Source organism: Anastrepha ludens, chromosome 2, assembly GCF_028408465.1.
Source record: "Anastrepha ludens isolate Willacy chromosome 2, idAnaLude1.1, whole genome shotgun sequence".
NCBI lineage: Eukaryota > Metazoa > Arthropoda > Insecta > Diptera > Tephritidae > Anastrepha > Anastrepha ludens.
Genome location: NC_071498.1, coordinates 30,429,832 through 30,574,010, shown reverse-complemented (window position 1 = coordinate 30,574,010; position 144,179 = coordinate 30,429,832). Strand labels below are relative to the sequence as shown.

The following is a 144,179-nucleotide window of genomic DNA, read 5'->3' as shown; positions in this document are numbered from 1 at the left end:
TGGAAGTTGCGAGGATGTAAAAGAAGATTTGAGAGCGTTCAACACTAGAGCAAGAGGAAGACCAAAATAAGATGGGCTATCGAACTAGAGGAGGACATCAATAAACTTGGGATAAGGAATGAAACTTGGAAATTGGATGAAATTCGCAAGCGATCGAGATGTAGGGATACCCCACGGGCAACAGGCCAAAGTTGACAAAGAGCTGTGGGGCCAAATCATATTTATAAAAATTATATTTATAAAAATTACATGCCGTCACTTTTCCTATTAGGTTAGGGTAGGTAGTGATGGTTATCCAGATGGTGGGCCCACTTGGATGAAAGAAGTTTGGTTCATCCTTTGTGATACCATTGCAAGAGGGGAAAAAGAGGTGAAAGAAAAAAGGTCGAAAGGGAAAGGGATGGGGAGGGTTGAGTGTTTGCGGACTACGAACGGTGACTACTCTGCGGTTGTGTTAACCTCTTTATGCTGCTGATGAAGTTCATCAGATGTTTGTTTTCAAGACCCGCTATATCAACAGGCGCAGAAAAGAAGTGAGAACCAAGATGCTTGACTCTTAGTCCCGCGAGAGCTGGGCAGCTGAGGAGCAGGTGCTGAAATTACCCCACCTCATCCTCCATGCAGCTGACGCAAAAAGGACTCGAAGTAATTCCGAGTCTCACGGCATTTATGCCCCGCGGACAGTGCCCCGTGAGGATGCCCACGAAATTTGAGAGATGAGATTTTGTCATCCTCAGAATATACCTCCAAACGTGGCCAGAAGGACTTCGCGACCCTACATGTTCGTGTACTTACCCACCGCTCGCTGAGTTGGTGTAAAGCCCATCCTTCCAGGAGTAGAGCGCAGGTTCTCAAGGAGATCCTGATCCTCTCCTTTCGCGGACACACCGCCTCACAGGTTCCTTGTCTGGCCAGCTCGTCGGCCTCGCAATTTCCAGCAACGTCACTTCGACCAGGTACCCAAATTATCTTTATATCGAAGAATTTTTATGCAATCGAGAGGGATGAGGCATTCCCTGACCAGTTTCATAAAAGTTCTGACTAAAAAATTATAGTTTTGATGCCCATTTTTTTAAATTCATCAAATTTTGGCGAATTTTCTACAAAGTGTGGCACTTTGATTTTAAAGGCTTTTGTTATACATATTTTGATATAGGTAAAAAAAAATGCAAAAATATATATTTTTTTTTATAAAAAATGTCACAAAAAATATTTATGGCTAAAAATATTGCGAATATTCCAAAAAGATTAAGTGACTTAACTATGTGAGCACAAGTGTAGTTTCTTTTTAAATTTACGGTACTCGTAATTGAATTCAGATCTATGCTCTAATACTTTCTTGTTCTTAAAATTCTATATAGAATCCGAATGCGCAAGAAATTATGCCGAAAAAAAAATAGTTGCCTACAAATTGACCCGCCCTAATGTATTGTATATGGGCGTATGTGAAATTTTTTGTTAGAAGTTAACACACAGCAGATATTTTAAAATATAATTCTATTGGATTTTTTTTTTGAAGAAGGTTTAAATCAAAATGTCAGAAACATCCCAAAGGTGTCGTCACACCAATGGTTCGTGGGCCACACTCCCATTAATACTATAACAATCCTCCGACCTTGGTTAAATTCTACCCTGGATCCACAAAAGAATAACATCTGGGTAAAGCAGCGCTTATGAGCGAAGACACAACAGGTACATGCGTCCAAGTTTCTGCAGACATATGAAGGTCCGCCGCCCACTGTGTTCATAGAAGGCTCTAAAGTAAAGGAGGCATCGGAAAAGTTGCAGTGGTGTTATATTAACTCTCCACCGCCTTGTCTTCTATGCGATATTTTAGTGAGTGTTCCATTCAAAAGTCCGTGTTCGTATGAGAATGCTGGGGGATGCCTGATGGCCTAGGGCTTGTTTAAGAATAACTCATTCCTCTCTAAAACGGTAGCAATGAAAAATCACGGGTTCTGCGCTTTTATCAGTATTCGGGCAGTTTGGATTCCATAAAACTGATATGTCTGCTGAGCACCTGCGAAAGGTGATAGTCGGTGTCTCGATGTGTTCTTCCTAATAACTAGAGATCGGATTCTTATGCAAGTGCATATTTTGTTTAACATCACATGAAGTTCGCACCTAGGTAGAAACTCATCACAATAAAATATTCAATTTGCATAAAAATCCGATCTCTACTAATAACTCATCGACACGTGGTATGAGTTTTGTGGCTGATTCCAATGCTGCAGCCATCGGCCAATTCTCAGCAATCGCTCAGTGCCTTTTGTACCGATTTTGCCGATGACTGATGAGGCCAAGAGGACCAGAGGGAGCTTTCTAGCTATGATATTACACAGATTCCGTCATCAGACACAGTTGTGTACGTGCAAGCTACGCGCAGCGCGCCTTGTCTGTATGTCTGGGTAACTTCCCGTAGATTGGCCGCTCTGATGAATGCTGCATTAAGAATTATGGAGTCAGCAACCAATGACAGTAGTCGCTGGCGACCTATTGTAATGTTAATACATGTTTGTAAGTTTCATTGTACGATAAATACATGGAAATGATGATTCTAGTTTCCCCTAGTCTGGTGAAGTGGTTGGGTTCTGTCACGTTTTGTGTAAAAGATTTCACAATTGCGGAGTGACCTATCAGGCATATGGAAGTAAACACACTCGAGGATACACGAAGAGTAAATTTTATCCTTTACTGGGTTAAGGAGAGAGATGAGAGAAAAAATAATTCTTCTACTTTGAAGGGATTGCAGGTTAATTAGCGCACATCTCGACCTCTTTCTCTATGAATGTCTCAGATCGAGAAAATTCAATGAACGGAGATCACAAATTTACACTGTACACAAATTTTCACATGCTCAAGAAAGCATTATTTTATATTAATTTTTCTGGAACAAAACCTAGATTTAAATACCCTATCAAAGGAAATACTAATTCTAATTGCTGTTTTAGGTTTCACGAGGGATAGAATAACGGAAGAAGAAGAATAGGGAAATTGTAAGAATTGAAATAAATGCATTATTCTCTGTATAGTCTGTAAGAGAATGTACATATTTCAGACTAAATACCTAAAAATTAAATAAATAAAAATATGAAGCTTTGGAGTTATGCACAAATACTGTAAAAGTAAAACAAGCAAGCCTTTTTTTAATTTTTTTTTTTATTTTTCATAATTTATTTTCAAATATTGAGGCGCTTTGTTCCTCCTAGGAAATTTTAATTTGTTCAATTTACCTTTCTGGCCTAGAATTTCAAAAATATCCATTTTTTTCATGTTAAGGGATTACATGGGTTTCGTCGGGTAAAAAAAGGCCTATTTTCAATATTTTTTTTTTCTATGTAAAAACTTATTTATTTAATTCAAACTTTTTTCTGTCTTATAGATACATATTTAAAGAATAATTTCTGAAATTTAAAAAAAAAAAAAAATTAAAACACCTCCATTGGGACGTCATTTTCAGTGACCCCTCGAAAAAAAAGTGCGTCCGCGTTGTCAGCATAACTCCTGACAGGCTCATCAAAAATGAAAAAACAAAAATTGTGCTTTAGTTAAGACCATAAACTCCGTGCTTGAACGAAGTAAAGAAAAAAAGTAAAAATTGGAATTTTGGCAGACATTTTTGCAAAAAAATGAAAATTTCGGTCAAATTTGCTTGACATTTTGTTTTTTTTTTTAAATAGTTGTAATTGAAAAAAAAAAATCCTTCGTTCAAGCACGAATAAATTGTATTTCGAACACCTGTGTAAAATTTCATCAAAATCGGTTGAGTGGTTTTCGAGAAGATTTCACCACCGACTTTGAAAACACGGTTCCGAGAAAAACGCGTTTAAAGTTTTGAGTAACAATAAAAGTGGCTCGGAGCGCACACATTCCAAAGGCTGTATCTCCGAATTTATTATTCTGATCGACTTGAAAATTTTGGATAATATTCCAGAGAAGTTGTAGAAATTAATAAGCAAAAAAAAATAAATCGCTTTTTGGAACCAACGAAACCCATGTAACCTCTTAAGATAGTTTATGCTTTCAAAAATATACTTGCAAATTTTTATATTGAAATTCGTTGTAGTTTCGACGTTACAGTCCTTTAACGCGAGACCGGTTTGGAGTACGGCGCCCAGGTATGAGCGCGTTAACAGTGTTTTTAACGAAACTATTTTTTCCGAGTTGGAGTTGGTAATTTCTCAAAAAGTATCGAATTTTTAATATGTTTTTGAGTAGACTTGTGGCTCTAGCGGGTAGCAGAATTATAATTTTATAATCAATTTTTCTATTTTTGTAAGAGCGAGAACGTGAAAAAAATCCTTTTTTTGTTTTTCCAATAAACAAATAAAATATCTAGAAAAAGAATTTTCTCTTCTAAATCTGCTACTCACCAAATTTTTTTTGTTTAGACGTACATGAGCAGCCCAATCAGTTACCATAGTGGCATGAGTTACGTCAGGGGAAGCAATTTTTTTTATTATTGTCTTTGAAAAATATATTTGTTTTCTGTTTTTTTTGTAAATAAAGAATTGATCTAATGAATAAAAGCGATTTCCAATTGATACCAATTATTTTTCCACAATTTTCAACGGCTTCAATTTTCACGTCTCTAGACCAGAAAGGTGCCATATATTTTTCATTTTGAATTTGTATTTTTTTTTTTGTCTTTTTTCACTTTATCTTTGCATCTTATCTTTGCTTTTATTTTTTGTATCTTATCTTATTTGTATCAAAACAATCCAGTAATCTCCGAATCAGAGTCTCCAAGCATTCGTCCGGCTTATCGAATTACTACTGCAGAGTATTATTTTTTTGTTATTTCTATGAATATGTCATCTACTTGCGCATACATCCTTGAAAACCGTGCCTACCTTGCCTCATCTCTAATTTAGAATATGCATCTTTAAGTTGCCGCCACATATGAACGTACATACCCACAGGTTAATGCCGCTTCTGAAGGCTGGCTGGTTTTTTATATGAGACATTTTGCGGCAGTAAAACACACAAAGTGTTACCATTGCCAACCGGGGTATTATCGCTGTTCAAAAGCGTTTTGATATTAAATACCTACCAACTCACAATCCTTTTTTTTACACGATAGCTGCGTTCCTCGGAGCACCGTGCAAAAAAATCATGTACAAAATAAATGCGACTAAGCGCGCAACCAGCATTTTTCGGAGGGTTTTCTATGTAATCTTCTCAATAAGACAAAAAAAAAACATAAAAAATAAATAATTGGCGCGCACACTTCTGCTAGGTGTTTGGCTGAGCTCCTCCTGCTATTTGTGGCGTGCGTCTTGATGTTGTTCCACTAATGGAGGGACCTACAGTTTTAAGTCGGCTCCGAACGGCGGATATTTTTTTTTTTGAGGAGCTTTTTCGTGGCAGAAATACACTCGGAGGTTTGCCATTGCGTACCGTGGGGCGACCGCTATAAGAAAACTCTGTTTCTTCAGTTTGGTGTTTCACGAAGATTCGAACCTACGTACTCCGAATGGTAGTCAAGCACCAACCCATTCGGCTCTGGCTTTTCTTCAGTTGTAAAAAAAATTAATGAATAGAAAAAATTAGATTTAAACTACAATGAATCAAATAAAGACATTTCGGCGCATTCATGGCTTGTTTTTACCAAGGTTAGGTTAGGTTAGTATGGTTGCCCAGGGAGTGGGCACACTTGGACGAAGAGAGATTCGTCCTTTGTGATACCATTGTCAAGGAAGTGAGGAGAGGGGAAGGACCGATGAGGTGCAGGGAGAGGGCGGGGAGAGGTGGTGATGGGAAGGTTAGGAGCGTGCGGATTATGAACGATGACTATGTTTGCGTCAACCGCTTAATGCTGCTGATGAAACTCATCAGATTTTTAATGTCAGCGCCAGCTATCTCAGCAGGCGTGGCAAAGAAGTAAGAGCCAAGATGCCTGTTTGTTTTTAGCAAATTTTTCTACAATTTTTTTCAAAGTAGGAATTTTAGTCTCTGCTGCCGGTTTGTTGTCGCTCTTATATCATTGCACCTCTTTAATACTCTCCCTCTCATTCGATTAAGACCAAATATTTTCTTTTTGTTTTGGTGTCATATTTTTTTGCAGAGTCGTCGGAAAAAATTGCTTTTGCCAATGATTTAATTAACTTCTAAGAAAAGTGATTACTAAAGAGTCCCCTTCCCTCGCCGATAGCTGAAAACTAGAACCTATTTTACTTCGTTCAAATTGATAATTTTGGATTCATTTCATTAAGGCCACACAGAAAAATGTTAAGATAAAAATACGTTTTAGTTGTGCAAGTAAACTTTCTTTTTTTAATAATGCAAAATGATGGTCATATCTTTTACAATTTCTTCCCAAAGACATTTAACATAATGCTGGGTTCCAGGCCACAGAGATATACCAGGAAACTGCAATCAACTTGCAAGAGAAGGTACCTGTATGCCTAACAAAAATATTTAATTTTATGGGGGTGCTTCTTGCAACTTGTCACGTTCTTATTATGGACGCACTAATCAATTCTGCACATCAATGACAGATTAGTGCCAATACCTGTCAATTACTAGACAAACATGGCCAATGCTAAATCTACGTTTGTGCAAGAATATTATGAAATTCTTAAAATTAGGACTTTAGTAGGGGCCCGCATGACACATTGTCTCATAGGAAATCACGCAAGGGTATTAAGCGTTTACGTGCATGATTTCTGTCGTAGCTGTAGGAATGAGGAGGAGTGGGAAACAATTCAACACCTTTTTTGCACATGCCCGGCTCTAGCCAGATGCAGAAACCGATAGTTAAGATCCTACTTTTTAAAGAATGTGGATGATCTTGACGATGATCTTGTAGTTCAGCCCTTGTGGCTCACAACGGACCAATTTCGTGGTCTAAGTGGCATTACTATGCGGCTGCCAAACCTAACCTAACCCAAGAGCATTTGGTCTAGAGTAATAAAGTGATTTAAAGTCGATTTAAAGAATTAATAAATATTTTATTTTCAAATTGTTTTCCATTCTCATGCACTTTTTCTTTCATTCTCGAACATTATTATGAGAAGAGTTGTTGAAATAGTTAAAAAATTATGCGCATCACCAATGTATCCCAAAAATTCCTCTTTTTCCAAAATTAAAAAAAAAAAAATCGTGCACTCGCCGGCCCTAAGACCAATTGTGATAGCTGCATTTGTTTTCCTTCCCCTACCTAAGTTGCTTAAACCACTTAGATCGTTTTAAGCAGATCACTAGTGCCTCCAGTGAGACATTTTGCAAATTTTCCAGGCCTTCAAAGAAATAAGCGCCAAGTAATTTGGCTCGGCTTCTTTGAAGTGCAGGGCATTCACAGAGGAGGTGTTGTACTGACTAAATTTTTTCTTCAGTCATTGTGCGGTACACACTCATTCTACTGGCCATTATGACACCTGTGAGGACGCTGGTAGTTGATTTGTTGAATCCGAGCACTTTAAAAATATACCAAAATTCTGGAATCAACATTTTGCGCTAATATTGGCGCTATTGAAAAGTATATAGAAACAGCGCCCTTGAATTTTTCGAATCGACTACTTCCCTTATATACTCGTATGTATATATATCCAAATTGTTTTTGTTAAAGTGGTTTAAAATATGTGACCAGCAGCTAACGGGTTTTTGTTCTGTCTAATATTCCACCTTCTATTTTGCCTCATTCTCAGTTTGGTCATACTTCAAATGACCAAATGGGTTTTGTGCTTGGAAAAAATAATGGAAACGTTAAGTGTTTTGTGACAGCAACAAATTTTATATGTTATAAATTTCGCTCAATTGCCCTTAAAGGGAAAATTAATTAAATAAAGTCTAAATATAGGTTCCTTAGTATTAAATCAAATAAGCAAAATGGGCAGCGGCTAAGTGGTGTACGCGGAAGAAGCCAGATTAAAATTTATGAGAACAAGGAAAAACGTTGGATCAAATAACAGAATTAATGAAATATTCAGGGAAAAAAGTTTTGTTTTTTTGTTATTGAGAATTGTATTTACAGTTAACTGTATAAAATACAATAAGCTTATAGCTATGGCTACTATGGCATAAGCTAAATGAAGAAAAAAGTTTCTAACGCTATTCATAACATACCAAAAGCTGAAGCTTGAAGAAGAAAATGTAAAGTTCAGGGAAGAGAAAACAAAAAACGCATACGTTGTAGCAAAATTTAACCTTTTTTGTCATCAAACGAACTAAAAACTCAGCTAAATTTGCCAGTTACCAGTTCGATACAGGATTAAGAGAGAGAACACTCAGAAGATTATAGCTGTTGCGTTTACAGAGCAAAACAAAAAGGCCTAAATTTGCAAGAAAGCACCGCTTCCGCCGAAACTGTCCGCAAATGTGCTATGGCCGGATGAAATAAAAATAAATACGTTTGGATATGACGGAAAACAATATGTTTGACTGCCCGCCCACAAGTACAGATGTACAAAAAAAACGTAAAGCATGTTGGCGGTTGTACAATGGTGTGGTAAAGCTTTTCGGGGGAAGGAGAAGATCCAATGTTTGGATAAAAGTTAAAATGTATGCTGCGACGTATTTGATAATATTGGATGCGGTTGCGCGTCCCCATTGCCACACAACAATTACCCTCAAGACGGCTGTTTAAGCACGATAGCCATCCCAAGCATTCACTAAAATTAGCAAAGGAGTGATTTAAGGGGTTATACGCAGTTATGACTTTCAAAAAAATCGATTTTTTTTATTGCATTTTTGTAATGTACATATATTCAAAAGTATACGCACGAAATTTGAAGTAGATCTAAGCAATACTTTCGGAGTTATACCTAAATATGTAGAGATGCCTCGGCACGTTTTAAGGTAGGTATTGAAACTTTAAACGTGTTTTTTTTTCAAAACGGCATTTTTCAAGTCGGTGTACACGATATCTCGAAAACGGCTTGTTTGATCGGTCAACCGTTTTAACTCAATCTTTAAAGATACATTTTCTAGTAATTAATCGTTCCTTTTGTAAATCTGATACTTATTTTCCATTTCCATTTTCCATTATAATCAATTTACGGCCAAATTTTAACGTAAAAATCTAAATCATTTCTTTTAAAAGCTGCCATTTTGTGAAAATTCACTATTTTGATTAGCCGAACGATTAATTACTAGATAATCTAATATATTAATTAACAAAATTTGTTTGGTTTTTTGATTTGAGATAATCCAATCCTGAGTTACGATGTACACCGTAAATCGTCTTTTTTTAAAGGAGGTTCCAGAAATCGCCTGCAGCGCGCTCTATAATCAACATTTTCATAAATAAAAAATTTTGTTACGTTCTTGAAGGATGCTTTTATAACCGCCAAAAATTTTCAAATTAAAATATTCTGAAGTTTCTTCAGGATAAATCCTTGACAACCCGTCTTTTATTTGCTTCATAACTGCGTATAACCCCTTAAAAGAGCAAAAGTGAATGTTTTAGAATGTGAACGCTACCGTGAAATGGTATCCAACTTTTTTTTGCCCAAAATGCAAGAGCTTGACTTGCAATACATGTGGTTTCAGCAAGACGGTGCCACATGCCACACAGCTCGCGTAACAGTGGACTTGTTGAGAGGCGAGTTCGGTGAACATTTTATTTCACGTTCGGGACCTGTTAATTGGCCTCCCAGATCGTGCGATATAACGCCTTTAGATTCTTTTTTGTGGGGCTATGTTAAAGCTCATGTCTATTCAGGCAAGCCTTCTTCAATTAACGCATTGGAAGACAACACTAAGGCATTTATATGTGAAATACCGACCGAAACATTGGAAAGAGTATGCCACCATTGGACTAAGCGGATGGACAATTTAACATTTGCATGAAATAATCTTCAAACATTAAATTGAATGGACTGTACTATCGATTTAAATAAAAATTTCATGCATTTTCTTGAAATTTACGTGTGTGTTTCGCAAAACTTTAGCTATAGCTATAACTATAGGTCTTAAAAATCACCCTTTATATGTAATATATGGTAAACAATACGGTGAGATAGTCACAATGCAAAAAGTGTATCTCCAGATTAAGTTTTGACTTGAAAGTCTCTCGTGAGTTAGAGATCAGAAAGTACCGGGAATGTTTAAATAAAACAAAACAGAGTTAAGTTTCAAGCAAATTTGTTTTATCTCTTTCAAAATATGACCACTTTACAACGAATTATCCACATTGATTTGCCTTTATTCCCGTATAAGATTCAATTGACGCAAAGATTGTTGCCTGCGGACAAGCCTCGTCGATTGGAGCAATTGACGAGCAATTTTGGAACCAAATCATCATGTCCGATGAGGCTAATTTCTTATTGAATGGGACGGTAAAGAAGCAAAATTTCCGTATTTACGCCACTGAAAATCCTCACAAATTCAAGAGGTATCTCTTTACGATGAAAAAGTCACTGTTTGGTGCGGCGTTAGTGCGAAAACGATTTTTCCGTTTTTCTTCGAAAATGAAGAGCTCAAGAGCAACATCCCTGAGGAAATTAAAAAAAAAATACATGGGTCCGTCGAATATGGGCAACCCAGTATGTGCCAACGTTTAACCCAGTCCTCCATGCACCCATGGTAGGCCGACGAAGGGATGGCCTTCAGCTCCTTCGTCGCATTCTCTTTGATCTTTTCTATGGACTGAAATCGCCAAACACAGAGAAACAAAGAGAAGTCGCATGGGGCCATATCAGGTGAATACGGTGCTTGCACGATGGTATTTACTTGGTGTTTGGTCAAATAATCCAACACAATTTGAGCTCGGTGCAAAACGGATAAATAAAATTCTTTATTGACTGTCTGGCCCGATGGAAGGTACTCATAGTGCACTACGCCTTGGCAATCGAAGAATCGAAAAAAAGTCAACATCACCTTCCAGATACTTTTTGGTCATAGGATGTATCTAAATTATTCGGTTCATTACGACTAAAATTAGTCTTGTGATAAGGTAAATGGAACCTATTGTAGCTCCATTAAGAAGTAGCACTTGATATGATTCGTGACTATGTGCTTTGTAAACATTACCGATGCAATTTTTCTTCGCATTTCTAAATATGGCAATGATAACAAAAGGCATCTACTTTTATATGCAGCCAAACTACAAGGAAGGGAATTAATGGCAAATCTAGTGAAACATTTCTGAACCTTATCAACTCTTAATGATTTTGTTTATTTGTTTTTAGTAAACTCTATTTTGTATTCTGTCTGTACTTATAATTAAGAAGACATTTTAAAAATATTTCAAAGTGGCTGTGATTGAATTCTTAAAGGTATATTTCTTGTGAAATTCTTAAAGATGAACTCATATAGAATCGATCCGAGATAATGCTGCAATATTTGAGGTTTGAAAATACAAATTCTTCAGCTTATAAAGATCCTGCAACTCCTTAATACAAAGGCGAGCATAGATCTAGACTTGACAATCATAAAGACTTGACACTCATAAAGTCTCTATGTTTATAAAATGACACTTTCTTTGTTGTAAATATGACCCCCAAGTTTTGTTTATTATACATTTTTGTAAGGTTGCTGGTGTCCAATTTGTAATCGAAATCAATCGCAACTCTGCGTCTTACTGAAGGGCAAGTGCTGGCATTTACCAGCATTAAGGGATACGGAGTTATCATCAAACCAAGCTGCCAATCTTGTTAGGCCTTCTTGAAGTTGCATGCAGTCAGTTACATCCTACATACGACTGTCAATCTTCAAGTCATCTGCATACAGCAGAGAAGGTGATGTCTCAAAAACGTCTGGAATGCCATATTAAGAGCAACCGAGATGGCAACCTTGAGGTACATCTGAGGTAGCTTTGATAGTATCAGATTTTATATTGTTTATACGAACAAATTGAGTTATATCAGCGTAGGTCAGAACTTTCAAAAAATTGGATTTTTGTTTTTTTGATTTTCCTTAAAGTATAATATCTTAAAAATATTGTGAGAAAATTTGAAGTGAATCCGACAAATACTTTTGGAGTTACTCAACAATTAACAAAGGGCGTTTGGGCGCTCCGGAGCGTTCGCGAGAAAGTTGCTAGCAGCAGCTGCAAGCAACCGACTTCTCGGGTTTTATTCTCGAGAAAGTAGAATGCTACGTAGGGAACAGCAAATCGATATTTTGGAAGCTGCTATGACAGCTGAAGAACTATTATATGGCCTTGGAATAGATGACACAGTGTTAGTAATTAAATAATTCGAATAACTCTACATAAATCGATGGCAAAACTTTAAATGCGTTCTCCTCAAAACTATGTTTTTTGAACTGGTGATCACTGTAACTTAAAAAAGTGTGTAATTGGCACGTACACCCTTTTTGGGCTTTTGGCTGAGCTCCTTCTCCTATTTGTGATGTGCGTCTTGATGTTGTCCTACAAATAGAGAGACCTACAGTTTCAAGCCGACTCGGAACGGCAGATATTTTTTATGAGGAGCTTTTTCATGACAGAAATACACTCGGAGGTTTGCCATTGCCTGCCGAGGAGCGACCACTACTAGAAAAAACTTTTTCTTTATTTTAGTGATTCACCGAGATTTGAACCTATGTTCTCTCTGATTTCCGAATGGTAGTCACGCACCAATTCATTCGACTACGGCGGTCGCGGTAACTTAAAAATCGCTTGGTAGATTTCAGTAAAATTTATATTATATTCTACGTGAGTTTTTACTATTCTACGTGAGTACTTTCATTTGCAATTGGTTTGGTTTGTGCTCGAAAATTGCTGTCACACAGTGTTATTAAACGGTTTTTTAATAATAAAGGAGGGGAGCCATCTTCCATATGTAAGCATTTAAAAAACAAAAATATGGTTTTTTGTGGCAAAACTTTATTGTTTCTATTATTTCTTCCAGAAAACGTTTTTTCTAAGCTCGATGAAATTTTATTATATATATACATATAATTGGTGCTTACACCCTTTATGAGGGGTTGACCGACCTTCTAATGGTGTGCTGGTGTGCGTATTTTGTTCCAAGCCTACAGTTTTAATTAGACTCCGAACGGTAGATGTTTTTTATGAGGAGCTTTCCCCTGGCGTAAATGCAGGCGAAAGTATATACCTATGAAATAAGACTTTTATCAATTTCAAACGTTTATTAACAAAAAATGGTTAATCTTCAAAATAATAGCCATCGCTAGCGACACATTTTTCCCATCTCTCAGGCAATTTGTGGATGCCGCGCCAAAACAATTGGCCGTCTTTGGCGGCAAACCAATCATCGAGCCATTTTTTGGCTTCTTCGTGAGAATTGAAGCGCAGCTCGGACAGAGCGTGGCCCATCGATGCAAACAAATGGTAATCGGAAGGTGCGAAGTCTGTTGAGTAAACCGCATGCACCAGCGGTTCCCAATCGTACGTCTCCACCAATTCCCGGCTCGCTCTTGATAGATGTGGAGGTGCATTGTCATCAAGAAAAATTACTTTGTGACGCCGATCGGCATATTCTGGGCGTTTTCGGTGTGTAGCGCTGTTCAAATCGGCCAATTGTCGTTGGTAACGTGCGTCGTCAACTGTTTCATCTGGTTTTAATAGCTCATACCAAATCATACCACGCTGATCCCAGAAAACACACAGCATTGCCTTGCCGGGCGGACCATACGATCGTTTACGCTTGTGATTGGAGAAATGCAACCATTTTTCATCACTCGTAATTATTCGATGCAAAAAAGAGTTCCTTTTGCACCGGGAGAGCAGCATTTCACAAGTGGTTTTTGGGTTCTCTTGCTGCGTTTCAGTCAGTTCGTACGGCACCCGTCTTCCGACCTTTAAAATCATGCCCATGTCTTTGAAACGTTTGAAAATGGTTTTTTGGGTCACTCCCAACTGCTTTGCCATCATTTCTTGCGTTTAACCATCATCTTCATCCAACAGTGCTTGCAATTCGGCATTCTCAAACTTTTTCTGTGGCCGGCCACGGTCCTCGTTCTCCACGCAAAATCACCACTTCGGCTATTATTTTGAAGATTAAATTTGTAACCATTTTTTGTTAATAAACGTTTGAAATTGAAAAGAAAGTCTCATTTCATAGGTATGACACTGCCTGCCGAGGGGTGACCGCATTAAAAAAAGTTGTTCTATGATTTTGCGGTTTCATGCACGGAGATTCGAGACCCGAATGGTAGTCACGCATCAACCCATATCCTACGGCGGCCGAAATTTTATTATGTTGTAGAACATTTGGAGAAGGGGCTTTTTATTTTCTTAATTTGCATTAATTTTTTGAGCTTGTAAAATACAATACAAATTTAGGAGATTAAAAAAAAATTAGCATTTCCATGAAAATATTTGTTTCTGATATATTTTTCAATAGTATATATATATGTACATATATATTTCTCTGAGTTTCATGCAAGAACGAAAATTTAGTGTAAAGAAATGTCTTAGTGAACCATATGACGAATTCTTCTGAATCGTGTAAGCAAAAGCCGTGAAAGAAGTTAGATGTACTTGCCTTTTTATTCCACTTGAACGCGTATATCTCGCATTAATTCCATTTCTTCATTGTTCTATAACATTTTACACTTTTTTCATTAAACACTTCTTTATTTAAATTTGCTTCGTTCACTTAACATCTCACTATAAATTTTTACATCAATACGAGCATCGCGCATTTCGAATGATTTATCATTGGCACTGTTGGTGCAAGTACTACTTGTTGCGTCATTGTCACAATAATTAAATGGATACTATTTTTTATGCTCAATGGTGTCATCACTTTTACAACTACGCCGATAATTACAGGATCTCATGGACGCGACATTTTGCCCAGCTGTGCAGAGCTGACAGATGCGACTGCCAATAAAAAATCCACAAATAAAGCCATTACAAATATTTGTGCCATTATTTGTTGCATACCACAGGCACACATACAAGTATGCATGTATTGACACGATTGAACGATATGTGACGATGTTTGCAGCCAGTCTAGTTGTTAATGAATTTATCAGTTTTTTTTATCACGCCCAAACTGATAATGTCACTAATTGAAAACATTTATCAATTATTCTGCATTTAACGAAGACTACATCAGATAGCCAGAAAAACGTAATTTACCATATTCGGGCCGCAGTTGAGCTTGTGCCGGATAATATCGAGCGCGTAGAGATTGCAAGCGAAAAACTACAAGCACAAGTTAACGAGCGAGGGTGAATGAATGAAAATTTAATGAAATGTAACTGAAATATGTGTAATGAATATTTTTCTCTGCTTCGATAGTGCACCCGCAGTTTCGCATTTTTTCTAGTACTACAATCAATTGCTGCACCAATCACACACGCACACCCTGCACTAACACACTGACGACCTCTGCGTTTTCACTGTTAGATCAACGTACAAAAAACCATTTCGTACTTTTATTATTATTTTTCTCTGAGAGCGCACAGTGAGAATACAATGTAAAGTAGAGCAGAAAAAAACGTTACCAGGAACTGTCCGCCAGGACGTCTCGCACACAACTGATTCGAGCGATTCGCCAGCGGCTGGTTGTGTGCCGGCTACAGCCATGCCAGCCGTCAAAGCCAAAGCCACAAAGGCCAAAGTAAATGCCAACGCCAACGACAACGCCGGCGCTACAAGCGTTTGTTAATTGTGTGAGATGTGCGCGCGTGGGATTGCCTAATTTATTTGCGTTTACCAGAAGTTTACTACTTCGTTCGCGTGCTCTTCATTCACCTTTTACTGTGCGCTGTACCTTTTCGTTCTTTCATTTAGCCAATATTTGTAAGAAACCTACGCTGACATATCATTGTCGGGTTTTCCGGTTTCTGCTGCGGTTTCAATTTCAGTTTCGGCTTTATTTTTATTTGTCTTGTGCCGTAAATAGCACTTTGATCGGAATCAACATCGCAATGCTGATACAATAAAAATGTAAATGAACAATAAAAACTAGTTGGTGCCCGAAACTATAAGCCTAGCGAAAATATTTGTTAACCAAAATGGACAATTTTTCCAACAACAAATGTATGTGCGCTTACCTGTGCGTGTGTGCGTGTGTGTGCGAGTATAAGGAAAAGTCTTTCATTTAGTAGAGTAAATGAATGTCGGTCGTATTATTCCTTTGGGAGTCCATTGTTTCCGTGGTGGCATAGTTCACACATGCACACACTTGCACGTACATGTGCGTATACACTAATACATATAAGTGCATATAACCTCACGCAAACAGTTTCAATGCTATTACGATGCTATTATCGCATGCCTTTTAGTAGAACACAATTTTTTATAATAAATATACGAAATCGCCTGCAAACCTATAAATGACTTCATGTATATCAAAAAATGTGTGCTTCCGGTTGAGGTGCTACATATGACGATACTTTCAATTTATTGAGCCGATACTTTTATTTTATTCAGCCGATACTTTCATTTCAATCAGGCGTTACTTTCATTTTATTCAGCCGATACTTTCATTTCAATCAGGCGTTACTTTCAATTCTCAAGTAAGTATTTCAATTCTTCCAAAGGCGATGACACATGCAAGCTCAACGCCAGTTGCTTATATCATTTCACATTTTCACTTCACTCTCCTACACTTTCATCTTCTCATTTGTCAATTCCGTCGCTTACGGGTATGCTTTTTTCTTTGTTGTACTCCGTTCGTTTACGTTTCACACGTCGTATGAGTAACATTTTGATTTAAAAGTAGTGAATTCACTTCTTCCATCATCCTGTGGCAACTGATTCATTAGTACGGTTTAAATCTACAGAAATGCGTCTGCTTCCTTTTGCTGTTGTCGCGTGGCTGCATTTCATTACTGATTTTCGTAGAATCGCTTTACACTTCATTGGCAAAAAGCAAAGAAATCTGAGCTCGCAGCTTTTACGCAAAAAAGACAGATTTTTAAGGTACACATAAAAACTGATGTAGAAAAATTTTAAACTATTCTATGTTTTAAGTTCTTGTATTAACACTTTGCCACGCTTAAATGCATAAAATACAAAACTTTTTCATCGCATGAATAAATATTACATAAAGTTAGGGGTAAGTATATCGAGTGAGGTATTCAGGTGTCATAATAAACAAAAATATTAAATTTGGTGAACACCTGGCGCAAAATTAAACATCCAATTTTGTTTTTGCTTCATTTTTTACTAAATGTGAAAACTGATTTTGAGTTATGGAAATCTTAATTTTGACCATTACGCGCCCACAGCGCGGACGGAGTAGGTCTTATTAAGCTACTTAAAGCATACCTCATAGAGAATCTGGGGGACTTGACGGAAAATCAAACTGTCGATGAAGCATGGGACCAGCATGGGCTGACTTAATAACATATTTGATAAAAATAGCTGGTGGTGGAAAAGTAGCCTACGAAAAGATCATCATCATCATCATCAAGTAGCGATTACAGCTCAGGGTGAGCTTTAGCTTCATCCACAATCCTCTTCAAATCTGCACGGTTTATAGCAACAGATTTCCAGCTGCTAACTCGTAACTTTTTCAGGTCGGCTATGGCTTGGTCAAGCCAGGTTGACCTTGGACATTCTCGGGCTCGGGTCATTAGACAATTCGTTGATAAAAAAGATTTTTGGGGGCGGCTGTCTTCCATGCGCACAGTGTGCCCTAACCATCGAAGCCTTTGGGATTTAATGTATTTCACGACGACTTCTCCCTGACATAAGTTTAGCATCTCATCGTTGTAGCGTATTCGGTACGTTCCATCGTTGCAGCGTATGGGGCCAAACACCCTTCGGAGTACTTTTCGTTCGAAAACTCTTAAGCTACTTTCGTCTTTGCTTGTCAATGTCCAGCACTCGCAGCCGTAGGACAGCACCGGTAGAGGCGGAGTTTACATTCACGTGCAAGCAGTTTGGACTTCAGCAATTTTGTGTGGGCGTAATATGCTTTGTTTGCTGCCATTATTCTGTCTTGTATTCTGTCGTAACTACTGTTGTAATTTTTTATTAACACTCCCAAATATTTTAAGTGTTGAACCCCATCAAAGGTTAATGTCTCGATCTGGATATTTTCAAGACTTCGTCTTTCTTCGCTGCGGGAGACCTTCAGATATTTAGTTATGCCTTCATTTATTCTAAGGCCTACTGATTTTGCACGAAATTCAATATTACAGAAGGTTTCAATGAGATATCTTTTGTTCCTTGCCACTATTGCGATATCATCCGCGTACGCGATTGTTATTTCTGAGCGACTAAAAAGGTTTCCAAACTTCACTTCGTTTTTTATCGCATAGTGAAGAAGGAGATTAAATAAAGATGTGGAAAGCGCGTCGCCTTGTTTTACGCCGCAAGAGATTTCGAAGGTCTTTGACACTGCTTGTTGTACAACAACTTTTCCAGTGGTGTTAGTTAGTGTTGTCATGACCAGCTGAATAAGTTTGTCGCTGATACCCAAGTTGGAGAGTGATTCTGGGTTTTTTCTCGGAGGATGCTATCAAAGGCTTGTTTGAAGTCGACGAACAAGATGTGTTGCAACTTAGACGTACACATCCTACGAAAAGGTGCGTTAAGAAAAAAGAAAGAAGCTTTTAAAGAATGGCAAAATCTACAGAACGAGGAATCCAAAGAGCTATACCAAGCAGCTCAAAAGGAGGTGAAAAACTTATATATAAAATTTCTAAAAAGAGACAAATCGATGCTACTGATATAGAAACAGCGAAATACAGCAAGGACAAAAATAGCGGAACTGTGACGACAGAAGCAAGCATCAAAGCCCGCTGGGTAGAATACTACAATAAACTGTTGAACGAGGAAAATGATCATAAACCTCTTAAATTAGGTAGCTATGTCTAAGAGCCAATCGAATAAATTATAGAAGTGGAAATAAAGCTCACCATCAATAAAATGAGAAGCGACAAAGAGCTTAACACCCAACCAAATACCGACAGAAGTGAGGAAGCAATTTAATGGAGGAGAAGTAAAGTGGCTAAAGGGTCTATACGAAAGGGGTTATATTCCGAATGCATGGAGAATAAAGGATCTTCCAATACGAGGTGTTATTGGAGGTCTTTTCCCGTAAAAGATCAAAGGCTTGTGTGACACGTAGCGCCATCTTGTTGAAAATAAACGTTGCCCATATCAATACCATCCAATTCCAGCCATAAAAACTGGTTAATCATCTCTCGATAATGCAATCCATTCACCGTAACTAATGCTCCAGCTGCATTTTCGAAAAAGTAAGGTCCAATGACTCCGCCGGACCATAAACTGCACCAAACAGTCACACGTTGAAGACAACAACTCTTGGATTTTCTGAGCCCCAGATCCGACAATATTGCTTGCTGGCGAAACCACCGAGGTGGAAATGGGACTCATCACTCAACATGATTTTTCGATGGAATTCCGGATAATTTTCATGCATTTCAACGACCCAATCAGCAAAGACACGACGTTGTTGATGATCGGAAGGCTTGAGTTCTTGTGTTAACTGGACTTTATAATATTTAATACCAAAATCTTTATGCAAAATATAGTGTAATGACGTTTGTGGAATGCCTAATTCCAAAGAACGACGAGGAATGGACAAACTAGGGTTTTCTTCAACACTTTCGGCTACAACAGCAATATTTTCGGCTGTTCTTGAGCGACGTGCATGGGTTTTATTCTTCACATCACTAACTTGTCCCACCAGTTCGAATTTTTTTACCAATTTCTGTATTGCGATCCGACAAGGTGCTTCACGATGACCCAAATTAAGCTACCTTATATCAATCTGTAAAGGCAAATAAGATGTACAAAAATGTGAAAACTATGGAGGGGTCAATCTTACATCACATACCCTTAAAATATGGGAAAGGGTTGTAAAAAATCGCTTCTAAAACATGGCAGAAATAACACCAAATCAATGTGGATTCGCAGCCGGAAAGCCAACAACTTATGCGATACAGGCCCCTATACGGATCTACCCAGTAATTGTGATTATCACAGTCTCATTCTCTGCTTCGAAAGGAATTTCTCAGTGAAAATCCCTTCTAGCCTGGAATGGCTTGAAGAAGATCCATCACCTAGCACACCCGTTTTTATCAGTGAATCCTATTCATGAAGCCTTAGGATGGTTAGAGATAAACATAATATCATCAAAAGATATCTGTGTCCTATCAGACAGCCAAGCTATCCTACAGGCTCTGCATGCATTCCAAATAACATCAAGGAGTGTCTTATATTGTCGCCAATCTCTTAATGAAATGGCTAAACAGTGTCCTATTGTCTTATGCTGGGTTCCAAGCCACCGAGGTATACCAGAGAACTGTAGAGCTAAACAACTTGCAGTATGCCACCTGTATGGTAACTCGAAACATGTAAGCTTCTTGTTATGGACGCACTAATCAGTTCTGTAGATCAAAGATGGATTAGGGCCTTAGGTAGGCAGGTGAAATGGTTGAAGTGTCGGTCTGGCACTCCTCAAGTAGCACTAAAGCACCGTTTTGATGCCATTATGAGAGCACTAACAGGCAGATATCTACAGCCAGCCAGAGCTGGCTGGATTTAGGTTGACGCACTGTCCCAGGCCGTCGAAGAAAGGAGAGCCCAGTGGCCTTAGTCGCCTAGCTGCCTAATCCGGACATTTACAGAGCAAAGGCTCTACAGACTCTTTTCCTGAAAGGTCCCCACAGCTTCTGCAATGAGGGTTAAATGGTAACCCTAGCTTTTCCGCGTGTGTGCCAATCGTCCAGTGGCCGGTAAACATAACTACGAGTTTGGAAATTGAATGTCGAGGAGTTGAAAGGACTTTCTGAGTCCTTCGTATATTGTACTGGGTCCAAAGGGTTTTCGAGATAGCACACGAAGAAATGGAGCTCCATCTGTACTGCGTTTCCCTGAGAAATAAGTTGTGAAGTTCCCCTTTGAAAACAGTCGGGTGGATGCTGATGACCGGGTAAGAGGTCTCTGAGGCCGATTCAGTCCCCTACCTTAGTACGGTGCATTGTCTCATAGGAAATCACGCAAGGAGATTAGGCATTTACATGCATGATTTCTGTCGTAACTGTAGGAATGAGGAGTAGTAGGAAACAATTCAACTCCTTTTTTGCTCTTGCCCGACTCTAGCCAGAAGCAGGAACCTATAATTAAGATCCAACTTCGTAATGAATATGGATGATCTATACGCTTTAGATATCGAGTTGTTCAGTCTGGAAGAGAAAAGAAGAAGGTTACACCCAGTCCCTGTGACTCCCAACGAACGCTTTTCGTGGCCTAAGTGGCATCGCTTTTCCTATGTGCGATGCGGCAACCAAACCTAACCTAACATAACGGAGAAATTCCACAGCAGGAAGAAAAATCTGCATCTGGTTTTGTAGATCTAGAAAAGGCCGTCGATTGGGTACCTAGGCAATCAGTATGGCCGTTCTGAGCCAAAGAAATACCAGAACAATACATCGACCTCATTCAAAACCACTCAACACCTGACGAACTCACACAAAAGCTCCCAGTGATGGTCAGTGTGTACCAAGGTTCAGCACTCAGTCCGTTGATTTTTAACAATGTTATGGATCATCTGGCAGCTAAAGTTCAAGGCAAACCACCATGGAATATCCTTCACACAGACGATATAGTCTTAATTAAAGAGGACCTCGCTTGTTTGGAAAAAAACTGAACACTTGAAATGAAATACTGACAAACAACGGAATGCGCATAAATGTGAAGAAAACCGAATACCTGCACCTACCGTTTGGCGAAGAGGAAACAGACCAACACGAAGCACCCTGTACTCATTCCCTAACTAAGCTGCTAAACCACTTAGATCTTTTTAAGCAGTTCACTAGTCCTCCCAGTAAGACATTTTGCAAATTTCCCAGGTCCTCAAAGAAATAATCGCAAAGATATTTGACACGACTTCTTTCAAGTGCAAGACATTCAGTCGGTGCAACACCTAAATTTCTTCTTCATCTCCACAACAGTCAGAGACCACCTTCTATTGGTTTCCGCGATTACGCTCAGGTCAATCGCAGTGTATAACTCGTTTAGAGGACCACTCGCTAAGGGTCAAGCTCAGATCCTATCCTTGCAAACTCCTCTGCTCTTTCATTTCGTGCCACTCTAGAGTGGCCGGTAATCCAACAAAGTGTGTTGTTGTGTTGTTGGATGAGTGGGAGCGACCTCCTGCCTTCTTTAACACAGCTTGAATTGATGCGCGTTGAGGCCAGAGCCTTGATTGCTGCCTGGCTGTACGCAGAAATGGTAAGGTTTGCCGTAGGTAAGCCCATCAACCTTACTGTTTTTGCTGCTTGGTCTACAGCGTAGATCTCAGCTTGGAAGACGCTGCAACAGTCTGGGAGTCTAAATGAGCAAATAAGCCTTATTTCAAAAAATTCGAATTCGATGGAAAGTGCAGCTAGGCATTCCCTGACCTGTTTCGAATGCCCAGGGCCCTAATTGCCGCTTGGCTGTCGGAATAAATATTTACTTTCTTGACAGTTATTACGGAAGTGAGTAGCCAATCAGCTGTTTCTTTGATTGTGGCTGGCTACCTCTGCTTGGAACACACTGCAGTGATCCGCTAACACGAACTTGAGTTACATAGGGAGCTCCTTTCAGAATACTACGCTTCCAACCATTCCTTCCAACCCTTCCGCCCAACCCTTCCTTTCAACTTCGAGCCAACCGTTAACATTTTAACCACCGCTAACCAATCAAAGAAATAGCCAGCCACTCTTTAAAAGGCGGCACTTCAATTAACATTCATATTTCCATTTCTTTTCGATATTAATCCATCAAATTAGTAAAATATGTATTCTCAAAGGATTCCCCTATGCAAGTGTGTCCACGTGGATGTATGCACATAGATACGCAGTTCAAGGATGTGGCATTATAACAACAATAAAAATTGTATACATTTATTAAAAATAGCCTAATTCCCAATGATGAGAGCCGAGCGTGAAACATCGCGTGCATTTTATCTGTCGGCAGTTATCATTTTAATGCCCTGACTGTCGGAGCAAACCAGCTAATCGGCTAAGGGCAATTGGGAGCGTCAAGTGCATGTCAACGGTGAGTGTTTTGTACTTCTATGAAAAATACATTCATATGTACAGATGGACACGGACATAGAATTCAGGCGAGGTATGAACGAAATCGTTAAGTGACTAAATTCCACAGCCGGCAAAATTGGAAAAAAACTGAAAATCAGTTAATTTCGATTGATTTTTCGTAATGTCCAAACGAAATAAGATGTTTTTCGATTTTTGTTTTTCAAAAAGTCGAGCGGATTTTGTGGCTTAGTGTTGCAATTAAATCTTGTTCTACATTTTTTAGTGCTCCCTTTTATGGCCTGATATAACGGAAATCAGTAATTGCTTTGCAGAATTTAAATTAATTGGTATCCGTATGCCGTCTACGCCGCTCATTAATGTTTGTAAATACCCTCTAGGAAAAATATTAACTAATTGTTGGTACTACAATGGGGCGCAAAATTAAACACCCTATTGGAAAGTTAAATATCGCCTATAAGGTTGTAGCGAGCGTATTGTGTGAAAGGCTGAAGCCCACCGTCAATCAACTGATTGGAGCTTATCAGTGTAGCTTTAGACCTGGAAAGTCTACCAAAAAGTCTATCGACCAAATATTCACAATACGCCAAATCTTGGAAAAGACCCATGAAATTAGAATCGACACACACCATCTTTTTGTCAACTTCAAAGCTGCATTCGACAGTACGTAAAGGAGTTTCCTGTATGCCGCGATGTCTGAATTTGGAATCCCCGCAAAACTAATATGGCTATGCAAGATGGCGTTGCTGAACACCAGCAGTGCTGTCAGAATTGGGAAGGACCTCTCCGAGCCGTTTGATACCAAACGAGGCTTCAGACAGGGTGACTTGCTGTCGTGTGGACCTGAACGCAGAACTTAAACGCTCAGGCACAATTTTTTATAATATCGACATCATCGGCCTTAACAACCGCGCTGTTAGTTCGGCCTTTTCCAAACTGGATAAAGAGGCAAAGCGAATGGGTCTGGTGGTGAACGAGAACAAAACGAAGTACCTTCTGTCATCAAACAAACAGTAGGCGCACTCGCGTATCGGCACCCACGCCACTATTGACAGTTATGATTTTGTGGTTGTAAAAGACTTCGTATACTTAGGAACCAGCATTAACACCGATAACAATGTCAACCTTGAAATCCAACGTAGAATCTCTCTTGCCAACAAGTGCTACTTCGGACTAAGTCCTCTCTCGATGAACAAAACTAACACTTTATAAGGCTCTCTCTCATCATGCCCGTCCTAACATATGGCGCAGAAATGTGGACGATGACAACATCCGATGAAGCAACGCTTGGAGTATTTGAGAGAAAGATTCTGCGCAAGATTTTTTGACCTTTGCACATTGGCAACGGCGAATATCGCAGGCGATGGAACGATGAACTGTATGAGCTTTACGACGACATAGACATAGCGCAGCGAAAAAAGATCCAGTGGCTACGTTGGCTGGGTCATGTTGTCCGAATGAATACAAACGCTCCGGCTCTGAAGGTATTCGATGCGGTACCAGCTGGTGGTAGCAGAGGAAGAGGAAGGCCTCCTCTGCGTTGGAAAGATCAGGTGGAGACCTTGGACTTGGCTTCACTTGGTGTGTCCAATTGGCGCCGATTAGCACGAGAAAGAAACGGCTGGCGCGCTTTGTTAAACTTAGCCAAAATCGTAAGCGGTTATCCCGCCAATTAAGAAGAGGATTGGAAAGTTAAAAATGTTTGCGAATGGCATCGCCGTACTTGTGAACTGGACAGCTCGAGGATCGTTTGAAAAGTCCATGCAAAGTCAAAGAGATGGCACTACTGGCGCGTATCGAGGTTATGTTTAGGTGGTGACATCTCTTGAAGAATACACACCAAGTTTCAACAAGATCGGCCAGTTTCTTGGTATTGTATATGACATTCGTTTGTATCGAGGAAGCCGCGTGGATTTCCTTTTCCAGCACAACAACCCACCTGCTCACGCCCCAGAAGTTGTGGTTGCAAAATTAATGGGAATGGGGTTCTAATTCATTTCACACTCGCCCTGCTCTCCAGACCTGGCTCCCTCGGACTATTTGTTTGTTTGTTCCGCCATTTGAAGAAATTACTGTTGGGAAAAAGATTTTAGTCAAAGCAGGAGGTGAATGCCATGAATTAATGCGAACTTTTCAGACTTGAACAAATCCTATTCTTGGGAAGAGATCAACAAACTAGAACAGCATTGGACAAAGTTTATAAGCCTAAACTTAGACTGTGGCGAAAAGTAAAAAGGTTTACCGCAAATAATTAAGTAATTTTTATTTTTGCACGGACTTTTCAAACGACCCTCGTACAAGCAGACAAGTGTTGTAGAGCGTAAAAGTCAAAATAAAGATGTTCATCACTAAAATTTCCTTTTTCATTTTTCTAATTAATAAAAAACTTATGCAAATAAATCATCAACAAAATATGATGATAAAGTTTGTGTATGTTGAGAGAAAAGGGCCAGCCTGGAATTACTAGATTTTTATTAGATGAAAAGAGGGCAATATTTTATTTAAATATACTTGCCAAAAAGCTTCAATTTTCAACACAGTCTCTTTCATTATATATCAGATTGAAACTAATAGGAATTAACAAAAGAAATTGCAGAAAAACTACAATATAACTCTAGAATGATGGATTACTCGGTTTGGCCATACACTATGGCGATCACCGCGCAAGAACTAATCCAAAATAAGAGGTGACAAGAAGTCGCAAACAGCGATAGATCGGGCACTCTCTCACAAAGGACAGCGAAAGCATAAGCAGAACAGCGTTGGAATGGAGCCCTCAAGGACACAGACGAACCGATGGTCCATGAAATACCTGGATGCGTAGTTCGAAGCAGTGAAAAATCAGTTTGTGATTTAGAAGCAGTTAACCAAATGTGCGATATCGCAAAGAGAACAACAGTTAATAGACTAAGAAATAAATGATTCGCTGATGCCCTATATTCCCAAGTGGAATAATATAGGAATAAAAAAAATGATGATAAACACAATTAGGCGAGTAAATTCGGTTGCCACGTCATCATAGAGGACTCGGCAGCAGAATTCTGTGCACTCTTTTCCCTTCTATTCTTACGCTCGACCATTCAATCGTTCAGACAGGAAAGAAGTAAATTGATTTTGATTTCTTTGATTGATTGATAGACTACATTAATTTTTTTCGTACAACCCCAACACAATCTGAGTTGTTTCGTAAACGCTCTTATGACGCCTGTTACGCCAGCCAATCAGCTGATTCTTTTCAATTTGCTGAGAGCCGGTTGACGCTCTGATCTTGCCCACACTATGAATTTTTCGCGATGCTAGAACTTATAAATTGAGACGCTCAGGCTTAGCAAGAGCCTGGGCAAAAGCTACTTCTTAGGGCATGGCTTAATTAACTGCAGCGTATTTTTCTTGCCGGGAATAATTTTATATATAAAAATGTGTGGGAGAAGGTGCTTTGTGCGTGCTTTGTGATTAAATATATGAAGGGGCATATCTGTACATACAAATAAGTGTATGTATGTGTGTAGAAATTGTCATACACCCACCGCCGCACGCCAATGCGGCTATTTTCAGTGACGAAGTGCTCAATTTTTAATTACCAAAGATATGTGAAAATATTATGGGCACACGGCAATAAACAGAAAAAAATACCTCCAATCTATAGGTTCCTATAAAGTACCCTATACATACATATTATATATGTGCACACATACAGACACATTAAGTTGCGTTATAAAATTTGAGTTGTGCTAAAGGCAGTTAATGAGCCAAATGAATTTTCCTGTGAAATGCGAAATGGCTGACCTATTTCTTTAAGGACTATTACAAATATGAATGTGGTACGATGGGCGGCATGCATACACCCCGTTGCATATTTATAAGAACACAATTATTGTACTTACATTTTTTGATTGTGTTTTAGAGAAAATATTTTTACACGAACTGCTAAAAGAAAGAAATTCACATGAAAATCAACAAAAATCAGCTCATTTGTGTAAGGCAAGAAGAGAGTAGACTGTCGCAAAATTATAAATACACTTTGGGGATTCTTTTAAAATATTGGGTTGGGGAATAAGTTCATAGCGTTTTTATATTTTCTTTTATTTTGCTACGATTTGTTTGGTGTTTGGCAAAGGGTAAGTATTCATTCGATAGAACTCTTTCTGCTCTACAAAACTATGTGAATTCTATTTTTTAGTTGTTTAATATTTTAGTAGTTTTGAGGCTTTGAAATGGCATACCCAAGAGGAGGAAATCAATATTTTCGACACCTGATCTTCTTTGCTTCTCATCGAGGTCAAAAAGTTGCGAACATTTGCGTCGTGTATGGAGAAGGTGTCATAGGCGAGTCTACAGCAAGGAAACGGTTCGCAAAGTTCAAAAATGGCGACTTTGGTGATAACGTCCCGCAGTGGAAGGCATGCTGAATTCGATGAAGCACGTCTCAAATCACTTTTGAAGGTCGTAAATTGGCGGAAAAAATGAACTGCGATCATAAAATAATTCTCAATCACCTTCATTTAATGGGATTTACCGAAAAATTGGGAATCTGGCGGCCTCACGAGCCCAACGAAAAAGACAAGGAAAGTCGACTTCAAATTGCTTCTCAGCATCTCGTCTGCCATCGATCAACGAGCAGTCATAAACAGCGCTTTTTGCTCCGAATTGCCACGCCTTTTTGTACAAGAATAGTCAATATGAAGCAATGAAAGGTGTGGGCGGCTCAAGGGGATACGGCAAAGCTGAGAGTCAAGCCGGATCTTCATCCAAAGAAGATTATGATATGTATTTAGTGGGACTGGGAGGTTATGGTACCCTGGGAAATGCTCGAAAAGAATGGCACAGTCAACAAGGAGCTCTACATTGACCAGCTGCACCGCGTGAATGAGGCTATTCGACTGAAAAGACCTGACCGACATGGTCAAACTATACTCCTTCACGATAACGCCAGGTTCCATGTTGCACAAGTCGTCAAAGTCGCACTCCAAGAGCTCGAATAGGAATTCCTTTAGCATCCACCGTATTCTTCGGGCCTTGCACCGACCAATTACCATCTTTTCCACTCCCCTTTTAAACCATGTGAAGGGCATTACCTTCGATAACAAAGAGGTCTTTAAAAACTGGCTCAATAACTTCTTTGACATCTGACTAGGTGATTTTTGGCGGAACGGCATCAATAAATTGGTCAAGAGGTGGGAAGAGGTTGCAAGTACAGTACTCAGACGCAATTAAGTCCATTGTACTACACTCGGGTTCCTTTTTTAATTTTCTTTAAATCTACCCGACCTCCGAAGAAATCTAAGTACATCTTGTGGTGTCAAGGAGCCATAGCTGGACGCTTCTTAACACATCAGTGCCAAAGACCTCAAGCCTGATTCGAGCGAAGACCGGGCAGTCGCACAGAAAGTGGTTCGCCGTGTCATCCTCCTCTCCAAAATGACCCGTCATCAGTCCAATCAGTCCAATGAGTTCGCATAATGGACTAAAGCATATGCAGAATTTACAAATATTTAAACCTCCTTTGTAATTTGCTCACAATTCATTCAGTTGGATTTTATACATAACTTTCTTTTCATCTAGTTTTTCCAGAGGTTTTTCTTTATTAATCTCTCGCAAAGACGGGTTCGAGCAGATTCTCAAATTTCCCTAGGCTTTTGAACTTTTGTTTATGCTGATTACTTAGTTATTCAGCCATGGGTTCCACTACTTTATAGCGAATCGCACAAGATAGCTTTTATAGCAAAACGTAAGAAAATGCCATAAGCTTACAGACTTTACCGAAAGCTCGATGCACAGGCAGGGTGTACACAATGCCTGAAATCTATATTTATTGTATATGTGTATGTGCGTGGATAAGTTTGATTTAAATTTTAGAGGTGAAGTACAACATTTTAGTTTCTCAAAATGTACAGTGCAGCAAAAACTAGTAATTGCATCAAGGATTTTGATCCCCCCGCACGTGAAGCATTATCGCTAAAACCATTTAAACTTCAAAGTTGCAACCAAAAGTAGTTAAAAGGCTTTTTTATTTCCTTTCAATAAGAAAAAAAATTTGATTTGAAAAGTTCATGTATTACCCAAAAAAAAGTACTCTGTTTTCGAAGACCAAAAAAGGGGAAAAAATTCAGCATCTATTCATTCAAGATAATACAAAAATGAGTACTTCGTGCCACCTTTGACGTCTAACATGGCTTGCGGTCTTCTCGCCATAGAGAGTTTTGTAACACCGAGGGGTATATTTTTGATTTTTTTTTTAGGCTCACTAATTTTTACTAGGCCCACTCATAACTTGATCTCCATGAACGCCCACGGGTGCTCCAAGCGGTTAAGGTCTAGATTTTGGGGAGGGTAGGGAAGTACTTTTTTAACGTGGCACAGCAACCTTTCTTTAATTATTCCGCCGAAATGTTTTGGGTCTTTATCCCGCACAAGCCAATAATCCCCACTAGTAAAGATAGAACCAAATTATTTTATTTTTTATTTCCTAAAAATCTAATTTCTGATTGTAAGAGACTTCGCTTATCTAGCAACCAGCACCGATTACAATGTCAGCCTTGAAATCCAACGGAGTATCTCTCTTGGCAGCAGGTTCTAGTTTGGACTAAGTAAGCAACTGAGTGGTAAAGTCCTCTCTCGACGAAGAAAACTATATTTTTATAAGTCCCTCATCATGTCCGTCCTAACGGATGCGCAGAAGCGTGGACGATGACAACATCCGATGAAGCAACGCTTGGAGTGTTTGGGTGAAAAATTCTGCGCAAGATTTTTGGACCTTTGCACGTTGGTCCCGGCGGATATCGTAGGCGATGGAACAATAGGCTGTATGGGTTTTACGTTACCATAGATATAGCGCAGCGAATAAAGATCCAACGGCTTCGTTGAATAAGTCAGGCCGTTCGCATACGTCCCCTAAAGATGTCAAACCAGTTTGTCTTTCACCTTTCCTGATGAAGTGCCTTGTTATGTAATATGTTAATATAATTGACCTGCTGCTTATGAGGTGTAAGCTTACTCAGAGGCGTTTGTCCCACGCTCAATTCTGTATTGAATGCAATAGCAAAGCGGTAGCTCCAAATGTTGGCCATTCATCCAAATTGTTGATGAAAACATGGGAATCACCGAGTTGGAACAGCATACGAAATAATTTGTATGAGGAGGATAATTTTATCTATATAAACTTAATCGCCGAAATGAAGTAAGAAAATGCTCAAAACTATTTATTAAATCTTATCTTAAATAAATACTTACTTACTTTTGAAATCTTAAAAGCAGAACCTGTAATTCCACTCCATTTGAAACAGCAAATTTACGAATTGCAAATAGATTTGTTGCATTTATGAACGCGCGGTGCAGTAAAATGGAATTGTTACTAAGTTTGGTCATGGACGATGTATGTGAGGAAAAAACTGATAGTCTTTTATTAAATTTAAGAAAAAAAAACACCGTGTAAAGCTTAAAAGAAGGACATATCTTGCCAAAAGTTTAATATCAAAACGAAAAATACCAAAAATAAGTCTCTTTTGAAACAATAAAATCGTTTCCCGAGGATATATTTTATTCTCATTTTCGAATTTCGCTATTTGCAGTTTTTCGAGACTGTGCGGTTGTACGATTTGAAGTTTGTGGAGAATTTGATGGCTCAACATCATTAGGTTCCGTTAATATCGACATCGGCAGCTCAACTGAGCTTTGTAAATTTGGAGTGGACACATTGATTGAGTGCCTGGTACCATACACCGCATCAAAGTCTTCGTAGTGAAGCCATGATGTTGATTCTCTACCGGATGTATTGTTTCTTTTTTTTATTCGCTTATATGTGATGAGTAAATTAGAAAATTTTCGCTGGGCGATGTTGCTATCTATTTTTAAATCTTTATTAACTTTTTTTACTTCATCTACGACCTTAGCCCAGAGCACGCTCTTTTTCCTCCTTCCCGACGTGAACTCGTTCTCCATACTCAGTCGGACTCTGAGCAGTAATTTTATCTCCGATGTACTAAAGTAATCACTAAAACCAAGAAAAGTATAATAAAATAAAGTTTAAATATCGTATTTTTCATCAATTTTTGTATTAAAAGCTAAAATAAATAATTAAATACCCACTTTTCATCAGACATTGTACTAGCGTATTTATTGGCAGTGTGAAAATTGTTGCTGCAAATAATGCACGACTTTTGATACAAAAATGACGTTTATGAACGCGTTGCATTTGCAGTACTACCATATTTGCATTTTTGAACGCACTGCTCACTCTGAAATGGTATGTTGCGCATTATAATGCATTGTTGAACATACCCGCTGTATGCTTTTTACAAGGCGAAGATTAGGGGCTCTTCCGAGTCAACCGCTCCTCAATTTACAATGCCGAGCTTGGTTGCGCTTTATGAATACTTGGAGCAACGGCGGTTGGAGTTTGTGGTAATTGTTGAAGCGAGTTTATTAGATAACGCTCTCGCTTTTCCTTGAATTTGAAGTGAGTAAGTTGCAAATCCAATCGGTAAGTTCATAGAGTCGAACCATAGGGGTGGAATAGCAATGATTTGTAGGCTGCCGTCAGTTGCCCCTTCTTTGGTATTTGCTGTTATGACCTCATCATTTAATGAAAAACTCTTACAACGCATGCAGTTTTTTAAGTCTGAAAACAGATGGATGTTGCTAGGGGCCAAATCTGGTGAGTTCCGTGGATACTCCAACAATTCGAACTTAAATTCATGCGTTTTAGTCATTGTCAAAACGTCATGGTTATGAATCGACGCGCAAAACCCATCTTTATCCTCTCGAAAATGCTCTAAAAGTTGCTGAGAAAGTCGCATTCAAATGTGTTTTTGTTGCATTGTGCACACAGCTGTCTGTACTTCAGTCTAATATTGCGTACACTGCCTAATAAGCTGTTTGGGGCTTTCAGTCACTTGACGATTATCCAATACGATTTGCTGTATTTTTTCTGTGATTTCTGTTGTTGTTGCTGATTTCGGACGTACTTGGCGTGGCTCGTCTTCAAGGCCACGTTTAAGTTCAGCAACCCAATTTTCTATTGTACTAATTGTTGGCGAAAAGTCCTCATAAACTTTCAAGATTCGTTCGCCTTTAAACCTTCCAAAAATAAAAATTCAATAACTGCTCGATGTTTGATTTTTTCCATTGTGGAAAATACTGTAACACTTCGATACTAAATGGTTTGTAAACAATGCATGAATTGGCAGATTGAAATGAAACTTCACATACGTTCATACATATGAAAAGTGTACCAACATAACAAAAAAAAAAATGTTTGACTAGTAGCAACTCCCTTATCTTATCCTCTTTTATCGAACCGCAAAACTTATTGAACAACCAGAACTGAAACTTGTTTTAAATATCCCACTATTTACCATGATGGAAAGAATAATGAGATGGCGTCTATCATGATGTCGTTACTTTGTTCTCAGCGAATTTGATAATGAATTACGTCGTTTTAGCACCAGGATGGCCAGATTACCATTTTCGTAACTTGATTTAGCATTTTTTTGTTTGTTATTTAATCTCGTAGTTTTAGTTCTTTCTTCATGCCATTTTTCTAGCCTGTTCTAATTAAAATTTATGTTTATAATTTACAATTAATATACATTTTTTAAAAATTAGTTCAATAATTCTCTTCGAGTAAGTATTCGATGCGGTACCAGCTGGTGGTAGCAGAGGAAGAGGGCGGCCACCTCTGCGTTGGAAAGATCAGGTGGAGAAGGACTTGGCTTCACTTGGTGTGTCCAATTGGCGCCGGTTAGCACGAGAGAGAAACGACTGGCGCGCTTTGTTAATCTCGGCCAAAATCGCGTAAGCGGTTATCGCGCCAATTAAGAAGAAGAATTCTCTTAGTTTTATTTAGCTTTACTTTTTTTAACATCTGGTCACATTGCCCGCGATTGCAGTTGTTGTTGGTGTTCTTCTGCTTTCAGCAGTTAAATCTCTCTCTCTCGCTACTGCAGTGTTGCCGAGCTTTGGATTTAAAAACGCACTAAAATGCCCATTTAAAGAAAATAAAATACCAAATTTTTATTGAATTACTTAAAAAACTTTGTATGCGTGACAAACTGTCTCCAAATGTGTTTTTTTTTTTAAATAAATGTTTTATGGTTATGTACAATTTAATTTATGAGTTTTTTGTTAAGAGAACGACTTTTTTTTGCTATATTTGAGGTTGTATAACAACATAGGGTACTCTTTTTGAAAAAATATTGTTATGGTTTCTTCAGAATTTACTGGTATTTTGTTGCTTAGTTTTACTATGAATACACGTCTTGATGCCCTATGTCGCACTAAGGATTCAGGACCGGCAGAAACGGTTACACCTCTATGGTTTTAAACCGCATTCAGTAAATGCAAACGCTTCTTGAAATGTGTTTTCGATGTTAAGAAGAGTTGAGAGAAGAAGATTTAATATTCCAACATAACCTTAAAAGAAGCAAAAAATTAAATTTTCACTTTCAAAATAACAAATTTTATAAGAGCCAACAAATTCTCTAAATCTAAAAACAAGTTTTCTAAAATATTCTCAAAGTGTACTTTTTTAACATTCTTTTATTTAATAATACAGCTTTTAGTTACAGTTTCGGTAGCTTTAAATGAAAAAAGAAGCACCCACCAAACTTAAAAATGTTCGCATTGTGGGTATAAAAAGTATTAAATTTATTGCGAAGAGCAAATAGTTGGCAAAACTGCACAACTCAGCTAATGCGACGTCACGCACTCTCTGATGGGCGCAATCTTGTTTCTATCATTTTTGACTATTTACGTACCTAACTATTTGAGTGAAGACTATTTCGCTATAAGTGGTTACTTTTTTCTTGATTCCTGAACACTGAAACGATTTGAATGTTGGATTTTTGTCTACTTTACTCTTATTTTCCCCTCTCTCCTTCCCCCTCCTTTAGCTTAAATATAATTTATAGCGGGCGCCTAAGCATTAAATAATTTTGCGAACTAACTGTAAATTTACAGGGAAATTCGTTTTAGTATTACCACACCTTTTACGTTTCTTCCCTCATTACTCCCAATTCAGATAAGATGCAATTTCATTCTATTGAAAGCGGATTATGTAGCCAGAAAAGATAATTATTAATAGACTCGAGTTTCGGAATACTGTAGCATTTTATTAAAAGTGAAATTTTTAAATACAACAAAATAAAATTAAATTGGGTAGACACATTTATAACAATTGCATAAGTATGTGTGTATAAGTACTTAAATGTACATATTTTTTACTGTTTGCTTATAACAATCAAGATTTATGTATAACTTACAAATATTATTGTATACGATTAAAACATTTAACATTTCCTATCTACATTTACTCGTCTCTATTGCTATTTAAAATAGTAATACTTCATATTCAGAAGTCATTATTTTAGATTTTGATTACACAAATTAAAGTTTACTTACATACATACACAGAAACATACGTCTTATTGTACATACTTAAAATTACTTCTACCTTAAAATATCAACTTTTGCCAAACTCTTGTCGAAAGCTTTGAAAAAGTTATTTGCAACACTTATAAAAGTATTTCAAATGCATTTAGTAAGATATTCATAAATACTTTGTATTTTTCAATAACTTTCACCATTGAGTAAGTAGTACAACAACATAATCACATGGGTTTAACAGGTGAAGAGAAGAGAAAAAAATTATACAAAAAAATATTTGGTGCAACATTGCGACTCTATAATACAATCACTATTACTGCACGTAAGCACAAATTTCATTCAAAATACGAGTATTTTGAAACAAACTCAGTAAAAAGAAATATTATAATTTTTGCACCTAAATATACAGGTATCCCTCGTATAACGCGGTCTTATACAACGCGGTATCGATATAACGCGATTTGGAAAAATTAGGTTTCAGTACAACGCGAAATTTAGGCTTATATATATAACGCGAAGGGGAAAATGAATAATTATAAAATCTGGTAACACTAATTTGCGTACCACATGTTTATAATATGTAATGTATTTTTAATGTAAGCCGGGAATTACCCTTTTTGCCTTAGATAGATAGAATAGATATTAATCTAGCACCTTATTACGAAATTGAAAAGGAGCTTAAAAAAACCACCCACCAAAAACTGATAACAGATTTTGCAATTATAAAACCAGTAGAAGAACCACAAGGTCCCACAACTAGTTTCTTATCCAATAGCGAAAACTATGTTGAAGAAATATCTTCTTATGAAGCTATTGCTCCCCCAAAACGCCCACGTGCAAAGATCTTTGAAGACAGTGAAACAGATTAATTACCATAAGAAGTTTGAAGAATAACAATAAAGCTTTTAATAAACCTTTAATTTGTTTTAGTTTGTTTTTAAATTTTTTAATGTGCACATAATTATTTAAATTTTGTTTTTTGAATTTTGAAATATGTATGCACATATGTATTATTATTCATGTCTTGTGTTTTTAATTGTATAAGAAAGTCTGAACTTTAGTATTGAGTTGAAATATATGTGCATCTGTTATTTTGTATGTATTTGATTTAAAAAAAACCTATTGGAACATAACCCCCAAATTTATATGAAAACTATGTTTTAGATAACGCGGAATTACATAACGCGCAATTCTTCTGGTACGTAACTATCGCGTTATACGAGGGATACCTGTACTTTCAAAAGTTTTTACTTATACTTCTAAACGCATTCACAATTACGACACTCTGTACCAGCCAGCAATCAAACGGCCACTCAACTCACTCTCATTGGTTGATCAGCAATTTCCGAACGCTTAACGATTAAGCAGAAGGTGTGATCAGCCAACGAATAGCAAGACACAAACTACGTGAAAAGCTCGGCAATATCTTGCTTTCATTGTGTGTGTTTTTCCATTATAAAGTTGATAAATTTGAGCAAATGGAAAAGTGCAAAGTATAGTGTGGAGCCACATGAACCGGAAATCCAGTAGAGAGAGAGAGAGCGCGCGAGGGACAGAGGGAGCAGTCAACAGTTCATTCAAAGAGAAGAGCAGTTCAGCTATCGAGTGAGCAGTGAAGAGCAAACTTAAGCGTGCCCAAGATACATTCAACGAGGTGGAAGAGATAGCCCCCAGTCGAACGCTCTCATACCTAACAATTAAGACAATGCATGCATAATTTTTGCGGGAGCTTAATAGCTTTTGAAATGGAAGTGTCTGTAAATTTAAAATCATTTAAAATTATCCCAAATTCAACTGCATTTGCTTTGCATGTATTGCATTTTCTGTTCTTTTTAATGTAAGAACTAATTTGCGCCTGACTGTTGTCGTCTCAAAGAGCGAAAGTAAAGAAATATAGGTTGAGCAAAAAGTGATTTAGTTATTTGACGTTAATTATTTGTGATATTTTCGGACAATTAGCATTACAGGCATTCGCAAACTTAGTCATCAAGCGATACTCAGCGAATAACGCGTAAAAGTGAACCAAATTTCTTACGAAAATTGTTATTCTGCACTGCGTATTAAGCGGGGAAGCACATCTTCACCTAAACGGCAAGCAAAATACTGAAAATCCACATCATCATCTCACAACTAGTCGGTGTGGTTTTTTTACTGGCAAAGTCATTAGGCTGTACTTCTTGGAAAATCGAAAATGATGCTGTTAACGCTGTTACGGTGAACGGAGAAGTGTATTATGACAAGATAACAAACTTTATATGGCCTAAATTAGTTATCACGAAATTGTACAATATGTAATTCCGAATTTCGAAAGGACGCTCCCACTTGGCAGCCAGCGCACGAAACAACGCACGTACCTTCCAGGACGCACTATCGCTTGAAACAACGCGGTCAAATGGACGCCGAGATCTTGCGACTTGACACTATTAAACTTCTTTCTCTGAGGGTAAAATGAAGTACGAAATCATACTGATATACAACCCGAACTATGCCAATAAGTCATGAAAAAGTGTAACAGGCGCGTCCTGCATCGCCAGAGGAGTCGCGGTGAACATTCGACATTTAATAGAAAACTACCATAGACTGAAAAACATGATTCAAATATCGAAAAACATTTTCTAAAAATTGTTTGTAATGAAAAATTTGCTCGATATTAATTAATTTTGCGCCACCTTGAATGAAGGTGTTATACGCGATTTCTTTACAGGTGACTATGGCTGCTACAAGCGAAATGATAATTAAATATAGGGTGGCCCATGTAAAATTTGCTTTTTGAATCGGCTAAAAAAAAACTAATCAATATTTTTCCAAACTTTTTTTTTATTTTGAAGATTGAACATTGCCATTTATGAATGAAAAATAATATCGTTCAAATGACTGCCACGACTGGCTTTACTGTAGGCCATTCGATCAACCCAATTTTTAAGCACATTTTCGATTGTTTGGGCTCCAATTTCATGAATGGCAACTTCGATTTCGTATTTTAAAGCATCAATCGTCTCTGGATGATTCGCATAGCATTTGTCCTTAACGGCTCCCCACAAAAAATAGTCCAACGGGCTTAAATCACAGCTCCGAGGCGGCCAATTGATATCGGAATTTCGGCTGATTATTCGGTTTTCAAAAACGGTAGCCAAAAGTTCGAGTGCAACTTTGGCAGTGTGACAAGGTGCACAGCCCTGTTGAAACCAAATGTCGTCCATGTCATCCTCTTCAATTTTTGGAAACAACTCCTTGAGCATGTCACGGTAACGCTCGCCATTTACTGTAACCGCTGAAGAAGAAGAAGACTCACCACTTTGGAAATAGGTTTTCAATATTTCCCAATTTTGTTCGAGCGTATAGCGTCCGATTTCGTAAATGTCAAACCTTTAAGTAAATTATGAACACATTTGACATGTCATTTGGGTTACCATTCTCAAAAAAATAGGTGGTTCAAAAAGCAAACGCTACATGGCCCACCCTGTATTTAGTCAGTTTAAATAGTTGTGAAGGAACCACCCTATTGTTATATTAGGCAGTACTGCGTTTTACAAAAGATTGCAAAATGATATACGCCGCAAAATTCACTTTACATCAAACCATTGGTTAATTAACCAATGTCGAGAAATGAAAAGACTACAAGACCTACACGATGACTCCAATCTGCATAAAAAATTGAGAGAAGCAATAGGGGTACGTAGAAAACGAAATTGTTTTGAAAACATATGAGAAAAAAACTGTTTGAGAAGATTCTATAAAAACCATTTTCACTGATAACATCAGATCAAACAACAGTACCCCTTCACAATTGCTCTCGGCTATTCCGATAAGAAAAAATGAAATCGAAAGTGCTAGTAAAAATATGAAATCAAATAAAGCTACAGGACCTGATCAAATTCCATCCGAAATTCTGAAACTTATAAACGACGGGAAAATACAACTCCTAGTTAAACTTTTCAATTATGTATATAATACACGCATACATCCTGCATATTGGCTGAAATCAACGTTTATTACCCTTCCGAAAAAATCCAATGCTAAGTACCGCAGTGAATTTAGACTGATAAGTCTAATGAGGCACGTCCTAAAAATATTTCTTAAAGTGTGTTACAAAAAATACGGAAAAGGAAATCTAAGCAATTGAAAATTTATATTTATTTATTTATTTATTTTACCATCAAACAGCGCATATTTTAGTTGATGGTGACCGCAATGAAGACATACCGATCTCGAAAGGTGGCATACTTTCTCCACTGCTCTTTAATATTTACTCCGAAAGAATATTTCAGGAAGCATTAGAAAACATTGAGGATGGTATCAAAGTAAATGGCGTCATTATAAATAACATCAGGTACGCCGACGAGACAACTCTACTATGTGACAGCTGGGCTGGCCTTCAAAAACAAAGTTGCATGGCCTCAAAATCAACATCAGCGAAACTAAATACATGGCTGTTAACAAATGAAATACAGGGTGAACGATATGAAGTGTTACCAACTTCACACCGCTTGTATCTGTAAAACAGTTCATGACATCAACGTCAAAATTGTTCTAATGACAGTTCAATATATTGTTTATAAGCCATCAAAAGCATTTGAGTCTCAGTTTTGTTGAATTTTTTTTCCTGTGATGGAATTCAAACGTAATAGTGTAATTGCGTTATATAATATTTGGCTGGAAAATCACAACCAACCATTGTTCGTGAGCTCAGTCACCTCAAAATCTTTATGTATCGCACTATAAAACGTTACAATTATACTAGTAGCATTGCAAAACGCTATGGAGGCGGACCAAAAAAAACCGCAACAACGCCAGAAATGGTTCGGAAAGTGAAGGCTCGACTTGAACGAAATCCACGTCGAAGTGGAAGAAAAATGGCCAAAGAACTGAAAATATCGCAAGAAAGCATTCGACGCATATTGAAAAATGAGCTCAAGGTCAAGGCTTACAAAATCCAAAAAGCACACGATCTTTCGCCCCAGCAAAAACATATTCGGTGCGAAAGAGCAGGGGAGTTGTTGCGCTTGCACAAACGTGGCGAATTTCCTAACATTGTGTTTTCTGATAAAAAAAAATTCCCAATTGAGCAGTTCATAAACACTCAAAACGATCGTGTTTACTTGACCGAACGCTCATACAAGAATTGGAGCCTACGTATGGCCACTCGAAGCAATTTCCCATCGCAAGTAATGGTTTGGGCCGCAGTGACCGTTGATGGACGCTCTCCAATCGTTTTTATCGCGCCTGGTGTCAAAGTGAATGCGACTTATTATCGGGAAAATGTTTTAGAAGCTGCTTTAGAGCCGTGGACAAGCAAACATTTCGGTCGTAGATCATGGACGTTCCAACAGGACTCGGCACCGTCTCAAAAAGCTCGTGTGAACCAAGAATGGTTAAAAAATCATGTTCCACTCTTCATTTCGTACACACAATGGCTTTCGAATTGGCCAGACGCAAATCCGATGGACTATTTCATCTGGTCCATTTTGGAGAGCAAGGTGAGGACTAAAAATATGCCAGTATGGATGCGCTGAAAAAAGCGAGTATACGGGAATGGGACAAAGATCCAGTCGTGCAGCATGCAATTCATTTTTTAACCTTTTGAAGGCTATAGTCAAGGCAAAAAGTGGTCATATCGAGCTAAAGTGAATATATGTTAAAATTGTAATCATTTTTGAACAATTTTGTCTTTGAAATCAATAAAAACTAATTTCACACAAAAAAGTTATGGTGTTTTGAAAAGGTAACACTTCATATCGTTCACCCTGTACATCCAACAACACATATTTAACAATCAACAATGCTCCTGTAGAAAGAGTAAATAAATTGGTTGCCTTCTCAACGAAAACTGGGATGTCTCTACAGAAATAAGATATCGCATCGAAATGGCAAGATCCGCATTTCTTAAATATGGCAAAGTCCTAAAATGTCGCGACTCCAATCTGCAACTAAAAATGCGCTTCATAAAATCCTATGTATGGTTAGTTTTGCTATATGGCTCATAAAACTCTCCGACATGAATAGACTGGAAGCATTTGAAATGTGGCTTCTCCGGATATTACACAAGGTATCATGGACCGACCACGCTTCTAATGAAGAAGTGCTGCGAAGAGTTCACTTCGACAGACAACTAATCAAGTGAATCAAAGGACGAAAAACATGATATTTAACGCATATTCTATGAAACCCGAAATATGAACTGTTGCAACTCATTGGAAGCAGCTAGAGACCGCGAATTATTTTCAAATATAGTTCAAAATTTAAATTTAAAAAAATTAATAAAAATATTGTATTACTTTTAAATTGCATAATCGCTTACATTCGATTATGACTAGCAAATAAAGGAGAAGAAGAACCCTATTGTTATAAAGGGTGATTTTTTAGCTATTATTTTTTTAAGTTGTTTTAAACAGCTGACGCACGTTTCGTGTTTTGTTTCACTGTCAAACATCTTCAGTTTGGTCTATAATTTAACCATGAATCGTCTTATAAACGAACAACGCTTGCAAATCATTGAATTTTATTTTAAAAAAAGCGTGTTCTGTTAAGAAAGTTTAAGATCAACTTTTTTATCGAAAAATTATGTTCAGCGATGAAGCTCATTTTTGGTTCAACGGGTACCTAAATAAGCAGAAATGTCGGTTTTGTAGTGAAGATCAGCCAGAAGAGTTGCAAGAGCTACCAATGTATCCAGAAAAGATCACAGTTTGATGCGGTTTATGGGCTGGAGGTGTCATTGGACCGTACTTCTTCCAAGATGCTGCAAATCGTAACGTAACTGTGAATGGTGAGCGCTACCGTGAAATGATATTCAACTTTTTTTTTGCCCAAAATGCAAGAGCTTGACTTGCATGGCATGTATTTCAGCAAGACGGTGCCACATGCCACACAGCACGCGCAACAATGGACTTGTTGAGAGGCGAGTTCGGTGAACATTTTATTTCACATTCGGGACCTGTCAATTGGCCACCCAGATCGTGCAATATAACTCCTTAGATTATTTTTTGTGGGGCTATGTTAAAGCTCATATCTATTCAGACAAGCCACAAAGCTACTTCAATTAACGCATTGGAAGACAAGATTAAAGCATTTATATGTGAGATACCGGCCGAAACATTGGAAAGAGTATGCCAAAATTGGACTAAGCGGATGGACCATTTGAAGCGCAGTCGCGGTAAACATTTGCAAGAAATAATCTTCAAACATTAAATTATATGGGCTGTATTGTCGATTTAAATAAAAATTTCATGAATTTTTCTGAATTTTACGTGTGTGTTTTTGCAAAACTTTCCTATAGCTCTTAAAAAATCATCCTTTATTAGGCTGTACTGCATTTATGGCTACGATTTACTCATTCACTTCTTACACATACAGTTACACAGGTGATTTTTTTCGTGCATTATCTCTAACTTGGAAATAGGACTAGCGGTTGTTGTTCCTCTATCTAGCTAACTTTTTCCACCGACGCAAAATCTTTAGCATCGAAACTTATTTTGGGTGCTGGAAATTCTTGTTTAAATAAGATTATTAATTTTGCGCCACCTTGTATTTATGTATGTATATACCGCACTTGCATGTGTACATTAGTATATTTATGTGAACCCTTCTCATCTATATCGCACAAAAAATATAATAGAGTTGAAAATCAAAAATTAAATGTTTTTAGCAGAGGAAAAAAATATTTTTTATGCACAAAAAATTTGGTTTTATGATAAAGAAAGGTGTTTTATTGTAAGAAGAATAGTTTGTTTAGCTTTCTTTTACTTTTATATTGTGGTTATAAAACTAAGAGCTAATTTTGAGTTATATTCTTTTAAATGGAGGTTTTTTTTAATTTATAAACTACTTTCTTAGTTCAATTTTTTCCAATTGAATTGCAAAGGCGACTAGTTGAATTATGCCCGTCAAGACCACATTTGCAGGCATCGTTTCTTTGGAGATAATTTTCATATTTTATATATGTAAACATACATACGTACACATATACACATATTGATCGGAATATTATAAATTTCGCATGGGATATGAGGCTCTTTAACGAGATCTAGATGCTTAAAATAATCAAAACAATTTACTGCATGAGTTAAGTTAGGGTGCGCTCAATCAAGGTTCAATCATTCCTCTATGTAGTTTTACATTTAATGAGATTACATCGCGTTCTACGCGAAACTCTCGGCAACATCACGCATTCGATTAACAAAATGCTGACAATCTGTTGCTGCTCACTATCAGCAGAGAATGTTTCATTAACATGAACATGAAACTATTGTGCAGAGACATTAATTGCATTGCGTTTGTGTGCTGATAGCAGAGTTAATGTTAATGAAACATTCTCTGAGAGGAGAACTACATCAGCACACAAAACGCAATGCAAGGAATGTCTCTGCACAATAGTGGCCTGCCGAGTGGGATATTTTTGAGTCTCAAGTATTTTTGAGTACTCAATAAAACAAGAACCGAGTCAGATACCCGGATCGAGTATATGCAGTTCTTTTAGACCACAGGTGAAAATATTTCCGTGTATGTATGAGTTTTTCTCAGATACTTAGAAATCCGCTTATTGTTATAGTTTCTACCTACATTTATAAATACATACATCCAAAATGCAAATGTTTTACATTACAAAAAGTTGCATACATACGTAAATGTAAATTTATTTCCATATCTACGTGCAGCTGTATTCAAAATTATGCAATTAGCAGATTGATGCATACATACATACATACATAGACAATATATTATACATACATATATCACAAATATTGTTGGCATTGAACCAATCTTTAAATTGGAAATTATATATTATTAAATTATTATTCAATACTAATATTTCCATATACATACTTTCTTATTATGCGCATAGACATAAACGTACATACATATGGCAAAAATATATGTATATATTCTTGAATGAGTTTGCAAATTCATGTAGATACCCAACAAACACCAAAAAAATGTTTACCAACCGTGAATGATTTTGCAGTTCTTAAGTTGATATTCAATATCTTTATCCAATTCATCTCTAACCTTGGAGACTTTCGTAGTTCTGAAGTTAATACCCAAAATCATTCTTGAACTCATCTTCTTGGAGAAATACATAACTCTCGAATTGACATGCAACATCATTCCTTAACTCATCTCTTACCTTGCAGAATTTTGTAGCTCTCAAGTTGCTATTCACAATAATTCTCCAACTCACCTCTAATCTAAAGACCTGATTATGAATATTCCACCCAACTTCATATAAATTTTAAATTCAAAAATTGGCCGTCCGTTAAATTTAAATTTGTTGTGCGAAGTTATGCGACAAAGTTATGTTACCAAGTGGCAGCATTGGCAAAGCGTAAGCAAAAAAATGAAATAAAAATGTTTACATATATTTATCTACGTTATTTCAGCGGTCTCGGTAGTCTAGCGTAAGTGAATTTGCCTGCCTTCCCAGAGGTTATAGATTCGAATCCCGCGTAAAGCACGGTCCTCGCACTTTTCCAAATTTACCTACTTTCCCTGATTCTAAAAAAAACCAAAAATCTCAATCCTCAAACCCAAAAACTTATCCTTTCCATCTTTTACATCCTTACCCCCGCACAGTAGTTAGTGCATGATTTGCATTGGGGTTGATAAAAACAAGCAAAAACAAAGAAAAGCACACAGCTACACATTGCTTCAAGTGGTGCCACGGTAATAGCGCAAACACACCACTTTAGCGAAGGCCTCAACCATCTGTGCGATCCTTCTGCCAGAAAAATGTGACACACAGATGGCGCTCCGAGCAGTAAGAAGGTGTTGTTCCTAAGCAACGACAGGTGAGCACTCCCACTACTTAGGACTGGTAGCGTCAAGCTAATCACCTGCCCTGTCAGAGATCAATAAGATTAACGAAACCAACGCAGCACCACAAGTCTTGTCGAAGCCATATGCCCCCGAGAGGAGTGAACAAGGGGGAAAAAAATGTTATTTCATTTAGAGAGTTCACATTTTTTTACAATTTTAATTTTAGTATTTCAATGGCATGTTTGAGACCAATTTGAAAATTACATTCGAGTTCAAGTTGATAACTAACTTTTTCTCTCCTACTAAGCAATGATTATCCACTTGAGGTACTGTTCAGAAACAATGTTCTTCTTCTTCTTCTTCTTAGCGTCACAGTCCTTGGTGGAAGGAAGGAAGTAATTCACAGCTTCTTGTCATCGATCTCAATTTACAGTCACTTCCCTCCAACATTGCACGCGCATTTTCCTAAGTTCAGCCTCCACATCTTCTAGCCACCTTTTCCTCGGGTGTCCCCTTTTTCTTTCTCCAATTGTGGCGGAACCGAGGATTGAGTGAGCGTCTCAGCAAACTCCTTTACGGGTTCATTTAAGGTTTGGTAGCGCACAGCTGTGTGGTATGAGTAGCCTTCTTCTTTTGATTGGCGCGATAACCGCTGACGCGATTTTTGATGAGTTTAATAAGCCGCGCTAGTCTATTATATTCTATTCTCTTGCTAACCGGCAACAGTTAAACACAGAAAGTAAAGCCAAGTGCTTCTTCACCTCGTTTTTCCAACGCAGTGGAGGTATGCCTCTTCCTCTGCTACCACCAGCTGGTACCGTATCGAATACTTTCAGAGCCGGAGCCTTTGTATTCATTCGTACGACAGGACCCAGCCAACGAAGCCGTTGTATCTCTACTCGCTGCGCTATGTCTATGTCATCGTAAAACTCATACAGCTCATCGTTACATCGCCTGCGATACTCACCATCGCCGAAGTGCTAGATCCAAAAATTTTTCGCAGAATATTTCTTTCAATTACTACCCTTCCTGCGACTAGCCACAGTTAGAGACATTACTCAGGCTTCGTAAGTCCTAAAGTCGCTCTTGTTGGAAGAACTTCTCGTTGCGATGCGAGTGTGAGCAGTCGTCATGCTTTTAGTATGCACGCAGTGCGCCCTTCAAGTTTCTCACGCTATAAGCCCTTTGAGAGATGCAGCGATCTGCTCGGCAAATGAAATGACAAAAAAACAAAAAACGCAACTCTCTGCATACCTTCAGGCGAGAATGAGTTCAAGCGTCAAGTTGTGCTCAACCCTCAGTGTTTGTTGGGTATTCATTAATGGGTATTATTACTTATTAGTATTTACAATAACATCAAACACACATATACATGCACACATTTAGTATACATATGTACTCATATTATAATACGGGAATATTGAATCGATGCCACTGCTTTAGTCATGTCCTGCCGACGTTGAAAGGCACAAACACCTTCATACAGCTATTCAATTTTCAGCAAAACTGATTCATTAAGTGCAATGGAATATGTGGATATTTCTGTTCGTGCGCGCATAATGCATGCAAATGAGTGCCTACACAAGCTTTTGTCTCGTCTCACGCTCATCGTAAATTCAAACAAAGTCCTCATGATTTTTCAGCATTAATTGCAACTCCGGCTGCCTACTGGCCGAGGAAGAACTCCGATGTTGTAGACTGGAGCCGTGCACAGTGACATTGGTGGTGTGCGGTGCCGAAAGACTATTCTTATACTTCAGTGCACTATTCTTGCAAATGCCAAATCTGGAAGGGAAAATTCTTTCTCAGAATTATTAACCAAATCTAATTGCATTGGAATTTCGTTACAAAAAGCTGAAATTGATAACAAAACATTGATATATGGCTTACTTTGAGAGTAGAGCAAAGAGATCCGTACGATATTGTGATGTCAGTATGGCATACAAATAAGGGTCAGCACAGGAGTTTAGGGGGTAGAAGAAGACTAAGAGAATTTTCGACTTAGTTACGTTTATCAATGGATAGCCGGCGAGTGCTGTTAGACCGAAGAATGCAATGGGCGCCCAGCAAGAGAAGTTGGTGAAGACCTGCAATATAAAAACGTAACATTTATTTCATAGATACATATTTACAAAAAATAGGTAATTGTATACATCCACAGGCACATATAATAGAAGTGTACATAGATAAACAAAATTCTTTTACAATAAAGGAAAAAGATTGGCAATGTCTTGAATGAGGAAAAGAAATTTATAGACGACGAATTCACAGAGCGTTTTTGCGAAGCGACTGGGGTGGTATTCTTTAACAGTCACGCTTCGTGAGGAATTCTGAAAGTGGCTTAATAATGATTGTGATACGGAATGACTTACTTTTTTCCATTTCATAATTGTTTCTAATCGAATAAATAGTTAAGCGAAGGAAAGTTGACACTTCCTCAGCTGTTGCCTTAGTCAAGGCTCAAAATTAATTTTAAGCGGAGTGAGTCTTAGAAAGCAAAGGCACAATTTTTAACACAAGCGAGAAATTAGTCATGCTTTTGTTGGTGTTAAATTCATATTTTTGTGATAATAAATAAAACTGAGTTTCCTCGAAAACTTTTTCCTTTAAGAATAAAATCTACATATCCATGTACCAATCTATTGGGTTGGGGAATAAATTCATAGGATTTTTTATTTTCTTTTATTTTACAACGATTTGTTTGCCGTTTAACAAAGTGAAAGCATTCATTCGATAGAACTCTTTCTGCTCTACAAAACTATGTTAATTGTAATTTTGTGTAATTTAATTTTTATTATTGTAATAGGTCTATGAATAAGTTCGTGCGGGTTTTTTCGAAATTTGAAACTTTATTGACGTAAAATGGTTACAAATTTAATATTCAAAATATTGTCCATCGCTTACTACTACTTTTTCCCATCTTTCTGGCAATTCACGGATTCCCTTTGTGAAAAATTCGGTCGGTTTTGCCGCAATCCACGAATCGATCCATTTTTTGACTTCATCGTAATTACGGAAGTGCTGGTCAGCCAGGCCATGTTGCATCGATCGGAAGAGATAGTAATCGGATGGCGCAAGGTCTGGACTATACGGCGGGTGGGGTAGGACATCCCATTTGAGCGTTTCTAAGTATGTTTTGACCACTTGTGCAACATGTGGCCGAGCATTGTCATGTTGCAAAATAACTTTGTCGTGTCTATCGGCGTATTGCGGCCGTTTTTCTCGCAGTGCTCGGCTCAAACGCATCAATTGTCGTCGGTAGACATCCCCCGTAATCGTTTCATTCGGTTTCAGTAGCTCATAATACACAACACCCAGCTGGTCCCACCAGATACACAGCATAACCTTCAGGCCATGAATATTCTGCGCCGACGTCGATGTTGAAGCATGGCCAGGGTATCCATACGTTGCCCGACGTTTTGGATTGTCGTAATGGACCCACTTTTCATCGCCAGTCACAATTCGATGCAAAAAACCCTTTCTTTTGTGCCGTTGAAGCAGTTGTTCGCATGCCATAAAACGGCGTTCAACGTCTCTTGGCTTCAATTCATACGGCACCCAATGGCCTACCTTTCGGATCATTCCCATGGCTTTTAAACGTTTGGAAATGGTTGATTGATCAACTCCCAAAGTTTTTGCAACCTCTTCTTGCGTTTGAGCCGGATCTTGATCGAGCAATTCCTCCAATTCGGTATCCATGAACTTTGGCGGCGCACCCTCGCGTTCTTCGTCTTCCAAGCCAAAATCACCACTTTTAAAGCGTGCAAACCACTTCTGGCACGTTCGCTCAGATAGAGCATGCTCACCATAAACTTCCACCAAGATACGATGACTTTCGGCTGCTTTTTTCTTCATATTAAAATAATGAAGAAGAATTCCCCGCAAAAACACATTATTTGGCACGAAATTCGACATTTTCAAGTGTGGTAAAAATATTGTTGTTTACGCTTCAAATAAAAAACTTATACTGACGTTTGTGCCTTACGACAGTAGCTCTCCAATGAATGTTTGGAAATGTGGATCGATGGAATAATAATCAAGTTACGCCATCTGTTGTAAAACCGTAACGAACTTATTCATAGACCTATTAGTTTTGAGGCTTAGAGATGGAATACTCAGGAGGCAAAAATCAACATTTTCGACAAATGCCAAAGCATCCCGGGGCATTTGCGACGAGTATGGAAAACGCAAATCTACAGCACGAAAATGGTTTACCAAGTTCAAAAATGACGGCTTTGATATCGATGACACGTCCCGCAGCGGAAGACCTTCTGAATTCGATGAAGAAAGTCGTAAATCACTTTTGAAGGTCGTGAATTGGCGGAAAAAATGATTTATGATCATAAAACGATTCTCATTAACCTTCATTCAATGGAATTTACCGAAAAATTGGGAGCCTGGGTGCCTCACGAGCTCAACAAAACAAATAAAGGAAGTCGTCTTCAAATTGCTTCTCAACATCTCAAGCGCCATCGAGCAGCACGCGGTCATAAACCGCGATTTATGTATCGAATCGTCACGGCAGACGATAAATGGTACCTATACATCAATATGAAGCATACAAAGTAGTGGTTGGCTCCAGGAGCTACGTCAAAACTGAGAGTCAAGCCGGATCTTCATCCAAAGAAGATTATGATACGTGTTTGATGGGATTGGAAGGCCTTGGTTCAGTGAGAAATGCTCGAAAAGAATGCCACGGTAAGTAAGGAGCTCTACATTGCCTAGCTACAGCGCGTGAATGAGGCTATTCGACTGAAAAGACCTAATCAACATGGTCAAACCACACTCCTTCATGACAATAACAGCCCAAATGTTGCACAAGTCCTCAAAGCCACACTGCAAGAGTTCGAATGAGAAATCCTTCAGCATCCGCCGTATTCTTCGGACTATGCAGCGACTGATTACCATCTTTTCCACTCCCATTTTAAACTATATGAAAGGCGTAGCCTTCGATAACAAAGAGGTCTTTAAAAACTGCCTTAGCAAATTCTTTCACACCAGACCAGGCGTTTTTGGCGGAACGGCATCAACAAATTGGTCAAGAGGTGCGAAGAGGTTGCAAGTACAGCACTCAGACACAATTAAGTCCATTGCACTGCACCCGGGTTCCCTTTTTAATTTTCTTTAAATCTACCCGACCTCCGAAGAAACCCTAATAGATCTTGTGGTGCCAAGCAGCCAAGGTGGAAGCTTTTTAACACATCAGTGCCAAAGACCTCAAGCTTGATTCGAGCGAAGGACGGGCAGTCTCACAGAAAGTGGCTCGCCGTCTCATCCTCCTCTCCATAGAAAGTGGCCCGTCATCAGTCCAACCAGCCGCCTACAGTCCATTCTGTTTAGTGCCAGGAAGAACTGCCACAGTCGATCGGGCATGACATGTAACATCAGTTTTGTCCATTAATTGATTAGCTTATTGATATAATTACTGTGTTTTGTTTAAATAAAAGCCTTCGGTAAAACGCTGCGAACTTATTCCCCCAAAAATACATACAACACAAAATATGCACCTACCAACAAAGCCATCTTTTTAGCAATGCTCATTTCGCCTCGATGTGTGCTGTGTGCATGACGCGTCTCTTCGCCCAGGGACAGATAGATTTGAGCATAGCAAATCGTTATGATGGAAAAGGCGCCACCGTTCGAGCCCAAAATTGCCACCAAGTACACCGTATCGATGGGATCACGTATCTCCATCGGCAAGCAGATGCTGCGGAATGAATAAAAATTATTAATTAAATGGTGAATAATAATTAAATCGTTTTACTTAAATCAGTGATAGTCAATTTGTGATGGATTTATTCACTTAATTGTCAATTTTAAATGATGATATATTTCAGTATATAAAACAAATTCTCTGAATACGCATGTTGAGCCTCGCACACAATTAATCCATTAGGGTGGCTTAAGAATGACTGGCGCAAGCAAAGTGCGCCCACAATTACTTCATTAGCTAATTGAGAATCGCATACATATCTCCGTGTGTACCAAGAATGATAGATTACCATTCTGGGCATGCGAAGCAAAATTCTGAAAGTAACTTTGGTTGCTGACACGACTCAATAATAAAAGGTTGCGTAAATTTTACAACTGATTTCGGATGTTTTTCAATCCATTGACGCAGTTTGGAAGTAAGGAAGAAAGGGGCATAAGTCTGAAAAGGTAGTAAACAATTGAAAAAAGGTCGATAACCATAGAATAATTTTAGTTTGTTTAATGAACGGTACGCAGTTGTTTATATTTTTAACTTAATCATTCCTCATATGTGCCTCGTTACCGAGTTCTTTGTATACTCAAATAGCACCTGCTATATCTTTGCCCTACATTAGCTAGAACCCGAATGAAATGCCTAGGAGCTTTACAATATGAGATGTTAGAATGTCTATCGAAGTTTGAGCTTCAGGGATTGGATTAGATTAGATTTGCAAGGGGTTGGACAAGTCCAAGCAGTCAGTCGGGTAGAGCTTTGTACTACACCCAGATAGATTACAGTGGAAGGAATAGAGAGGTAGGTAGCTAGGTGAAATGGTTGAAGTGCCAGTCTGGCACTCCTCAAGTAGCACTAAAGCGCCGTTTTGATACCATTATGAGACCTCCAACAAGCAGGTATCTACAGCCAGGCTGTCGAATAAAGGAGCATCCAGTGATTTTAATCGTCTAGCTGCCAAGCCCAGACATTTACAGAGAAAGTGCTCAACCATCTCCTTCTTGGAAAGGTCCCCACCGCTTCTGTAATGGGAGTTAAATGGTAAATCTAGCTTTTACGCGTGTGTGCCGATCGTCTAGTGAAAGGTAAACATAGCTACGAGTTTGGAAATTGAATGGCGGGGAGTGCAAAGAACTTTCTGAGTGCTCCGTCTATAGTACTTGGGCTCAAGGGTTTTCGAAATAGCACATGAAGAAATGGAGCTTCATCTGTACTGCGCTTTCCTGAGAAATAACAACTGTCAGGTGGATGCCGATGACCGGGTAGGAGGTCTCTGAGTCCCACTTTTGACCCTTTCCTGACAGGTTTATCAGCAATTTCATTTCCCTCCACATTCCTATGTCCTGGAACCCAGATCAGGTAAATGTTACCTGCATACCCAAGAGATGTGATCTCCTCCTTACAGGAGTTTACTAGTTTCGTTCTGCACCATGGCGTCGTCAGAGCCTTGATCGCGGCTTGACTATCGGAGCAAATGTTAATATCTCCCTCGCTCCCGCGTTCCCTAAGCATTTTACATGCCTGCAGGATCGCAAAGACTGCTGCTTGAAAAATATTAGCAGTTTAAAGGAGATAGATAAATTGGCTGATTTAGAGAAAACACCTGCTCCGACTCCCGATTCCATCTTGAAACCGTCAGTGAAAACAGAGGTGCAGATTTTCCCCTCGACCCATCCTGCCTCTTTGGAAAGATTGCCCTAGCACGACCCTAGCAAATAGAGAGACGGGATATATTATATAGATGATAAGACTGAAAAATGGTATGAGGTCCCTCTTCAGCGAATCTTATAAATTCATTGATGCATCTTAAGAGACCCGGAAGAGGAAGAGTATGAGCCTTATCCATACTTAGTACATAGTAACCCAACAAACTAAGTCTGGTTCTAGAGAACGTCGGACAGCTATAGAGAAAATGATTTGCAGTATCCTCATTTTCACGAGAAGACAGGAATATTGGATCGTCAGTGATTCCCATCGTAGCCATATGCTGACCACAGGCGTTGTGCTTGTGACCCACCAGCACTCTCCGATCTTTTCTACTAAGTTTTAGGAGAAAGGTCTCCTGTTTCCTGTTTCTGTTTAGTTCTTTCACAAAGCACTTAGCTACTCTGTAGGAGCTCAACTCAAACCAACGTCTTCTATGAGTAAACTTCATGAAGTCGTCAATCTATGGTAGTACCTGTGCGAAATTGACACCTAGAAAGGGTTCAGAGCCCAGTGGTGTACTTGCAGAGCCTCCATAAGTCAGTTTATCAGCCAACTCGTTCTCTGTAATACCGCAGTGTCCAGGCACCCAGTGGATAATAGATTTTAACAATTTCTGCAATTTTCGATACGTTTCACAGAAGCTTTGACAACCCATATCTTAAAATAATTTCCCAGAAAAAGTATATTATATAATCTCTATGAATTATTCGGTTGGGTCTCCCAACTTTTTAATCTACACCTCTGAAAGTATTTGACTGACGTCGGATTTGAATTTATCCAGTTTCACAATTCCTTCTTTAAGCTGGGTCAATTCTTTTTCGAGGTATAATCAGTATAGAGAAAAGAGTTCCGCACGTAGTTACATATCTTTTGTTCAGGCGACAACGTAATAACATAGGCAGTAAGCTTTTCAGCATATTCCGACTTTCTGGTTTTCACCACGTGAAAGAGCGTCTCGAACTCCATCCGAATCGGCAAAAATGTGGAAAATTATTTTTTAACATCCAAGGACCCAGTTCACACATTATAAAATTAGTTGGCATACATACGAAATCGCCCAACAACTACGCCATACTTTATATTCAAATTAAAACAAGAATATATTTTCCAAAAATAATCATCAAATATGCTTTTTTTCAATTAAACTCTAAAGCTAATTTATCACCTAAACCTTGCATACATACGCACAAGCATTTCCAGCGGTACTCACCTTGTCGACGAATAGTTGCTGATACCAAAGAGCGGCAGCAGTGACATCACAATAGAGTAGACCCAGCCAGCGGCCATTATAAAGCTGGCAGCTCGGAGCTTAATGCGTTTATTCAAGTGCATGGCACGCGTAATGGCCATCCAACGTTCGATGGTGATGACCGTCAAAGTGAAGACCGATAAGTGACTTGCAAAAACAGTCAGAAAGCCAGCAACCTTACATCCAGCGCCTGCAACAAAATTAAGAATTCAACGAACGCGATAGCCGGCAGCAGATTTAACGAGAAAAGAGTTAAAACGTCAGTGCTTTCGTTGCGGAAATCGGAATGCCTTTCGAAATTCCATTTCATTTTGGTCTGAGGACTACATACGTACATACATATGTACATGCATACATACACACTACGGAAAAAGTCTGCCTTTACCCTTTGTATTAAAACAGTAAATTATAAAAATAAATGAATCTAAAAATGATCAGCAATTTCCTTTTATTAACATTAAAGGCAATCATTCGCGTAGTCTATGCGCAAAATTTCCCAGAATTTGAGTGGGTAGCTTCCGAACACCCATTCGAGAGCGAGCCAACGTGAGAAGGTGAAGCAACCCAGGATAGCTGGTTGTGCGCTAGGTTTGTGACCCGCCACATAAAAATCTCCCATGAAAACACGAATAAAGCCTCTGATAAGAAGTCGCGGTTAAGAGGCACGGTATAAAAGACATCATCGATAGAGGAAATATATTTTCAAAGAAGATAAATATTAGCTAAAGAAAAATAATCGTCAGGTGCTTGAGAAATGGTAAGAGCCGTCGGGAGATCGCGAAAATTGTGGGCTGGCAGTACTCATCATCCCAAAGAGTGATGAACAACTTCAAGCAAACAAAATCCTACAAATCCAATCCACGCTCCGGATGTACATATAAAAACTTTCGGTGAGAGAAATGTGCAAGGTAGTCAACCTTGTCAGAACTAATCCATGACTGGCAGCAAGTCATATCCCAAGAACATAGAAGATCAGTTCCATAACCAGATGAAACCGGATACAGTACGGAAAATACATAAAAAGGCTGGAACTCATGGCAGGCTCGCACGCAAAAAATCTTTCATTTCAAAAGTAAATCAATTTAAGTGGAAAGCCTTTGCAAAGGAGCGCTTAAATGAGCCTTCTGAGTTTTGGAATGAAGTTACTTTCTCCGGTGACAGCAAATTCTGCATTTTTACTATAAGAGGCCGCATGATTGTGTGGAGAAAACCGGGAACAGCAGTCGATGAGCAAAAGCTGGTTAATCACGGTGATGAAGGTGCGAGGATGTGACGCTTTTTTGCAAGTTTGAACGTTGGTGAAATGCAGCTCATATAATCGATAATGAACAAATATGATTAACTCATTATTTTAAAAACAAATCTACGAGAACGTGTAAATAAACTGGGTCTGAGTGAAAAATTTGTTTTCCAACACGCCGACGACCCGAAGCACAAGCTTGTTAAACTCTGGTTTCTTTATGATGTTCCACAATCACCAGACCTAAACCTCATAGAGCGCTTATAGCACGTACTCGAGTAGAAAATCCGGTAGCTTAAAAATGCTAAAAGATGTGATTAAAGAAGAATAGGAAGCAAAAGGTCCAGAAATAACTTCAAAATTATTGAGTTGGCAACTAAGTATTTGCGGATTTCACTCATAGATGACTTTTGTTGCATTTTTAGGTTTGCAGACGTAGTACAAATGTAAAACACATTTTGTTATTCGATAGTTGGCAATTCAGCTGTCAATCAGTAAAACAAGTTGTTTGATCGGTTGCGTAGCTTTCGTTTGGCCTTCGTTGAAAAATGGAAAATCAAAAGGAACATTTTCGTCATATTTTGCTTTTTTATTTCCGCAAAGGGAAAACCGCATAGCAAGCTCATAAAAAGTTATGTGTCGTTTATGGTGACGAAACCTTAAAAGAACGCCAGTGTCAAAATTGGTTTGCCAAATTTCATTCTGGTGATTTTTCATACAAAGATGAAAAACGCTCTGGTCGTCCAGTTGAAGTTGATGGCGCCCTAATCAAAGCAATGATCGATCCGAATCGTCGCAGTACAAGATATGAGATTACAGAACTCACATACATACATTGAAAATCACTTAAAACAACTAGGCTATGTTCAAAAACTCGATACATCGGTTCCACACGAACAGAAAGAAACGCATTTCACGTAACGCATTAACAGCTGCGATGTGCTAAAGAAACGTAATGAAAATTATCCAATTAAAACGACTGCCAACTGGCGATGAAAAGTGGGTTGTTTACAACAATATCAAGCGGAAAAGAATGTGGAGCAAGCCAGGTGGGCCAACTCAAACAACATCAAAAGCTGATATTCATCAAAAAAAGGTTTTGTTATCAGTTTAGTGGGATTACAAAGGAATTGTCCACTTTGAACTCTTACCACTCAACCGAACGATCACTTCTGATGTCAACATTGAACAACTAACGAAATTAAACAATGCAGCTGAAGAAAAGCGGCCCGAATTGACAAATCGAAAAAGTATTGTGCCTGAAAGATGGCAAAAGGTCATTTATCAAAATGGCCATACATTACAGAATAAAGTTATTTAGTTGCATGAAAAAATTGTCTTTGATTTTCTAAAAAAATCCGCAATTACTTAGTTGCCAACCCAATGGTTGGGTCAATGAAAAATCTCCTTCTAGGGGTCATAAGACGACATGGCTCTCCAACTAGTTATTGAGTTCCTGTGCTTCTGTAATATTATTGTCTTTCCTTTTATTATTCTTGAAGTGAACGCAGACTTTTTCTCTTAAGATAAAATTATATTTTTCTTTAATGTGATCTCATTTCGAATTGAATTAAGTTATTTACGTTAAACCTTTTCTAAGAGTTATTTCTTAATAAATTGAATAACAATTGTAAAAATGGTGCTCGAATAACTCACAGTTTTAAGTTTTCCACACTACAAAGAAAGTACTGATGGGTGCACGCTGGCCTTTTCTGTTATGTGTATACTTAAATATACAGACTCTTTTATAAGAACATTTTCGGTATATGTCCCAGCTACACTTAAGCCAAGGCACATTCCATAAGGTAGAAGAGATTTCGACACTTCTCTTGTTTGAACTGCGACTGAAATGTCAATTCTTAACCCTTTGAAATAAGTATGATAATTTAATTTTTTTTTCATTTCAAATTCTAAGCTATACACCTGTACGAGCTTAAATAATAAAATGCGAAGGGATTACGAACAGTGTGTTGTATGTGGGCCTCAATACATCGATGGGTTATTATACGAAAATTATCAATTACCGATTGTGGAGATAAAATCTTCAGACATAGACCAAATTTAAAACTGATGGTCCTTAATGAACTTTGAACTTTTTCTTTACATTGAATGTAAAATGAAATTAAAAGTTGAGTTAAAAAATTAGAAAAATGTTTATAAGAATTAATGAAAAGAAAAATTCAGCAGCTGAATGATGTAAATTTAGAATCAAGAATCAAAGCACTTTTAAGGAATGTCGAATCGACTTTAGAATTAAGTATTTGAATAGCAAATTAAAAACCTACGAGGAATAAAAGAAGTTATTAGTTTTAGTTAGTAAGCAATTTACTTTAAGTAGCATGCATTTCCACATATACATACATACATTAAGACGAAAATGCAAGAACTATTAAAAGAAAGCGGATTTTACGATAATTTTAAACAGTCTGAAATATTGAGCAGTGGCAAGAATGGTACCTGCATCACAAATAAAGGGTGTAGGCGCCAATTATGTATGTATACATGTATGTATGTATGTATGTATGTATGAGAGAGTTCCACTGAGTTGCATTGAAAGTAAATGAAGACTGACAGAAATGATCCTCTGAAGTAGAGCCTTTAGTTCGACTGGGTTGTAGTTTCTACATCGTATGCTCGCCTTGACTTAAGCAACCATTTTTCAATAAAAAATTTGAAAAATTCATGACCTAGAAATTTTTGATTGAATTGTGCTACAAAAGAGGTCTTGTCTTTTCCCTTGGATTAAACAAAAGTTCAACAGTCAAAAATTGAAATTCATTTGTTTGATGTTTTGACTCTCATACAAGGTGGCGCAAAATTAATCACCCAATTGAAAGACTTATAATTTTTTTTTATAAATAAATGGCGTTGTACGTTACTCATATTTGACACTTGCAAACTAGACAGCTGCAGTGCAGAAATAGACAATCAATGGAGCGCGTACAAGTCGAAGTCAAAATTTTCATCACTCAAAATCATTTTTGTTTATTTAGTAAAAAAATTTTGTAATATTTTAAATTACTAAAAAAAAAAGTTGTAAAATATTATATTTTTTTTAATTAGAAAAAAAGTTATACAAAATTACTAAATACAGAAAAATAATCGAAATAAAAATGTTCATCACTCAAAATATTTTTTTTAATTAATACTAAATTACTAAATAAAAACAAATATATAAAAACGTTTTAAATAAAAAAGTTATTATATTTTTTTATTAAAAAAAAAAGTTATACAAAATTACTAAATACAGAAAAAAATTCGAAATAAAAATTTTCATCACTCAAAATGTTTTTTTATTTAGTATTTAGTAAAAAAATATTAAAAATTACTAAATAAAAAAAAATTTTATAAAATATAATATTATATGGTTTTTTAGAAAAAAAGTTATACGAAATTACTAAATAAAGAAAAAATATCAAAATAAAAATTTTCTAAATACTAAATTACTAAATAAAAACAAATATATAAAAACATTTTAAATAAAAAAGTTATTATATTTTTTAATTTAGAAAAAAAGTTATACAAAATTACTAAATACAGAAAAAATGTCGAAATACAAATTTTCATCACTCAAAAATTTTGTTTCTAAATATTAAATTACTAAATAAAAAAATATGATAACATTTTAAATAAAATATTTTATATTATTATATTTTTTTTTTATTTAGAAACCAACTTATACAAAATTACCAAATAAAAAAAACTTTTAATATACTTTTAGAAAAAAGTTTATAATATACAAAATTACTAAATAAAGAAAACATAGAAATAAAAATTTTCATCACTCGAAATATTTTTTTTATTTAGTAATTTTGTATAATTCTTTAAGTAATTTTGACTAATTCTTTTATTAAATAAAAAAAAATATTTTGAGTGATGGAAATCTTTATTTTAAATTTTATTATTCAAAAACAAAAATGGATGATTAATTTTGCGCCACCTTGTATATGAACACGTGTAATCGACATCAGAGGGGTTCACAGTCAACGATTTTGACCCAAACTTAAACTCTTAAATTAACTTATTGACGCATTTTGCGTATATTTAGCCCTTTGCGTTCGTATGTCTACTCTCAGTCACCACAGCAAGGAAATATACAAATTCTATTCTGCATTTATTTATAGATTTAAAAAATCTTGCTTATCCTTCATAATCTTAAATGTAATGTAACTCTGCTCTTTCGCCGGAAATTAATTCCGACTAGTACGGCACCCATGGCCCAATTGAATACGACCGCAAAGGGGTTAATAAAAAAGGGTATAAAAGCAATGTACTAAGATTAGAGTAAACTAAAAATAGCTTGATTTAAAAAATAGGGAACTTAAAATAGCTGTAAAAACACTTACTTCCACACACCCACGCATACATACCATATTGCCAATCATAGGCGTAATTAAAATAAGCTCCCATTGAATGTGCATCGATGGCGGCGATTAACAGCAAATACAAACCCAAACACAAATCTGCGAATGCCAAATGACCCATCAGGAAACGTGGCACGGATGGACTTTCAGACCTGCAACGTTCGAAATGTATTGGAAAATTATTTCTAATATGGAAAAATATTAGTCTGAATCAAACACCAGCAACTATTGCATATCGAGGGCTTAGATTCAGGGACATTTCTCACGAAAATTAGTTTTCGTTTTGTGTACTTTTTGCGCTAAAAATTTTGACTTCTCTCCAACACATTTTTTGTTTGTTCGTGAATGCAAAATGACACAATTAAACGAGATTCTATATGGTTGGCGTTGAGTAGAAAGGGAGTTCCCACAAAGATCATTCGCTTCATCAGAGCCCTTTATGAGAACTCCGAACTGGCAGTGCTTCACAACGGCAACATTAGTGACTCATTCACCACCAACGTAATTGATCTTGCACAAGAGAGGCGTCATATGGAGTCTCACCAGACATCTTGAGGTCCCGGACAACATCTATGACATCTGCTTCCTCTCTCACAAACTCACTGTCATGCAAGCGAATGTGGACAGACTTGTTACGCTGGCACGTACTATTGGACTGAAGGTCAACATCGCCAAGACGAAGGCTATGAAAGTCAACCACATTTAAGCAATGCGATTTGTCGAAAGCTTCTGCTATCTCGGCTGCATCTTCGCGCCGAACTATGGAGCAGATGAAGATGGAGACTCCAGGCTAAACAAAGCAAGGGCGGCGTTCGGGCGGATGCCTACAATATGAGCGTGTTCGCAAACCGCCAACCGCTCTAAACAGAGAATATTCAGCTCGTGGGTGAAGTCAGTATTATTGTACGGAAGTGAAACATGTCTGGTTTCTAACACCATCACACAGAGGCTACAATCCTTCGTCAACAAATGCCTACGCCTCATCTGTAGAATATTTTGGCCGAGCACCATTAGCAAAAACGTGCCATGGAGGCCAACGAATGAGGATCTCAGTTTATGGCACATGAAACTACGAATGTGACGATGTATAGGTCACACGCTTAGAAAACCATCACGAGAATGGCACTGGACTGGAGCCCGCAAGGGAGCAGAGTCCCAAGCCCAGCGCGCAACCAGCTATGCTGGGATGCTTCGCCTTCTCACGCGGATACCGCGCCAATTAGGAAGAGCTTTTGAGCTTAACCCACTCTCTTGCTTGTCTGGAGATGTTCTGCAGCTTTCCAGTTCAAGTGTGAAAAATTTTTTACGTACGCCGCCACCTTGTATCAGGATAACTAAAGATGCACAGAAAACTGTGATAATTGAAAACAAAAAAAAAGACTTTCCATGCTGTTATTTAAACTATGATTTTCTTTTTGAAAATTAGAATGTTTTTCTGATAATAGACCTGACCTAACCAAAAATTATCCAACTGTTTTCAGAGAGAGATCCCTTAGACATCTACTAAACGTCAAAGTAAAACAGACGATAAGTTTTTATGCTGACTTGCCAACTCCTATCAAAAGATATCCAGGATTGACCGAGCTAAAACCTTACCAAAATAAAAGCAACTATTCGCTAGAACTGAAGTCCGTAGTCCATCATCCTTCATCCTTTTTGCCATTCTTCTGCTGCTATAGTTGATTTTGTGACGGACAAACTTTTAACAAAATCTGTGTAAAATCGTGAACTACTTTTGTACCTCCATAGATACTTTTCTAGTGAAAAAAGACAACATAGCAGAGGATAATACAGGGTGGCTGATGAATTTTGCTACATTAAGAAACTCAAATAACTTTTTTTTAGTGTATGGAATTCATTTATTTTTTTTCAAGTTGAAGGTCATTAAATTTTATTAAATGTAGCTTAACTAATATAGTTTTAAAAATAATTGAATTTAAATGCCCCCCATGCTCGTTGACACAAGTGCCGGCATCTTAGTAAAGAGTTGTTCATTGCTGCTTTGAGAGTTGCGACAGGAATAGCCGCAATTGTTGCCCGAATGGATTGTTTTAGTTCATCCAAATTTGTTGGCTTTGTTTTATAAACTTCTTGTTTACATAAACCCCACAAGAAAAAGTCAGGTGCAGTAAGGTCAGGCGACCTGGGGGGCCAACGAAATTCGGAGTTTCTTGAAATCAGTTTATTGGGAAATTTTCGTCGCAACTCTGTCATAACAGTCTGGGCTATGTGAGACGTTGCCCCATCTTTTTGAAACCACACAGAGTTGAAAGGAATTCTCTTTCGGCGTAGTTCTGGATAGAAAAATTCTTTCAGCATTTTCAAATAACGGTCTCCAGTAACCGTAACGGTGTGACCATTTTCTCCAAAAAAATAAGGCCCGACAATACACCGTGAAGAAACCGCACACCACACTGTCACGCGAAGAGGATGCAATTCCGTCTCGTGGAGTATCTGTGGGTTAGAAGTACTCCATATTCGACAATTTTGTTTGTTCACATTGCCGTTTCAATCGAAATGGACCTCATCAGACATGAAAAGGCAGTTTAACATGTTTTGGTCTTCTTCCACCATTTGCAGGATCTTCTGGCAAAATTCCAAGCGAATCGGCAAGTCTGCTGCATTCAGTTTGTTAACCATTTGAATTTTGTAGGGAAATAAGTCTAAATCTTTGTGCATTATTGTTTGCAAAGACTGTCGGCTGACACCAAGTTGAGCAGATAAGCTTCTTGTTGAAACCCTTGGATTGCTTTGTATAGCTGCAGCTACAGCAGCGATCGCTTCCTCCGTCCGAACTGGTGGGTTTCGATGATAAGGCCTTCTTCCGACTGTTCCTTGCTCAGCAAAATTATTCACCAGTCTCATTATGGTCCATCTGCTCGGGGGATCGCCGCCAAACATCCGCCTGTACTCTCTCTGTACCAAAACTACGGACTCCAGTGCGTGATAGCGGCGGACTATCCAAATTCTTGTTTGCGTGTCCCAGTTATCCATTTTAATAAATTTTAAAGATCAATCTGCAAATTAAAACAAAAATGGAACAGATAACTTAAAAAGAAAAAAAGTTATTCAATTTTTTTTTTGGTAGCGGCTTTCATCAGCCACCCTGTATTTGAAATGCAGATGGACGGGCTAAATTGAATATAAGCTCTCGATATGTAAATTTGTAATTATATAATAATGATATGTATGCGATACTTTATACACGCACACACTCGCACTCACCTTATCGATAGAATAACAACTAGCACGGCAACATTGCCCACCACAGCCAGGGCAACGACGATCCAGACGGAAATACGCAGCCACTGATAGCCCATGACATCTTCGCAGGGATTAAGAGCGTTCGGCATGGGGTAGCATTCCACGTCATGTTTTCTATGAAATTAAAGTCGAATGCAAAGAGGTGGGTAAAAAATATATATAAAAGTAAAATATGCATATTAGACCAGCTGAAGCCAATGAGCTCGCGTGCGTGTAAAATGAAATATGCAAAGTAGATCACTTAAGTATTAACATTACATTATTTTATTTAAATTAGCATTTTTTACAGCGTACTTAGTATGTATTTATTGAAGTTTTAAAAAAAAAGTGTTTTTTTTGGTTGTACAAATATATTTGCCTCAACTAGTATTGATTTGTGCCACACCGATTAAATCTCATATATAGGGTGGTTAAGTTTCAAGGGCCGGTGTTGATTTTGAATAAAATACAATTTTTTTAGGAAATTATTGTGATTTCTCTTTATTATGATAATATTGGTATAGCTCAATTACGTACGCAGCAAAATATTGGCCAAATGGCCGCCGCGGCACACCTCTATCCGATGGTCCAAATTTTCGATGACGCTGAGGCATAATTGAGGTTCTATGCCGTTAATGTGCCGAATTATCTCATCCTTTAGCTCTTGAATTGTTGCTGGCTTATCGACGTACACCTTTTCTTTCAAATAACTCCAAAGAAATAAGTCCAACGGTGTCGTTGACGTTTAGGTGTGGTTCACATTCAACATCGGCCCTTGAAATTTAACCATCCTTTACAACCACTTACAAAATTATAAACACACCCCTACTTGTTTTTAATAATAGTTCATACTACAAGAAAAATCATATAACGCAAAGCTACAAACTTTGTACGAAGTTTTCAAAAAAATGTTCAAAGTTTTAAAAAAAATCAAGACTTTATCAAAACTTTAAACTTTTTAACCAGAATTTTTTTTAATTTTTCTGGATATGCAGTTTTATTGCCCATGGAATTTTAGCGTATCAAAGTGCAAGTTTCTAGTGACTGCAAATTACCGTTAATTTTTGCCAATTTTTTTTTTTGTTGACTTTTGTTGCCTTTTGTTTTTCCATATAAAATAATTCGTGCATGGTATAGGAAGAAAAGGAGCGACACTTCAGTAGGGGAAACAATGTCTACGTAGATTTTATCAATGTCATGTTTTTCTCAGGTGTGTCCCTGGGGACGTAAGTTAATTCAGTAAAAAATATCCAGCGACACAGAAAGCACTAATTTATTCAATCAACTTTCATAAAGTAATGCAATATTTGAGCAATATTTTCTTAAATTTTTAATGCGAAATTGAACGAATGACAGTAAATATCCGGTTGCGCCGCAAAAAAAGCGCAACAGAATAAACTGAAACAAAACCATCGAAAATAGAAAAATCTGAACAAAAAAAATCTCAAAAACAAAACTATTTCCTAGAACAACTAGGAGATGTTCTATGAAATATTTTTTATTCGAGATATCCTTGAAAACATTAAAAAAAATTTTTTTTTTTTGAGATTTTTCGATTTCGTTATAGGAGATGTTACTCGAAATATCCTTGGGAACATTTTTCTTAAGATTTTTTTTGGTTGAGATTTTTCGATTTTTTTTAGTCAATCAACCGATTTTTGCAATAGCCCAAAATATCATTTTAAGATTAATAAATATTTGTAACACAAGGTGAAGTCCAAAATAAAAAAGACTGAGTTAAAATAGAAATAACAGTAGCTTTGTTCTGATAACTTTGAGTTTATTTATTCAAATTGACCCCTCTGGCCTCGATACACCTTTTTGCGCGATCTAAAAGCTTTTCCAAAGAGTGTTTCAGGTCATTGACCGATTCAAGCCTTTTGGATGGCCTTTACGGACGCAAGACGTTTTCCTTTCATGACCATATGCAATTTTCCGAATAGGTAGAAGTCACGGGGAGCCATATCAAGCGAATACGGTGAGTGATTGATGGTTAAAATGCGATTGCTAGTCAAAACATCAGTCACAAGAGTGGATCGATGAGGTGGTGCATTATCATGCAATAAGCGCCAGCTTCCTCCTTCGCGGTATTCAGGGCGAATTCGAGGCCTGCGAGCATTGACTTGATTTTTGACATCTCCAAACGCGATTTTTTCGGTGGTAGCTCGTCTGAGGCCCTCCATTTGGCACTTTGACGCTCAGTTTTAGGTTCATATTGGAAACACCACGTTTCTTCACCAGTTACAAAGTTGTAAAGGAAGTTTTCGTCTTTGCTTGCCTCTTTAATGAGGTTTTTCGAATGTTGAATTCTGAGCAATTTTTGGTCCTCAGTTAACTTGTGCGGAATGAAACGTGCACAGACCTTTCGTAAGCCAAAATGATCAGTAAAAATGCGATAAATAGATGTTGTGGAGATACTCGACTCCGATTCCATGAATTTCAACGATGATGTCGGTTAATTTTTTATAAATTGACGAACAATTTTGATGCAGTTTCGAGTGATTACTGATTTTGGGTGGCCCGTATGTTCATTGTCATTTATGTCCTCACAACCATCCCTGAAACGTGTAAACCACTCATGAACTCTGGCACGAGATAGACGACCATCGCCATAAACTTTTTTCATCAATTTAAGTATTTCGGGAAAAGTTTTACCGATTTTAAAACTAAATTTGATATTAGCTCTTTGTTCTAACCTCATTTTGGTACCAATGATACACACATACTGGCATTTTAGATGTAATAACTTCGCTTCCACTGAATCGAATGTCACCAAGCTTTCACTGGAAGTCAGCTAGGGATGTAGTTTTCAGCGCAGTAACTCATTAAAAAGATGGCACCGTCGAAAACATTTTTATGACGCCAGTCTTGTTATTTTGGACTTCACCTTGTCGCGAATAGGAAAAGAACCATTCAAGCAGATTCAAAAACTGGATGTTCTGTTGAGAATATCGCTGCAAAGCTGCAGCTGCACATCTGTAAGGAAAAGACAAAGAGAAGTTTGATGGCACCAAACTATGTGGCTACACCATTTCTGCGACCAATCCCAGGAGTCTCCAATGCACCTTCTTCTTGAATGTGGCGCTATAGCGCGGAGAAGGTTCAGACTGCAGCTAGAACAAAAGCACGTAGGCTCAATCCAACTCAATACAGCTCTATCCTGAGTTTAATAAGGCAACTTGGTCGGGATGAGCTACTGTGATAAGCAGAGGGCACTAAAGACCAAGAGGTCAAAGTGCAAACCACGAAGTAATCTGTCTATCTATCTGATGTACAATATAGTCGATCTTCTTCACAGTTTAAAGGTCGAGGTTTATTCAAAATTTCGTTCTTATTAAAAATTTTTCAGAGCGAATGTGCGTTATCAACCGTTCAGGAGTGGAATATTGATATTGACGTAGACATTGCGGACAACGATATTAATCAGGAGGACGTATTCAGCGACGATAACTGCGTCTCAGGGGCAGCGGAGAAAAATAAACGAGGTGAAACAGTTGAGATTTTCAATAAAGCGGTACAGTGAGCTAGCTATGAAAGCGTCGCTCAAAATGATATGAATGCATTGAGATGTCTAAGGGAGAAAGCTGTGCTTAGAGTACTAGAAAAACAGAAGACAAGATGACTAATTTTTTATTATAAAATACATTTTTTTTTAATCTACATTTCATATTATATTATATATCATATCTACATTTCATATTATACAGCAATAAAATGTGAATTTAATTGCGTATATATGCGTATTAACCCTATATGTGTTTTGCATTCGAAAACGTGAACACTTTTGTTAATGTGAACTCTCTTGGTTTTTATTAGTTCACGTTATAGAGCGTGCACTGTATATGCACTAATGCAAATATACTATAAAAATATAATGAAAATATCTACAAACATTATTCATTTATAATATATTTCATTTACTATACGCAAAAGTATTTACATACATACATACATAAGTACATATAAATGATTATTTCTTTTAAACCAGCAAAATTACCACAGCACTGAGAACAATGGCCGCAGAAAGGATTATTTTGTGAAATGGCAAATCGCATTCATGCATAAATTCTGTACATATGTACATATTAGACTTATGTATTATATGTATGTACTTAAATGTAGTGTAGCAAAGTACAAAATATTTGAAAATGATGGCTGTGAGAAGATTACTAACCACTGGCAACGACTTACCTAAAGGTAAAATTCCCACAATACTCGTCAAGTTGAATTACATCTGGATTTATAGTAATCTCTTCATGGAATATGCCAATTTCTTTTATCATCGACTCCGAGATGTAGTCTTCCACAGGAGGGTAGTCACTCTCCTCCGTCTCAGTCTCGTTCTCATTATTGTTCACAACGAATTCGGTCCGCGCCAAACTGCTGTTGTAAGAAAGTAGGAAAATAAAGTTGCGATTTAATCATAATGAAAGCAACTACATAAAAATTTGTATGTACACAATAACAGCAACGCGGCGTATTGTAAAGTTTTGGCTATTTATTTATTTTGTATACAATTTTTTTAATTTTTATTTATTTATTTTTATAAGAATATACGACTAAAACGTTATAACTCGAAATTCCGAAATTTTTAGAAAATAAAAAAAATTTGAAAAAAAACTTTTTTATTAAAAATGTCGAGCTTTCATTATATGGACAAACATGCACCGTCGACACCGTTGAACTGGCCTAATATTATACTGAAATTGGATGGAAAACTACACACTCAGATTTTTTTTTTTTAATTCTAACTAAAAAGTTTAATATTTGATGAAAATTTTAAAAATTTTATAAAAATTCAAATTTATAAAAACAAAAATTATTTTTGATTGAAATTTGATGAAAATTTAAAAAACTAAAGACAAACAAAATTATTTAAAAAAATTAAAAAAAAAATTCTTCAAAAAAATTAAAAATTTGTTTCTGATTGAGATTTGAGGAAAATCTAATAATTAAAAAAAAGAAATATTTTAATTTAAAAAATTCGAAATTTAATTTTAGTTTAAATTTATTAAAAAAACATCAATTTAAAACAAATTTCTCAAACATCAAAGTTTAAACTTTTTAATTTTTTTTCTGACTAAAAAGTTTGATGAATATTAAGAAAAAAATTAAAAAAATTAAAAAAAATAGGGTACAAATTTAAAAAAAAATTCTCTTTTTGATTGAGATTTGATAAAAACTTTAAAAATTAAGAAAAAAAAATTTAGTTTCAAAAAATTTTAATTTAAATATATTAAAAAAAAATAAAAACAAAAATTTTAATCCAAAACAAATTAAAAACCCAATTATTTAAAAGATTGAAAAAAATTAAAAAAAAATTTTCTTTGGATTGAGATTTGATGAAAGTTAAAGAAGAATTTCAGCTAAAAAAAAAATAAAAAAATTAACTTTAGTTTAAATATATTTAAAAGAAAAATTTACAAAAAATTTTCAGTTTAAAACGAATTTGGAAAAAAACGATTTTATTTCAAAAAATTAAAAAAAAAAATTTATTAAGATTTGATAAAAATTTTAAAAATTCAGAAAAAAAAAAATTTAAAAGACAAAGATTTTAATTTCAAAAAATTTAAATATATTTCAAAAAAATTTAAAACCAAAATTTTAAATTTAAAATAAAATTACTTAAAAGAATGGGACAAAAATTATAAAAAAAAATTAAAAAAGTAATCTTTTTTGGGATTGAGATTTGATGAAAATTTAAAAAATTAAAGAAAAATTAAAAGAAATTTCAAAAAAAAAAGGTTTTTGATGAGATTTGATGAAAATTAAAAAAACTAAGAAAAAAATGTATTTAAAAAAAGATTTTAAATTCAAAAAATTTACATACACATATATTTAAAAAAATTAAATCCCATAAATTTTAATGTAAACAAATTAAAAACAAGATAAGATATTTAAAAGATGAAACAAAAATTATTAAAAAAAATTAAAAAAAAAATCTTTTTTTGGGATTGAGCTTTGATGAAAATTGAAAAAATTAAAGCAAAATTTTAGTTTAAAAAAATTCAAAAATTTAACTTTAGTTTAAATATATTTAAAAGAAAAACTTACAAAAAATGTTCAGTTTAAAACAAATTTGAAAAAAAAAATATTTTATTTCAAAAACTAAAAAAAAAAATTGTTTTTATTGAGATTTGATGAAAATTTAAGAAATTAAGAAAAAAATGTTAACATGTAAATTGCTCATTGATCGAGAATTTCACAGCATTGCTGATCGGAGGTGGCGAGTGGAAACTACTTGCGTTACGACCAGACAAATCTGACCATCCTACAATCTGAAACAGACAAAAACCCTTATAAGTCTTTCGAAACACGAATTAAGGCATATAATATCTCTTATCACCGGCCACTGCCTTTTGGGCACTCACGCACGTCGGCTCGGGGTTCCTCAAAACGACCTGTGCAGATACTGCGAGGACGAAGATGAGGAAGTATAGAGCAGACATTTGCTGTGCAGTTGTCCCGGTCTAGCCAGAAGTCGATTCGCTCTTCTAGGCTCTCCAACAATTGACAATCTTTCAGTACTCTCGGACCTGAAAATCGAATCTCTCATCAAATTCTCGAAACGAATTAATATCTTTGACCAAAATCTACAATAAAAATCTCGGTTAGGTGGGGAAATAATACAAGATAATGAGCTCTAGGACAACACAACGGACCCAACTTGCGGTCTATGTGGCACTCCGGGCACGATGCGGGGTCACCCTTAAGCCAACCAACCAAGAAAATAATGTATTAAAAAAAAAGAGTTTAATTTAATAAAATCTAAAAAAAATTTAATTTAAATATATTAAAAAAATTAAAAAACAGGAATTGGAATTTAAAACAAATTAAAAATAAAATATTCAAACTTTTAAAAAATTCTGTCCAAAAAGTTTGAGATGTGATGAAAATTTAAAAAACTGAAAAAAACTTTTAAAAAAAAGATTTTAGTTTCAAAAATTTTAATTGAAATATATTTAAAAAAGTTTCAAACAAAATTAAAAGTATTTAAAAATATTTCAAGCAAATTAAAAAAAAAATTTGATATCTAAAATAAAATTTTTTGAAATCTATATAATATAATTTAAGTTTTCATCATATCTCCAACTTTTCAGTCAGAATTTAAATTTTTTTTAAATTCGCGCCACCTTGTATACATATATAATATAAGTAAAGGTATGCATATTCGACATGCATCTGTGTACATTCATTATCACTTTACAATCACACTTGAAGAAATACTTATTGTAGTATTCGTACATAAGCACAAAAAAATGATTTGCTATTTAATTCACCTGTAAAAAACTCCACTGCCATGCGTTGGATGCAGTCCACCTGCATTCGCACTCCAAACTTGACCATCATCCTCATCGTTCTCAGTCTCTGTTGCTCTCACCATCTTATCTAAACTATCATTGATTCCACTTCCAGTGGCCATGCCCAACCAGCTGGCACTGACACTGGCATTATCGTTAACATTCTTTCTGCAGCGCTGCTGCCACTTTTCAATTTCTTTCAATCGTTCAGCATGACGAATAGGGTCATGGCGCGAGGGGAATTTGAATGCGCAACAGTGAAAGGAATGTGTCAAGAAAGCTCTTTGTAAATTCTACAAAAGTTTCAAGCAATATAAACAAAGCGGTAAAAAGAAGACAACATCAAACAAAATATTTTTCTATTTCTTTTTTTTTGCAATTGCGAAAAGCCAATTAGTATATTCACCTTAAAGTTGTATATGGATGGAATAGTTTTGAGTGTGTGTACGTTTTCAATGCGTAATTCCTCAATGTCCTGCAAGCCCACCGGAGGTAAACTCACCAATGATGTGCTAGAAAGATCTCTGGAGGAGAATGAAAAGATTATTTCAATACTGTGAACGGCTGCAGTTGCTGTGATTGAAAATCACTGCAGGCAAAATAATTGCCTGGGCTAAAAAGGCCTCATGCGTGCACGTATTGATGCGACTCTATAAAATGGCAAAGCTCCCAGATGGAAATTTTAACTCTCTGAATAACATTTTTAAAAGTTTAAAATTTTTAAATATTTTACCTAATTTTTACTTTCTTGATGTCATGATTTAGTAAAGTACGAAACGACGAATGCATTTAGAAAGGTCTTCCAAAGGTATTTACTATAAAAGTTGCCAAATTAAAATTTGTATTTTTAAAATCTCGTGAATCTATAATTTAAGAAGTTGTTGTTGTGTTATGAATGCTCGACAAACTGATTTTATCTATCGCCTTGCTCTTTACCTACAACACGAGAACAAAATGTTGCTAAACAGAAGGTTAAATTGTTACGAATCGATTAACATGAGCTTATAACTGCAAAACAGCAACACTTTCTGCAATGACACAGAGTATATTACCGGAGAACGTTGATATGCTCCTGAGCGATCTCTATGTATCAACATTCTCTGGTATTACTGCATACAACAAGATAACATAGGCAACTGAGATTACTCGTACACAATATTTGAAAGTGATCGGCAAAATGAGCGAACAACTATGTTACGAAATATTATATGTATGAACTATGTTAATTGAATCGGCTAACAGTAGTGCTCTAAGGTTAGGAAGAATTTATGAAATTCTGTGGGTTGGAGACCAATAAAATTTAGTTTATGAAAATGCGCAAAAATAATAATAATATAATAGGATATTTACTACTACCAACAAGTATCGTATGCGTAATTTAATATTCTATAGTATGTAAAATTATATACTTACAACTCATGCATGCTTATTCCGTTGAACGCAGTTGGATGAACCTCCCGCAGATTACGATTCTGTCTTAAAATGCTGAAATCCAAGTGATATATTAATGAAATGCTATTCAAATAACCAAATATTAATAAGAATAGTTTGTTTAAGCAAGCGTAAAATGATTTGTGAGCTGCAATTCTCTCTTAATTTTCATTACATTCTTTACCAAAGCTGGAAGTTTTTTTATTAGCAGTGCATTTTGTTGAAAGTATTTGGTATATGATTTAATCTTACCCGTACAGCACGAATATTACCGCAAAAAAGAAATACTGTATTTTTTCTACATATACGAGTATCCACTTTTGGAAGTTTCCCTTCTTCTTGAACAAATCAGAAATTTGTATGATTACGTTTCCAATTAGTGAAATCTTTGTATGTAGTAGATACTCGTACAAAGAGAGTAAATGCATTTACCTATATCCTTACATATCACCAACAAGTAATTCAGGTCAGATAAATATGTAAGCGTATGTATGTATGTATGTCTTTACATAGATATATTGCGGTATGAATTTCTAACTAGAACTTTGGGTTTTGTGTATTTTAGACCTCCTACTAAGCTTACACATATACATATATGCATACATATACGACTGAGTCTTGCGCTTTTAGTTTGTTTGCATGTTGGACTGCATATTTCTTATGATGCGAGAAATTCAAGCCAATCAATAGCTTAAAAATCTTTGAAAAATTGCTAGGAAAAGTTATCAAAGAACTACTGGAACTATAATTATCGAAAAAAATAAACCTCTCGAAATACCAACCAAGTTTCAGAAAGAAAAAATCATACAAAACCGGCGCATACTACGATGGTCGTTTGAAATGTCCATGCAAAAATAAAAAACTAATTAATTGTTTGGCGTAAAACTTTTCTAATTTTTCCACACAGCCTCATTTTTGGCTTACATAAACACTTCGTTCAAAGCTGTTCTAGTTCGTTGTTCTCTTCCGAATAATACGATTTTCCCAAGCCTGAAAAATAACCATTCATTTGGGTCTGTAATCATCCCCGCGTTTGAATACAAATTTTTTCCCTCCAGCCATTTTTTCAAATTGGGGAACAAATAGTAGTCCGAGGGATCTGAGGGAGCCACGTCTGGAGTATAAGGGGGATGTGAAAAAAGTTGGAATCATATCTCCATTAATTTTGCCAACTGAGCTAGTGGGTCGTTTTGATGGAAAGGAAAATCACTCGACCTCGTCGATTCAAACGAATGCCAAATACAAAGAAATAGACCGATCTGGCTGAAATTTGGCGTGTGTTCTACTAAGAGATGCTACTAACTAAACCTAACCTCGATACGAGTCATTAGTGCCATCTCTTTGACTTTACACGGACTTTTCAAACGACCCTCGTACCCAATAAACGAATGGGAAAATATTGCAAGGCAAACTAAAATTATGGCTGTATTTTTAGACTTTAAAAGAACCTTCGAAACGATAGTGAAATACTGTCAGAGAAACTAAAAATTTATGGAATAAGAGTTAAAGAATTAAAGTGGCTCAATTCCTATCTAAACGAAAGTACTCAAAGAAACAAATTAAATAGCAGCGTCTCTGGTTTTGGTGAAATAGAAATAGAAGTACCTCTGGGGTCCATCCTAGGCGCTCTACCATTTATTATTTATTGTGCATAAACGGTATTGAAAACGTTTCACAGCATTGTTAGATAGTAAAATTCGATTGTTTTTTTATTTTCCAAAATTGGATCAAGTCATTCCTAAATGGGATGGTTCGTTTGATCTATGCTGATGATTTAAAACTTTTCCAAAATTTCGGCAGCAGTTCACGCATTTGAGCTTCAAAATGGCATTGCCGCCTAGGAACTGTGGCTTATAAGTTCTCGGCTTTCTTCAAAACATCAAAAAGTGATTTAGCGTCACGTATACGAGAGCTCACAACATTTGGCAACGTTTCCCATTCTTTGTTGCAAAGTTTGGACGAAATTAAAGATCTTGGCATTATTTCTTCAAGTAACTTTTCATTTCGTAGGCAAATAAGTCATCATATTTCGAAAGCTTACTCGATATTAGTGTTTGTGAGGGGAAATAGTTCCAAATTTACTAACCCTTACACTCCTAATTTTTTATATACGTATTTCATTCGATCCAATTCGCAATACGCTGCTTTCATTTGGATTCAATTTTGTCTTATACACGGTTGCCCATATTCGACGGACCCATCTGGCAACCCTGAATCTTTGACATTGAATTGTGAAAACTCAACGTGCGTATAAAAAATGAAATAATGTGAAAAGTGCGCCTTCTAAGAACACTAATAAACGTTTGTACGAAAGGTTTTTGACTGGTGATGCTCTTTCTAATCCAAAGAGGTCAAATCAAAACCGACCAAGGCGATCGGATGAGAATATTGCTCTTGTACGGGCCAGTGTTGAGACGTCTCCAAGGACGTTCCAAAATCGCCGTTCTCAGCAGTTGGGCATTGCTCGGACCACTTTACAACGAATTATGCGCATAGATTTGCATTTATTCTCGTATAAGATTCAATTGACGCAAAGATTGTTGCCTGCGGACAAGCTTCGTCGATAGGAATGGGCCCAAAGAGTCATCGAAATGGCTGAAGATGACGAGCAATTTTGGAAGAAAATCATCATGTCCGAGGAGGGTCATTTCTTATGGAATAGGTCGGTAAACAAGCTAAATTGCCGCATTTACGCCACTGAAAATCCTCACGAGATTCAAGAGGTACCTCTTTACGACGAAAAAGTCACTTTTTGGTGCGGCGTTAGTGCGAAAACGATTATTGGGCCGTTTTTCTTCGAACGTGAAGATGGTCAAGCTGTTACCGTCAATCAGGAGCGTTATCGCGATATGATGCCAATTATTCGTCGAAAGCGTACGAGGCAGTTCTGGTTTCAACAAGACGGCGCTCCACCACACACAGCTCGCACCACAACCGATTTTTTGAAGAAATTGTTTCCTCGTCGTTTGATGTCGCCATTGAGAGATATCATATTCAGTGATATCAACAAATCTACTTGAAGCAAATAAAATGATTATTATCGTCAACATCAAAAAAATTGTGTTTTTCTTTAATTAAAAAAAAAAAACACATGGGTCCGTCGAATATGGGCAACCCAGTATATGTGCGCTCTACGTTCATTTCACGAAAAAAGTGTTCTTCTCTTGGGTGGTGAAGTTATTATTAATTCAAAAGTTAACCTTGAGAATCATATGGAGGCAAAGGCTCTGAAAAGTTCAGCGGCCGTAACGCAAATTTTGTAAGATACGGGACGTCGAAAAATCCTATGTACAACTTTTTGAGAGTATAAGGATCTAAGAAATGTGTACAAATGTGAGTTTAGAGTAGAAAAATACTCCCAGATCTTTAATTTGGTCTACAGTTTTCAGTTTAGACCACGAAATATTATGGGTATAGTCTATAATATTTGATTTTCTTGAAAACAACTACCTGAAAGCCTTTCTCCGTATTCAAATATGATAAATTCCGCATCAAAAATAAATTCTGCCTATGTCAGATTGCAATAAAACTAAATATTCAATCCTCGATATATACAGGGTGGCTGATGAAAGCCGCTACCAAAAAAAAATTGAATAACTTTTTTCCTTTTTAAGTTATCTGTTCCATTTTTGTTTTAATTTGCAGATTGATCTTTAAAATTTATTAAAATGGATAACTGGGACACACAAACAAGAATTTGGATAGTCCGCCGCTATCACGCACTGGAGTCCGTAGTTTTGGTACAGAGAGAGTACAGGCGGATGTTTGGCGGCGATCCCCCGAGCAGATGGACCATAATGAGACTGGTGAATAATTTTGCTGAGCAAGGAACAGTCGCAAGAAGGCCTTATCATCGAAACCCACCAGTTCGGACGGAGGAAGCGATCGCTGCTGTAGCTGCAGCTATACAAAGCAATCCAAGGGTTTCAACAAGAAGCTTATCTGCTCAACTTGGTGTCAGCCGACAGTCTTTGCAAACAATAATGCACAAAGATTTAGACTTATTTCCCTACAAAATTCAAATGGTTAACAAACTGAATTCAGCAGACTTGCCGATTCGCTTGGAATTTTGCCAGAAGATCCTGCAAATGGTGGAAGAAGACCAAAACATGTTAAACTGCCTTTTCATGTCTGATGAGGCCCATTTCAATTTAAACGGCAATGTGAGCAAACAAAATTGTCGAATATGGAGTACTTCTAACCCACAGATACTCCACGAGACGGAATTGCATCCTCTTTGCGTGACATGTGGTGTGCGATTTCTTCACTCTGTATTGTCGGGCCTTATTTTTTTGAAGAAAATGGTCTCAACGTTACGGTTACTGGAGACCGTTATTTGAAAATGCTGAAAGAATTTTTCTATCCAGAACTACGCCGAAAGAGAATTCCTTTCGACTCTGTGTGGTTTCAAAAAGATGGGGCAACGTCTCACATAGCCCAGACTGTTATGACAGAGTTGCGACGAAAATTTCCCAATAAACTGATTTCAAGAAACTCCGAATTTCGTTGGCCCCCCAGGTCGCCTGACCTTACTGCACCTGACTTTTTCTTGTGGGGTTTATGTAAACAAGAAGTTTATAAAACAAAGCCAACAAATTTGGATGAACTAAAACAATCCATTCGGGCAACAATTGCGGCTATTCCTGTCGCAACTCTCAAAGCAGCAATGAACAACTTTTTACTAAGATGCCGCACTTGTGTCAACGAGCATGGGGGGCATTTAAATTCAATTATTTTTAAAACTAGTTAAGCTACAATTAATAAAATTTAATGACCTTCAACTTGAAAAAAAAATAAATGAATTCCATACACTAAAAAAAAAGTTATTTGAGTTTCTTAATGTAGCAAAATTCATCAGCCACCCTGTATATATAGTATATATATATAATTAGCGCGTACACTTCTGTTAGGTGTTTGGCCGAGCTCCTCCTCCTATTTGTGGTGTGCGTCTTGATGTTGTTCCACAAATGGAGGGACCTACAGTTTTAAGCCGACTCCGAACGGCAGATATTTTTATGAGGAGCTTTTTCAGAGCAGAAATACACTCGGAGGTTTGCCATTGACTACCGAGGGGCGACCGCTATTAGAAAAATATTTTTATTAATTTTGGTTTCACCGAGATTCGAACCAACGTTCTCTCTGTGAATTCCGAATGGTAATCACGCACCAACCCATTCGGCTACAGCGGCCGCCTATGGTGGAGTAAATTTTAAGATCATCAGCGTAAAGGAGAAACTTCGAGAAGTGAAAACATGAACTTATACGAAATTATTAATAAAAATTATAAAGAGAAGCGCGCCTAGAATATTACCTTGAGGAACACCAAACGATATGATCCTCGATGCACGGGAAATTGTGTTTTCCAGTACTACTGAGCAAATCCTACGAGATAAATAAGCTGCTATCCAAGTTAGGAAGGTGGAATGGAATCCGAACTACGCTAATTCACTTAGAAAAATTATATGAGAGACCCTATTAAAAGTTTTCTGAAAGTCAGTGTAGTTGGCAGTCAGCCTTAAAGCTTTCCATACAGTTTTCAGAAAAAATTGAAAGGTTTGAAACCGCAGACCTTCCGCTAGTAAAGCCATGTTGATTCGGGCTTATGAGGCTAGACAGAGCCACAGAAACCAGCTTTGTCTTAAAAACAATCTCAAATAGTTTCGTAATTTTTAATCCCAGTTTTAAAGATTTGAGTTATGAGAGTTATTTTCCAATCCTATAGAAATGATGCAGCAGAGAGCGATTTATTAAAAATTAACGTTAATGACTTTGTAAGCGAAAAGCAATTTTTGAGGAGAACAGTGGAAAGACCATCAGCATCGGTTATGGATGAAGGTTGCCGAGTTGCAATGGATTCTTGACGTGTTCTTCTGTCCATGGCTGTAGGCCGTGGAAGGTCGCCGCAATGATCACAAGGCGCCTCCAAACGTTCATTAATCGCTGCTAGCGCCGTATAATGCGATTTTTCTGACCTCGAACTATATCTAACACCGAATTACTGGGGAAGACTAATCAATCCGACGTGGCGACTGAAATTCGCAGAAGCAAATGACAATGGATCGGTCACACCCGCCAAACAGGCGCTGTGATGGAACCCATTTCAACAGACAGGACGAAATATAAGCAGAGCACGAACCAACTGGCGCGGAGGTTGAAATGATGTCTTAGAATAAGACTTAGAATGAACTTGGAGTCTTTGCACAAAACCATGTTCGATGACGAAGAGGAGTTGTCGAGACCCTATGCTTCAACTAGGAGTTAGGGGATCCTATTTAAATTCATATTTGGCACTTGTGAACTAGACAGCCGCAGTAAACAAAACGATTTGTAATCGAGCCCTTGAAGGTCAAAATAAATATTTTCATCACTCAAAATAATTTTGTTTTAATTTATTCAATACCCAAACTGGAAAATTTATTTTGCGCCACCTTGTGCATATGGGTTAAGTAATTTTGTTTTCTATCGACCTTTTGAAATTTTTCAGCAGCAACACGGACACCGGTGTAGTAAATTTTCTGCCGCTCAATGATATATTTTCCATGTGGAGTTGTCTGTCTCCCATCAGAGGCGTCCCCATGCGGCGGATCGGGGACGATTTGGCATCATGCAGAGTAAATGGGGAAATACCACTCACGAACCAAAACAGACAAGCATCTTCTTGGAGGTGCGGAAAGTTCAACTATCACCAAGCTAAGGTAGGAAGGCTAGCGACCTACTTGCCTAAAACACAATGTGCTAACAAATCGTCAACGTCCTATGCTCCAACTAGGAGTTAGAGGATCTTATATATATACATAAGTTCTGTTACAAGTTAAGTTCGCTATGGATGTGAAATTATTGTCCTTTTTTTAATGAAGTTAATTTTATTCAATTATGTAAATATTAAAAAAAAAAAAACATTTATAAATGTTCTTTCGAAATGGTCACCATTTGCCTTACAATAAGGATTAGACCATTCAGCCATTGCAGCACGCACGGTTCCCACGGGTATGGAGGCCGCTGCTCGAACCAAAGATTGTTTGAGACTGTCCAAATTTCTGTGAGCTCTTTAACAGGCCAGGCTCTCCAATTCTGACTACCACCTGTAGTCCAATGGATTCAGATCTGGACTTACAGATGGCAAATCTTCTGTGGCTAATAACCCAGGAGTATTGTTTTTTAGCCAGTACTAGGTGGTTTTTGTCTTATGAGCTATAGCGGATTCTTGCTTGGAAGATCCAAAATTCTCCATTGAAAATAGTACTGCTCAACTGCTGCACCATGCCTTCTAAGACATTCTCCTGGTACACTTTTGTCACGGTCTTAACCACTTTTTCGCAGAAATGAAGAGGTGTAAAGTCTTGACAAGGTACTCCACACCAAACCATTTCGGAGGCTGGATGGTGGCCACGCTGAACCCTTGAAACAATATTTTTTGCGTCTTGAGAAGTTTTAGCATAGATTTTATAGTTTCTCTTATTAAAAACTTCTTCGTCGTGGAAGTTTTCTCATCTGTGAAAAGAATATTTTCATGACCGTTGATCGCGTACCACCAAAGAAGCTGCTTGCATCTGTCGAGTCTAATTTTTCTCAAGTGCGTTGTCAAAATATGACTAGTTGAGCGACGGAAGGCTTTCAAGAGGAGATCATCTCTAATTAGTTTTAGGATGGATCTGGTCGATATATTCATTTCCCTGGACATTATTTTCTGCTTTCTGCGAATTCTTTCTTGAACGACTTTTGTAGCTGCACTGGTTTAAGTTACGCGGGGAGGACCACTTCTTTTTCTGTCTGTCACTTCAGACAATTGGAAAATCGATTGATCGAGTAGTAAACAAACAGTCTTGAAATATTAAGTTTCTTCAGCAATTCGTAAATCTGACTCACAAAATCACTCCAATGCGATTTTCCTTAGCTCCTCACTTCATTGTTAACAAGCGAAATTCGCTACGAAACTGTGAATAATTTATGAGAATGTATTGTCATACGAACAAAAGCAAAAATAACGGAGCTTTTTCTGTCACAGAATTTATGGCAAGACTAAGTATATGTATCAATGCTATATATATATTTTTTTTTTACATCAACACTTTTAAGTAGCGCAGAAGAAGGTGCAACATCATGTCCCTTTCAGTAAATCTCGTTCAATTTTCCCTACTCCCTATTACATCTGTGGTTCTCGGCAAAGCACCGTGTGTGAAATTTCCGATATCGGTGTGATTTTTGTGCATGAATCCCTCTTTCAAGGCCACCCAAACATCTCTATAGCAAAGTTACTTTTATTTTTTTTTTAGCAAAGCTTGCTTTTATTTATCGATTTAGCTCAGATTTGAGTGAACCTTACGCCTTGAAACTATGATTCACCTCACTGGTTCGCTCTAAATTAAAAAAGTGGAGACCATCCTTTGGCTGCGACATAGTGAGACTTTTGAGACGAATGCATAGAGCGTTTGTTTGGTTGTCCCTACGCACTTTACATTACCGATTCTTCTTTGCAGTGGTAGATGCAGCTAATTAACTTAAAACCCTTCAACTCTAAAAAGACTGACTCGCTCACACCTGTCTTTGACACTGTACGCGTTGCGGTTGACTATCCAATCTCACCACAAAGAATTTATCTACCTGAAAATCCCTATAAGAAGTCTTCGAAATCACTAAAACAAGTTTCGCTGGTGCAATTTTTTTTTCCGTGAAGCAAAAAATCATAAAATGATGTTTTTAGTACGATTTAAAAATTATTTTTCTTTTTCTTAATTTGCATAAATTTTCATTTTGTGTGGGAAATACTTACAGTTTTGCAATTTGTGAGCCAAAGAAGGCGGAATCATCAATATAACGTATATCGTTATTTGCTAAAATTCTAAAAAAAAAAATTTAATTTCATAAATTCATTGAGGTGCACGAAATTGGAACTTTGTGCAGATATTTAAGGATGCATTACTTACAGTTGATCAGTCTTGAGGTTGATGGAATTCTTATCGATTCGAGTTATTTGATTGTTGTCGAGATCACTGAAAATAATTTGGAAAATGTTTAAAGGGCAACATATTTCTTAATAAACAAAAGTTATTCATCTTATTTATATTTAAAATTAAAAAAATTATTCATATTTACACATATGGTATGTATTCATATGGCCATTTACACTTACATCATTTGTAAAATGTTGGCAGGTGGAATATGCCGCAAATCCGGAACCTTTATTAGCCCACTATTTATAATTCGTCTGTAATAAATTTCAAAAACATTATTCCAAAGCAAATATATAATGAAGTGCAAATACGTTGTGATATGTCGAATAACTACGAGGAAGAATATATAAGGTGTTACCAACATTAGACCGTTAACCGGCTTTGAGCGAATTTTGAAAGAATCAGCTGATTTGTTGACGTAACAGAGATCATCACAGCGGAAAAACTGTTATTGGGTTGGTGATATACCACACAAAAAAATCAACGTCAGCCATGTGAACTTTTTTTTTTTCCATTTTTCTTTATTTATTGAATCTTTCTTGTATAAGAAACTAACAATAAGTTTACAAATCTTATATACTAGAGTAATATGTTTCCTTGCCAGTGCTAAGAAACGAATTATTTGCTCAAATGAATATATATTTACATATATGATTAAATCGGTTGTGAATCTCTAATTCTTCATAGTTGGGAGCTGGAAAGGACGGGTTTCCAGTCTCCGATTCTTCGTAGCTGGGAGCCGGAAAGGCCTAGTTTCCAGTCTCCCTTAGAGCTTCCGTTGTCCCTCATGTCGATTGTGAAAATGATGTTGTTTTTTTTTTTTTTTTTTTTTTTTGCGAATGTGATAGATGTGGTTGGTTGAAGTTGTGGACGGACTCTCGTGTGAGATGAGATCATTAAGATAGTGCAGACTTGAAGATGTCTCTTTTTTTCAATCGTGTGTGACCTTCATCTAAAAGTAGATTTCGCGCTAGTTTATTGGGATGGTCTTCTAGCTTTTGTAGGTATTTTTTGCTCAACCGTACTATTTCATCGGCTACACGAGGTATGCAAATATCTCTGTGAATGTTAGCATTCTTTATATACCATGGAGCTCCCGTGATTATCCGCAAGGCTTTAGATTGCACTCTCTGAAGTTTTTCGATATTTGAGGGCGTAGCCGTTCCCCACATTTCTATACCATATGTCCATATTGGTTTTAGCATGGCTTTATATAGTAGCACTTTGTATTCTAGAGGTAATGCTGATTTCGAATTAAGCATCCAATGTAGGCTTTTCATTTTAAGCTTGATATTCGACACTTTCTTTTCAATATGATTCCGCCATGTGAGTCTTCTATCTAAGTGAATTCCGAGATATTTTATTTCGTTTTGCTGTGGTATATTCTGACCATTTATTGTAACTGCAGGGCAAGTTTCTTTTCTTAGAGTAAAAGTAATATGCACGCATTTGGTTTCATTAACCTTTATTCTCCAGTTTTTAAGCCATACTTCTGTTTCAAGTATATGCCTTTGTAATATAGACGTTGCTACTTTTGGGTCTGTGTGAGTGCAAAGTATTGCAGTATCATCGGCAAATGTTGATGTCATTGTTTGGCTCGTCGTTGGCATATCAGATGTGTATAATACATATAAAATAGGGCCCAGAACGCTGCCTTGTGGAACTCCAGCGTCTATTCTACAATGCCGAGAGAAAAAATCTTTTTGCTTTACAACAAATTCTCTATTGGTGATATAGTTTTGCAGCAAGAGGTGTACATTCGTAGGCAGTAAACTAGTAATTTTGTGAATTAGGCCGCGGTGCTATACCTTATCGAATGCTTGTGCTAGGTCTAAGAACAGTGCAGAGCAGTACTGTTTATTCTCAAAAGACTTTCGTATAAATGACACAATGCGATGAACTTGCTCAGTTGTACTATGTTTTGCTCTGAATCCAAATTGGTGTTGAGGAATAATATTGTTATCTTGAATAAAGGGCATTATTTTCTGCAAGAGCAACTTTTCAAATAGCTTTGAAAGTATGGACAATAGACTAATTGGCCGATATGAGGATGCTTGGCTTAAGTCTTTCCCAGGTTTACCAATCATAATGATTTGAGATAATTTCCAAGTTTTTGGGTAGTAGGCAGTACGAGAGATGGCGTTAAATATGTGCCTGATATGAAGAACGGCAATATTGGGAAGCTCTTTTAGCATTTTTGGGGTGATTTTTTAGGCTTAAGTTGATTAATAACTGAGACTATGTTATTTTTTTTAAACTTTATTGGCTTTTTTGGTGGTTGCAATATGTCTAGTGGTAAACAAGTAGTTGCAGAAGATTGATTGGGAGTGAAGACAGATTGCAGATGTTCAGCAAATACACACCCTTTTTCAGAATCCGTACGTGCCCAATTACCATTTCCTAGCCGAATTGGTGATTCGTACTGTATGGGCCGATTTATATTTTTTGTGGCCTTCCACAATGCGTAATCTGTTTGGTCCGTCGGAGTAAGATTAGAAAGGAAATCATGAAGATGCCTCTCCTTTTCTTTTTTAAGGGCGCAACGCAACTTAACTGTGTATTTATACAACAGTTTCTTGTATTTTGGAGAACGATATTGTTGCCAAGACCTTCTCAGCTCTCGTTTCTTTTTAACTAAATCTTCTATAGTCTCATCAATGTTTCGCTGAGAGTTAACACGACTTTTATTATTTGTGGCCACTGCTGCCCTAGTGGCTCCATGCATTAGTTCAGTCAATGTATATATCTGCCTATCGATATCAATATCATTCTTTAAAGAAACATTGGTTTTTATATGAGTGCTAATATATTTCTTATATTTAAGCCAGTTTATGAGATTGGGATGGGGGAGCTGATTACCCGCTGTTCTGGTGCAAGGACTACCTTCCATGGTTATAATGGACGGAGAATGGTCGGAGGACAATTCCAGGGATGAGGACGCTGTTACAATCTTGCGATCAATACCCTTTATAATACCAAAGTCAATCAGGTCAGGCATCTTCTGGCGGTCAGATGGCCAATATGTTGGCTGTCCTGTAGATACAACATCAAGTTTTGATCTTAGTATACAACTAAAAAGTTGTCTCCCTCTAGGTGTGACCAGTCTAGAGCCCCAATAGTGGTGCTTGGCATTGAAGTCCCCTGCAGCCATAAACTTTGGCCCAAGCTTGGCAAAAAAATCTTTGAACTGTTGTTCGGTTATAATTTGAGAAGGAGGGCAGTACACAGCTGCGATAGTCATTGTACTGGAAAATTCTTGCAGTTGAATAATAGTGGACTGAAGGTATTCTTCATTAAACTCCTCTAGTATACTGTGCTTTAGACGTTTTTTTATTAATATCGCTGTGCCACCACGAGCCATGTTTCTAGGATGTTTTGTATCATAGAAAAGATATTCCGGAATTCTAAAATAATTTTTATCTGTAAGATGAGTTTCAGATATAAGCATAATGTCAATGTTATTTGATAATAGAAAATTATAGACTTCGAGCTTGTGCTTGGTGAGACCGTTTGCGTTCCAATGACAAATTTTGATTCTGTACATTATGGTTTATTTAAAAGAGTTTGCATTAAAATGGTTTGATTTCTAATCAGATCCTGTATCATGCTTTGCATTCCAACCATAAATTGATTAAGAGTTTGCACGAGTGTTTGAAGCATAGATTCTATACCGCAATTATTCATATTATTTGCTTCCACATTTGGGTTGGTTTTCAGGACGTTTGCATATGATTGGTATTGTGGTTGTGCTATTGGTTGGCGACTAGAAGAATTTAGATTTGTTACTGTTGTAGGTGGGACAGGTTTGCTATTTGGTAGCAATTCTTTTTGTTTTATTGATAAAAATACAGGAAAGCCCCGATAATTAGCAGTGTGGTTTTCTCCACAATTGCTACATTTTTTAATACTTGCATCTTGTTTTGGTTTGTTACACGTAGATGTGGAGTGTAAGTCACCGCATATCACACACACGCTTGGTAAATTACAGTAGCTACGAGTGTGGCCAAATTCCTGGCAGTTTGTACATTGTACGGGACTCTTACGTTTTAGTGGTTCTTCTATTGAAATTTTACGATGCAGTAGATAACGCAGGTTGTAAATAGGATGCACTTCGCCTTTTTTTAACAATTTTGCTGATGACTCAAGTTCTATACGAAACATTGGTTGCGGAACTTTGTTCCGGTTTTTTATATTAAATATGGTCTTTATTTCGAATCCCGCTTCTTCAAGTGCCCCCTTTATTTCGGACGGATCTAAATTATGCTCAACTCCTTTCAAAATTACTATAAGGCCTTTACTGCTTTTGAGCTGATACGTGTAGTACTCTTTCTTAAGCAAATCGAAATTATTGTTGCCTTTCATAACATGTATGTTGCCTTTCATAACAGAAACAACATGAAAATTGTTTGCACCCAATAACTTTGCTAAATTGTTTACAAGACTGTTCGAATTTTTTTCTCTTAAGTATATTGGGGGCGGTTTAGACTTACTGCAGTACTTTTACTCTTGGTTATTTCCTCACTGTTGTCTAGTATAGCAACTCTATTCTGGCGCAGGGAGCCGTCTTCATGTGAAATGGGAAAAATTCTGCTGCCGCGTCTCCGGTGACGTGACAGCCAAGTTACTCAAGCAAGGCGAATTGAGTACTGAAGGTGGCGACATTAAGAAAGAGTTACTTTACTCTGACGTCAGCTCACTTCGCAATACAAAACAAAGGAACAAACAAACAAAAGTAGGAAAAATTGCATGTTTGTGAAAATTAAGTCAAACAAACCAAACAAACTAATGCAAACGAAGTGCCGCGTCTTAAATTGTTAAAGCACAAATGAATATAAAGCCTCTAAATGCAGTTTGTTTGTGTTTTTATGCGGAGAACGCCGTGGCTAGAAAGTATATGTGTGTGCGTATAATTTCTTGTGTTTGGTTGTTTTCAATGCTTTCGCCTACTCTTCTTCTTCACAAACAAGTGATTCCCCTTCATTTTGTTTGTTTATTTAGGGACTCTTACGACATGGAGAATTTGGAACGCGCAATCTCCTTCTCTCTCATTCTTGTTGCTCAAGTATGATAGTTTACCAAGAATCCACTTTTTAATATTGCACTTTCCTTACATAGACCAACATAGGTACTGCACACATGCCTACGAGGGCGCTTCAATAAGTACCCGCGTTTGATGGCAGAGGGCATTCCTGAGGGAAGTTAGCACCGACGGCAAAACAAATTTTACACTGATTGACAGGCCAGTTTGGATTTGGCAGCTATTCGAGTAAGACGTTTTTCGTGATTTTCGCTAATATGGAAAAAGAGCAGTGTCGTTCGGTAATTCGCTTTTTGTTTTTGGATTATGAAAAATGCGAGGAGATAAAAGCAAAGTTGGGGGGACGCATTGCCATCTGTGATCACAGTTAGAACTTGGTTCAACGCAGACGTGGTTACCGAGGAAATCATTCAAACGGCCAACGACATGATTCTCGCTGATCGACGAACGAAAGGGCGCGAAGTAACAGAGGTCATAGGTATGTCGACCGGGATGGCAGTTAATATTTTAGATGATAAGATGGCGATGAAAAAATTGTCGGCTCGATGGGTGCCCGGATGGATCACAATGGACAACAAACAGATGCGGCTGTTAGCTTCTAAGCAGTGTTTGGAGCAATTTAAGAGAGATCTTAAGGAATATTAGCTTCGAATTGTCACCGTTGATGAAAGCTTGAATCATTATAACACACCAGAAAGTAAGCAACAATCAAAACAAGGGATTTCTCCCAGTGAATCTGTCCAACGAAGGCGAAGACAGTCCCATCGACCGGAAAGGTCATGTGGGCGACTTTTTGAGATGCGAACGGCGTCATCCTCATGGAATTTTTAGAAGAAGGAAGAACGTTGACTGCACAACACTACAGTGAGTTACTGGACCGCTTTCACAAAAAATGGAGGCAGACACGGCCGCATTTGGCGAAAAAAAGGTACTGTTTTTAGCACGATAACGCACCAGCACTTCAATCCGGAGTTGTCGCCGTCAAACAGCATGAATTGCTGTCGCACCTCCCATATTCACCCGATCCGGCTCCGTGCAACTTCTTTTTGTTCCCTTACATGAACAATGGCTTGTGGGGGAAAAATTTTAGTTCAAACGGGGAAATCAATGCCGATGCAGAAACGTATTTTGGAGAGTTCTTCCAATCCTATTTTTGGAGGGGTTGAAAAATGGCCGGAGCGTTGAGAGATATATTAAAAAAACAAATTAAATTGTAAATGGTGTCTTCATTTTTAACACTGGTACTTATTGAGCCTCCCTCGTACATGCATACATACATATGTGAAAACGGGCAAGTGCGGTAATCATACAAGTACAATGAAATTCTCTTTCAAACCGAAATAGTTCAGCCAGTTATTGCATGGCTTGTCTTGTCAACTGCACGTCAATTTCATGCTCTGCCTCCATTGTACACAATGTTTGCATTTCTACGCCCATTGCCAGGTTGGAACATCCATCAATAGTCAACACCTGTTGAGCACCTACATTCTCGTACATATGTAAGTATGTGAATATGCTTCGCTTTGCTTGGTTCTATTATACGAGTATGTGCCTTTGTAGTATTGCACAAACATACGAGTACATATTAATAATGCAGGTGCGGAGCTTAAGGCCATTCGTATGGCGAGTAAATAAATGTCTTCCTTACAGAAAAGCAAGCGCATATCTGAACATGAGAGGAATTTGTTTGCCTGTGTTTTAGTGCTCAATATTTACAACAATTAAATTTGGAAAAACAGTTGAAGTACTATTTACCTAATTCACATTAGAACTAATTATGTTTTGTTAGTTTAGGTTAACTCGGCTGGTATTAAGCCACGCTGGTGCCTAGCGATGCCAGATGGAGACTGACCTCTGTTAAGGCAGAATATTTATGTTAAATATTCGTACATTTTATATAGGGCAAATTAGGTCATATTAATTTACAGTTATATCTCTATCTTTCTAATGAGTACCTGCATAACATCTTGATCAAAAAATTCCCGAAAAATATTTAGAAAATTCAAAATACAGAAATTCAAATATTCATTTCTCAAAAGTGTTTTTATAGCCTTCAAAGTACTTCCCATCAGCTGCAAAGCACTTAGGCCAACGTTTAATACAACTCTAGAAACATTTCTATTTTCGGTATAGCCATCAGAGCCGTATTCGATTTTTCTAATACTTCCTTTCAGCTGTTTAAACGCCGAAGTGGTTCCCCGTAGTGTTTTTTGACTCGATCACACAGAAAAAAATCGCAGGGAGCCATATAGGATGAACTCGATGGCTGTCGGATGCTATTCGTTTTGTTCTTTCACAAAATTTCACGGACTGGCACTGCGCGGCGTTGCGTTATCAAGGGGCAAAATCCACAAGTTGTTTTCCCACAAATCCTTTCTTTTTTAACGAATTTCTGCACGCGAACGTCTTATAATAAATAAATAAATAAATAATTGGCGTGCATACTTAGGATAGATGTTTGACCGAGCTCCTACTCCTATTTCTGATGTGCGTCTTGTTGTTGTTCTACAAATGGAGGACCTAATGTTTTAAGCCGACTCCAAAACGCAGTGGTTTTTTATGAATGCGTTTTTCATGACAGAAATACACTCGGAGCTTTATCATTACATGCCGAGGGGCGACCGACTTATAACAGCTTGTCTCATAACACCCAGAAAATAGTCGTTATTAACTGTCTGACCAACTGGCCAGCCGTTGTAATCCATATAAACCGTGAGCATCGCTTTCTTTTTTGAATTATTTGTCTGGGCTTGGTTCATTCGGAGCTCTGCACACACTCGCTTGATGTGTGGATTGCGTGTCGTACTCACAAACCCACATCTCGTCCACAGTAATGATACGTTTGATGAATGTTGGGTCGACTTCAGCATTAGAAATCATATATTCGGCGATTTCGCGTTCCCTTTCTTGCATGAAATTCAAGTCCTTTGGCCTCAACATTACAGCAACACAGCGTAAGCCTAAATCATTAACTGCAATACAATGCTCTGAACGGATGCACGGGCATCAGCTGTCCGTTAGTTCGCAAAATAACAGCCCAGAGTATTGTTGACAAGCGCGCTGAAGCATATTGCCAAAAGTGAATACGAAAAAAGAAAATCAGTAATAGATTTCAAACGCAATGCATTATATTTGGCTGGGAAGTCACAACCAGGTATTGTTCGTGAGCTGGAGCACCTTAAGGTAAATAAAGTGTTTGTTTATAGCACCATAACTCGTTACAATGATACTGGTGGCATCGCGAAGCATCATGGAGGTGGTCATCCAAAGACTTCAACGTCACGTGAAATGGTTCGAAAAGTGAAGAAGCGGCTTGAGCGAAATCACCAAAGAACTGAAAATATCTGACCTTATCTTCCACCGCATACTAAAAAACAATTTCAAAGTCAAGCCTTACAAGATCCAAATGGCGCATGATCTCACACCAAAGCAGCAACAAGTCAGACTTGGGAGGTCAAAGGATTTGCTTCGCTTGGCCGAAAGCGGTCAATTTCCGAACATCGTGTTTTCTGACGAGCAAATTTTTCAAATTCAGCAATTCGTAAACTCCCAAAACGACAGGGTATATTTGATCGACCGTCCATACGAGAATTTGAGTCATTGATTAACCACCAGCAGACAGCACCCGCCACAGGTAATTGCTTGGGCCGTTGTAACCGCAAATTGGCGCTCTCCAATCATTTTCATAGAGCCTGGCGTCAAGGTAGGTGCAAAATATTATCGGGAAAGTATTCTGGAGGTTGCTTTGAAGCCGTGGGCAGACAAAAATTTCAGTGACAGAGCATGGACGTTTTAACAGGACTCGGTACGGTCTCACAAAGTTCGAGTGAACCAAGAATGGCTAAAAAATAACGTTCCGAACTTCATAACGTCCACGCAATGGCTCTCAAATATACCAGCCGCAAATCGATTGGATTATTCCATTTGGGCCATTTTGGAGAACAAGGTCCGAACTAAAAGATTCACCAGTCTCGAGGCGCTGAAAAAAGCCATTGTCCGCGAATGGGCCATAATACCTGCAAATCACATTCGGGCAGCTTGCGATTAGTTTCTGAACCATTTCAAGGTCATATCGAGCAAAAGTTAATTGATTCTTAATTTTGTATTATTTTCACACATTTTTTCCTTTGAATTGAATAAAAGTAATTTTCCAAACTAATTGTCTTTTTTAATTTGTTACACTTCCAGTGCCGGACCCTATAATAAAATTTATTCCACTATTTTCATTACTGATGTTTTCATCACTTTTCGATGTCGACGGCCCGCCACTACGTTTGGCATCCTCGATGCCACTCGTAAATGACTGTTTTCTTTAGAGTATTTTTACCGAACCAGTTTACCAACATTTCTAAGCTTTTCGCACAATTGAATGGATTTTTAACGCAAAGTTTAATACAAAGTCGTTATTGCAAACTCAAATCCATTTTTGGAAATGTAAAATATGGAAAATACATCCAGAGATAGATTTAATAGTATTACGGGCGCTAAAGAGTTTAGTTTACGTTCTCAGTTCGCTCAGTTACTTATTCTGATGAAATCCTCTACTGTGTGAGCCGATACTCAAACACTCATACACTTTTGGGGGCACTACACATATCGTCATCATCAAGTGCGTTGTTGACATTTTCAAAAGCAAACAGCATTGGATTGCACTCAGCTGCACTTGGCTGACTAAGTGGCAAATGCACTCTCGTCTGCAACTAACAGGATTACTACTACGTAATACAGCTGCAAATATTTATTTTTACATAGTTGAGCTCATGGGCGCTTGCATTTATATATGTATGTATGTAGAGTGAGCATACGCTCAAAAATGTACAAACATGGGTGCTATCGAACAGTCAAAGGCATTTCACTTACAAATGAATGTACATTAAATTGAGTCGAAACAAAAAGTTGCAAAAAGTTGGATTTGGCATCTTACAAAAAAATATTTTTTGAACCTTCTAAAAGAACGTCGAAGAATTTTATATTTCGTTCTATTGCTCTTTTAAGCTCCGTCGACGCTCCCTCATAGTTTCATTTCATTTATTTCAAGTCTAAAATAAAATAACGGGTTTTACGGGCCTCTTCCGATCCTTAGACCTGTACAAGATCTTTAGACCAACAAGATCACAGCTTAAAAACCAACCAGACTTCACAATCCCCGACCTTAAATTAAAGAGAGAAAGACATTTCCGAAAGTTGGAAAGGCAACGTGATTGGTAGATTCGGTTCTAAGATGAACTGTGTTGTGGAAGCTGGCCTCTATTCGGAGCCGCTCAACTTATCAAAAACAATTCGACTTTCTGACTATGCCAACGTGTTCCAGGCAGAATTGTTAGCAATCCGAGAAGCATGCAAATCACTAAAACACTACAAAGATAATGGGGCAAATTTAGCTATCTTTTCAGAGAGTCAAGCAGCTATCGAGGCCTTAGATTCCAATTCCATTCCATCCAAACTAGTTTTACAGTGTAGAGAAGAACTAAAATTGCTTGGTCATTGGCCTCGAGTTACTCTGATATGAGTTTCCGGTCATAGGAATATGGAGGGTAATGAGAAAGCAGACGAGCTAGCAAGAAAAGGTTCGACACTAGGCATAGCAGAGGCGGTGGCCGTCGAACAACATTCAGAGAACGAATTACCTGTTGGGAAGCGCTCGCCCAAATATTTTACGTATCGCTGCAACTGTTGCAAGTCACAGGATAGTAGGGGATCATGCAGCCAGACTTAACCTTCCCTTCAATCCCATCTGCAGAAGCTGTCAGGCTGAGGGGGGGTGAAAGAAAGTCTTTTCCACTATTTATGCGAATGCCCTGGTCTGGAAAGACTTCGCTCTTTCGGTAAGTCTTTCTTACAGAAACTTAATGAAATCTCGGACATAGAGATCAAAAAGTGTACTGTTATACTTGGATCCCCGAAAGAGTCTGACTCAAACTACAACAACAATGCATCACACGAGAACAGTGCTAATAAAACGGCGTTAGTCACTAATTAGGATTATTTCAGTAAAAATACTCAACCACTTTAACAACAACGGACCTCTTAAAACTAGTATGAGCTTGAATTAATAAAGATAGTTAAATAAATAAGGCGGCCGCCGTAGCCGAATGGGTTGGTGCGTGATTACCATTCGGAATTCACAGAGAGGTCGTTGGTTCGAATCTCGGTGAAAGCAAAATTAATAAAAACATTTTTCTAATAGCGGTCGCCCCTCGGCAGGCAATGGCAAACCTCCGAGTGTATTTCTGCTATGAAAAAGCTCCTCATAAAAATATCTGCCGTTCGGAGTCGGCTTGAAACTGTAGGTCCCTCCATTTGTGGAACAACATCAAGACGCACACCACAAATAGGAGGAGGAGCTCGACCAAACACCTAACAGAAGTGTACGCGCCAATTATTTATTTTTTTTTAGTTATGTAAATAAAAAAAGGAGTTTAAAAATTCAAAAAATTCCTTCTTTGACAACGAAAATTCAACCGGCATGGAACTCGAGATCTCATTGAATTCTCTTAGTGCACGGGCAAAGGCACCGGTACGCCCATAATTCGTGTTAAACTATTTAAGATGGGGCATATGGAAGTGATCACGTCGTAGATGAGGTGGAGAATAAACTTTATCTTTAATTACACTAAAAAAATGTTGCCTTTAAATTAATTAAAATCAAGCGGGAAATATACGAAGGTATTTTTTTTGTTCTCCTGATTACTCCAAATTAAAATCAAGCGGGAATTAAAGGAAGGGATATTTTTTTTGTTCTCCTTATTACTCCTTTAAGGAGTACAAAGCTTCGACAACGTACACGCGGTTAGATGGTATCGCCTTAGCTTTGCCCCAGCTTGTGTTTATGGAAGATACATAAATCATACAGGATGGATCTTTTCCAGATGTTATTTGGCCGGCCGCGGCTTCTGCTTCTTCTAGGATTCCATTCTAATGCAGTTCTTGGGATTCTGTGGGGCAGATTTCTAAGAGGGCGGTTGCTCGTGGGTTTGTTTCCAGAGTTTTCCGTTACTTATTAAGTTGGGCCAGAATATTCTGCATTTTCTCAAGCATTTGTTGGTGAAGCATTGAAGTTTGTGTGTTATCGTTTTCGAAACAAGCCACGTTGCACTTCCATAAAGAAGCATCGTCAGTGGCGTTTCTGAAAATTTGTGAATTTGCCCAAATTTTCCATAAGCGCCTAAATGCAGCTCTTTCCTTGCTTAATCTGTTGTTGGCGTCCTCCACTGCTCCGTCGTCCGATGTTATAGTGCAGCTCAGGTAGCAGAAGCTTTTAACAAACTCTACTACTTTGCCATCTATCATTACATGGTTATTGTTGGTGTAGTTGATTTTCAATGCCTTGGTTTTTGCGACGTTTACTTCCAACCCGGCCAGCTTTACTTATCGGTCAACTTGTGCGACAGCAGGCAAATATCGTCAGCAAAGTGCAAATCATCCAGCTGAATGTTGATAAACCATGTAATGCCTCTGGGGCGCGGGGTGAGTTGGCACTTGACCTCATCCAGGACGATGAAGCGGTGAGAGAGGAAACTTTGTCTAAGTCCAGAGTTGGTTGAAAACGCGTCACTGATGGTACCATTGGGAAGTAATGCCCATTCAGAACCCTTCATACAGTTCTTTGATCAGTCAAATTATATTAGGTGGGATTCCTCTACTACTCAATGTTGGCCAAATTGCGCTACATTCAAAGGTGTCGAATGTCTACTTAAAGTCAATGAACAACAAGTATAGCCGCAAGCACCATTCGATCAAATGCTCGACTATCACGCATAGAGTGTTTGCTTAGTCAACGCAGCTGCGCTGGGGGCGGAATCCCGTTTTGTCATCTGTTAAAGAGCTTGCGACGTGTTTCAGCCTTCCTTGAAGAGTTATTGCTAGTATTTTGTGGGCGGTCTTGAGTAGCGTTGCCTTTTCAGTTACAACAGTTGCGTAGGTCGCCTTTCTTCGGAAGATTGACGATTATACCTTAGGTCTACAAAGTTTAAATGGATAGGATTTGGCAGTTTTAAGAGTTTTTAGATTCAAAAAAGTTAATGTGGTTATTAAATGGAAATTGGGAGTCCAAATTCACACCTCATTCATTCATCATAGCAATTACAGCTCGGAGTGAGCCAGTGTTTCCTTAACAATCGCTCTCCATACGCCTCGATTCATTGCACCGATTGCACCGCTCCTTCTGGCATTTGTAGTATGTAGCGTACAGCTTTATACTTCTTGAGTATCATCAATCCATCTTCTTGGATGTGATGCGCAAGTAGTTTTCTGCTAACCACCACATAAGAGTTGATGATATTTTTCGTAGTCCTGTTGTCGTCCATTCTGAGTAGGTGTCCACACCATCGTAAACTATGCGCCGCAGTAAAGCGCACCCGACAGTTTCAAACCGTTATCAGTTATTCGATTTCATTATGTATCTTATTTTACATACATATAAATCTCATCAGCTTCCTTTATAGGACCAAATATTCTCCTTAGAATCTTACGCTCAAAACGTAGGAGGTGGTTCGTAAAGTTGGTGGACAGCACCCATACCTCGCACCTAGATCTTTGAATTCATGAACAGTAAGTAATGAAGTAAAATATTAGCCATACTATAGGATGACTGAAATAAAAACATGTTCGGTTTTAGGGGAAGTAACATGAAAACATTGACAAACCCATTTCGGCAGTTTTAAAAAAAATCACTTTTTTTTTAAGATACCGTAATCTTCTCAACATAAGCTTCAAGTAAGGTAGTACTTTTCCAACTGTTGTTGGGTTTTTTTTATGGCCACCGATCCGGTCTAATGTGCATATGAGTGTCAGTTTGACGGCAGTGTGGTAAAAAGTTATATTTAAGAAGCCAAGTACTTCTCCACCTGATATTTCCAACGCAGAGGAAGTCTTCCTCCTTCTCTGCTACCACCAGTTGATACCGCCTCGAATACTTTCACAGCCGGAGCGTTTGTATCCATTCGGACGACACGACCCAGCCAACATAGCCGCTGGATCTTTATTCGCTGCGATATTTTTATGTCATCATAAAGCACACTGTTCCATCGCCTGCGATATTCGCCGTTGCCAACGTGCAAAGAATCTTTCTCTCAAACACTACAAGTGTCACTTCATCGGCTGTTGTCATCGTCCAAGCTTCTGCGCCATACGTTAGGACGGGCATGATGAGAGCCTTATAGAGTGTTAGTTTTGTTCGTCGAGAGAGGACTTTACTACTCAATTGCCTACTTAGTCCAAAGTAGTACTTGTTGGTAAGAGAGATTCTACGTTGGATTTCTGACATTGTTATAGGTGTTAATGCTGGTTCCTAAATATTCGAAGTCTTTATAACCTCGGAATTATAAGTGTCAACAGTGACGTGTGAGCCGATACGCGAGTGCATCGAATGTTTGTTAGAAGACAGGAGGTACTTAGTTTTGTCCATATTTCCTTTAGGATGCTTAGAAACATTGATTTACACAGTCGTTGCAATCAGATCGCAATCAGTATTGAAATCTGTAAAATGAAATGGGCCTGGATCGGGCATATTATACATATTTTTAGGAAATCAGCGCAAGAAATATCAGCGATGGCCTGAGAGTGTTTAAGGTTGCTCACCACAGAGGAAGACCCAAAGAATACTGTTGAGGCAGCCTTCACGAGGAACTATACAGCATCAATCTCACTTGGATGCAAGCTAAACAAACAGCCAACGATACATAAGTATATGAGAGATTTTGATGAAAGAAATGCAGAGGGTGCATTTAAGACTATGGCTATGTTCAGAAACGCATTATAATGCGCAGTACTTGCAGCGCTGGCAGCACTGTCAATTTTGTTTTGATTTGCATTTATGAACGCGCGGTGCAGTAAAATGGAATTGTTACTAAGTTTGGTCATGGGCGATGTATGTGAGGAAAAAACTGATAGTCTTTTATTAAATTTAAGAAAAAAAAACCGTGTAAAGCTTAAAAGAAGGACATATCTTGTCAAAAGTTTAATATCAAAAGTTTAATATCTTTTTTTAATTCGCTTATATGTGATGAGTAAATTAGAAAATTTTCGCTGGGCGATGTTGCTATTTATTTTTAAATCTTTATTAACTTTTTTTACTTCATCTACGACCTTAGCCCAGAGCACGCTCTTTTTCCTCCTTCCCGACGTGAACTCGTTCTCCATGCTCAGTCGGACTCTGAGCAGGAATTTTATCTCCGATGTACTAAAGTAATCACTAAAACCAAGAAAAGTATAATAAAATAAAGTTTAAATATCGTATTTTTCATCAATTTTTGTATTAAAAGCTAAAATAAATAATTAAATACCCACTTTTCATCAGACATTGTATTAGCGTATTTATTGGCAGTGTGAAAATTTTTGCTGCAAATAATGCACGACTTTTGATACAAAAATGACGTTTAAGAACGCGTTGCATTTGCAGTACTGCCATATTTGCATTTTTGAACGCACTGCTCACTCTGAAATGGTATGTTGCGCATTATAATGCATTGTTGAACATACCCTATCCGAGCTTGGGCAAGTCGTAAAAATATTGCAGAAGAATAAAGGCGTCGTTCGATCGCCCACTAGGACGACCGGTGGAACAGATCACCGAAAGTTAGATGGCCGCATGAGCTAATAGCCATTCTTATGACGTGGTTACAAAGAAACCATGAGGAAATAAACTTCCATCTAACCCAATTCCTTTCAGGGCACGGAGTATTTCGAAAATACCTCCATAGATTCGGCCATGATAGTTCACCAAACTGCCCAATCTGCACAGAGAGCGAAGAAGACGCTGATCACGTCTTGTTTTAATGCTCGAGCTAGGCTCCCGAAACCTGTAGCATATTAAACGGAGAAAATATTGTAGATTTTATGCTAAAATGGGGTGATAACTGGAAGCGAATCTGTGCACATGTAAAACATATCCGCAATGGTTTCAGACGCGCGGAGCTTCATAGACGAAATAACTAGCAGCCTATGCGCTAACCAACCCCGTGAGGGAGTCCCTTTTTTGGACAGTTCCGCAGGGAGAGTGGTAGATAGTGGAGAGGTGTTCAGTACATAGGTGCAGCTGTGAGGCTACAAGTCATGCATACTGATATGCCGGTATAGCAGTACTCATGAAAGTTTCCTCTTCACGGGCGTCAACCCGAAAAAAAATTATAAGTATGATATATGAGCATTTAATAAGAACTATTTGTCGAATCCGGAAACTTGAAAAAAAAATGCCTCCTCATTTTATAAGGCTACATTACGCAAATAATTTCATACATCCTATGAAAATTTTTAATATTTTATATGAGAAAAAACCAAGAAAAATTCAGCCTCTGCACAAATTATTTGATGAACGATTTACTTTCGTTTTTTATATTAATTGAAATGTTCACATAACCTTGGCGAACTTGTGCTCACGAATAAATTAAAATGAGCTGGCCAACGCTCTCTGCCCCATGGATTGTGTTCGCAGTTTCGCCTGTTAACATAGCAACTGAGCCGTAAATGTGCATTGTCTGATAAGATGATTTTTTTGGCCAACATCCGGATATGCGTATTTACCATTGCGGTGGAGTTTCGATAATATTTACTTATAATTTTCGCACGTGTGGCAAGGGTGAAACAATACACAGTGACAAATCTTACTGCACAAATATTCTGACTGCTGGATGTAAATGATGGCTTTAAGAGCTGCTGAAATATACCATATTGGAGAAACTATTGTAGCCATCTCAGTCGGAAGATGATTATTAAAAAATAATTAAATCGGCAACTAGTGGATGTCGATACAATTAAGCAGATCCTGAGCAGATCCAGAATGATCCACTCAAATCATTCGCGGATGATCGATTTCCTATAATTCCTAGATATTCTACATTCCTCCCACTTTAACCACCCACAAAGGGTATCGATAACAGTTCGAGCGGATTTCCAGAGATGAGATCAGCAACTGTCCTCATTTATTCTTTTTCTAAATGCGCCGTTCATTCTTTAACAAAGGCCATATTAATCTCAGCTACAAACTTAAAACAAGGTTTATGAAAATTCGAAAAATTGTAATGAAAATTTCAAACTTTTTAACCAGAATTTCTAAATAAATTGGGTACGAAACATACAGTCCATTAAATTTTAGTACAATAAAGTGTATTTGAAGCGGTCTAAAATTCTCGTTGATTTTTGATAATTGGTTTCTTCACACTGTTGCCCATTTTCTCTCCATATAAAAAATTTTGAGGATTTCTTATGTGGAGAAAATGTGCAACAGCGTTTAAAAAAATATTATAAAAAATCAAACGGATTTTTTAGCAATATAAAATTTACTAAAATTGGATAAACTTTGAAGATGCATGCCGATAATTTTTCTAGAAATTCCAATTAAAAATCGTGCAATTATGATGAAAAGTTTTTGGAACCTTTTGATTTTTGTATACAGTTTGACTTTAAATAATTCGCGTGCAACAAATAAAAAAGCAAAATAGTCCCAGCTGGTCAAAATGTTGAGATGCTATTGCCTTTTCGCGGGCTCAGAAAAATTTTTACTACTAAATTTATGTATATTAGAGGTCCACCACCATATCACACTGAAGTTTATTGGAAATTTACTTACATGGTTTTAATAGTTTCCGAAATGCCAAGAAAAACATCACGTGACAGAAACATCAGTTTCGGGGCATGCGAAATGTAACTAAAAGGAAAAAAAATCAGTGAACCTAAGTTTTCTAGGAACGCTAGAATATATAGAAAATATAATACTTATGCCGAAATACAAATTGAATATCTCTCTTTAATTTGTTTTATATATATAATGAATGAAAAGTATATACGTTGCCCTAATTTTATAAATTAACTGCTTAAAGAGTTGTTGAAATTCCTCTTCTTCTTAATTGGCGCTTACTGACACTAATTTTAAACATAATTTCAAGTTTAGTATTTTCTCTTCATCTTCATCTTATTCAGTAGAACTCATCGTTCCATCGTCTGACATATTTGACACCGTTGCAGTAATCCTCTGGTTGTGTCGGTCCTTCCCATGGAACTTTCGCTGTTATTTTGGTATGGCAAACGTCAGTTTTCTCATCAGAAAGAAAAGTTTTCTTGCCTTTCATTTATATATGCACATGCCTTTCTTCCTTTTCAAATAAGCCGCACAAAAAGTCCAACGTTGTCAAATTTCACGATAACAGCCTATTACCACTACTGCTGTTAAAAGCTCTGTTAAGTTTCAGATATACGTATCAACTACTTCCTCTGCAGTGGAGCAGTTGAATTTAGTTTACATTTGAAGCTTTCAGACATCAGATAGCTACCAGAAGGGTTTGTAATTTTTGTTTTTGTTTTTGAAGACAGACATCTGGTAGTTTTATGTTTTTGCTTGGCTTTTATTGTATTTGTCATTTCCAAATAACAACCATCTTCGATTCGCCAATTTTCTGCTCACTATACTTGCGCTCTGCTAACTTAACTAAAAATTTGCATGTGAAAGCAACAACAAAGTTATCGAGCAAGATTCGCCACTTGTGAGTATTTTTATACCGCATAAAACTGGTATAATTCACTATATACAGTGTTGCCGACCTTGTTTTCTGTTGTTAAGCAAATTTCTTTACGAATACTCATTAAGTGCTTCCAATCAAATACCGGTTTTGGCAGCATTTTTCCAGTGCTGCCAACGTGCGTTTATTTACACGTCACTCGCTAACGCATGGCGAATTGAAGATGGCTAAAACTTACTTCGTTTTATGCAGGAAATACACATTTATGCTAAGAATAAACGAATCATTATTTTTCCGCGCTAAAATTCTACCACACAAAACTTTATTAATATCGCTCTTCTGGCTAATGAAAGCTCTGCAAGCATTCCACTACACCCTCAACCCTTTCCAGGTGTCAATTCAACTATGGATTGACGACTTCACGAGGTCTGCACATAGAAATGTTGATCTGAGTTGGACTCCTGAGGAATAGCCAAGTGCTTTGTGAAGGAACCAAACAGGAAACTAGCGACCTTTCTCCTAGAACTTGGTTAAAAGAACCTGAGAGTGCTGGTGGCAACCTTTCTCCTAACACTTAGTTAGATGAACCTGAGAGTACTGGTGGTTGTAATCATGAGGTGCAACGCCTGTGGTCAGCATATGGTTACCATGGGAATCATTGGCGACCCAATATGCCGATCCTGTCTTGAGAATGAGGATACTGCAGAGTAGTTTCTCTGTAACTGTCTGCCGTTTTCTAGAATCAGACTAAGATTTTTGGATTGTGCTGTACTGTATTTGGATAAAGTTCATACTCTTCCTCCTCCGGATCTCTTAAGATTCTTCAATGCATATGTACAAGAGATTTGCGGAAGAGTGACCTCCAGCCAATTTTTCAGTCTTACCATTCATGTCGTATCTATCCTGGCTCTCTATTCTCTCCACTGTAATATATCCGGGTGTAGTACAATGGTATTCCAGACTGAGTGCTTGGACTTGTCTAATCCTTCACAAATGTAATCTAATATCTAATTTATCCCTCATTTGTTTGAATAGCTACAGCTCTAGCTGCGAATGAAAGTCTCATATAAAGAATTTTAACATTCGAAATTACTGTTAATACTCGTAAATAGAATATTTTCTGTTGGGTCATTCGTCATTCGACATGCGAGTTACCGCACTTTTAGACAAACTGTATGGAAATTTGGGCTTTAAAATTCACCTCGGCTCCGCGCTTTTATTATTTCATTCGTTATGTGTCATACGGCCATAATTTCAATTTTATTGCCGGTTGCATTCTTGAAGTTTAGTGATCAGATTAGTTATCACTATCATAGCACTCACAGCTCGGGATGTGCCAGAGCTTCATTGACAATCGCCCATTGAGTCGCTTCTCCTAACATTTGTAAGGCGTACATCCGCATCAACATCTTCTTGGCGGACTTCCATACTTCATACTGTCCACAATAAGTGAGTTAAAGGAATTTGCGTAATTCTGCTGTCGTCCATCCTGAGTAGGAGTCCAAACCATCTGAGCCACTGAGCTTTAGCGAAACGCACAATGTTTTAACTCGATATCAGCTGTTCGATCTCATCATTAAATCTGATTCTGTAAAATCCATCAGCTTCCCTTACTGGTCCAAACATACTTCTTAGGATTTTACGCTCAGATTAGTTTACCAGTTTAAGGCGCACCAATAAGGGCAGTTCAAGGCACAAGTAATATGCAATTGACTACGAAAGTCGACTCTTCACGAATAAAATATCCTCTCCATAAGTGTCTCTTCATACGCGCCCTACTGTATACCGCAGAAGAATGCTTGAGACAACCTTTGGTACGGTTTGCAAGACAGCTTTTATGGACTTACTCTGGGTTGGAAAGCCCAAGTGTAGGAGGACATGACTTCACCTGGTATTTCTAACTGGCGTCTATTAACAAAAAAAAAAAAGGAAGGACTATGAAAGTTTTTTAACCCTACCAAAACCCGTTGAGTAGCTGCTGCGCCTTTCAAGAAGAAGAAAAACTTAAGATTTATTTATTGTGGACGATGATTACTCTCACTGTACGCTGCTCCCACTGAAATCATACAATTACCTCTGCCTGCATTTGAGAACTTAAATATACCACAAGCTTATTTACATAAAGGAGCAATATTACCGTAACAACTGAACGGTGGGATATGCATACAAACATACCTCTCTGTATAAGCTTTCGTATATTTTCAGATGCATGTATGTTTGTATGTATTTACAGCTACTTACATGGTGCGCAGCAACTTGAGGCCGTCGAAGGCGCCATCCTCGATGCACTCCAGATGTTGCAAGTCTGTTAGAACACTATTCATCGTTTTCAGTATGTGCGAATAGAAACAAAGTTAAGTAGAATAAAATAGGATGTGGCGTCTTTTTTGTTGTATTTCCCGTACTTACAAATCCTGCAATGAAGCAGAATACTTCTTCAGGCCAGTTGTACGTACCCGCGGCAATCCTGCCGACGAGATGCTAAGCCTTTGTACTGGCACTGTAAGTGTTTGCGGCACGCGCATTAACGCCTCTCCCTCACAATGGCACTCAATTTCATCCTGCAATAAAAACAAAAACAAATATTATATATATATACATATATATGTACGTAAATGTGTATGAAAAGTGTATTTAATTAGAGAGTAGTGAAATTCCACCAGCAGGCAAGCATGCAAATGAACAAACGAGAGGCGTGTAATGTGTGTTGTTGTTAAACAGGGTGTGTCTTTAGGAGAGTAAAATAGTTTTACTAAGTTGAAGGAGCGTGTGAAATAGCAGAATGTGTAACCATCTAAAAACGGTGTCCTCCTTTACTGAAGTTTGCTTTTTGCACAGCGTAGGACAGTTACAACGGCAAGGAATCGCTTCGTATTTCAATTCATTTCTGCAGCTTCCAGAGATTCTTCAGAAAGACATTCCTAACTATGCCACTTATGTTGCTTGTGAGCGATTCAATATCAAGCAATCCAAGTAATTTTGACATGATCTTAAATTTTAGGGAACATTTTTTTATTTGTAGGTTTTAGTAAGAAGGTAATTGGAAAATTTTTGAAAAACAAATTTAAAACTTTGAGATTTATTCAATGTGGAAAGTTTTTATATTTAGTTTTTAAAGTGAAATATATTCAATTCTTTCTCAAGTTTTTTTATTTTTGTTTTTATTTTTCAGTGCAAATTCATAAAAAAAATGTGTTGTTTTGAAAATTTGAGATTTATTCGGTTTTGAAAGTTTTTGCAATATTTTATTTATTTTATCACGATGATTACTTCAATTTTATCACGTATAGAAATTTTTTTTGAAAATTTTTATTTTTTAGTTAAAAATTTTTGGGAATATTTTTTTTTTTGTTTTTCGTCATTTGTGAAAAACACAATAAGGGGGCGTCCATAAATTACGTGAGGTGTTTTTTTCAATTTTCTGAGTGCTGAGATGTCGTGAGATTTTATTTAACCCCCTCCCCCATCCCCCAATCTCACGTGAGATTTTTCAAAGAAGACTTAAATCGTCACTACTGCGATTAAAAAAAGAATATCTACTCTAATTCAGTCCATGGAGAATCATGCGCGGTTTCAAGAGAGACTATTGGGACCAACATGTCCATATGATTTTCAGTAAAATCATGTGCTCCTTCAACTTCGTTCTAATCTAGCCATGATGAAGGCATTCAGCGGTTGAATCGGTACGCGTATTAGAAATGGAGCAAATGATTTTCCGTCATGTTCTTTAAAGTCCGGAATTGTCAAACGTCAACCTGAGTGATAGGGCGTTCGGCTCATAGTGGCGCGAAAACAACCGACGGGCTACACTGTACCGCAAATTCAGATTAAATTGAGCTATTTGGTATAAAACAAATATGGTGGTTTGACAGTAGTAATGTATAACGTCGAAGTATGAATGAAATTATTTTCTTTCGAACGAATTAGTGAATGATCTTAATCATACTACGATTACGCTTGAGATTAAATCTTAAGCATGTACAATTTTTTTGTTTCAATCAGAAAAAAAATTGTGTGATATTTGCCGAGACCCCCCCACTCTCCAACGTAAGATTAGATGAGATTTGACTCGACCCCCTCCCCCCCTTAAACATCTCACGTAATTTATGGACGCCCCATAAGAAGGTAATTGAAAAAATTTTGAAAAAAAAATTTTAATTTTGAGACTTAAAATTATGTTGAAATAATAAATAGAAAGTTTTTGTAAAGAGTGTTTAAGGTGAAATATCTTCAATTCTTTCTCATATTTGTATAATTTTTTTTAAATTTATGTACGGAAATTTTTTTTCTTAATTAACAAAAATTTGATTTGAAATTTATTCAATGTTGAAAATAGAGATTGGTATGGAGATTTTACAGTAAGATATTTTCAATTCTTTCTAAACCTTTTATATTTTTTTTGTTATTTTATCAGGGTAAATCACATAAAATTTTGGAAAATTTTCTTTTTTTTAATATTTCGGGAATTTTGTTTTTCAATTTAAATTTTTTATTTTTTTGTTCCAAAATTAAATTTTTTTGGATTTTGTTTTAAGGGTTTGGAGTTTTTTGTTTATTTTTATTTTGTTAATTGCTTATAAAAAATTTTGTATTAAAAATGTTGGAATGTTTTTTTTTGCATGTGCTTTTCTCAAAAATTCGAAATTTTTTTATAATAAATTTTGAAATTTTTTGTTTTTTGTTTTTGTAAATATTTTTTGAAATTTTTTTTTTCAAAAATTTTGGAATTGTGTTTTGTAAATTGTTTGTTAATAAAAAGCTTTCAAAAAGTTTGGGATTTTTTTTGTGAATTTTTTTGGAAAAAAGTTTTTTTTGACCTTTGTGAAAAACACCCTCCTTCAGATTTTTTTCATTAATGAAGATGAGCCCATGCTCAGTTATACCGGAAAGTTTCATAGGGGGATTCCATTCACTTTTCGAGTTATATTCAAATACGAACAGCGAACCAGAGAAAAATCAATGCAAAATTTAAAGAAAAACAAAGCACTTTTATAAAAATATTTCTTTTTTCAATAAAAAATTTGAATAATAAAATAAAATAAAAAACAATAAAACTTTGTTTGGAAAATATTTTTTATGCCAAAAAAAATGTATGAAAATTTGGAAAAAATATTTTTAATATAATTTATCATGAAAAATAAAAAAATTATAAAAATGTGAGAAAGCATTCAAGATATTTCACTTTAAAAACTCTATACAATAACTTTCAACAATTTTGGTTTTTAATTAAAAAAAAAAATTCTAAAATTTTAGAACAAAAAAAAATTTAAAAAAAAAGTTTTAATAAAATTTACAAACAAAATTTTTAAATAAAAATGTAACATGTTTTATCCTGAAAAATAAAACATAATTGACAAAAAATTTTGGAATAAAAAAAATTAAAAAAAAATGTGTTGAAATAAAATGTTCAAAAATTTTTTTTTAATTAAATTGTAATATGTTTTATCCGGAAAAATATAAAATGTGAAAAAGAATTGAAGATATTTCACTTTGAAAACTCTGTATAAAAAATTTCAACATTGAATAAGTCTCAAAATATTAAATTTTTCCTGATCACTTTAGGCTACCCAAGCCAAGAAATGAATCAGTTTAGAAAAGTAAGAAAAAATCTGCGGCGAGTTGCTTTTCACAAGAGCCAAAAAATATTTGGACACAAAAATAATATACTTTTGCAAAAAAAACTTTCTTAAAAAGTATTTTTTCCCCAAAAAATGTATTAAAATGTTAAATAAAAGCGAGGGTATTTGATTCTAAATAAACCTCAACATTTTTCCAGTTTACTTCTTATTATACCCAAGCCTACAAATAAATCAATTTTCAGAAAAATTTAGAACCATGTCAAAAATACTTGACATGGACTCCCTACTATGTAAAAAAAAAACATTTGCTTAATCTGCCTATTAACCAAGTCTCCATGTTCGATTTTTTCCCGGAAACATTCACTCGAACAATAACAAAAGCTGAGCCAGTTATTAGACCACCTGTTATTTATGTTGAAGCATACCTAGGCAAGCACTAAAGATTAAAAAGCCAGTTAAAGGAGGAGTTATATACTTGGCTTAGTGGCGGGCGAGGTTGTCATACCTCCCACTCATATCACTTACGCTCACTTCAAAGGTGCTACTAAATGAATGAGTAGTATTATCGCCATCAAGGAGCTTGGATTGTAGTTGGAAAATTCATATTTGCGTTGGAAGTGTCGTCAGTGTTGCCAATTATGAAGAAGATTATCTGCAGTAAAAATATTTACGAGTTAATGGAAGTGGCATTAGCAATTGAAAACACCCATTAAGCACTAATTGTGCACTGCTAAACTAATTACGTTCACGTCATTACATACGAGGGCCTTTGAATGGTGCATCTTAATGTTGCAATAGCACTGGCAAACTACATCTAAAGCACGATGGTACAGCACACTTACATACACCGAATATTTATGAATGGATAAATAAAGGGCATGAGAACATCAATTTTCACCCAACCTACTGGATGTGCGTGTTTTAGAGGATTTCTTTGGTTTTCGACATCGTTCCAATGCCGCTAGCAAGGCTTGCTAGAAACGGACTAATAACGATACTATGGAGTGGGTTAATGAAGGAAATTCTCCATGAATAACAGAATTATCTCAAAGCTGCGGCGCACAAACCAAATAAGACGTCCGTTCCTTTGTTTTAGCGAGTAGAACTAAATATTTCATAATTACTACTACTAAGCTTTACCTAACCGGTTCTTCCTAACATGGGAGTAAATAGGTAGCTCATAGAGGTATTCATTTATACGCTAAAAGCTAATAGCGTCACATAAAATCAATTAAATTTTCGAATACATAGACTCAAAAGTCTGCAGAATATTGAGAAACTTCATTATTTTCTTTCATTGCTTAATATTTTGCATATATCACCCACACAAACTCAGTTTTTTTTTGCAAACACACTCCAAGAAACATCACCCCATCAGCTGATCCTGTCAACTTAGCTGAGAGCCGAATAACGGGCTGCTAACTAGCACCTCTAAAAAATGTTTCACCACGACAATTTTTCATTGTTGTTGTTGTTGTTGTAGCAGCATAAATATTCCCCACACATGTACAAGGAATGCTGCAGTCGTTCCGGTAACGTAGAACCGAAAATTTTTGATAATGTATTTCTTCTTAATACAATTTAAACAAAACAATTTTTGGAAAATTTATTTCTTCATTTAATTTTAGTAATTTATTTTATGAAAATATATAAATACTTTATTATTTTACAAAAATCTGGCAAATCCGAGTTTCAAGCTTTGTCCAAATTAAGCAAAAAAAATCGAAAAATGTCCATCAAAATGTCCCCCTTTTTTTGCTTTAAATACGGCGTGTTTTTATTTCAGATACTTAAATTCCTACCCTTCAACATATCCCCCACGACGCTTAACCAAGTGAGAAGTGAAATTTGTTCATATTCAGTTTTGGAGCCATCGGTAAATATTCTTCAAGATTCTAGCCCAGCTTGAAGCCGGGTTTAAGCTCATTTTTAGCATCAAGCTATTTTTGAAGTTGACTTGTCGCTTTTGAGCACCTCCTCTTCGGAGACGGTAAGTGTTGTAGTATGTCAAGATCAGCGCCAACTATTAAAGAAAATCCTCGTTCACAACACGCGAAAAATGTTCTTTGAAACTTGGCAATTAGATTTTCGCGCGAAGAATTGTGAAGTCTGGTCTACCAAATAGCAGATACTGTGTGCCCCTTATCATCATAATCATATCTCCATAAATGAAATTTGATAAGTTCACCTTTCCTATTCGCCAAAAACACTTGCGACCCGTGTCCGGACAGAAAATGTGTAAGGTAATAGTTCAATGTGCTTTCTTTCTTCCCACTTTTTTATATCGCGTATTAGTCTCGCTCTCCATCTAAAGTACTATTTAGAGTTTCATCTTCTTTGCCAGAGTGTGAGCGTTTGAAGGCTAATGTCGGGGAAGAATGGTCCTGGAATTCTTGAGATTTTTACCTCATATCTCCGTTCACGCTCTCGTAGTTGAAGATCTATAAGCTTGGTTCCGCTGATAACTAAAAGCACTGCTTCTGATAATGTTCTGTATGAAGCAGGGTTGGCTAAATAATTAATGCAATACGCGGAGAGTTAAAACACTGAAAAACTGAAGATTAAGCGATATTGAAACCCTTAATTTAACTGCCAATAAAAGTTAGTTATAGCTCAATTTAGTGGTAGTTAAAAATGCCCAACCCTGGTATGAGGAAGCCACTCTGTGAGTGCTACAAGGACCCAATTTGCCAGCGTGACATGGTCACTACATCTGTAAGGGCTGCGTGATTATCAATTAAGATATTGAAATGAGAGTTAATAGTTGTTAATTTGCGTGCCTGCTTTAGTTACAGTGCAGAACTCGTCTAAGAAATTTCTGAAGTAACCTCAAAGCTTGAGGTACGAGTACAAGCTTCATTTCAGTTGTAGTTAATATTCAAAACTAAAAATTTAACACCCATATTTACCTATCTAAGTATCTTTGCTTCCACTTGCTGGTTGTGGAGAGTGCGAAAAGTTTTAGTTCACGCTTTATGATGCAACACCCAATAATTTGATCAAACCTGCTTTGAAAGTTACTTATATCAATTGTAAATATACTTGAACATCCTGTCCTCACGGCTTTTGCTCTCGGTAATAAAATTACGACTTCCATTTTCCGCAACCGCAACATATAAAAGTGATAAAACATAATTTGTTCCGTTCTTTTCGCACTGCCAATGTGTGGGCAATGGCTCTTGTCCGCAACTTTGATTGCTGCACAAATACATATACGGAAATTGGCGCCACCACATAACTGTCAGCAATAAGTAGTTTCCTTTCCGCCATCCGTTTCTGCTGTTGACAGCCGTCACATCTTGCACTGAAGTATTTATGTATTAAGGATGTAAATATACATACATACATACATACACCAAAAAAAAAAAAAAAATTCTGTATGTAATATGTTACGACATTTGAGATTTGCCTGACAGTCTGAAGTTTGTGGATTTCTCCCGAATTTGTGAAACATCAATTGTAAAGAATAGTTTTTTCTTTTTTTTTCTCTTTTTTTTGGAATAACCGCATATGTGTACGTAAGTGCAAGTGTAATGCCCGTGACAGGCAAATTGTATAGTATTCTGTTTACTTTTTATGTATGGTGACACACATACCAATGTAGAAACGCCAAATAGAGCGATTCCACGTCAAGTAAGGATGAACATAGCAAGAAGGAAATTTAAGAAATTTTTGAGATATATTTAAAGTTTAAAATTTTGGTACAGAGGTTTTTAAAAATAAATATTTTTTGTTTTTAACATTTTTACATATATTTTTTTTAATTTTTTAAGATAAAATGTATGGACATATGTTTGTATATATTTTCTCGTGATCCAAATTAATTAAAAAAAAATTAAGAAAAGGTAAAGTTTAAAAAAAAATTATAAGTTTACAAAAAAAAATTAAATTTTTCAAAATAAATTAAAAAAATTTCTCGTGGTTCATAGGTGGAATATAGAGCCTCAAAATAAATAAAATAAACTAGAAACAAACAAATTTCACAAAACCTAAAATTTGTTCTCAAATTAATTTAACAAATAAGAATTAAAAAAAGGTAAAGTTTAAAAAAAAATTATAAGTTTACAAAAAAAAAATTAATTTTTCAAAATAAATTAAAAAAATTTCTCGTGGTTCATAGGTGGAATATAGAGCCTCAAAATAAATAAAATAAACTAGAAACAAACAAATTTCAAAAAACCTTAAATTTGTTCTCAAATTTATTTAAAAATTAAAAAAAAGTAAAGTTTAAATAAAAATTATAAGTTTTAAAAAAATTTAATTTACTTTAATTAAATTTAAGTTTACAAAAAAGAATTTAATTTTTCAAAATAAATTAAAAAAATTTCTCGTGGTTCATAGGTGCAATATAAAGCCTCAAAATAAAAATAATAAACTAGAAACAAACAGATTACTAAAATCCTAAAATTTTTTCTCAAATTAATTTAAAAATTAAAAAAATAAAAAAAGTAAAGTTAAAAAATTATAAGTTTTTGAAACAAATTAAGTTTTTCAAAAAAATTAAAAAAAAATTATTTTTTTCCAAAATTAAATTGAAAATTAGACATTTTTTCAAACAAATTTAATTTTCTTCTCAAATTATTGTAGTTAAAAAAATCAAAATTAAAAAAAAAATTTAATTCTTTCCTTTTTTGCCGTTTTCGGAATTTTTTTTATTTTTATAAAATCTCTCAGAAGTTTTTCTTATCCGTTTCATTAATAGCTCAGAAATGCTTAAAAGTCCCTGAAAGTTACGTAGTTTTCGAGATATGTATATTCAAATACGGGCAGGGAACCAGTGAAAAATACCATGTACAAGGTGGCGCAAAATTAATCACTCTATCGGAAGATGTTAAATTTTTTTTTTTGCAAATGGCATCGCACGTAATTCCTATATGACAGCTGTGTCAAAATGAAGAGATTCACCACTCAAAACCCCTTTTTTTATTTAGTAAAAAAGTTGTTAAAACCAAAATTAGATGCACTTAGTTTCATTCGATTTTCACGTTATTTGTATCATTGTGAATAATTGCCTTGGAATCGTAAAAACCAATGAACATCGCCTTGGTTTCTGACTTCTCCATTTTCTCCATTTCTCCACGCGATTTTTTGGGTGGTGGCTCGTGTGGGGCCTTCCATTCGGCAATTTGACGCTTAGTTTTAGGTTCATGTTGGAAGCACCAGTTAACTTGTGCGGAATGAAACGTGCACAGACCATTCGTAAGCCCAAATGATCAGTTAAAATGTGATAAATCGAAGTTTTGGAGATATTCAACTCCGATTCCATGAACTTCAACTACGATTTCGGTTCATTTTTGATAAATTTACGAACAATTTCGATGGAGTTTTCGGTGATTACTGATTTTGGGCAGTCTCTGCAACATGTAAACCAGTTATCAACCCTGGCACGAGATAGACAATCATCACCATAAACTTTTTTCATCAATTCGAATGTTTCGGTAAACGTTCTACCGATTTTAAAACAAAATTTGATATTAGCTCTTTGTTCTATACTTATTTTTATACCGAAGACACAACCTTCTGAGACTTTAGACGCAATAACTTCACTTCCACTGAACGGAATGTCACCAAGCATTCACTGGAAGTCAGCTAGGGATGTGCAGTCTGTGTCAGGAAAAAGGAACCGCGATTATTCACGAAGTATAAAAGATATATATTTAAAAATTTTTTTTACATGAAAGTATGTACAAAACTACGAGTCGCAATTACTCAGTACTATTCATCGTTGTCGAGTATAGCCTAGCATCTTCTTCATGCTTTGAACAAGCTCTTCTGCGTAGCTCGTCGACAAAGAGGACCAGATTTTGCGAACTTGACGCACGAGTTGCATTAAATAATGGACTGACTTTCCGGCAAGATGCATTTTCATAGTTCCATATACATTTTCAATGGGGTTGGCGCCTGGGGACGGGGAAAGCAGTGGTTTTGATGATGTGCGACGGTAGGATATGTTCGCCTCCTTCAGGCGACGTTCGATGGTGTTGATACTCATATCTATTCCCTTTTTAGCAAGAACTAAACGTGCTTGGCGTAGTCGCAAAGAAGGGTCCTACTTAAAAAGTTGGACGACCACTGTAATCTGCTTTTTTTCGTCACTCGCTTCAAGCCGCGCTCGGAAAAGTCATCAACATTTTTGTACACCTTTTACCGCTGATTCCACATCTCAACAAAGTTTTTTGATTTGTAATTACTGTTGCAGCCGCGGCGTAAGATAATTTCCGTCCTTTCGAATGCGTGCATAAAAATACCGCCTCGAAACGATTCGTGTATTTCCCACTCATTTTTGTTTGATTGCGTTTACGGGAAAGTTTCGAACGACACTAACCTGAGTTCGCACTGGCGTCGTAGCCCTTGAGTGGGACTATTATGCAGCATGAAAAAACCGGTTATTTTCTTCTGACACAGACTGTAACTTCCAACGCACTAACTCATCGAAAACATTTTTATGACGTCAGTCTTGTTTGTTTTGGACTTCACCTTGTAATATTATGTACCCTATTCTCCTGCTCCACCTTCTTGATAATATCATGGACCGCTGAAGTACTCCTTTTAGCAATATCTGAAATTTCATTTATTGTTGTTGTTTATCTTCTCGCAACTGAATAATTCGAACTTTCGAATTTCAATTGAAGTATGAGTAGACGAGGGCGCCATTATAATGAGTAATAAACCGATATTTTCTAATACACTGGGTCCGGCACTCGAACTGTAACCAACTTCAAACCACTCGCGCAGCCACTGGAGCAACACGTTCGCTTTGCCTCAGGCACTTCCGCAGACTTTTTAAATTTTCCTGGCTTTTATTTGCTACTTTAAATTTTGTATTGCCGCTTTTAATACAATAGCAAACTGTGAATTTCGACAACGGCGTGCATACATTCCCGCAAGCTCATTCCAAACCGATCACATTTCTTCTCGACCCAACTTCCTATCGTTGCCCACTACCAAACGGCGTGTGCAACACGGAAAAGTTTCGAAAAACTTCAGATTACCATTTCCAAGGAAGAACGGAGCATCCGCTGAAGAAAACTTTTAAGTAAACATTTTTAATTTACTGCACATTTTTTCTAGTGAAAAAGGGAAACGTTTTTTTGTGATGAAATGAAAGGGTCAAACGGTTTCGCGAAATTTCACAATTTATACCGCGTTGAAAATAGAATTGAAAGTAATTTTATTCTCACATAAAACTGAATATACACTGGTATACTACAAAGTCATTTAAAATGCTATTCAAAATGAGAAAATGTAAAAAGATGTACACAAATTTCAATTTTTTTTCACTTTCCGCTCTGGCATTTCTTAAGTTATATTAAGGCATTTTACGCCAATGTAAACAACTACATTTCTCATTTTCTAGCAACATTTAAAAAAAAGCCCAACACATTTTAACCGAATAAATAAATTTAAAGCTAGTTTCATAATTTCTTCAACCCATGAAAAAATTAGTATTTGACTTGTAAGTCCAGCCTTTTTGGCTCAACTCAAAACTCGGAGTGTGCAGTTTTTTTCGACCTGACTAAATCATGGAAAGAGTAAAATATTTTATTTTATGTGACACAGTGTAATCGAATATTTATTTTTATTGATTTTTCTTAAGCTACGGGATGCATTCCTCTGCCTCTTGAATGTTTCTTAATGTAAAATATATGGACCTAACTTAGGTTAAAAATAAATAAGTAATTGGCGCGTACACTTCTGTTAAACGTTTGGCCGAGCTCCTCCTCCTATTTGTGGCGTGCGTCTTGATTTATTCTACAAATGGGCCTCAGTCTCCAAACGGCTGATGGTTTTAATGAGGAACTTTTAAGAATCACTTGTGATGCGAAGCAGAGGATAAATAGAGGGGAAAAACAAAACAAAAACTGAAAATAGGGTGAAGAAGAAGGATGATGACCAAACGGTGACTAATTACGTTAATCACTTCAATCTGCTGTCGAAATATACCAGGTACCTAATGTTTAAGCCGCAGGTGTAGCAAAAAAGTGAGAGCCCAGATATCTGAATCTGAGCCCTAGTAGCGCAGGGCAGCTGAAAAGAAAGTTCTGAGACGATCCCACCTCGTCCTCCGAATAACTTCTACAAAAATAACTTGAATAAATCTCAAGTATCGCCGCTTCCTGGACACCCAACGGGCAATGCCCGATAAGGACACTTACAAAATTTGATAACTGATAACTGATTTGTTAGCCTTAGAAACTCGCTCGAGCGGCCTCGAGCTACCCGTGGCCAGAAGGATCTCGCGACTTTGCACGTCTGTACACTAACCTAGCGCTCACTGAGTTTACGCGGAGCTCATCTTTCCAGGGGCAGACCACAGTTTCTCAAGGGAACCCTAATCCTCTCATTTTGCGATGAAACCGTCTCAGGGGTTCCATGTCTGGACATCTCATCCACCCAGTATTTTCCTGCTATGTCGCTGTGACCGGGAACCCAAATGAACGTAATATCGAAGTGTGCGGATGCAGTCGAGAGAGAAGTCAGGCATTCCCCAACTGATTTCGAAAGCACAAACAACGAGGCCTAAGCCCTAATTGCGGTATGGATGTCGGAGTAGATTTTTACCTGCCTTACCGAAATTGCAGAGGTAAGCAACTAATACATTGCTTCTTTAATTGCGGCTACCACAGCTTGAAAAATATTACAGTGGTCCGTACAGTAACCTAAATATGAGCTTGATTGGGAGCTCCTTGCTCTTCTATACCCAAATGTTGCTCAACGCCCACTCCTCCCTTGAGGGAATATGTATAGAAAAAGTATCGTTCGGGGCCAGCGAGAGTGTACATTGATCAAACGCCATGGGGATGAACTCAAAGTTTCTAAGAATACTTGAGTCTCCTTAACTTAAGTCTAACTTGTGGCCCAAATACCTCAATCTGATTGCAGCGCATGCAGCGGCAGTTTTGCCTGCGATGTCCACGGGTACCATATTCAGTATAGTGTTAAGCATTACTGAAGAAGTGGTCCGGAGTGTCCCAATGATTATTTTGTACTATTTGTTTTAAAAGAAGTAGAGGAGTGAAGCCTTTATTTACATCTCTTTATCTCTTACCATTGCTGGAAGAAAAAAGAGGCGCTGATAGCTTCCGATTTTATTTACCTCCCTTGGCTTTTTATTAATTGACAGTTAATCTTTTTCCTTATTCTAATTTTTTTTTGTCTAAATATAGTTTATACCCAAACATTAAAAGACCAAACTGGCTCAAGTGTATTGTCTGCTTGCCTGTGGGATTTTTATCACTCTGCTCATACGTAATTATGGTTATGAAAAGTGTCATCCAGACTTGGCATCTCAATTATTTGCCTCTTCTCGAAGAACAAAATCCACATCCCACAAGTAGTTCAGCACACCCTTTATACTCGTACGCGCTTATTTTGTACTGAACCGTGAACGATGATAAACAGACAGAGGCTCTCGCAATAGTTATGTAAAAAATATATATTTTCTGTAAAAAACTTACAGTGAAAATGACAAAAGAGATATTGGTTATTAAAGCGGCGAGGAAAGAAATGTTCATAGTTTCAAAGGACACTGTTTTAAGAAGGACATGTGGCTCACTCAAGACTAATTAACAACAATCCAATGAGTTATCGTTGACACAGGACATATGCCAAGCAACACCAAACGCAGTGAGAGCCTTAATGATCGAAGGGGGTAATTTAATTTGAAAACGAATCTAGTGAACTAATTGAAAGAAGCATTGAGGTAATTCAGTCATCGTATAAAAAATATGGCAATAAATAAATAAATAAAGGGATTTGCCAATAGAACTAAAAATCAAGAGAAAATATCATACCTTCGAAGTGAATTTAAGAACTTTCATTAGTATTAATTTTACTTTCTCTTCTGGTTACATAATATGCTCAAACATATGTATATATTTAAATGCAGTTGGATTACAGGTGGCCCATTTTTTTTACTCAATAAATAAAAAATATTTTGAAAGATGAAAATCTTTATTTTGAATTTATGAAGAGGCGGGAAATAAGGTTCTCGAGTTGTCCACAAGGAGAGAAAAATTTCGATGTTACAAGACACTTGGGGCATAGTCAGACAAAGCAAATAGAAAAAACGGCAGTTATCGCAAGGCACCCTACCTAAGGCAACGCAATATGAACCAAGACCGAAATACAGCCGTTTGAACAAAAGCGTTAAAAATCTGCTAGAAGAGACAAAATAGCCTGCTAAGATGACCTCGCCCAAAGAGCAATAATTGCTGCAGCTCTAAGTGACACGAGGAGACTGTACGAGATTACTCGCTCTCTGTCATGTAGAAAACTCAGTATCAGTGTCGGCAATAAGCAAGGCGTACTGCTGACAAATGAAAAAGATCAGACATATCGCTGGATTGAACACTTTAAAGAAGTATTGAGTAATCCGACAGACTCTGCAACGCTGATGAAATGCGTTTTCTTGATATACCCAACTATCTCGACGGGTTAAGCACGTCTCCGCCAACTAGAGGACCTAAAGAATAATACAGATAATATCCGGTATTGGAGTTTCTTAAAACCGTCCCAATAATGTCTGCTACCATGTGGTTGCCCCTTTTTTCATCAAATGTGGGAAAATGAATTTTTACCCCACAGTTTAAATGAGGGCATACTTATAAAGATACCAAAAAAGGGTGACTTAATCTGATTCCAAGCAAAATTCTTCTACATATTTTTCAGCATATTGAAGCCAACCCGCGTGAAAATCAATCTGGCTTTAGAGCTTCATGGTCATGTATCCATCATATTAACACCGTGAGAATAATTTTTGACTAGTAGGTAGGTACGCTTTATAAGACTCCCATCAGACCCGTCTTATCGTAGGGCACAGAAGCTTGGACGATGACAACATCCGATGAGGCGTCCCTTGGAGTGTTTGAGAGAAAGATTCAGCGAAAGATTTTTGGACTTTTGGAAGTTGGCAACGGCGACTATCGCAGGCGATGGAACGATGAGCTGTATGAGCTTTATGATGGCATAGACGTATCTCAGCGAATAAAGATCGAACTGCTTCGTTGACAAAGTGCGACCGCCCGAATGGATACAAACGCTCCGGTTTTGAAAGTATTTGATGCGGTGACAGCAGAGGACGAGTAAGGCTCCCTCTGTGTTAGTAAGATCAGATAGAGAAGGACTTGGTTTCTCATGGTGTGTCCAACTGGAGGCGATTAGCCCAAGGAAGAAATGACTGCCGCACTTTATTTAACTCGACCAAAATCGCGTAAGTGGTTATCGCGCCAATTAAAAAAAATAAGAAGAAGGTAGGTAAGGAAAATTGTTAAAGTATCACTCTAGCACTCGTCAGGTAGCACTAATGCACCGTTTTGAGATACCTATAGCTAAGAAGCATCCAGTAACCTCAATCGTCCAGCTGCTGAACCCGGTCATTTACAGAGAAAGTACTCAACAGTCACCTTCTCTGAAAGGTCCCCCCAGCTTCTGCAATGGGGATTAAATGGTAAATCTAGCTTTTCCGGGTAGGAGGTATCTGAGACCAGAAGGTTCCTAAGACCAAGTCAGTCGACAACTTCCTGGCAAGCTCATCAGTAATTTTATTTCCTATGTCCTGTAACCCAGATCTGAGAAATGTTACCTACACAGGCATGAGGTTTGATCTCCTCCTTACAGAAGTTGATTAGTTGGATCTGCAGCATAGCGTCGTCAGAGCTTTGAGCGCGGCTTGACTATCCGAATAAATTTTAATATCTCCGTCGCTCTCACGTTTCCTAAGTGTTTTGCATGAATGCAGAATTGAGCAGTGCAATGAGTTTAGATCGTCTGCATGCGCTGCTTTCATGGACTTCAAAAAACCTTTGACAGCCTGAAGCGAGAGTTTATTTGGCGACTGTTAAGAAAAAGTGGATAGCCACAAAAAATAAAGCATATTCTTAAAGCAATGCACACTAACTAAAGAGGCCGCATCCTACACATGGGAAACCTTTCAGATCCATTTCAAGTTTCTACCGGTGTTCGCCAAGGCTCCATCTTGTCACCTATGTTGTTCCTTCTTGCGTTAGATGAAGTAATGCGATCCACTATCAATGGCCGACAGGGTATACAATGGACGTCCTTCCAGAAGGACTTGTTCCACTAGTTTGGAACTAATGGAAATGTAATGCAAAGTAGGGAGTAATTAGCTCTTTCTAGGTTAGAGCCGTGTAAAATGCGCGAGGTCACCGTTAATAGCTTTTTACTAATTAAAATAGTTTCATAAATGTGTCCATTTGAAAAATTCACCGACTTTTTATCCAATTTTTAATTTTTTCGTCTATAATCAGTGGACGCCGCTCGACAGGCAATGGCGAACCGTCCCGTGCATTTCTGCCGTGAAAAAGCTTCTCGTTAAAAAACCATTTGCCATTCGCAGACGACTTAATACTATAGGTCCCTCCATTTGTCGAACAACATAAAGACGCACATCTCAAATAGGAGCAGGAGCTCGGTAAAACATCAAACCGGTGTAAGCGCCAAAAAATGTCCAAAACACACAGGTAATTTATGACAAAAGCGCTGTCAAACCTAGGGCTGCGATAATCATAGATACCAATATTAAATTCTTGCCATTCTCAGAATTCATGGATGGCGACACATCAACAATACTGGTCGAAGCGGAGTCTGGCGGAAGCAAGAGAGAGGTCGTAATCGCCTCAGCTTATTTCCCCGGAGACGCCGACATAGTACCACCAGAGAAAATAAGAGGCCTAGTGGAGTATTACCAAACCCACAATCTAACCCTCGTAATTGGATGCGACGCCAACTCCCACAATGTGGCATGGGGAAGCACGAATACAAACAACAGAAGTGAGTCACTCCTTGAATTTTTATTACTTAGTAATATAACAATAGTAAACAGGGGTAATCAACCCACTTTTGTAAACGCAATACGACAAGAGGTACTCGATTTAACTCTAATTACTAACAAATCTTTGAATATGATCAGTAACTGGAGAGTCTCGGATGAGGACTCAATGTCTGACCACAAACACATACTCTTTGACCTAAATGGGGTGGTAAAGTTCTCCACATTTTACAGAAGCCCAAAAACAGCAAACTGGAAAAGATACAATGAATGTCTTTCAGCTAAGCTTAATAACAGCGTAAGCAAAATAACATCAACAGAGGAACTAGAAGAGGCAGTAGCAGAAATGACTGACTCAATCATGGCCTCATATCAAGACTGTTGTCCACTAAAAATGAAATCCTCCACGAAGAGGGTTCCCTGGTGGAACAACGAACTTGAAAACTTCGGAAAGCAACGAGAAAACTATTCAACACTGCAAAGAAAACAAACAAATGGGACGAATATAGGAAATCCCTAACTAACTATAACAAAGAACTAAGGAAATTCAAACGAAACTCTTGGAAAAACTTCTGCGAGGATCTAAAAGATACTCCAGCAACAGCTAGAATCCAAAAATCACTTTCCAAAGGTGACTCAAGTCCCATAGGCACACTAAAAGGTCCAAACGGAACTATTACCAACACATTCGTAGAAACACTAGAGCTTCTTCTAAAGACTCACTTCCCAGATTGTAAAAGTCATGACCCATCAATCGACAATAGTCTAGACATGGTAACTCACCATCAACGGAGATCTACGGTCTCATTTGTCAATAAAATCATAAACTTCGAAAGGGTAGAGTGGGCAATTAACTCCTTTAAACCCTTTAAATCACCAGGGCCGGATGGAATATTCCCAGCACTTCTATCCAAAGGCACTGTGGAACTGATCCGAGTCATGGTGAAAATCTTCAGAGCTAGCCTAATATTGGAATACATTCCAAAGATATGGAGGAAAGTGAAGGTAATATTTATTCCTAAGGGAGGTAACAAACCCCCTGATTCTCCAAAATCTTACAGACCAATCAGTCTGTCGTCGTTCATGTTAAAGACAATGGAAAAACTACTCAAATACCATCTAAGAGAAGAAGTAATCTTCAAAAAACCCCTTCATAAGCTGCAATTTGCTTACCAAAAAGGGAAATCCACAGTCACAGCACTGCACACACTCGTTGTCAATATAGAAAAGGCTCTAAATCAAAAAGAAATAGCCCTATGTTCCTTTATGGACATAGAGGGAGCCTTCGACAACGCAAATTACAAATCCATGGAAACAGCATTCGAAAAAAGAGATGCAAACCCAATATTAACACACTGGATAAGCCAAATGCTTAATCAGAGGATTATTAAAGCCTCGTTAGGCCAAGCTGAACTTAATGTCACAACAGTAAAGGGGTGTCCGCAAGGAGGAGTTCTTTCTCCACTGCTATGGTCCCTACTAGTTGATGACTTGGTGCAGCACCTAAACAATAAGGGATTTATAACCATTGGTTATGCAGATGACATATCTGTTATAATAAAAGGCAACCATGAAAGGACACTAACAGACTTAATGCAAAATGCCTTGAGCGCAACATGGGAATGGTGTAAAAAGGAGGGGCTGTCGATCAACCCTAACAAAACCACAATAATCCCCTTCACAAGAAAAGGAAAGTTAGAGTTTCCTGCATTGAAACTAAATGAAACAGTGATAGAACTAAAGGAAGAGGTCAAATATCTAGGTTTAACTTTAGTTAAAAAACTCACTTGGGAATCACATATAATTAATATAACAAAAAAAGCCACGAAATCCTTGTGGACAACCAAACAATTACTAGGGAGATCCTGGGGCCTCAGCCCTAGTATGGCCCTCTGGATATACACCCAAATGGTTGGACCAATCATACTATGGTGGAGCAAATCTATCCAACAAACAGCGATATCCAAACTGGGAAAAGTACAAAGGCTTGCTTGCCTATGCATCACAGGGGCTATGAGAACTACCCCAACAGCTGCCATGGAAGCACTCCTTAATCTCCCACCACTTCATATAGCAATCCAAGAGGAAGCAGCTACGCAAGCACTCATGCTACACATGAAAGAAAATTTCAAATTGGGCAACCTCACCGGTCACCTAAATATCCTAAATAAAATCAAAAACACCATAAGCATGGCTCAAGTTTCAGACCACATTGACCCAACCACAGTTACCTTTCCTGAGAGGATCGAGTGGAAAACAAACCTGAAATGGATGAATGATGATTCACAAAAATGGTACACTGATGGATCAAAAACACCTTATGGTGTAAGAGCAGGTGTAGTGGGGCCCCGAATCCACAAATCATACACTCTCACCAGGGGCACCACTATCTTCCAAGCGGAGCTATACGCAATAATGGAAGCAGTAAACATCATGCAACGTAGAAACCACAAGAGAGTAAAGATTAAAATACTCTCGGACAGCCAATCAGTTCTAAAAGCTTTAGATAGCTATACATACAACTCAAAAACCCTCTTAAAATGCCACAAGGCACTCAATAATCTGGCATCCAAAAACAATGTGTCATTAATTTGGGTACCGGGACATGAGGGATATGACGGCAACGAAAAGGCAGACTTTCAAGCCAAAAAAGGGGCAGATGAAAACTTCATCGGACCTAGTCCTATGTTCGGATTCAACAAAAACAACCTAAAACAAAAAGTAAAATACTGGGCCAAAACTCTATTAAATCAGCATTGGAACAATGTAGAGGGTCTTAGACACTCTAAAAAGTTCTTAAGTTTCAACGCTAAAAGAGCCAACATGGCCCTCACGTTAAACAAAAAGAGCATTCGCACTCTCACAGGCGCCCTCACGGGTCACTTCACCTGCAACAAACACTTACATAAATTAGGCATAACTAACACCAGCACCTGCAGATTCTGCTGCGAAGATGAGGAGTCTATAGAACATCTCATTATCGAATGTCCGGGGTTGACGCATAGAAGGAAAAGGTTTTTAAACAAGTTCATGCTTACAGATGAAGACCTTCAATCACTCCCTCAGAAGGAGCTGGTACAATTCATAAACATACTTAACAGTCAATAGACAGCATAGGGTGCACAATAGATCAATATGGTCGCAGTGCTAAAAGGCCACACCTTAACCCTTTACAACCATTAACCATTAAGCGCCAAAAAACAAAAAAACTTACCTATATCAAATACAATAAAATTATCGAAGTAGGCTTTTATATATGGAAAAGAAAGCAGATATACCAAGTGAGCTATTTAGAAGGTCGCTCGGTGGGAGATAAAGGATTTCGAGTAGGGCTGTTGATTCGTATGTTAGTGTATCTAGATAACTTTTTTTATTTGTTTGGGTAGCAGTTCTATTTTACTCACTTGATTTGTTGCATTCCAACAGCAACATTGCCAGCCTGTGTGCATAGCCGGCGCTGGTCTGAAGCCTTGCACGTCCATATCGGAACGATTTTGTAGCTGCAACTGGTGTTGTGTCCACAGATCACTAACTGTGGTGCTCATGTTTGCATTGGTAGTAGCGCTGCTGTTACCACTATTAGAGCTATTGGCTGCAGGTAATAAAAGCTTTGGTGCAGTGCCGGTTAGCGCCCCATCAAAGCCGTATCGAATGTCATAGCAATTACTCAGCTTAACGCTGTGCTCCACGACGTGCCGCCTGTGTTCACCGTGACAGCAACAACAGCAGTAACACAAAAGCAACCACAATACCGGAAATAATCGGAATAATGGATAGATGCGCAATTGCAAAAATAACTTAAAGAATCGTCGTCGGCGACGCCAACTAACATTCGACATTTGCACACCGGGGCTGTGCTGGCAGGTGCGTCTCATTGTGCTGATGTAACTTTCTTTAAAATCATTTTATTTACGTGAGTGCTTGTCGGCGTTGTCTGTGCTTGTGCTATAATTTCTAATTCACTTTTGTTGGTGTAAAAGATAATGCCTTTTGCAAATTATAGCTGTGACACTTACACCTCTTTTTATTGATTTTGTCTTTATGCTTTTATAGTTTATTACAGTTAAGCCGCATCGCTTCCCCGGGAGTCACATCTTGGTAAGAAATTATTCAGCAGAACTCATGGAGCAGAACAGCACTACAGTTGGAGATGGTTTTGTTCATAGTTTGCCAAAGAAAGAGGCACGTAGATCTGAAAACCGTAAAACATAAGCAATAATTATTATTGAAGTAAGGTAAGTTAGTTTATTTCTAAAATTTTATAATTATATGAAAGTTTTAAGTTAATATTTATAACATTATAGATATTTGTACTCTTCTTCTTTTTCCTAATTGGCGCGATAACCGCTTAAACGACTTGGAAACACCAAGTGAAGCCAAGTTCTTGTCTGATCTGATCTGATCTTTCCAACGCAGCTGACTTCCTCTGTCTCTGCCAGTACCCGCTGGTACCGCATGGAATACTTTCAGCGCCGGAGCCTTTGTATTCATTCAGACGACATGGCGCAGCCAACGAAATCGCTGTACTTTATTCGCTGCGCTATGTCTATTTCGTCGTAAAGCTCATACAGCTCATTGTTTCATCGCCTGCGATACTCGCCGTCGCCAAGTTGCAAAGGTTCAAAAATCGTCCCCCGAATATATCTCTCAAATACTGAAAGGGATACATCATTGGATAATGCCATCGTCCAAGCTTCTACCTTCTACGGACAGACATGATGGACCCTTATAAAGTCTTATTTTTGTCCCATTTTGGCCAAATTCTTTTTGTTGCATTGCTGTCAGACTATCAACCCATCTCGTGTTGGCTGAAGTGGCAATGCTACTTGCACGACGCAAGGAGACAAGTGGTGGTGGCCTCTCTCACTAATTTGTCTGCTTTACAATTTCCTGGTATGTCACTATGCTCTGGAAGCCATATTAAATGGATGCGGAAATATTCTGCCCACTCGTTAAGAGACGCCCGGCATGTGCGAGCCTTGATGGAATTAGGGACAACCCCACCAAGAGATTTAATCGCCGCTTGGCGATCAGACTAAATTTAGACTTTCAAAGCCAGTCACATTTATGCCTAACCAGACCTCATTAATGGCTAGAATATCAGCCTAAAATACGCTACAGTGATTAGGAAGACGAGCCGAAACTCTTACTTTTGGCTTCTTACAGTAAACACCAAAGCCATCTTAATCGTCCAGCTTTGAGCCTTCAGTAAAGAACAGTAGGCAATTTTTGCGAGCAAGTATATTGTCACCTCACTCACACTAGCTGAAATTCTAAATAACCTATGAAAGTATAGTTCACTCAAACTATAGTCAACAAGTTTGTTGGACCCAGACCGAGTGTTAAGACCGAGTATCCAACACCTAAATCGATCCATTGATTAGTTACGGCAAGCCGAGCAGCAGTATTTCCTGCATTCTGTTCACCAACTAAATCTAAGGGAGCTAAGAAGAAAAGAGTATTAAGAGCATCAGAGGCTGCGGTTCTAAGAGCGCCGCTGATACCAATTAGCGCCATACGTTGAACACTCGCAAGCCTGTTTTTAATCGTAGTCTTACTGAGAGTCGCCCACCAGACTATAATCCCGTAAAGGAGGATAGGTCTGATAACAATTCTATTCAGCATGACAGGAAACTCTAAAAGAGATTTCGCAAAGCAACAAAAGCTGCCTTGTATAAATGCGGTCTAACTCAATAAATACTACCGAAAGCTTTGTTGAACATTTTATTCATAACTGGAGATAATTAAAGAACATGGAAAGAAAGGGGAAAAATAAGCGTTTCTGAGAGAAAAATAATTATAAAAATGTGGAAAGATGGAAAAAGTTTCCGAAATATTGAAAAATCTATTGGGAGAACATATTCCTCTATTCAGCGAGTTGTAACAAGTTTTCGGCAAACTGGAATTTTTACATCTAAGCCCAGGTCAGGGCGTCCGAAAAAATTATCAACCCGGGAAGAGCGTTCTATAATCAACTTGGCAAATATTAACCCCCGGATTACATCCTCAAAATTAGTTGAAAACATAAATCAAACATTTAAAAAAACTATTTGCGCTGAAACTGCCAGAAAAGTTCTACGTCAAGCTGGATACCATGGTAGAGTCGCCCGAAGAAAGCCTTTCATTTCTCTTGTGAACAGACGTAAACGCATTCAGTTTGCTAATGAGTACATAATTATGCCTCCCGAGTTCTGGAAAAAAGTAATATTTTCAGACGAAAGTAAATTGGAATAAAAGGCCGTCAAATTGTTTGGTGAAAACCTGGAACTGCATTTGAAAAGCAAAATCTTGTTGGCACGGTTAAGCACGGAGGTGGCGGGGTTATGGTTTGGGGCTGCATGGCGGCAAATGGGGTGGGTCAGTTAGAATTTATTGATTCGACGATGGATAAATGGGGATACTTGAACATACTAAAACGGAATTTAAAGCAAAGTGCAGAAAATCTCGGCTTATCAAGAACATTTTGGTTTCAACAAGATAACGACCCGAAGCACACAGCCGAGATCGTTAAGCTTTGGCTCTTGTACAACGCCCCAAAACAGCTTAAAACACCGCCACAGTCCCCAGATCTTAACCCCATCAAGCATCTGTTGGAAAAAAGAATTCGTCAGCAAGTGATTACTGGTAAAGAGGTTTTGCGGAGTGTCATGCAGGCAGAATGGAGGAAGATAATAGCAGAGGAAACAGAGAAACTAGTAAGTTCACTGCCAAATAGGCTGAGTGAAGTCCTGAAGCAACGAGGATATCCAACTAAATATAATATTAGATTTAATTTTTTCATATAGCATATCATGTTTTTGTATTCGACTTTAAGACTGAACGCGGACTTTATGTTCGATTTATTTACTTGTTACAGCCATTATTCACCGTTATCTAAAAACTTATGTGAGGAATCTTGAAACTTATTTTTGTTTTTGAAACTTAAACATATAATAAACATATAAATATATACAAATTTATAAAAATTATAAAATCAGGTTGTGTGTTTCATTCAGTAAAAAGTTATTGTGGGGTGAACGCGGACTTTGTGGGGCATGTGTATGTAGTTTTTCGCAGCTCTTTTCCAGTGCTGCCAAGATATTTTTATTTATGCCAGTTGCTTCATTTATTCGCCACTCAATAATGTGTGGAAGTACCGGAAAAGCTAACGCCGCTGTAGAGCTGAGCGCGACGGAAAGTCACAAATTTATTCATGTTACTTCGTGGCCATCTGAACAACTCCTGATTGGACGAGTGTGTGGAGACCCATGAAATAAGTGGGCGAATTTGTGCTGCGAATCTCCGGTGATAAGGCAGCCGAATTTGCTCTTCCAATTTTACTTCGGATGGCGAAACCTAATAATCTATCATCCTTGACTCCACCTCTAAGATTCATTAAAAGGAAATTTGTGAGAAAAAATCTTCTTGACCTTATTTACCCGAAATATTTTAAATATTGTATTTTGTGAATCATGTGAGTGTAAAAATGTATACAATTAGAGCGCGTGTTTTGAAACACATTTCTTTTAGTGAGAAAATAGACCGAAATCCATGCAATGTAGTTACACACAAACACTAAATGTACAAAAATTTCCATTCCATTATAGTTTATTTTTCTCTAATTGCTCGCACTTTTTTTTTGTTTTTTTTTATGCTGATAACATTTATTCGAAAAGATCATATTCTAAATTTAGATATTAATATTATATTAAATGTTTAAATATTAATTTGTGAATTAGCCATGAGGCACACCTACATGCATACCTCTCACACAGACGTATAACGGTGCAGGCGGCATTGTGCCTTAATCAGTAACAGCTTTTTTCTATTTACCGTCGTCACATGTCTAAAATTAAACAATATTTACACCAATTAGCATACGACCGCTGAAACCACAAAAAAAAACGAGAAAAATTTCAGGAACATTCTATGTATGTATGTATGTATGTAAACACAGCCTTTGTTTATAGGGAACATATTCCAATCATACGAATAACAAGATTAACTAAAAGTTCATAGAAAATTCTCGAGTAAATTGGCAAATATTGCCATTGTTTGCTTTGTAAAACGGAAGCATAATTTCAGGAATTCTATCTCAGCAGAGGCCATAAATACTATGCTTTTCTTCAAAAGAGTCAATAAATAATTGCTTTTTTGCACCAATATATTTTCCGTCAATAAAAGAAATTAGGGCAGGTTAGGTTAGTCAGGTTGCTTATTTAAGACAAGACACTCGGTCGCCAGAAGGTCTATTGTGACACCTGCACGTGATTTCTATCCCCTAAGTAAGTTGCTTAAACCACTTAGATCTTTTTAAGCAGGTCACTAGTCCTCCCAGTGAGACATTTTATAAATTTTCCAGGTCTTCAAAGAAATAATCACCAAGATATTTGCCACGGCTCCTTTCAAATCCAAGACATTCAGTGAGGAGGTGTTGTACCGACACAATTTATTCTTCATCTCCACAGCTCCTGCAGAAGTCATTGTGAGCTATACTAGGGTAAGGCCATTGTAGGCTAGAGTGCCAATAGTGCAGTGACCCGTTATAGCACCTGTGAGGGCGCTGGTAGTTAATCTGTCGAATTCAAGCACACATTTTGTCCGTTTACGATTCAGTTTTGGTCAGAGCCCTTTGGAGACGCTGCAGTTAGTAGTCAGAGACTTCTTTCTATTGGTTTCCGGGGTTACGCTCAAGTCAATTGCAGTGTACAATTCTTTTAGAGAAATATTACTTACGTCCTCTACCACTCGCCGAACATCAAGCTCAAAGCCTTTCCTTGCACACTCATCCGCTCTTTCATTTTTCTCCACTCCACAGTGGCCGAGGGCCCAATGAAGTGTGGTGTTGTGTTGTTGGATAGTGGCCTTCTGCATACTTTCACACATCTTGAATTGATGCGCGTTGAGGTCAGTGTCTTGATCGCTGCTTGACTGTACACAAAAATGGTAAAGTTTGCTGGAGGTAATTTCATTAGACTTATCGTTTTTGCAGCTTTGCCTATAGCGTGGATCTTAGCTTGGAAGACGCTACACCAGTTTGGGAGTCTAAATAGTAATTTAAGTATAAGTGTTCGAGTACACTCCTGATCCAGTGACATTGCGCATCTTTGAGGCGTCAGTATAAATTTGGTGACCATTATCGTCTGTTAAGACTCTGGTATTTCAATCCTTTCTGTCGGGTATTCGTATTTTTCTTGTATAGTCTTTGTTCAGATCTATTTTGGAAACCAGATAGCCGGTTTTCGATGCGTCTTGCAAGTATTCCACAGATAGTAGAACTGATGCGTGACCGTGCGTGTTTTCTTTTGGCATGCATGCTGCTTTAATCCTGAAAGCAGATTTGGCCGCTATCACTTTAACATATATACCATTGGGTGGAATATGTAGAATCACTTCCAATGCCGCCTGAGGCATCGATCGGAGCGCACCTGTTATTCCTACACAAACTAATCGTTGAACTTGCACGAGATTCTTTAGGTAAGATTGGGTCTGCACCGGCTCCCACCGCACGAAAGCACCATACGAGGTGTGTTCAAAAAGTATCGCGAATTTTGAATTTTCGCAGGTTACGTATATTCGAATTTCGATTTTTTTGTGGCGATATGTTGGCACTCATGTCTCTCACTCATGCCCACAAGTTCGGCCATTTTAAATGTTCAGTTAATTGTTGACAGCTGCTTTGCTTGCACGTGTTTCGGCTCGTCGTCGATTTTTACCTATTCAAAAAGATGGATCAAAGAACCTGTAGCAAATTTTTTGTAAAAACCGAAACTAAGGGATCGGATGCATTTCGAATGTTGACTCAGTGCGGTGTCAGACGGAGAAGCTATGATACTTTGGACCAAAGCAACGTTTATCGGTGGTACAAAATGTTCTCAGAAGGCCGAGAAGATGTGAACGACGAAAAGCGTGCCGGACGCCCGAGCACTTTAACAACAGACGAAAAAATTGATGAAGCGAAGAAAATGGTATTGGCCAATCGTCGATTCACCGTTAGAGAAGTTACTGAGGACCTAGACATATCGATTGGCTCGTGCCATTCGATTTTTTTCAATGATTTGGGCATGAGACGGGTACCCGCAAAATTCGGACCAAAACTGCTCAATTTCGACCAAAAGCAGCATCGCATGAACATTGCTAATTTCGAGATGCTGGACTCTGTCCGCGACTACCCAAATTTGCTCCAGAGGGTCATAACTGGTGACGAATCGTGGGTTTATGGTTATGACGGGGAAACCAAAGCTCAATCATCTCAATGGAAGCTGCCGTACGAAACAAGACCGAAAAAAGCGCGCCAAGTTCGGTCGAATGTAAAAATTTTGGCTCTTGCATCACGATAACGTCCCTGCTCACACATCGTTGCTTGTGTGCGACTTTTTGGCCAAAAACAATACCCTAATGATGCCTGAAGAGACCCATGAAAGGACGACGCTACGCTACGATTGACGCGATAAGGTCGGCATCGAAGGAGGAGCTGAACAAGATAAAAAAAATATTTTTTGAAGTGCTTCGAAGATTGGAAAAAAAGTTGGCACAAGTGGGGGATTATTTTGAAGGGGACAAAATTGATATTAATGAATAAATATATAATTTTTGAAAAAACACAAAATTCGTGATACTTTTTGAACCCACCTCGTAAGTCAAAATGGGTTTGATGGTCGTACTGTATGCCCAGTGGTTGATATACAGTTTCACGGTTCATAAAGAGGGCATTAAAAGTTTTTCTCATGCTTTCCTCGGTGTTCCCTTAAGAGAAGTTAAAAGTAGTTAAAATTTTGCTTTTATTTTTTAAGTGAAGTCAATATAATTTTTTAGTATAAAGTATAAAATTGGGCTTACACCCTTTGCTTGGCGTTTGGTCCAGCTCCTCTTCTTATTTGTGGTGTGCGTCTTGATATTTTCCACAAATGGAGGCAGCTATAGGTTTAAGCCTGTTCCAAACAGCAAATGATTTTTCATGAGAAGTTTTTTCATGCCAGAAATACACTCGAAGCCAGAAATACACTTTGGCCAACAAGCATCGAATTGCCTAATATTCTTCACAGGGTTGATACCGACCACCCAAACCCATACTCTTCAGGCACAGTCATATTCTTATTAAAGAAGGTACAGCCTAGAGAAATAGAATTCTATGAACTTAAAACCTGGCTCCCAGATATAGTTTACTGATGGGTCGAAATTAGAAGGTGGTAGAACAGGGGTGGGAATCAATTGGCTTAAATTTAAAAATCAATTCCAAGGGGTTTTTATTCAACAATCTTCCAGCTAAAAAATACACGCCATCGAAATATATGTGAGGGAATGTCTTCGTAAGAAAATGAAAGGTGATAAATATTTTAAACAACTTTTCTGTTTTTTGAGCTGTAGGTTATTTTCCAGTAAGAACTCTGAAGGTAGTGCGCCATTGCCATTTGCTTTGAAACAACATAATTATACACTTAAACTTTTTACCTCAAACTTTTTTCACCAGCTCTTTTCGCTGGAAGCAATTGGCATTCTGCTGCAATGCTTGCAAGTTTTCATCGAGTTTTCTGTATTTGGATTTGTTGTAATTATTTTAAGTGCCTTTTGCTATACATCTTGCCTTATTCTTACCGTTTTATTTACAAATTTTTATGATATTTAATAATTTTTAATTTCTCACTAAACTTGGCAGCGCCATCACTTGAACAATTATACATACGTAATCTTTGTAAGCTGTGACTCAAAGCCAAAATGATACAGCAATCACTTACGGCAATATTAAGTTAAAATTTTGCAAACATACTCGTATTCCCCCCAACAATTTAAGAGCAGCTAATTTCCATGGACGCACAGCCCTCAACCCGCAACAAGCCGTTTGTTGGTACCAAAAACCGTACTGCCAGTTTGAAGTTTGCAAGAGGCCATATACATAAGTAAGGATTATAACTTCAGGAGTATCATAATTTTTGCTGACGAAAGCAAGTTTAATCTTTTCAGATTAGACGGTAAAAGTTTTGTTTGGAGAAAACCACATGCAAAGTTGCAACCACAAAATCTGCGCAGCACAGCCAAACACCGAGAAGGACATTTAGTGGTATGGGGATGCATATCACTTGAAGGAACCTTTCACATTCACTTTTATTGAAAGTAATAGGGATGTGCACAGAAATATTTGAGTATTTTAAAGGCCGCCGTAACCGAACGGATTGACGCGTGACTGCCGTTCGAAAGTGGCAAGGTTCTAAACTAAGAGCATAAAACACCAAATGATGCAGACAGTGGTAAACCTCCGAGTGTTTTTCTGCCATCAAAAACTTCTCATGAAAAACCATATGCTGTTCAGAGGCGGCTTAAAACTGTAAGTTTCTCCATTTGGGGAAAACTATCAAGACGAGGAAGAGCTCGGCTAAGCACCTTATATCAATAAAGGGTGCAGCATAAGCGCCAATTATACATACCATATATAAAGAAAAATTAGTTATTAGTATAACGACTCGAGGCATAAGGCGGCGATTGTACAGAATTAACTCATGGGAATCGCCCCTCCAAACACCAGGGCAATCGACAGATTTGAATATTTATGAAAACCTGTGGTCTGTTATAGATGAAGAGATTCAAAAACATGAAATTTGAAACAAAACCTGAATTCAAACACCCCACAAAAATGGAGTAAAAGTGGACTGTACAAAGATTTCTTCTTAATACATCACGAATCGGATGCAAAGAGGCTGTTACTGGCAAAAGGAGTTATCTAAGTGAGGAGTTAGCTCTGGCAACGCAGTCGATATGAGAACACCACCTCGTACAAAAGTGCCAAAATTGTGCCAAGGGCTTGGAATATCAAAACTGCCAACTTTTTTTTATTACTGTATAGGAAAGACTGCAAAATACTGGTTAGAGTGATGATGGGACACTGTCTCACCCCACATTACACAACCAAAATTCGATTAGTCCACACTTTGAAACCAATCGGTACTTAAAAGCGGGACTACCCATACAAAATTGCTCTCTCGAAATTCAAGACTATAAAACAATCTTCGACTATACGAGAATTTTTTCGATACAACCCTGTATTTTCTTTGTTATCGATAAATATGATTACGAACTTAAGGAGAAAGATCAAAGTAAAACCTAAATAAAATAGACGCCGGCAAATAAAAGAGGTTTGTAATAATGCGATTGCATTATACCTCTTTGGGTGGAAAACCACAACCAGCGATTGTTCGTGAGCTCGAGCACCTTAAAGTAAATGAAGTTTACATGGCGGCCGCCGTAGCCGAAAGGGTTGGTGCGTGACTACCATTCGGAATTCACAGAGAGGAGGAGCTCGGCCAAACACCCAAAAAGGGTGTACGCGCCAATTATATATATACATATATTACTCGTTACAAGGGTACTGGTAGCATCGCGAAATGTCATCGAGGTGGTCATGAAAAGAATGCAACGTCACGTGAAATGATTCGAAGAAGCGACTTGAGCGACATCTCCGACGAAGTGCCAATCAAATGGCGAAAAAACTGAAAATATCTGACCTTATCTTCCGCCGCATGCTGAAATTTATCTCATAGTCAAATCTTACAAGAGCCAAAAGGCGCATGATCTCACACCAAAGCAGCGACAAATCATATTTGAGAGAACAAAGGAGTTGCTTCGCTTGGCCGAAAGCGGTCAATTTCCTAACATTATGTTTTCTGACGAGAACATTTTTTAAATTGAGCAAAAGGGTTTATTTGACCGACCGTTCATGCGAGAATGGGAGTCATCGATTGGCCGCCAGGAGGTAGCACCCGCCACAAGTAAAGGTTTGCGCTGCTGTAACCGCATATGAGCGCTCTCCAATCGTTTTCATCGAACCTGACGTCAAGGCAAATGCGAAATATTATCGAGAAAGTATTCTTGAGGTTGCTTTGAAGCCATTGGCAGACATGGACGTTTCAATAGGACTCGGCACCGTCGTACAAAGCTCGAGTGAACCAACAATGGCTAAAAAACAACGTTCCGAACTTCATAACGTCCACACAACGGCTCTCAAACTCACCAGACGCGAATTCGATGGATCATTTTCTTTGTTCCATTTTGGATTATTCTCTTTGGGGAATTTCTTTAGGTCCGAACTAAAAGATCCACAGGTCTCGAGGCGCTGAAAAAAGCCATTGTCCGCGAGTGAGCCAAACTGCCTGCAAGTCACATTCGAGCTGCTTACGATTCGTTTCTGGACCGTCTCAAGGCCATAGTCAAGGCAAAAAGTGGTCATATCGAACAAAAGTAAGTAGATTTCTAACTTTGCATTATTTTCACGCATTTTTTTTTAATTTGCCAAACTAATGTCGGACCCTGTAATTATACATGCATATTACATAAAAAAACGTATGTCCATAGACGCCTTGGCCTCTTATTGCTTATTATAAAATGTAATATCGAACTTCGCACGCTTATTGCTGCCATAATTTTTTGCAACCTCAGTAGACGTCGTTTACGGATTTCCTCAAATTGTCTAATACCAGCAGCAAATTGCACAACTAAATTTATTATTGTTTGTCTTTGCCTCTTCTTCATATCGTTAATAATTCTTACCCAAATCAAAAACCCTAAAATATTCCATCAAACCAATTTCTGTGACGAAAAAACTTTCAAAACAGTATTGGCAGCTGATTGTCAACTTTGCGCTAATCTGCCATATGTGAACGGGTAGATTAATTTTTGTGGATTTGTTGCTAATCACTGCATACGAGTATGTGAACGTACTTTAAGTTTTAGTCGCGGCTAATGCACAGAAGACGCACAAAAAGAATAGCAAAACATTCGCCGCCACTGTGTCTAGCCGTATTGAGCCTATTTGGCGATTTAAGGCTTTTTACCACACGCATTACCAATAGTTCTTGTGGTAAGTACTTACATGGGCTCAATCGTCACCAGCCGTACTAGAGGGATATTGCTGTATGTGGCTATGTATGTATGTGCATACAAATGCAGAAACCATTCTTCTTCTTCTTAATTGGCGCGATAACCGCTTACGAGATTTTGGCCGAGCTTAACAAAGCGCACCAGTCGTTTCTTTCTCGTGCTAACCGGCGCCAATTGGACACACCAAGTGAAGCCAAGTCCCTCTTCACCTGATCTTTCCAACGCAGAGGAGGCCTTCCTCTTCCTCTGCTACCACCAGCTGGTACCGCATCGAATACTTTCAAAGCCGGAGCGTTTGTATCCATTCGGACGACATGACCCAGCCAACGAAGCCGCTGGATCTTTATTCGCTGCGCTATGTCTATGTCGCCGTAAAGCTCATACAGCTCATCGTTCCATCGCCTGCAGAAACCATTACCATTGGTATTTTTGACCTCGCCTTCATTCGATGTCAACTTAAATGAAAATTTCCTATCGATGCCTATAAATTTGTACCTCCTTCCTCACAGTCCAAAGATTATTCAATAGGCATGCAAATAAGTCAAAATGAAACCAATTAGAGTATATTTTTCTGGAAGAGAGTTTTTACACCTTAATATAGTTTATAACTAATTAATTAATCAGAGAAATAAAAATTACATACACATACAAGTGGCAACCTCAGTTGGAGTCAATAGTTGAGTTCAAGGTTTTATTCACCTTATTTTTATTTACTTCTGACGTCAACTATTTTTTTCGTGCCATTCTGTATCGCACTGAGTAAATCCGATTAAGTTAAATAAAGCATTCCTATTACATACTAATATTTGAGCCCCACAGGCAGCATAGTTTTTCCAAAGGTGCTAAAATACCAAAAAAAATGGAAACTATAAAACTTTACATATACATATAAATGTGTATATATACAGCGGCTCAAACACATACTCAGCGTAGAACTTTAAAATAGATTAATTTTATTTGGAAAAAAAAGAGGTTGCCTGTAAAGTAGGTTTACTGACGATAGTTTAACGTGACAACGTCATAAGAAAATATTAAAATGGTTGCAATTTTCAAAACAAAATTTTAATTTTATTTGTTTGATAGATATTTTGTATGGATATAGAGGAGGAGGTAAAAGGAATTGAAATGGAATAGGTCAAGTTACATTTACAAAAACGTGAAAAATTACGAAACATTTATCAAATTCATGAAAGATATCTTCAATTTCGATTGTGCATCAGACGTTAATAAGTCAACAACACTAAGAGGCACCATCATCGATTTGCCTTTTTCAAGACACTTTACACTCGAAACACTCCCTTTCATTTCCTACCTTTTCTATCATCCTCCTATTCTCAACAGAGAAATGGTTCATTACCATGCACACAGGAAGAAGGCATATGCAAATACAAATGTGTGAATTTATATATAAATGCGCATATACATACATATACATACATATACAATATATGCTCACTCAAGTAGGACAGAGCCAGATGTCGAACGTTGCCGAACGCGGGGGCCGATTGTGCTCTTTGTCGTTCGTTCCGCGCTCTCGCTTGCAGTTCAAGCACATTAGCTCACATTTGCTTGCATACGGAATAGATTCGTATATTTGATATGTCCATATGATTTGTATGCATCTTTACATATAGATTTGTTCTTTTTGAAAATTGCGCGAAATTGTATATGTATATGCATGTTTATATATATTACATATATTAGTATACAACATATCTTATAAGGTATGTGGTAAATATTATTACCATACATTTTTTCCTTCATATATAATAAAAAAATTAATAATTATAACATTAAAACAACAGGTATTATTAACAAACTTGGTTTTATTTAAAATTCTTCAAGTAAATCAAATTAATAATAATCAATAAGAAGGCATATGCCAATACAAATACGTGAATTTATATATGTACATTTGCGCATATACATACATATATACGCTCACTTAAGTAGGAGAGAGCAAGATGTCGAACGTTGCCGTTCGTTTGCTTTGTTTGCTTTGTCGTTCGTTCCGCGCTTTCGCTTGCAGTTCATTCAATGCAATGAGCAAGGTAACGGCAATGAGCAAGGTAACGACATATGAGCAAGGTAACACTAATGAGCAAGGTAACGACACATTTTTTCGTGCGTGCAGCCTGTTAAATCGAATTATAAGACGTTATCACGTCAAAAATTTATATTTTTCATTTATTTCTGCGATCTACTCAATTTAATCGCATGTAAAAAATTGGATTTATTTTCAAAAATTTTGTATTAGGAAATAAAAATAAATGAATTCGCAAAAACTAATTAGAATCGTCCATAAAATTTTATAAAAAGCGATATAGTTTTTAGTTTGCTGAAAGTTTTGTAGTGAGAAACAGAATTCTTACTCGATGGCTTCGTCAGGAAATCGGGCTACTAAAGAGGAACGCGAGCTGTTTGTTAAAATGCATGAAGAGGGAATAACTTTTAGAGAAATCGGCAATTTCATTAACAGAATTCATTCCAGAATGCCTAGGAATCATTCTACAGGAATCATTGCATTCTAATTACAAGATGCAAAATTGGCTCTACCATTTTAAGTAACAGATGATTCGGCTAAGGGAAAAAATTCAATGATCGCGAAGAACGCATGATTTTAAACGAAATTAAAAAAATTCACTTTGTTACAAACGCAGAACCTAATAAAATGTTTCGAGAAAAAGTTAATGAAGTGGTTTCTAATGAAACAGTTTGAAATGCGTTGAAAAAATATAAGTTCAGGGGCGAATTGCAAAGAAGCGCTTTATCTGGCTGTCTGAATTTGAGGAGGGACAAATTTTATGATAGCATGGAGAGATGGGGATCTTAAAATGCGAGAAATCGCTACAAAATTAAAAATAAGCATAGCTGCGGCTTTGTACTATTGTCATTTGAAATACTCGTAAAAGTACCAGGAATGATAGAATACACGATCGCGCCCTCCGAATTCGCACACATACTTTCTTCCCACGGCGTCTACCGCATAAAAACGCAAAGAAACTGCATTTGGAGGCTTTATATTACAGGGTCCGGCACTCGAAGTGTAACCAATTAAAAAGTCCACAAATTTAGTTTCGAAAATTATTCAATTCAAAGTAAAAAATGTGTGAAAATAATAGAAAATTAAGAATCAATTTTCTTTTGTTCGATATGACCACCTTTTGCCTCGACTATGGCCAATCGCAAGATGCCCGAATATAACTTGCAGGTATCACGACCCACTCGCTTTTTGGATATTTTAGTTCGGTCCTTGCTCTCCAATATGCCCCAAAGAGAATAATCCGTCGGATTCGAGTCTGGTGAATTTGAGAGCCATTGTTTGGCGGTTATGAAGATCGTAACGTTGTTTTTTAACCATCCATGGTTCACTCCAGCTTTGTGAGAAGGTGACGAGTCCGGTTGAAACATCCGTGGTCTGCCACCGAAATGTTTGTCTGCGCTCGACTTCAAAGCAACCTCCAGAATACTTTCCCGATAATATTTTGCACCTACCTTGACGCCAGGCTCAATAAAAATGATTGGAGAGCGCCAATTTGCGGTTACAGCGGCCCAAACCGTCACCGGGTGGTGCCTCCTGGTGGCCAATCGATGACTTAAATTCTCGTACGAACGGTCGGTCAAATAAACCCTTTCGTTATGGCAATTAGCGAATTGTTCAATTTGAAAAATTTTCTCGTCAGAAAACACAATGTTCGGAAATTTACCAATCGGCCAAGCTAAGTAACTCCTTCGCACTCTCAAGTCTGACTTGTTGCTGCTTTGATGAGAAATCATGCGCCTTTTGGATCTTGTAAGGTTTGACTTTGAAATCGTTTTTTAGTATGCGGCGGAAGATAAGGTCAGATATTTTCAGTCCGCTCAAGTCGCTTCTTCACTTTTCGAACCATTTCACGTGACGTTGCAGTCTTTTGATGACCACCTCCATGACGTTTCGCGATGGTACCAGTATTATTGCAACGATAAACAAAAACTTTATTTACTTTGAGGTGCTTGCGCTCACAAACAATCGCTGGTTGTGATTTTTCCAGACAAATTTAATACAATCACACTATTAAATTTGAAATCCATTACTATTTTCTTTTTTCGCGTTTACTCCGCGCGCTTGTAAACAATACTGTGGGCTGTCATTTAGCCGTCTAACAGACGGCCGATGCCCGTGCATCTTCGAGTGCCGGACCCTCTAATTTGTGCTGTAACAATTTAAGCCGCGGCACTTCATCTGCTGAACGGGACTGCAAAGTCCCTTGTGCAATAAATTTGGCAAGCGGATTCTAGTCTAGAATATCTAAAACGAATACCTAAGTATAAATTAACCACACGACATAAACAGTGCAGATTGAAATTTGCAGAGAAGTGCGAATTTTGGGAAGATGAATAGGAAAGAGTAATTTTTTTCGACGAAAAGAAATTCAAACTGAACGGACCAGATGGTTCCCAAATGTATTGGCATAATAAGCGGAAGAAAAAGAAGGAGAGAATGGCTCGTAATTTTGCAGTTTCGAGTTCTGTCATGGTTTGGGCAGCCATTAATGTCAAAGGCAAAACACCTATAATTAGTATTTGTTCCATAACCACAAAAATGAGCAGCGCCAAGTATATCGAACTTCTAGACAAAGTAGTTATTACTTTTTTTGACGATAATTTCGATGAAGAGTGGATTTTCCAGCATGACAATGCAGCCGTTCACGCTTCCGAAGCAACAAAAGAGTTTTTAGCAGCGAGAAAAATAGGAATTTTAGAAAGGCTGCCTGCAGCACTGATCTTAACCTAATCGAAAATTTATGGGCAATAATTTTTCAAATGGTTTTCAAAAATAGAAAACAGTTTGATAGCGCTAAAAGCCTCACAAGTGCGATAATTGTCCTAGAGTCAAAAATTTATCAAAAATATTATAAAAAACTTAATCAAATGGATGCCCCGACAACTTCAACAAGTTATAATCAAAGGAGGATCCAACCCGAATTACTAAGTTGCAAATTATAAACTAACCCGATGAACTATGGTTAAGTCCACACTTCGGAACTATACAGGCTGCAAAGAAGTGTATGTTTATGCATTACGGGTGCCATGAGTTCAATCTAGGCGATGTCCTAAATGCTATGCTTGGATCTTTAGATTCAGCAGAAAGCAGTAAAATCAATGTGTAGGCTTCACAAATATGGTTTCTGGCACGAAAGCGAAACTTCGGGATGCAGAGAAATCTTTAAAATGCTATCTGAACAGTATACATTGTTTTTGACACCTAAGACCGACCTTATGTCCATAATATCATTTGAAATGACATTTGAAGTCAAATTCCGTGAGCAATAGAGTAATCCAGAGTACATTCAAAGAGATTTGACGGCTATTTTCTTAACCGATGGGTCCAAGGATGAAATAGGTTCGGGAGCCGGATGGTTCATAAACGATAGTAATAAGTATCATTACGCTATGAAGGGAATGGCAACTGTTTTTCAAACGGAAAGTTTTGCCATTCTGAAAGTAACAGAATGGATAATTAACAGTCAGGCTGCACTAAAGGCTCTGGAGAGTGCAAAGCAAACTTCAAAGATTGTCCAAAAAAGTAAGAAGAAGCTTAATTCTGTCACAAGACAAAATAAGCTTGTATCATACTTATATGGGTTCTAGGACACTGCGTTGTTCAAGGGAAAGGCAAACAAGTTGCCGATGAAATGGCCAACTGTGGGTCAGCGGTTCCACCACAGGGACCAGAGTCAATAATCAGAATCAGTTCTGAAGGAATCAAGCTTTGTGAGAAGCCCGAATAGAAAACTGCTGGACTTTCTTCTAAAATTTGGAAGAAAAGATGTTCGGTTTATGGTTAGTGTTATTACAGGGCACAATCCATGGGGTCAACATATGACCACCATTGGAATCAATGAGGACTCGATTCGCCTGTCTTGCTTAGAGGAGGCGGATAACACTGAGCATTTTCTCTGCGAGTGTCCCGCATTTGCTGGAGCAAGGCGGCGAATTTTAGGTTCCGATGTCACGAGAACGAGTAAAATTCGTTCTCTCAAGCTGGAGGATATTCTTAAATTTACCAAAGAATGTGGAAAACTCTCACAGGACTAACTATCTCTATCTCTGTCTCTATTCTTTCGTCTCTCTTTCTCTGATACTTTTCTCCTTTCCTCCTTGACTATCTACCCTCTTTCCAGAGCTCTAATTACAATGGGCTTTTTAGCCTGAGTGTTTACCTGAGTTACCATATCTCTCGGTGCTTCTTGGCTCGACCTCCCAAATTTCAAATATTCAACTCCAAGAATTCTATTCGTTAATTTTAATTACGAGTATAGTGTCCTAGGACTTATACTTTTTTGTTCTGCAGATTTTACTTTTCTTAATATTGGGTATGGGAATAAGTTTCCGCCCTCGTGAAAGAGGTGTCGCTGCTGATACTATTTTTGTGTTCGCTCTAATAATATACTAGTGATTTAAAGGTGTATATGTGAGGTCTCGATACCAGTAATTGACGCATGTAGAACTCTTGATGGTATGTCTAAAAAGTTGAATGTTGACAGATAAACCATCGGTCAACGTTTGTGAACGATGGGAATGGCCCAGAAAGCAGGTAACTGGGTGTCACATCAATTGAAGGAGAGGGATATCGAGAGACGTTCGGTGACGTGTGAGATGCTGCTTGAACGGCAGAAAAGAAAAGGTTTTCTACATCGCATCGTCACTGGCGAAATGGATGAAAAATGGATTTATTATGATAACCCTAAGTGTCGAAAATGGTGAAGCCTGCCAGATGACTAGTTCCATGGGCAGCGAAATAAAATATTCATGCTTCAACGGTTAAGTTGTGCATCTGGTGGGATCAGAAGGGTGTCACCTATTATGAACTCATTGAACCATCTGAAACCATCACCGGCGATCGTTACCGACTGCAGTTTGAATCGAGCTCTCGAAGAAAAGCGACCGAAATTGAACGGTAGACATGACGAACTGATTTTGCTGCATACAACGCGGGGCCACACGTTGCTAAATCAGTCTAGAAATATTTAAAGGGATTGAATTTGGAATGTGATTGAGCCGAGACTGCGCGATAAGCGGCCGTAATACGCGGAGAGGCATGAAAAAGTGATTCTACAGCATGACAACGCTCCGCCTTACGTTACCAAACCCGTTAAAACCTACCTGAAAACACTGAAATGGGAAATCCTACCCCACCCGCCATATTCTCCAGATATCGCGCCGACCAATTATCACCTGTTCCGATCGATGGCACATAGTCTAGCTGACTAGCAGTTCCGTTCATATGAAGGCATAAAAAATGGCTTGACCCGTCGATAGCCTCACAAGATGATCAATTTTACCGCGACGGTATACGAGATCTACCAGAAAGATGGGAAAAAGTAGTAGCCAACGATGGGCAATACTTTCAATGATTCACTTGCAACCATTTTTTCAGAATAAAGTTTCAGTTTCAAAAAAACAGCGAGCACTTAGCTGCGCACCTAATAATTAATTTAAGTTTCGTGAAATGTGTGCTTATTTCTAAATATTTTTAAAACATTTATCATTAAAAGTTTAAATATTAAATCTTATAATTTTTTCGTCTGATTTATACTTTTTTTCGAAATTTAATTAATTTACAGTTCCGAAACTCATTTTTAATATTGAACAGTGAGTGTGCACGATTAAGCGTTAGAGTTACTGTGCATGCACATCTACAAGGTGGCGCAAAATTAGTCATCCATTTTTTTCTTTTTAATATTTTTGAAGTGAAACTTCTTTAGGCGCGTCGAGGGCCCCAAGGCAGATTGAAAATAGGCGAGTGAAACGGTAAGTTCGGAGCGTTACCGAAATCCGTCAAATGGGCGGGGCCAAGGAGAAGCTGCTCCTTCCCACTCTCGCCTATTCGCTCTCTCTGTCGCTCTCTCGCATCGCAAGCGCTGAACGAAATGTATATAGCACACAAGTAAGCATTGAAGTAGACTGGCGATATGCAGGCAACCGACAATCGACAACCGACAACGGGTATTATAGATAGCCATAGCCCGTGCAAATAAGTGCTGTGTGTGAGTATCAGATAAAGCGCCGATTGAATGTGTGTAAGCGGGAAAGCAATAAGAAACTGCTGTGAAGTAAATAATGAGTGCGTTTGCCAAACGAGTGACGATAGTTGAAGTAGAAGGTTGTAAAATGACATTTCAACCGTTTCGGTGATCAAAGCAAATTGATTAACGCGCCAAAAGTAGGCAAAAAATACCATTGGAAGTGCAAAGAAATGTCAGCGTCAAGTGCAACACTGCACCCAAGTGTCAAATTTGAAGCTAATAAGGACAAAAATAAATAGTACAAATTTATGTGGAGTGATATAGAAAAAAAAATATGAAAACCTGAATTTAACACGAGAGAGGGGGGGGAGATCTAAACCGGGGCTCCCATGCATGGAACAACCAACTTAGAAGTTTCACTTCTACCGTGCGTGAGTCTGACAGACCCTAGTTTTTTTTTATAAATAAGTGGGTGATGGAAATCTTTAATTAGATTAGATTCTTTATGAGGTTTGCACTTTAACATCATGGTCTTTTGTGCCCATCTACTCATCCCAGTACCTCACCCGGACCTCGTCCAGTTCCCTTATTAAATTTTGACCTTTACGCGCTCCATTGCTTGGCTGTTTCTACGCTGCAGCTGTCTAGTTCACAGGTGTCAAATATCATTGACGTACGACGCCATTTATGAAAATTATTAATTTTCCGATAGGATGATTAATTTTGCGCCACCTTGTATATGTACACATACATATGCATCCATACTATACGTGTATGTTCGTCTACCTAATTCTATATACATACATACATTCATAAACTATATGAATATACATGAATATGTGCGTATGTGTGTATAGATGCAATATCGAACAAACTAATTTTAAAATGTTTCACACATCTAAGTAAATATGAGAAAATTATAAAAATTAGCATATGAAATTTCTAGTAGCCGTAAAAAATTATAGTCAGACTACTATACTTTGCACACAAGCACACATCTACTTACATACACACGCCCGCCCATGTACTTGTTGCAAATTTACCTAACAAATTGCCACAAATCAGTTTGCTTGTTCGGCATTTATTGATTTAATCAGTTAACTTAATTTAACAAACGAGCACGAAACGTTGACAATTGTAGCGTCGACATTATTTCGCATGCGATTAATTCCATTGGAGCGGCAAAGTCGTTCGAAGCAGCAGCTAAACGATGGTCAATATAATTTTGTTAGTCAAAAGAAATTGAAATGGACGCAAACGACCACACTCACGCACCTTTAAATATTCACTAGCAAAGTGGACAGGTGACGGGTGCACTTTGATTTTTTTTTCCTTTTTTTTTTGTAAGAATACAGGCAACAGAATGCACGGGTTCGAAGCGGCTGTATGTGAAACTCTGTTTATATCGAAGTGTTAATTGCATCAACACGATCGGCGTGCTGGGTGCTTTTGGGAGCGTGAACGTACGTGAGTTCAAATATGTGTACACGTAGCTGTGGGCGGTGGAACCTTACGTTTGTGCGGCGTGTAATGAAATCAATTCACTTAAGAAAAAATTGTATCAAGCCAACAACAGCAACGGTGAAAACATTAAGTTGCGTGAGTTTGTTTTTAATTCTATTAAACGTTGTAAAATGTGTGGTTTGGTAGCAGAAGCAAAAAAAAAAGTTTTAAAATTGGATGGGAACCAAAGGAAGGACAGGGCAAGCAAAATGCCGTTCTTTCCCAATGCATTCTCTTTAGATGTTTCATGACTCTTCTACAAAATAGCAAACAAACCAGGAGAAGAGTCTCTTTCAACTTTTGCGTATAGCACAGACATTTTTCATCAGCCTTGCCGACAAGTTAATAATATTAACTTTATGCACTTTTGCTTATTAATTTACGAAGAATTCACGACATTGCCACTTTAAATGAAGTGTACACAATATTTGCTCATGATTCAGTAATAAAGGGTTGTGTAAAGTTTGACAACTGATTTCGAATGCTACTTAATCCATTCATCCTAATGGTATTGGGACCATTTCCCTCAGTCGTGGCAGAGATTTTGGAAAGGTCATTGGCTCTACTCAATCGCTGGGCTGCCATTTGCGGACTCAAAGTGAGCTCTGACAAAACGCAGCTGGTGCTATTTACCAGGAAATACAAATCTTCACACTTTAAGCTTGTCAAATTAAACAACCACGTTCTATCGCTTTTATCGGAAGTTAGGTAACTGGGAGTGGTACTAGACTTCAAACTCCATTGGAAGCTTCTTCTTCTTCTTCTTCTTCTTCTTCTTCTTCTTCTTCTTCTTAATTGGCGCGATAACCGCATACGAGATTTTGGCCGAGTTTAACAAAGCGCGTCAGTCGTTTCTTTCCCGTGCTAACTGGCGCCAATTGGACACACCAAGTGAAGTCAAGTACTTCTCCACCTGATCTTTCCAACGCAGAGGAGGCTGGTACCGCATCGAATACTTTCAGAGCCGGAGCGTCTGTATCCATTCGGACGACATGACCCAGCCAACGTAGCCGCTGGATCTTTATTCGCTGCGCTAGGTCAATGTCGTCGTAAAGCTCATACAGCTCATCGTTCCATCGTCTGTGATATTCGCCGTTGCCAACGTGCAAAGGTTCAAAAATCTTGCGCAGAATTTTTCTCTTAAACACTCCAAGCGTTGCTTCATCGGATGTTGTCATCGTCCACGCTTCTCGCCATACGTTAAGACGGGCATGATGAGAGTCTTGTAGAGTGTTAGTTTTGTTCGTCGAGAGAGGACTTTACTACTCAATTGCCTACTTAGTCCAAAGTAGCACTTGTTGGCAAAAGAGATTCTACGTTGGATTTCAAGGCTGACGTTGTTATCGGTGTTAAGGCTCCATTGGAAGCTACACATTCAAAATTGGGTAAATAAGGCCAGTGTAGCTTTCTAAATAGTAGCTCAAGCCACAATTCTTATTTTAGATGCACCGCAAAGTGGGTCTGCCAATGTTAACATATGGATGCCTGGTTGGGAGGGAAGCGCTTCGGAAGCGCTAAAATATCACTAAACTGGGGAGCGTACAATGGACTGCTTGCAGTGGCAACATCAGAGCAGCTAGAACTTGCCCTGAATTTCGTTTTGCATTTACTTCCCATCGATTTTCACGTTATTTCCATCGCTGCTTGCTCAAAGTGCAATGAAGTTAAAGGAGGTTGTCGTCTGGAAGCAATCTTTCAAGGGATATGGTAGCGTTTTCGGGCTGTTAACACCGTATCTCCCTGAACTTCGGACAGATCTCTCTATCCGCGAACTTGAGTTTGAGAGACATGCTAGAGCAATCTTTTCAAATAGGCAGGATTGAAACGAGGGAAAAATCTGTACCGAAACTGGTACCTCTGTCTTCCCTGTCGACTTCAAAATGAAATCGGGAGGGGGAGCAGTGATTTTCTCTAAATCAGCCAATTTATCTATTTCCTTAAAACTGCCGAATACTGCTAATGTTTTTCAAGCAGATGTCATAGTGAACCTGCAGGCATGCAAAGTGCTTAAGGAACCTGACATCGAGATAGATTTTAAAATTTTTTCCGATAGTTATCGCGGCTTAACAAAACTCTGACAACGCTATGGTGCAGATCTAAACTAGTCAACTACTCTAAGAGAGTAATCAAATCTCTTGGATGTGCCGATAACATTTCTCTGATCTGGGTTACAAGACATAGGAACATAGAGGAAAACGAAAGTACTGATGCGCTTGCCAGGAAGGGGACTGAAGTGGGACTCAGAGACATCCTTCCTGCTCATCGGCATTCCCTGACAGTTGGGCGCAACTTATTTATCAGGAAAGCGCAGAAAAGATGGAGCTCCATTTCTTCGTGTGGTATTTCAAAAACCCTGTGGCCCCAGTACAATAGACGAAGCAGTCAGAAAGTCCTGGGACTGCACGCCACTCATTTGCCAAACTCGTAGCAGCGCAGACCGCTCACTGGACGATCGCCACACCCGCAGAAAAGCTAGATCTACCATTTAACCCCCATTACAGAAGCTGTGGAACCATTCGGAGAAGGTGACTGTTGAGTACTTTCTTTGTAAATGTCTAGATTTGGCAGCTATACAATTAAGTGGACAGCGTGGGACAGTGTGCCAACCTAAGTCCCATCAATCTGTCACATTACATCAACAGCTCTGGCTGACTCTAAGTGCTTGCCTGTTGGAGGTCTCATAATGCTATCAAAACAGCGCCTTAGTGCTAATTGAAGAGTGCCAGAGTGCTGCTTGAACCATTTCACCTACCTACATACCTAATCCATCAACGCAATTTGGAAGTGAGCGAAAAAGGGGACTTTCTGAAAAAGCAGTAAAAAATTGAAAATAGGTCGGTGCAAACCATATAATAATTTTATGTTTTTTTATGAATGGTACTCAATTATTTATATTATTGTATTATTTATTAGTTTTGTCCACCCCTTTTTATTTCTTTCCCAAATTTGCTGTGATTTTTTTTCAGGCAATGAAAATTTGATCCCTCAGAATAATGTCAGCGAACGAAGTCGCGATAGACACTTGAATAAACACAGCTCGTTTTATTCCGTTTCCACATGCCCTTGAATGTAGTCACGTATGTATGTATGTCTTATCATCCATACTGTATCTGTCCTGTCTCTCTATTCCCTCCACTGTAAACAGTTCGGGTGTTGTACAATGGTCTTCCTTCCCACAAATCTAATCTAATCTTTGTATGTATGCGTATAAGTATGTGCAAGGCCTTGCAATATCAACAAATCGTTGTGTTTGATTAAGAAATGAACGCTTGAGCTGCGTATCTCCCATCGAACGCGTCGCCAGGTGGCCGATCGGGGGATGCCCTGTGGATATGCGGGATAGGTGGGGAATAAAATACCACCCGCGAACCAAAACAAGCACACACACCTGTTTGGAGGTGCAGATGGACATCCTATTATCAAGCTAAAGTAGGCGGGCTAGCAACCTACCTATCCGAAACTCCTTTTGCTAACGAATCGTCAAATTTGCTGCCTCAGATAAAAAACAATCGAATCAATCGGCGACGACCTTTGGCTATTGTATTTTGCTGCCCTATGCTCTAATAGGAGCTAAAAGAAAACAAAAGTATAGTATACGAGTATTAATAATATACGGCATTGATTCTTAAATATCCCATTTCAGTATTGAATATTAAAATTTTGAAATGTGTAAGTCGCGTTCTGCGGTTAAATTTATTTCAAATGCTTCGCATTATTTATTACAACACTTTATTACAATATTAATTATTT

At 37.6% G+C, this 144,179-nt stretch overlaps 1 protein-coding gene across 2 annotated transcripts; it reads right to left on the bottom strand.

The window, feature by feature from the left end:
• Positions 1–43,168: 43,168 nt before the first annotated feature.
• Positions 43,169–120,179, bottom strand: LOC128867451 (lutropin-choriogonadotropic hormone receptor). Of its 2 annotated transcripts, none has more exons than XM_054108656.1 (17): positions 119,475–120,179; positions 100,111–100,262; positions 99,943–100,017; positions 96,816–96,893; positions 79,392–79,466; positions 79,186–79,251; positions 79,032–79,100; positions 70,244–70,315; positions 69,237–69,354; positions 68,810–69,123; positions 65,721–65,912; positions 61,512–61,664; positions 58,293–58,438; positions 52,644–52,872; positions 49,534–49,729; positions 45,913–46,109; positions 43,169–45,822 (listed from the first exon to the last, which is right to left on the bottom strand). In XM_054108656.1, exons 1-17 carry the CDS (start codon positions 119,943–119,945, stop codon positions 45,639–45,641), a joined length of 2,787 nt encoding a protein of 928 aa, XP_053964631.1. In that variant the 5' UTR covers positions 119,946–120,179; the 3' UTR covers positions 43,169–45,638. The 2 variants fall into 2 exon arrangements, with proteins under 2 accessions (XP_053964631.1, XP_053964638.1); XM_054108663.1 differs by having other exon boundaries at positions 43,169–45,807.
• Positions 120,180–144,179: the final 24,000 nt, after the last annotated feature.

Bases quoted from the DNA above. Each gene is read 5' to 3' on its own strand.
- LOC128867451 (XM_054108656.1), bottom strand. From the start codon at position 119,945: ATGAGACGCACCTGCCAGCACAGCCCCGGTGTGCAAATGTCGAATGTT. The intron at 70,316-79,031 runs GTAAGTATTTCC...CTTGGATTTCAG, and splicing joins GGCTCACAAATTGCAAAACT to CATTTTAAGACAGAATCGTA. The intron at 52,873-58,292 runs GTATGTATGCGT...ATTTTGTTGCAG, and splicing joins CGCCTATGATTGGCAATATG to GCGCTGGATGTAAGGTTGCT.